At 42.3% G+C, this 130,850-nt stretch overlaps 2 protein-coding genes across 6 annotated transcripts; both read right to left on the bottom strand.

Annotated features, from left to right (window-relative positions):
- Window positions 1-20,717: 20,717 nt before the first annotated feature.
- Window positions 20,718-54,836, bottom strand: si:ch211-1e14.1 (UPF0606 protein KIAA1549). The gene is made up of 24 exons (XM_053319954.1): window positions 54,704-54,836; window positions 40,843-41,045; window positions 38,790-40,782; window positions 38,591-38,679; window positions 37,987-38,146; window positions 37,747-37,877; window positions 36,388-36,577; window positions 36,142-36,201; window positions 35,892-36,037; window positions 32,612-32,789; window positions 31,623-31,807; window positions 29,857-30,030; window positions 29,355-29,615; window positions 27,939-28,159; window positions 26,694-26,830; window positions 25,842-25,856; window positions 25,215-25,420; window positions 24,898-25,124; window positions 24,607-24,751; window positions 24,145-24,471; window positions 22,670-22,722; window positions 21,757-21,905; window positions 21,258-21,412; window positions 20,718-20,912 (listed from the first exon to the last, which is right to left on the bottom strand). Exons 1-24 carry the CDS (start codon window positions 54,834-54,836, stop codon window positions 20,718-20,720), a joined length of 5,733 nt encoding a protein of 1,910 aa, XP_053175929.1.
- A 2,951-nt stretch (window positions 54,837-57,787) lies between these two features.
- Window positions 57,788-129,745, bottom strand: hipk2 (homeodomain interacting protein kinase 2). 5 transcript variants are annotated; one of them, XM_053319774.1, is made up of 15 exons: window positions 129,420-129,745; window positions 111,900-113,079; window positions 79,855-79,978; window positions 79,038-79,157; window positions 77,487-77,573; window positions 73,769-73,953; window positions 73,466-73,628; window positions 71,144-71,369; window positions 70,261-70,382; window positions 67,306-67,436; window positions 66,110-66,274; window positions 65,619-65,942; window positions 64,500-64,744; window positions 64,229-64,419; window positions 57,788-64,042 (listed from the first exon to the last, which is right to left on the bottom strand). In XM_053319774.1, the coding sequence occupies exons 1-15, from the start codon at window positions 129,436-129,438 to the stop codon at window positions 63,578-63,580; spliced, it is 3,747 nt and encodes a 1,248-aa protein (XP_053175749.1). In that variant the 5' UTR covers window positions 129,439-129,745; the 3' UTR covers window positions 57,788-63,577. The 5 variants fall into 5 exon arrangements, with proteins under 5 accessions (XP_053175749.1, XP_053175751.1, XP_053175750.1 ...); XM_053319776.1 differs by having other exon boundaries at window positions 64,259-64,419; XM_053319775.1 differs by having other exon boundaries at window positions 67,306-67,433.
- Between the last annotated feature and the right edge of the window lie 1,105 nt (window positions 129,746-130,850).

Genomic DNA, 130,850 nt, shown 5'->3' with positions numbered 1-130,850 from the left:
TAAATATCACAAGGTCAAATTGATTAGAAAATGACAAAAGGTATTAAGGGCAACATCCATAATTAATCACAATTTTACAGTCAGTGCATTATAGCACCATTTAATAACACTGGACTGTCCAGAAGTAAAAGAAATTGAAATAAATGACCAATATTCCTTTAATGAATGCATATGTTTTCCATCTATGAAACAACCTCACAGTATCCAAAGAATGAGAAGGTTAGATATGGATATAATATTACAATAATACAAATAATATGCAAATCTTGAGTATTGATCTAACCAGACACTTGCCTATAATCGAAGTTTGACTCTAACAAGTATACACACGCACAGTACCACAAGCTGAACAAAACAAATGCTCAGAGATGTATAAATATGATATTTGAATACTCAGTAAGCTGCTTGCTTAAGACAAATTACTAAGGAAAGCAGGAAGTATGCAGTCTCTATATAGAAGGTAATTGTTTAAACCCACAGATGAGCAAAATATGAACCCTCTCAATCCAAACAAGTGATATTGAAAAAGATCTTCCCAGAATCACACAGAAGTATTTTAGGTAACATGAATCCTGCCAGTGCTGCAACTTGAACATTTAATTTCCTCCAGAATGGTGAGCACTAACCCTGTGCAAACACTACGTAAATCAGCTCCAGTCGGCTGCCCCTGAGCATGATGGGTAGAGGGAGAAACGAAGAGAAAGAGAGATGTGTGTGCGTGTGCGTGTGTGTGTGTGTGTGTGTGTGTGTGTGTGTGTGTGTGGTGGTGGTAGGGGGTCAAACAGAGTGAAAACATGTCGACCAAGTGAGGCCAAGGCAGGGGAGAGAACGGGCAGACAATGAGGTTGGATTTCTGGAGGTCTTGCTGTGACTGTGGTCAGTCTGAGCCAGTACTAAATTTAACTGCATGTGTTTAGGAGACCTCAGACCAGGGCTGTGTGAGGACTGAAACAGCGGCAGTGTTGAGGGTGCGGCCACACTGGACCCATTTCTCACATGGCTGTGTCCGTGAACTGCTAGCATCGTAAGCTATAAATCAAACCTTTCCTAGAAGTTAAAAGGTCGAAAGTCACAGCCATGAGCCTTTGTCCACGACCCCTTCTTGATCCTTCACGGCACAGACGCTCCTGGCCTGAGTATGGCTATGTCTGTACTGACTCTGGCTGTTTAATGAGATATCTATATTGGATTGGAGTGGTTCCTGTGCTGATCAGTAGAGATGTAAAATAGACCTATTACTGATTCATGTTCTATCGTGTACATTTAGCTTGTATATAAAGAAAATTGTAAAAAAAAAAACCAAAACACTCACATTGTGGTTTTACAAGAAGTTATATGCAGGACTACTTCTTGGTCATGCTCAGTGACTTCCTGGAATCTCCACTGGTTGGAATAAAGTAAATGTTCCTGACCAAAAGCCAGGCTAGCTGGTTCCCCCTGTTTCCAGTCTTTGTGCTAAGCTACGTTGCAGGCTTTAGCTTCATATTTAGCATACAGACATGATTGTGGTAATGTTTTTCTCATCCAACTATAAATGTCAAATTGTGCCTGTGGTTCTCAAATTTCCAAGGGGTCCCCAGCAAAAAGGGAAACAACTTATTTTCACTCCATATGTAACACTATGACAGAATGTATTGTAGTCATGGGTTTCACACACTTTCTAAAATAAAACATTCAAAGCAAAAATCTTATCAGATGGGGAACCCTGGAGCAAAATCTTATCATATGGGGATCTATGGTCTAATTTGTGTCAGTTTTGAGGTCATTGGGGTGAAAAAATTTGAGAAAACACTGATTATGCCTTTAAAAAATCATCAGCAATATCTCTGTCCACCATCAGTGTCCAGGATATTTCACAGATCACAATTAATGATTTAGTACTATGTCTTCTGTGGAAAATAGTTACAAGGAAAACTGTGGACATCCAAGTTTTAGGCACTTAAAGTAAAGTGTGGATGCTTTCAAAAGTAATGCCATGAACATTTTCTTATTTATTCATGAACTTGGTACAAAGTGGATTAAACAGAAGAAACCTAAATTAAATCAAGTATGGATTATACTGGGTAAACAGCAAATTGTTTCTGGAAAGACACACTGCTGTTTAATTTTCATTACTATATAAGTATTGTTAACAAAATTCTGTTCACCTGCATTGCAGAAATCTCAGAGCCTATAGAATGGGATTAATCTTTGCTAGAGGGCACTAAAGTCATAGTTTGCAGTCATGTTTTCTTACTGCAGTGTACTCATTACCAGAATGGATCTTTCCATAGCGCAAGACAGACAGGATGTACAGACACTAATTCACTAATCGAATCTCTGCGTCTCTGCCTGACAGTGAAAACAAAGAGGGCAGGACAGCCTTGAGTAGTCTTAGGAGGATGTCTGGAGAACTCTCTCTCTGTCCTGCAGCTCTACAAACGGGCGGTACAGTTTTTATTCCACTTAGTGTGTAACATACCCTGATTTCTTATTTTAAAAAATCAATACAAATCAACTAACAGCACAAAAATACCTCTTAGCAGAGTGTGTATGTGTGTGTGTGTGTGTGTGTGTGTGTGTGTGTGTGTGTGTGTGTGTGTGTGTGCAACTTTGTCCATATGATAATTTGAGCCAATTTTCATGTCTGTGGAACTCCAAGGACTTACCTATCTAACTAACTAATCCCTGACTGGCAGCATGTTTTGCTTCACTGCACTCACCTTCACTGCTAACACAAACATGGCTTTTAAAAAGATCATCAGTTACCATAGCAACCAGATTCTCTTCCTGCCCAGGCCAATTTGAGAATCCAGAGCATTGTTACCTAAGATATTGCCAAGCATGTCATTTTAGTAGGTGGGAGGACAGTACAGCTTGATGGGAGAAGGCGCTATATTATACATACATAGGAAAGGTTTAACTGTCTGTGCTGAGATCATTTCTGATATCAAGTTTTGTTTATATATACTCACAAAATAATGAAAAATGAAAAATATACTGTCCTATTCAATCTAATGTCTGGCAAAGTATGCTGGATCTCTGTCTTTTCCCTTCTGCAGACAGTAATCTTAATACAACCTAATCTTAATTTAATAGGATCAGCCATCAATCCTACCATAGTGAAGTTAATATGCTGGCAGGGTACATGCCAGACACAACAAAGCATGGAAATGGGTAATTGCATCTAAATCCATGGCATTAGACGATTTAATAACTTGAATTATGTTGTACCAAAAGGTTATATTCTACCCAGACCTGAATGTTTACTTGGTGGTTCTTCTGTTACTTGTGCCGCGTTTTATCGACAGCCAAAAAGCCCCCAAACTGTACAACAAAGAAGTTTGTCACTCACGTAATGTAAGCTGCATTTAACCGAATTACAGAACCTCATTAAATGTGATAATGGATTTGTTTCAGTCACGTCACAGGTCCGGTTATGTAATAGTAACATTTAACTTATCACACTCAGGATCACATGCTTTGCTTGAGGGAAATCTGCATGATATTATATTAATGAGTAAGAATAGAGTGTCGCTAACATGGGCAAACATGGCTGTATGGAAAACTGTCAGTTAAGACAAATAGAGGGGAAACTTCATTTACTACTCTCCAGCTTAACATATACACATAATAAATATACATAGGAGGAATATATATTTGAGAAACATTCCACACTGTGTAAATTTGTGAGTGCGGAGTGTAAATCCAAAAACAACAGCCTCTATAACATATACAGTTTACAGTATATGTGTATATATGCATATTTCCAATTTGACTTACTATCATGAAATATTTACCTGAAGTAAAATAGTGGATTTGACTTTGTTGTAGTGTACAGTTGCTTTTACAACAATCGCTTATGTCCATTCATGGATAGTGAATGCAACATATTTGGATGTGAGTTCTGCACATCACAGTGTGAAGTGACATCAGTGTTACCTGTCAAACTTGGCAAAGAGAGAAAAGTTAAATTGTCCCCTTATCATACTGAACACTGACTCCAAACAGTGTGTGCTTGTGACCAGACCAGAATTTTAATTGTACTATGCTCTGCACTGCCAAGGTGCCCTCTCTTGCTCTCTCTCTCTCTCTCTCTCTCTCTCTCTCTCTCTCTCTCTCTCTCCCTATCTCTGTTTGTTTCTCTCTTTTGTCTCCTATTCCATGAACTCTCTCCCTCCTTCCCTCCCCTCTCTTTATGGAATGACTATGAAGCCGCAGTATCCTTACCATTACAAGCCTGATCCAACTATTTCCCCTCTAGCAGGCGCTAACTGTAATCAGTAGTCAGTAAACAGTCCTGAGCAAAGCCTTTTCATTGCAGCCAGACAATGCAGAGCTCAGCTGCAGTTTACACAATGACCTCAAAGCTCAGTGCAAATCACTATACATATACAGCACAGGACAGGACAGCACAGCACAGCACAGAGACTCACACTGAGAAACCTGCAATGAGTTCTACAGGAGGATTTTGTAATCAAAAACTTGAGCTTATCACATAAGACAACATAAGCTGAGCTGCACTGCTGGTTTTTCATTCCTGCATCGACACTGAAATGTGCTTGACCCCAAGTCGACCTTGACTTACAAAGTGAAAACAAATCCAGACTGTTCATTTAGCATCATTATTTTTGTTTGTTTTTCAGCTCCTGCTTTGTATTTTAATTGCAGCTCATACAGGCAGATGTTGACTTAGTAATCCAACAACAGGCTGAGGTCATGGTTTCAGTCGATTCTTGAACTTGATACAATGTGGCTATGATGGTGGCATTCTGCAGCGTTCACGGTGAGTTAGCACACAAATACAGCCCAAGGACAGAAACCAAACACCTTTGTGTCTTTACACTGAGATATCAGTGAAACACACATACACACACATATAAACATACATACTCAGTGCCCACCACTAAGTAATCAGTGTTGCTGCAGGGCGAAGGCTATTACTTGTAGCATGTATACACAGTCTTTCAATTTCTTTGGCTCTCATCAACTATTCATTTTTGACTTGACACTAGCTATGACTCTCATTAAAAACAAACTATTAGTTGTACAATGTTCACATGCTTAACACACTCTAGCATTGTGGCGTGGCAGTAATCATCCCTTTCATGATTATCTCTTTTGTCTTAGATTCCTTTTGGTTGCACGTCCACAAAGCAGCCTCCTGCCGCCAGCCCTGAGGCTGTGGAGTCAGTAACATAACAGGACATGTCAGCAAGATGGAGCTGGACTGGTTATTTAAGATTTAAAGTAGCCTACTCTCTCTGTCAACTGAATATCCTATGAGTATGACCAGGATATTTTGAAGCACTGCATCGATTGGTACTATATATGAACATAAATGCTTTTTCTTGTGGTTTTTTGCACCACTAAAGAGAAAAAAATAGGAATTTGAAGATTGTCCCGTGTACGAGCCACACTGAACACAGCACGTGCAAATGTCACATTCCCAGCTCTAATATTGACAGTTTCAGGTTAATGGAGCAAGTGAGAAGTGACAGAATGGATGGAGCTGTCAATGAATCTGCTAGCAAGCTCTAGCAAGAATGTGTCTGCAGTAATAGCAACACATTCAATCTCACTTCAATTAGGCATAAGTTATACACTCTGGGGCAGATGTCATGATTTATTTGTGATCACATACAGTGTTGCTACTTTGTGTTGTAGTAGTAGTAGTGCTGTAGCATAATTTAATAGTGTATTTTATATTAGAAGGAAAGAAAAGAAACAGAAAGGAGACATATAAAATATTTGTCCTCATTCTCTCCCTTTTTCTGTCATGTGCTCACCTCTCCCACTGCTCAGCTCTCTGAATTCTCACACTCCATCTTATCAAACCAGCTATCTGCCCTCCATGCCTGTGGAAAAGAGCAAACACCCAACTATCGTCTGCAGCTGTTCAAATATTGTGACATGTGATCTCTAGCTGGCACAAAGAGCTCTTGTAATGAGCGACTGAGACACAAAGACTAGGAGAACAGGGAGCTCATCTCTACGTCCTGACCCCACCTCTCGAACCAAACACATACACGCACATCCTTGTATTTTTTTAGCTACTGTGACTTTTACCATACTTTTCTAGCACACTAAAAAATGGCCACATCTATACTGTAGGACTCCCACACCCACAGAGTCTGCTGCGTTGCCACTTTACCACCCGCAATCACGTAAAACAAACATGGAAATCAGCAAATCAGAGGCATTATCTACATTAAACATGTGTTAAATAAAGTTGACATTGAGTGGTGGTTTTAAGCATAAATCTTATCAAAGGAAGACAGAGTAATTGAAATCCTTATCTTCTAAAGGAACAAAACTGCTTTTGTTCTGCTGTTTGGCCTGCTTTGTTACTCCTTGACAAGACATACTGAGCGATTTATTCATCACACTGCCAGCACTTGTGATTTGTGGGCTTTGTAGCTTCTATCACAACCGGAGATGGGGATCAAACGGACAAAGCCTCAGTCTCTAAGCCCTCCTGACACCTTTTTTTTTGAATCAGACATAATGTCCTTCCTCTCTACAACTGATACTGTGTTCAGATCCGATGGGATTATCCTGGGCTAAATGATTGCAACATTGAGTTTATCTCTGAGAGCAGAATGGGTGGTTAATGTGATCAAGAAATAGTACTACTACAGCTGAATAGAAAAAAAAAAACCCTTACAGAAACTTCATGAGCAAAAGTATCCAGTGACCTCACAGCAGTGCTGACATGTGATCTCTGGGTGTTTACAGCCATGCTCACAGCTCTAAGAGGCACTACAATTCATCCTGAAGAGAATAGAAAAGGGTCAATCAAATTTTAAGACAAACCGTCCAATAGTTATTGAGACATTTCACTCAAAAACATGATGATGGTGCTACGCTACATGTCACAGGATCAAGAAAGTCAAATGGATGCATCGTCAGGGAACCACAATTGTCTGTAAAACATTTTGTTCCAGTTCATCTGAGATATTTCACAGGACAATTGAAGATTTTGACTTGCAGCTGGGGCTGGATGGAAAGTAAGGGGATCACTAGTTTCATTCTTTGGGCACCATGGGATGTACAAAATTACATGGCAATCCATCCAATAGTTGCTGAGATATTTCAGTCTGGACCAAAGCCGTGGACCAACTGGCGTCAATCCCTAAAGTAAAAAATGCCGCAAAATCATACCCAATTATCTCCAAAAATGCCACTAAAATCAAAAAACAGGAATCTGCAGATGAACACCTCAGTAGTTCAGGTATGAGTCTAAAGTCTGAAAGGCCTGGTTGTTAAATAATATATATTTGGTCAGCAAAGAGCAATGCCCTCAATTTAAAATAGGTCAAGGGGAGCTATACAGTATGTGGAATTTCTATTGAGCTCTCAAGACCTTTGAAAGGCCCAAATGTCAGTTTTTTCTCCATTATAAACCTGACAGAAGACAAACATGTTCAGCATGAAGATAAATGCTATGCACAACATCTTGGTTTAAATCTATGTGGCAGGATTACAGCATAAACTGCCTGTCTTGGAATCAAGGGATCATATATACATGTTCATTGAAACAGCTCTGTTACGTATGCATAATGCAAACATCACTGCAGCCAAATGTATCTAATTGTGAAATGAAAAACAGACGGCAGAGAACACCACCCTTCAATTACAGTAAAAGAAGAGAAGAGAAAATCACGTCAGAGTTGAAGTATTCTGATAATCCCAGAGTTGAGGCATGATCTCACTGAAGAGGCCTTGTATGGTGTATGTCATGTCCACTTTTCCTTTTTGGCCTGACGAGCTTCTGCAGACTTGGCTCCTCATGAGGCACGAAGGTATGAAATAATACTTTGATATGAAGGGCCTCTGGCACATTTGGGTTGCTGTAGTGTTCCTGGATAAACAAATAAAGAACGTGGCTCAGTGAAGCTCTGAAACAAGCATGTTTCTAATGAGAAAAGGCCAATAAAACTCAAAGATATATTAAATATCTTTGTCAGATCTCTATTTTCTTTCCACTGTCAAAAACATGAAATGATCATGTTCATCAGCCTCACATAAAAGAGGATAGTTCAGAAGATGATTCATATGTACTGATATCAACTTTCAGTGATATATATTCTCATACCTGTCAAACTGCATTTTTATAACTATGTTTAAACTGATAGAAGAGATTTCACACTTAGATCTTAGCAGTGTTTTACTAAACACTGTTCAATTTGGGCTCATTACAGCACCTTAGCAAAGATTAAGCTGGGTGGAGCGGTTGTCATCCTGCATTACTTAACTATGTGTTTAAAAGCAGTATACTTTCCAGATGTTGAACAAATAACACAAAATAGTATGTTTTTCATTCAGAAATTAGTTATCCAGAATTGAAACGGCTTTGATTAAAAATATAAGATGCTTTCTCTTCTAAAATGTATGAACATAAAACAAATTGCGGTTGTGAGTCATTTTGAAATGTTGTCTTTGGAGGTCAAGTCATTTGTGTTTTGTGAATTGTAAGATCCGCAGTAGATTGACTCATACTGATATGAAAGAAAAGCCATTCAAAAAAAATCTGGCACTGAAATCAGATTAAACTAATTGAGGAAACTAAGAGTCAGTAGACGGTCAACTTTTTGTCATACTGTATGAATTTACCAATAATATGAATTTAGCACATTTCCCTGGCGGTTCTGTTTAACTAATGGCTGAGCTTTTCTGAGTTCAGCCCATGCAAATATGTGTGTGTGTGTTTTTATGTGTGAATCATATTTGGCTTTCAGCTCTCATCCTGACATCAGCCCTGATATGTGACCTCATATTTTTTCCCCCCTCTCCTTTATTGGCCCTTGTATCATTGAGAAAAAGACATAAAGATTGTTAATATCACCTCTTGTCAAAAAACAGCTACACTTAAGTAAGAAGAGTGACTCCACTGAGTTGTTTTGACATTCATTCACGTGTCAGTCTCTGGTTAAACCAAGATTGACAACACTTTTCCCTTTTGCTGAAGGCAAATGGCAGCTACACTGGTATGCAGTTAGACTGAATGCACAAAAACATAATTATAGTGCACATGTCTTGTATACAAACTGGATATCACCCAAAAGAACAACACTCATCTCGGCTGATGCAGGCATCCCATAATTTTCTCATCTAGTGAGGGTGTGGAGCAGCAAGTAGAGTAAATCCTATAGTCAGCTTTTTCTGTGGTGTGATTTAACAAGGTTACCGTGGTAACTGTGCACTCTCGGACAGTGCCACTGTCAGTAGCTTGTGTCTATGTGGCTGTTTTTATGGGAGCTGTGGCCTCACTCTGATATAACACATGATACCATGCCTCCTTAACCACTCCGAAGACAAAAAAGCAGTCCAGACAGACAAGCAGAAACAGGTAAGGCTGTAGTGCTGCAGACAGCTGCTGTTCATGTAAGTGCTGCAGCCTGAAATGAACCCACTCTCCCCTAACCGAGGAAAAATCCTCTAAAAGCAGGAATAAAACTGAACCCAACCACACCCAGAGTGCCCAACCACACTCAACAGGACTTTACACAGAATACATCTGGTGCAGAGAAGAAGTGCATATACTGTACAGATCGTGAAAAAGGGCAGGAAGATTATTCCCCACACAATTCCCTCTGCTCTCCCACTGAGGCTTGCTCAGGCTCAGCTCTCTGTCTGTATCTCGGGTGCTGAACCTGCATGAGTGCCCAGCTGGAATCCTCACCCTGTCAGACAGGCTTTCTTTAATCCAGTATTCAATTGGGACTCTTCATCTCTACAGTCTACATTTTTCATAACAGCACTGTCTTTTGCCAAGCCTACGCATGAGTCCACCAGTCCATTGTGTCATTTTGGATGGTTACTAGGTTACCCAAGTGTTGTTTAGTGTTATATGAAAGAAGACCAGTCCAAAAATGTACATTTAAGAAAGAGGGGGACACAAAAATCATATTTAAATAGTAATTGATTGATTTGGATAGACTGACACCGTAAAGATAAATATTTGGAGATAACTGAATAAAAGAGTACATTTTTTGATATTACTCTAAATGTAAGGATATTCTTTAGGATATTCTGGCAATATAATTGTGATTGGAGGATATGAATTCTAATTTATTTATGAAATATGTTCCCTCATTGATTGTGTAATGGTGCCAGTTGGGTCATATTATTGTATCTCAAAGTTTGCAAGTTGTGACGTGTGCTGGTAACTTCAAAATAAAATAAAAATCGGAGCCCATGTAAGTTACTTTTCAAATTGTACTTAATTGTCATTGCTGTTCATAAATAAAGAAACAGAATCAATTTCTAACAAACACTAAATGTTGAGCTTTATGTGCACTCAAACTGCATTTGAAGGCAGCATTACTGATATTCAACTTAGTCAATCATTTATGATCAAATGGGTGTGTCAAAATGTAGTATCATTGGTATGATATAGGATATTATTGCTCAGTGGCTTCCTCAGTGATTAGTGATATCTATCAGTCTCTGCTTTACTACCGTACAGTGTACTACTACTGAAAATCTGTTTCATAACTCAGTGTTGTCGTGTGACACGCCATCTGTCCGAAAGTTGATCCCAGTGGGATTGGGAAGAAGAACCGAGGAGACAGCTGCTGTGAAGTCCAGTTTGGACTTCCCTGTGTGTGTGGAAATGAATCATATGTCCATGTGTGTTGCATTTATTTTTGAACATCTGACCCCGTGTCTGACCCCATGCCAACACCCCCTGCCCTGTGTATGTGTTGAGGCGTGTAACTCTCTCCTTCAGCTCTGCTCAAAGTTCAGAGCTGCCATATCCTGTTTTCTGCCTCTCTGCCCCATAAGCCTCTGATCTTTACTCCCTGCTGACCTACTTCACACACTGCAAACACACATAGACACATAATATGTATTGTCACATAAGTGCTTAATGATGTAACACACAGATAGGAATAAACACACAAGCCTAGTAACATACAGTATGGCACTGTATGCTAATACATTAACATACATTACAGGCAGCATCTGAAAATAACCAGAGTGGACATGTTGCCACCTAATAAAGTTTTTATGGGATTGTGCTCAAACAGACAGCTATATAGCATTAGCATTCATCTGGAATTGTATTTACACTTTCCTCCTTAACTATGTTTAGGTCTCCACCAACTCTTCAGAGAACTAGCTTGTTGCTAGCTTTGTCTCTCAACCATTTTTGCTGACCAGGAAGTGGATTTATCAGAACTATTTGCTCAAAACAGTTGCCTGTTGTGACTGTTAATGAGGTTGATGAGACTGGTAAAGGTGAGACTGAAGAATAAATGGAAATGTGTGGGCCATAAAATCAAAACAATGAACTGAAAGACCCTAAAAATGTTCTGGAGAGCTGACTGGAATGCTTATGTGATTATTCTCTGTGGGTTTGTCACTAATATGCACAAATCTTACATTACATTTCTCCATTGTTAATGTTATGACATTGATTAGTGCAGTTTTAATGAGTTGGCCTATATTCTAACGTGAGATATCAATAATTCAGTTTAGCTTGGTTAATTTAGAAACTATGTCCACTGAACACTCCTTTCACCTGCTGAGCATTGCCAACCAAAATACCACCCTAAATAAACAAGACAAGCCGAATGCAGCAGTTTAAAGCAGAACATTATTTTTATACCATAATTAATGTAACCCAGGTAGCTGATTCTGGTCAGCTGCAGCTGAATGTTGAGTGTGGCTTAGGTTGTTCTGGCCCCAGAGGACCAAACGTGAGACAGTCATGTGTCACAGTCTGTATCCAATAGTGTCTCCACATGTGTTTCCCATACTGCTATAGTGTTAAGGTCTACATATAGGTTATGGTAAAGTGTCATAGGGACTGTTCAGAGGTTAGGGTAAAGTTGAGTTGAGGTTAAGCATCTCCGTAGATGACTGGTTGGGATTGGGTCAAAGGTTAGGCTTCGGTCAAAGTCTCCTTTCAGTGTACATAATTATAAATACATAAGGACTATGCCGGGAGCTTCTTTATCTAGTTTTTTGTTTAGTTTTCACACAGTCCTAGCCACCTGTTATCCCACTACATAGCGAAGTGTATGTTATAGAGTGAACATGAAGCACCAGAAGATATCATTTATCAGGGGCACACAGTTTATTTTGCCTTTTCATTTTGTTTACTTGTCAATTATGCTGACAAAGAACTAAAACTTGCCGCAATCTTCACAGCACAGTGTCCTCTGACCTCTTTCTCACCAGAGTTCACCCACATCTGAAACAGGTTACTGTGATGAGGTGTAAACAAAGGACAAGCTGGCAGAGACAACAGGTCTGACACGATAGCAATGCATTTCTACAACGGTCATTACTGTGATCTAAACTCCAACAGATGTGTCTTTGTCAATTAGAATCACGAAAGCCTCGGAGACAAATAAACACTCTAAGTAGCTTTGGATGTTGTTTTTTCAGTGTTTGTTTACTGACATGCACAACCGTTCTCACATGAGACATTGCAGTTCATGTTTTTTGCTTGCGTGTATTTTTGTTCAGTGTCATATGAGAAATGTTTCTGAGGATTTTGCACATTCGAACAGAAACCTGACACAGAAGTCAACAGTGTAATTACATAATCATATGGTGCTGATGTGTTCCCTGTACAGTCTGATGCAGATACATTGTAGCTCATAATCAAACATCAGACCATTATTTCTTAAAGTTATTTAAACTGAGAAAATTGTCAATTTCTCAATGTGAACTTTCTTTTTATAGTACCCATATTGACACTAACTTGTTCCCAACTGTCTCCAGTTATGTTATGCTTATTCGTTTTTGCCCTTCATCTTAGATATGTATCGTGGTTGTGTAAAGGTCTTGTTCTCCTTCAGCATGCCCTTAACAAGTGTCAATTCCCAGAGACTAACAGCATTCATCTTTACTTAGAGATGAAAGTAAAACACTTAGTTTAAGCTCATTTAGGGGATGAACATTTAACAAGAGTCATGACTGCATTAGAGGGGTCGGACTGTCCTAAGAGTGAGGAGTTCACGGACATTATTAAAACTGCAGAATTTTGTAATACTACAGCTAAAGAAATCAAATGAAATCTATTTCCTCATTCATTTTATAAACTCTATTATTCCATATTTATTTATGTAAATGTATACAAGCTGAAGACTTTGGAGGGCCCTGTCTGGAGGGTTAACTCCACTTTACAGAGGTGGTCATAACCACAACTCTGGCTGCTGACAGTCAAAAAAGTATTTTTTTCTCTATCATGTGACTGCCAGATACCAGAAAGCAAATCCAAAAGACTTGTTCCCAACTTTGATTTGGCTATTAAAACAGACTTGTATGCAAAATCAAACCCACATAGTGGTGATTTCACACAGTAAAGCAGGAGAAAATCCAGGGTCACTTCTGTCAGCCAGACAAATCTATAATAAAATAAAAAAAGAATATAAATGCAGACAAATGAGCAGTTGTGAATCTGGGCTGCAGTCAGAGGAGACAGAAACAAAGCCCAATCCAAAGATGGACATGGTTCAACCACTTCAGATTTCCCATATTTTACTTCCTTCATTCAGCTGTCCTTTAGTGTATGCTGAATACAGCATACTGCGTTTTGCTGATGTCTGCTGATGAGGTTAGCTAAACTCCAACTCCCTGCATAGGAGAAACATGAAGGCAACGTTAGAGGCAAACTCTGACACAGACCTGAACTAATATACTTCAGACAAGAATGAAATGCTCCTTTTTGGATGTTGTTTATAAAGAGTGGTAAGATGTCTGAAATGGAAAAGATGGTGACAGATGCTGAGAAAGTTTTATGTTTCAAAGTGAACTCCAGGTTATGTTCATGATCACATTACCCAATATGGATTTTGGATTCTGTGGGTGTTCCATAGATGGCATCAGATAAATATGTCATTTCGGAGATTATTTATAGGGACGTGTTTAGTCACAGCCTGTTCACATTAGGGCAATAATCATAGTAATGATACTTTGTGCTTCAAAAGGAAATCTGCCTCCCACATACTTCCACAAGCAACATTTTTTGGGCATGACCTAAAAGACAAATTAGTGATTTGATAAAAACACTGTTCAGTTGAGTTCTGGAGTCAGCAATGATAACAATGAACAACAGTCAGACCAGACAAAACACCCACCTGGAGAGTCCATCTGCTGACAAAAACAAAGCCATTAGAGGAATAATAGCTTAACAGGATTATCTGCTGATTATCATCCGGACTGCTCACAACCAAAAACACTAAATCTGAAGCTCTTCAAAAAGGAACATAACAAAAACATAATGTGATGCATTAAAACCTCGACAAACACATGCACCCCCCCCCTACTTGCATCATTTTGCTCAAGCCCCTGCCTCTCTTGTTTAATCCATCTTCATAGTTTGACAAACATGCAGACACATGCACTTTCTGCCTCTCCTAAACAGCTGTCAATATGCAGTTCAGGTGCAAGATAAAGGCAGAATGAACAAGACGTTGTGAGCATGCCTCTCGCTCCCATCTGTTGGGTCCTGCCAAGGCTGCAATATAATGCTGCTGCTGACTGTCCTGAAAATGTCCAGCGGCTGTAGTTTGCAGGACAGCAGTGCAGAGAGATCCAGTGTCGGGCCAACAGGGATTAACGCTGCCAGAGGATCAGCTGCATGCATACCGTGTAGCTTTATAAAGTTAAACAAAATACCTCTTGCCACTAAACTCCATGCAGGATGCAATACATGTTTTTATACATCATCACCTATTATTTTCAGTTTGTGAAGAGAAAAGATAAAAAGAAAGACAAAACCTTAGATTTCAAAGATGACCTGTCCTTAATTAAGACTGTGATAAGACTATGATCTGGCATTAATTGTGAGTCAGTGTGAATAATAATGCTTTATGAGTTTATGCTGTCCACCACGCCTCTTATCAAGCACAATAAACATGTTTAATGTGTCAACTTCTCTTGACCGAGGGGACAACCGTTCAGCTGTGGAAGAAGCACGGCAGCAGCTGACAGGCAGGATCAGTGTCTGAAGTCAGAGCAGAGGGCAGCTGCCGAGCAAACGGGCACTCTCTTATGAATGACAGCTATTCACCTCCCCCCTTGAACATCACATGAGCGCTGCCTCCTACTCAGCACAGCAATACCAACAACAATATCACGCTGTGTCTTCTGATACAGTACAGCCTAGCGGGGAGAGGGAGGCAGGGAGGGAGGGAGGGAGGGAGAGAGGGAGGGAGATGGAGATAACCTGCACCGTGACCTTGAGGGCGGCGACCATCCACTGTGACCACCACCAACCAGAGTTTGTGTAAGCGAGAGTTACCTGATCTAACAGTGCACTGGTACATTTAAAGCAGCTACTTTTGTTTGTACTTCTAACCTCAGGGATAATATAGTTTTGTCTCATGCAGCAGTAAGTAGGACAGAACCAGCCACTGGCACCAAAAAAGCAAACACCATATTCTTTCTTTACCCTTCTCTAACCTTCTCTCCACTCTCCCACAGCTTCTTGTTCACGTGTTATGAAAACAGACCATGCTGGGGGTCCGTGCCTCTCCTCCATGACATACACATGTGCGCAAAATGTGACCTTATCCTCTAAACCCTTTTGTTTTCTGCACTTCACAACAATTACCTAACTGAGATTAGCTCAGTAATAAAACTCTCACAACCCTTCCTCCCCCTCTTGCTGTGTTTCCTGACGCCAGAGTAGGACAGAGGAATGAGAAAATGACCCAATTACAGAGCAAAGATAACCTGCGCCGGGAGGGCCGGCGTAGAGAGAACAGGGAAGGTGATGATGGGAAAGAGAAGAGGCGTTTAGGCAAAGCGAGGAGCTGCTGTGGCTGGGCTGGATGCATGTCCACAAGAAGAGCGAAGGTATGATGTGTTGTGTTGGGAAACTTGTCAAATTCATCCACACAAGTGAGGCTCTGAAAAGTGAAAACAGTGACATCCTGCGGTGACAGCAGCAGTGGTTCGTGACCCAAAGCTTGGATACTGCAGAGTGTGGTAGAGGATGCCTGGCTGCTGCAGTGTCTCTGTGTAGCCAAACCCACCCTGCTGCCATTGATTCATCAGCAGCAGCAGCTCTGATGCTATGTAACAGCGCAGCGAGCAGAGTGTTGCATAATAATAAAATAATTTAAAAAGCCATGCTGGTGCTCAAGGAGGGCGAGGACCACAACAACACCACTGCAACACTGTCACTCGAATCACTTCATCATCATTATCATCATCATCATCACACCGCAGGAATGTCTTGTTTCTGACAGGCTGCTGCCCCAGTCTGGAAGAATAACACGTGCTATGCTGGCCAAGTGTACACAAACGCACAGACGTGTGCATACAGCACACACAGGCTTGGAATAGACTGTAATCACCTCCCTCATCCTCTTCCCCTCAGGAGAAAACAAACATATACCTTGGTTACAACAACAAACAGTGGAGAGACTCCCTGTCTGCTCCGGTTGAGAAATTATTTCTATTGCATCCATAAATTCCTGAGATGTGACTCTCATTTTCAGTCACTGCTGTACTGGACACACACATACAGCCACAAACACAAACACACACACACACACACACACACGTACAGTTGGCAAGTTGACAGCAGTCTACTCACAAGGTTGAATGCTGTGGCTAGATCAGTGAAAAGACAGATATCCTCTTTTCTCTCGTCTGTCAAAGGATTTGCCTCACACTCCTGCTCCTCCCTGTCTTTCACCGGCAGACTAAAAGCGAGAGCGGCTGAAGACAAGAGGGAGATCTGCAGTGCTGGAACTCTGTCAGTATGCTAATGCCTGGATCTGCTCTGCCTCCCCTCTCTGTTTTCTCTCCTCCCTCCCTTCCTCTCGCCCTCCCTCACAGTATTCTCCAAGGTCAGTGGGTAGAACTGCCTACTGGACTCCTCCCTCACCAGGCAATTGCTTCCCTCCTCATACCCTCCTAGCACACCCCTCCTCACCCTCTCCTACAGGCTGGACACCCGGGCAGTAATTACCGTCATGATCCAGATTAACTCCTGGGTGTGCTCTTGTTGTGCTACGCTGGGCTGAGCTGGACTCAGATAGCCGAGCATGGGACGGGACAACACACAGACAGGATTACTTTGTATGTGTGCAGAAGAGGGGTGGAGAGGGGGTGGGGGGGTGGGGGTGCTTTGGTTGGACCCCACAAGGAGGGCTAGGGGCAGCCAGCAAGGACAGGACACTTTTAAGCTCAGCAGGAAACAAGAGGGAGAAGAGCTAAAAGCATTAGAAACAGAAATTAAAATACAAATCTGAAAAGAAATCTTTGGAATGCAGAGCTGATGCAGTGTTCCATGTCAGTGATAAATCATATGTAGATTAAAGTGGAAGAATTTATATGAGGGTGAAATAAAGCCTGAAATCAAAGATGATCGCTTGGCCACTGCCATAGACTATAACATGTCTGGAACTATATTGTAATCCTGTGCCTGGAAATGAGTCTGGAGTCTGACACAGTGTCAGAGAGCAGATCAGGGTTAAATAGCTTAGGAGACCCAGGATATCATACACAAAGGGGTAGTTTTTAACTGTTTAACTGGACACTAGATTATTCACTGATATTCAAGTGCCATATAAAAAGCAAACACATACTGTATGCACACAGTTTTGATGAGTAGAGTGTTAACTGTCTAATATTTGCTGACCTGTGCCGTCCAGCCCCTGCACAGCGACTTCAGGAGATTTGCTGAGCGTTTAGCTGCATCACTCAGTGGCTTTAGATCCTGTGATGGGATTAAAGTGAAGAAACGTCTGATGGGATGAGATAGAACTCAATACATGCGCAAAAGAAATGCACCTTCACCACAAGGGGAAGTACCCATAACAAATAATCCAATCCAATCCCTTTGATTAACACTAAAGTGAGTTACATGTGATTTAATTCTTTACTTAAAATAGGTGAAATGCGCCTTTATTTCCAGTGCGGGTGCAGTTTTGACTGCTTTACACATGCTGATTTTCATTTTCGTTGTATTATATTGCCTACTTAGTATTCCTGTCTTATTTTTTTTCACTCTTGCCCATGAAAAGAAGCATCGCTGATTAACATGGAGGCATTCATCCTCCACAAACACTGCTTCCAGAAATATTACATAACCATACACACACCCCCTCATAAATTAAACAAATTATCCTAATTCCTTCCTTTAGAAGTGAAACCTTTCAGAGACTCAGGAACATCCTTGTGAATCGGTTACATCATCTGCACCAAGGGAGCAGCAGCCTTTGTTGTGAATAAATGCCTTTTGGTTTCCTTGTGATAAGCTGACACCTTGTGGTGGTTTATGGTAAGTACAACACCTGCAAACATGGTTGATATTAAAATGACATGAAATTATGCAGTTTGAGACTATTTTGGCTTTGAACTCAAAACTGAAAACTGCAAATAACATAGTCTCATATCTAGGATGCAATTAGGTAATAGTGATAATGTGTGGAAACCTTAAAGAGAATTGTCCAAACTTTTATAGCATTTTTCTTTTAAAAAGGTGTAGACACATCAAATCTAAGCCAGACTCAAGTTTAAGAATTTAAAATATGAAGATGCAATGAGTGACAGCTTCATTTGTATTTCAAGAATTATGGAAGAGCATGCGCAAAAAAACAAACAAAACAAATACAACAAACACCTTAACATGCAACAGGACTCAAATGTAAAAGTTGGGCCAGCCAATAGATCATTTTCACAAAATACAAGACACAGAAATAGCTGAAACACAATGGACAAAAAATATATATATAAGAAAGCAACTGAAGATGAACAAAAGCGAATGGGCTGTTGTTACAGTATAAAACCAGCAGATGGAGGCATACAGTGTGAGATTGGTAACAAAAACACTGGACACATAGAGATGAAATGGACAAGACTCCATACAATGACAATGTTTGATCACCGTTACCTGGACGTTGTTTTGCTTGAGCTCTGAAAAGCACCGACAGTTCAACAGCCAACAGCTGAGAGTAAGTAGGCTGATGATGTCATGTGTACTTTATCTGTTCAGGTGAGTTCAAAAGGCACTTCTTCACATGGTCAAACAAAACAAGGCGAGGGAAGTAAATGTCACAGTTTCGGCTCACTGCCCAAACAGTTCAGCTGTTGTTTGTGTGGGAAAGATTTTTAATCCACCACTTTATACTGGTATATACTCCACTAACATATGATCAGGCCCTGCTTTTAAAATCCATAATTTCCCCCTTTATTTTTATTTAAATAAAATATCACTTCAGGCCCCAAAAATATTACAACATATCAGGTGGAGGGTCACATAAAAAACAAAGGAACCCAGAATGATTTCTGACCAGTTTGATGACTAAGAGACATTTAAGTTGAACATAATCACATGAGGCAAGTTAAATCCAAAGAAATTGAAAAAGCAAATAAGCATGACTGGTCAAAGTAAACCTTAAATGATAAACAAATACAGCACACTTTTTTTTCTTCCCCTCCTGTGAGAACAAAAAGGCAAAGCATACTTGAAATACTGCATGAAAACAGAGATGGTGATTCAGTATACAGTATACAGTCAATGCATGTTAATGTTAAAACACAATACTGGTCTCCAATGACTTCTTCCTCATTAACACTTCATCCACATGAGCTATCACACTATCTTTGTTACTGATTTGTCCTTTAAGAATCTCTTTTTCATAGACCTGAGCTGTACCTAGTAGTCTGCATACAGTGCATCAAATTACAACCAAATGCTGAGTACATGCAGTACGCCAGAAATTGTCAAGTACATACTGTTGTTCTTTATTCATTATTTCTAACACATTTGTGCCTGCATCTTTAACACTGCTGCCTTGAGTTGTCTTTGTAAGATTAATGTGATTCAAGGCCATTTTTCTTGTTTGTCTAGCTGTCTGTTAGCTACTAAACATAAATTAAAAAAACAAGGTACAAGACGGGACTTGAACGCAAGGTGTCCACAAAATAAACAAGTCTTAAGGTCAAAAAGTATCAACTCCGACTAACGCTGTGCTACTGCAGTAAGTAAGGAAAGAATAGGTAGTGTTAATGAGAGTTAATAGTCTCTATGTTATGCCCCTTTGTGTCTACACTCTGAACTGGCTTGCTGGCTGTGAACTGTGACCCTGCCGTAGGTTTGTACAGCAGATCGGATCACGTGAATTAACATCACAGTGTCAAGGCATAGCATGGCTCATCATGGCAGAAAACATGAAGTAGCACCTGATGGTGGTCTGTAGGTTAAGGGCGTGCGTTGGAAAAACAACAACAACGTGTGGTAGTTTTAAGCGATTTCTTTAACTGACTGTGAATGTGTCTTAGCGAGTGTTTCTGTTTTGTGAAGGCAGCATGAAAATGGAACACTGAATACTGAGTCCAAAGAAATGCAGCAAAATCTCAAATAAGTCCAAAGTGTGGATCCACAATGGCCAGAGCTCGGCATGATCCATCCCTGATCCACAGGACAGAAACACGTCCATTCATCTCATCTTAGGTCCAGCATACTGTTCATATTCTGCGTTTCATAAAACTGTCTCTGATGTGGTATACTGCAGTTGATCTGATTCTGTACTCTCTGAATAGTCCAGGGGCTCTGTCAACCATACTGTCATTCAGTTCTTCAAAATGGCCGCCATTTCAGACAGAAACCTCATTTAGCCGCTGCTTTGTGTCAGTTTTTAGCAGGACCATTTCTCTCCTGTACACCTTCAGGGACTTCCATGGGAAGCATTGTCAGATTAGGCGAAGCAGGCGAGCGGGGTCAGTGGCATGACTGGTAAAAACTACAGACTGGAGCTTCAGCTGTGATAGCTGGACACAGCTGCCTGTTTCTGGGAGAGACGCAACAGCTCCTCCCTGATGGCCTTGATCAGGGAGGCAGAGGAATGGGTGGGGGGGGCCGTATCCATGGGTGGTGGGGCTGCTAGATAGCTCACCCCAGTGTCTAGGTGGGCAGGGGGAGCAGAGGGCTCCCTGATAACACTTCTGGGCATCTGGAAGATAGAGGGGGACGAGTAGTCAGGACAGTCCAGGAACTGAGGGCAGGAAGGATGGTAAAAGAAGAAAAAAGAGAGAAAGGAGGTAGAAAAAATGAGGAAAACAGGAAAAGTGACAAAAGAATATCAAGAAACAGAAGTAGAGAGTGGAAGAAAGCTAGAAGAAATTTTAAGAACTCCATAGTGCTATTATAAAACTAATCATACACTATGTTATTAGAATTACTTTACATTGTTCCTTTTAGTCTTATAATAATAACAAAAATGTAGAATATCATCAGAAAAAAAGATTGAAAGATTGAAAACAATAAATTATATCTGAGATTTAGGAGATTCACTTACTGCATCTTTTTCAGATTCTGCCCTGGCGAAATTGTCATCATGGTAGTTGTTCCAGACAATGCCTCCATTCTGGCCTGGAGGAGCCCTGACCCCCGCTGGGTAACCATTCATCCGGCTGGACAAGCCCACCTGTGTAAGATGATGGAACTGGGCACCTACACACACAAACACAGACACACACACATACATACACAATCACATCAGACATACAGTACCTGACACTCAATCTTCTGCAGCCCCTCTAATATACTTTGATGCAATCACTGTCCATCTCTCTGCTACACTGCACTCTATATGTTAAATGCCAGAATCCATTTCTATTAGAGTGAGTCACATGACAGCTGTAGCATTGCACCAGCTACATTTAATTTAAGAGACAGACTAGGTTCTTTTGGTTTGACTGTATTAAGACGATAACAAAAATGTATGAGTGGGCAGTGCAACAGTCTGAATCTACAAGTTTACTGTTCTATAATGCTTTGCTGTGTTCCACTTATACCTGTAGTGCCCCCTACTGGTCGCGGTCTGGCAGATGAGGGTAGCTCATCAGCGTACAGGCCCCTGCTGGAGTACAGGCTGTCTGGCTGGAGCTGCTCAGCGTGCCCTGCTGTTTCTCCTGGTGGCAGGTAGCTCGAGCCAATGCCCTGCCTAAAAAACACAGAGAATTGGGCTTTCCCTTCACATTTCATGGAAAATAATGTCGACTTTGGCAAATAAGCTGGAATTCTTCTCAGTTCCAGTCTCTGCACCATCGTCTCGACACAAGTCTCAAATATGTGAAACATGCTGGTCCAGCTCATAGCATCACATAATGGTAAATTAAAATCAATCTCATGCACTTCATAAATCTTAATGTTTCATAATTTACAACCACAAAGTACACACAACAATGCTTTGTTGACAGCTGCTGATGATATTTCAATTCCACTGTGCTCACATATCCGGTGCTGATAAGCTGTTTGACCACAAATACATCACTCGGGTTTCATTTGGCTGCTCCGCTCTCTAGAAAATTAATGTATGGCATGAAAAAAGCTGCTTACATTTTTGGCACTATGCCTGCATAGCGTGTGTAAAGTGTGTTATGACATGACAGTGTGTGTGTGTGTGTGTGTGTGTGTGTGTGTATGTGTGTGTGCTCTTAGGTCTTTTTGGAGCCAGTTAAGAGACCATTGCCTGCACCTGATCCATTAAACCAATAAAATAAAGATGACTCTTCTTTAATTATTCATAAGGTCCAACTCACTGGATGCACCTAAAGGAAAACATTCCCTGCTGGTGAAGTGGTGGAAATTAGGCTGTGCTGATCAATAAGAAACAATTCTAGTGTAGGCAGAAGTCAATGTCAAATAAGAATAATATTTATGATCTCTACACAAATATTAATAATTTTCATTGACTGTTCTACTAACCTTGGTATCAGGCTTTGGACTCCAGGTGGGGACATGCTCAGCTCAGTGAACCTCTGGGGGACACAAAGAGTAAAACAGTGATGACAGGAAACTTAACTACAGCAGACACTGTTTACATTTATTATTCTCAGGTATAATCAAACTATAAATATAATATGACACAGCTTTCATACTGTATCAAGATATAACAGATACAAATACTGCAATTCATCTGATAATGTTTGTCTATGCAAAGCTTTCCTGTGCCTCTTACTATATTCAGTACATTTGAGCAGTGGGGTTAACTTTATGTAGTAAACACTGCTGTTTTTACCATGCAAGGGTTTGTTGGATATCCTGCTTTTTTACAGCTGACCTTTCATGGCGCATGAAAGCACTGAACCTGCAAAAGCAGAACCAGCAAATGGCTTTTTATTGCTCCTCTGTTCACTCTTGAGTCTCTATATTTTTCACCTGAGGCGAACATCGGTGTTGAACCTTTTAGGAACAGTGCAGTGAATACTTTTTGATAGCTATAAAATGCATTTAATTATGGAGAAGTTCAATTACCATAGTGGATAAGTGCATGGATTAAGCTCAAATAATAACTATTATTCAAATTCCTGCAGTCAAGATATGAATAGGCTTTTTTTATTAGGTTCAACACAAAAAACACTATACTTTTAGTTTTGCTGATTGCTTTAACAGTCATAATGCTGACTGTATAGACTTCACTGCTGGTGTAATCTGAGTGATAAAGGCCTTTACTGCTGTGTGATGCTCTGCTGTCTTGAAACAACTCCTAATTTTCTTATATAATACACATGGGCACTGAAAGCTTTATTTAATTTTAGCTCAGCTTTCAACATTATTAAATATACAACATACAGCCTCTGTGTTACAAAGTGAATTTCTTTGTAGGGTGCCGTTTTAAACAGACCTCCCATCAATAAAAAGCATAATGTAGAAAAAGAAAAAAGGGCTGCGTACACTGAGCTTATTATTCCGTCAGCCTTCTGAGCCGTTATATGACTGTACCTTTTTTGAAACCAGCCTACGCTAACAGCAGCTAATGCAGATCAAGCATATGCAGGGTACATTACTGCAGAGTCTTAGGAGTTGTAGATAGCTGACGGGGGTTGTAAGGTCGCAGCTACATGGGGGCGACAGATGGAGGAATACTTAACTGATTAGTTTGCTAAGAGGACACGATTAAACCTGAAACTATACGCTTCATGCTGGGAATGAGGTGAAAAAACCTCATGAAAGGGAAACAGAGAGTGAATACAAAGGATTTTACATGTCTGTAGTTTTGGTCATTAAACATTTAAACAGGGGAGCCTGAGCTTCTTTGTCTTCAGGTCTGTCCACAGATTAGAGAATGGAAGAGGCACCTTGACCAGACAGCTTACAGGAAGCTTACATGCCACACAGAACAATTTGTTGCCAAAAATACTATGCTGCTCAGCTCCACGGGCCGAGAGTTGGCTACTTACACTAGGGAAAGGGGGGCTAAGACCTGGATAGGAGGGACCCCAAGGTCTGGGCCCACGGGCCGGAGGGCTGGTGCTAGGTGGGTTGGTGTTGACCCCTGGGAGAGTGATCCCTGCTGTGCTGCCCTGAGAGGTGGGCGACACGAGGGCGAAGGCGTCGTCCAGCAGGGAGTGCATCTGCTGCCGAGCCTCCTCAATGGAGGGCTGTGGGGGCATGTAGGGGGGTGGGGGAGGTGCATGACCTGGGGGAGAGGAAGCGGGACCCAGGAAGACGTCATCGGTGGGGGAGGGGCTCCTGTGAGGGGATCCTGGGCCTTGGTCAGGGTCCGACTGGAGTAAACACAATGACAAAAAACCACAAATTGAGGTTTTTCCCAAAATGAATAAAATGATTGAATGATGAAATTTTTCATATTCATTCATATGAAGATTGTAAAAACACTATGTCAGCCCTGTACTACTTACCACGTAGGCCACATTGTTGACCCCAGGGCACTTTCTGTAAACTGCATCAGTGTCATCAGTGATGAGGTGGTCTTTGTCTGCATCCATCATGCCTCCATTCAGCTGGTCCTTCATCCTTTGTTTGGGAGAGCGCCTTCCTCGACCACTGAGAAACAAACAGACAAATGTCCTCCAGGTTAACTATTTTTGACATTTTTTCATAGCAAGACCAGAAAAGTACAGCTATATAACAGGTCAACTTGTGCACCACAATACCAAAGAAGTGCATTGATCCAAAATATGAGTCCTAACCTTTTCTTTGACTCCATGAAGATGGAGGGCATCTGTGCATTTGGGTCCAGGATCTTATCAATCTGTATCTGTGCTTTGTGATAGATGCGATCCTGGTCTTTGGGGTCTGCGATGCCACTCATGTCATCCATTGCGGGGAAGTCGTAATGGCCCTTCCTCTTGGCACGCAGACGTATCTTGTTGCGATGGTGCTCAATCTCGGATTTGTGCCTTAGTGCAACTTGGATCTGAGGAGAAAACACCAAATCAAAATATGAAGCAGTTACTTACTTTAGACTGATCAATTTGCTAAAGTGAACACAGTCAGAAGGGCGAACCTCTTTGTTGATTTGGTTGGTGTCGGTCAGTTTGCCATTGACTGTGGGGCTGTGCAGTGGTGGGACAGGCATGGGCTGCATGGCAATAAGCTGGACTTTGTTGGGGAGTCTCCTGCTCGCGTCGGTGGCACGAGACATCCGATCGACATGTTCAAAGATGGAGGCTGAGGACAGTTGCTCGAGTGTGCCGTTCATAGGTGGAGGACCTGAGACGGAAAGCAAGAAAGTAGAAAAACAGATATCATAATGCAGTCAGAACAGTGCAAGTCTTAAATGGTAATGTTGAATTAAATCAGGGGTACAGAGTGTTCAGAGGCAACTACTGAGTGAGGATCACAACAGCAACATTTATCTTCTTATCTAACCGCCATGACTACATTAGAAAAAGACTTGGAGGAGATGTTTCCAGCAGTAACATGAAAACAAACACTTCATTACAAACAATTGCCTTTTGCCTTTGTTTGTGAAGTCGACTGCTTCTACACTGTGACTGACAGCTCAGCAGACAGTGATGGATGGTGGGAACAAGCGGTGCAAAAGCTACCACAGAAACAAACACAGACACAGCTGCTGGAGGTCAAGAGTGAGGTCTACAGAGACACAGACAGAGAGAAGACAAACTCTTACCAATTCTATTCTTGCCTGCAGACCGCAATAGAAAGGAAAGAGAGGAGGTCAAATGAAAGCCTCTAAGATAGAAGTGGCAGCTGTATGTCGACAATAAAACTAAAAAAGTCTAGTATGGTTTGATTCTGGTCTTGTGAAGTTCATTAGCGAGAGAAAAGAAAGGAAAGAGAGCTGCTGTTGTTTGTACTTTAACTTATGATGAGCATGAAAAAAAAACACTGATACAGACAGAAGGACCAGAAAGAGAATAACAGTATGTTATATAATGCAGAATGTGTCTCATATACAATGTACTTTACTTATAAACAGTGTGGCAGAGTATATACAGTCTCAGGCGGAGATTTATCAATAACAAAACAGAGGCCATTCCTCTATGGGTGAGTCAGGCTGCTGTCTGTGTGCCTGACTGATTCTGGCTCCGGCACATAGTCTCTGAGTGGCGTTGCAGGCTTGAATCTATCAACAAGCAGTCAGAGAGTGTAACTAAAGATATCCCCCTGCCCCTTTTTTCCTTCCTCCCTCTTCTCTCCCTTTCCTCTCTCTTTTGGCTATCAAGTAGTAGTCCTTACCAGGTGTTTCTTTTAATGTTAGTTCTTCACTATGTAATCCTAATGTCAGGTCTTGAGCTGTTAGGATGACTCTTTTCATTAACCTTTCTCTACTTTGCATTTTAGCCACATCACAGTCCTTTCTGCCCTTTATCAGGTCATCCTGTCAATCAAATCATCCCAGCTCGAGTTGCTCTCTGCATCTCTTTACGTCCGTCCAATCCCCTCAGTTTCCTTCTTCCCCCTCTTCCCTCCTTTATTCTGTATTTGAAGGAGTGATGCGAGTGTTGCCAGGGCCACTTGCCATTTAAAACATTGATGGGGATCTTACGGCTGTGCTTGCTGTCGCTGGGCGTGGCGTGGGCTCTGAGGTTCTCCTCAGTCGAATCTCGCTCACTGGAACGGTCACTTACCACCGAATCACCGTCTGATGGCGAGATCCTACCAGGAAAAAACACATACACACACACACACACACTTTCATGAATAATAGAAGGCCAAGAACGCACTTACATGTTGAAATGCCATGCATAATCGAAAACAGTGGTATCTCCACAAAGGTAAAAGCTGGGGGGAGTCTAAGAAATACTAATAGGATTTTTGAAGTGCTAAATTCTGACAGCATGTTCATTACTAGAACTATAAACAATCAAGTATCAATCCTCCACTCTGACGACGACAGGCGTAGGGTTAGGATTATATTTACAACATGAGTTAATGAACATCATTAAGAATTAACTGCTGCTAATGTTTTGGTGTCAGATATTGTCTAATAGCCTGAGCAGGAAGTGATTTGGGAGTTGCTGGTAATGGTGCACATATCTGGAATATTATTACAATGGAAAGTTGAACATTCCTATATGAATCTCCGCTATGATAAATAATAAATATCGAATGTGTACATCAAGTACATCAGTTTGAAATAGGCTATGGCCAACTGAAGTTAAATCCATTTTCAATCTATTCTTTTCAAAGAAGTTTGAACAAAGGAAGTAAAACTATAGAAACTATAAAAAATAAATCTCTCTATATATCGCAACTTAATATAATTGATAGAGACAATCTGTGCCAGTATGTACTGTAAGAGCAAAGGAATAGCCCTCACTGTCTAGTGCATCAATTATTGATCAGACGGTCTGTCAAGAGCTTTTTGTCTGGTTGACTGAATGTCCCAATTGAGCTGCATTGAAAATACAAGTGATGGGGTAAAAAACAAGCTGTGAAATATCTTGATATGTATCAGGAAAAATCAGCAAAAATAACTGTCAGTAAACTGTGAGTGTTTTGACCAGATGGTGGATTAGGAAAGAGAAAAATACTCCATAATCTGGAGATTATAATTGGGTAAAACACAACAATGAAATACTATTTCAGAGCTTCTCGTTGGTTGCTGTTCTCTCTTTTTCGTGTTTTTGGTGTAACCTCCGACTGAATGCCCTACAGTGTATAGACATAACTCGATGCAATTTAATGTTCTTATTCCTAATGCATTTGATTAATTTATTATGCTATGTCACTCCTCCTGCATTATACTGCCAGCAGCACTGACCTTTCTCGTCTTCGTCCGCTGCGGGACGCCTTGGTGGAAGTTTTGGATATTGGGGTAGGGATCTCTCCATTCTCAGATGGACTGAGGCCTTCTTTAATGGACACGGGCAGGGGCCCAGGTCCAGACGGGACAGATTCCTGGATCACCATGACATCATCCTTACTCTGCTGGCCAAGGTGCAGCTTGGCAAAGTCGAAGCCTTTCACACTAGGAGCCTGCAACTGAGGAGACGGGCAGAAGAGAAGAAAAGTTGGGAGAGTTTTAGGAGAGGAAAATGGAAAGAAAGGTGGAAAGACATACAGTTGAAGTTAAAGAGGTCAAAAAAAAAGAGTGAGCGAGTAAAAATGAACCAGACTGTAAATATTTACTTAACAACAGGAGGGAAAATTTCTGTAACAGCATTCATCACCCTCAAGTTGAACCATATTTCAATATGACATGGTGACGGTTAAACTACTTAAAATCAATTTAACTTTTTGACCAAAAGTTGTGAGCGGGTAAAGTAGAGGCCAGGTAGATAGATGGACAAGGCTGAAAGATGATGAATGGATGTCCAGGAGATGAGGGAGACTCAGACAGACACACATTAATGAATAAAGGGGAAACGAGAAAAAAAGACAGAGATGTGGGGAAACATTGAGTCGCTTGCTTTTCTTTGAGGTGGTTGGGGGATGGAAGCAGTGAGACTGTTTGAGTGTAAAGCCCTCGGGACTTTCCAACAGCAAAGGAATAAACAAAGGATGTCAGATCTCAGCGTGTGCGCTTGGAATTGTGTAACTCTGGTCCTGTGACATTGAAACGTGTCTACGAGAGAAGAGTGACATGACATATTCTCTGAATTATACGTGCACACACGAGTCTATTATTGCAAAATGTGTGGCTTAGAAGAGGCTTGTTGGTATAAAACTGCTAATCCGGTGTGATGCTTGCCAGACTGAAACTGCTAATCCAAAGAGAGTGTGTGTGTGTGTGTATGTTTGTGTGTGCTGCGCTCCACGGCATATAAACAACGCTGGTCTTTGAGAGGGAAAAAGCAGCAGCTGAAATACTCCACCTGTTTCATTACAAGTGACACTGAGGCTGAATGAAAGCAAACACACACACAGCTAGTGGCTATCTCTCACACATTACACTCACTTATTACTACTTAGCCCAGTTTTATGGCATATTGGGGACTGACTCAGAACAAACAGTTGACAGATGCAGAATGACATGTCTAAATGTACTACTTCACAACACAGAGTCACTGTATGCTCCTCAGGATCTACAGACTACAAACACACCAGTACTCCACATTGAAATCCATCATACGTAACGCTGGATTTTCTAAGTCAAAGCATCAAAACACTTTATAGCACCATCCTAATGTCCACTAATGAAACAAACACTAGTCTCTATGGCAACTACACCATATACCTCCTGCTTGGCTCTCTTTCCTTTAGACAACACTTTTCTTTGCTCTTCTTTCGTCATCTCCCCCATTTTCTTTTGCATTGCCTTATGTTCTTTTCCTCTTTGTTCTTCTGGTTTCAATCCTTTCCTTTTAACTTTCTCCTTTCCGTCATCTTCGTCTTCGTCTTCTTCCTCCTCCTCCTCCTCTTCTTCTTCCTCTTCCTCCTCCTCTTCTTCCTCTTCGCTGCTCAAACTCTGTTTGCTCTTGGGAAGAGCTTCTGGTCTCTGAGCAGAAGCAATGTTGGACAGGATGAATACTTGTAGTGATGAGGCACAATGCTTTTGCATCTGTATCTATACTAAAAATCATAAATCCACCTTTCAACTATTGACTTTCACTGAGTTAACTGTATCTATTGTTGCTGTTCTTTCACATAATTGTGAAATATTTAAATAACTACTGACAAACAAACACAAACTAGGTCTCATCTATATCTTCTACGCACCACCAAACACTGCTCTGTACCTTCCCCTTTTTAATCTCTTTCTTCTCCTCCTCCTCCTCTTCTTCTTCATCCTCCTCCTCCTCTTCCTCCTCATATTCTTCTTCTTCTTCTTCTTCACTAAACTCTCCCCCCCTCTTACTTGGAGTGAGTAGCTGTGGAAGAGGACTCCTTGATTCTCTGAGCGAGGCAGCAGACTGAGAGCAGAGGAGTGGTGTTAAGTGACAGATGATTGTGTTAAGCAGAGAGGGTAAGTCATAGTTACCTCAGCACATTAGATTAACTGCATTACACCGATGTGAGTTCATCGCTCAACTCAAATGCGAGTGGAAGGGTATGACAGCCGGTCGGAGATAGAAATATCATCCAGTAAGGCACGAAGCTCCAAAAAATACGCACATAAATCTCCAAAACAGCTCCAACTAAATTCAGCGTATGAAAATCTATTCAAGGACTGGATGGAAGTCGTATTCCTCTATCACTGATATCTGAGTTAATGATGAAAGAGTCACTGGGACTGAGGCAGACTACTGCAGGGGTTACTTATACAGAGAGCCAGTTACTTCTGTACTGCATCACATACTGACATACATAGAAAAACACTGTGTTGGACGTTTTTGAGATTACTATGGGCACTGGTATCTCTACTAGGCAGTATACTGTGCGTTAAAATGCATTGTATCCTGCTGAATTTATACACTGTCACAGCACCCTTTCTTGATCTTTGTGTCTCTCAGTAAACGGATGCATTTTCAACAAAGACCACATTCATTTCATTCCTGATTAAAATATGTTGTTCATCAGGAGGTTTCCACAACAAGCAGGAATAAAATCTCTCTCCTGAGATTTAACTTCAGGGCAAAACGGGACATGCTTTAAAGGGAGAGAGACAATAATAAGACAGGAAGCAGCCTCAGCAGAGTCAAATTAAATTATTTCTATTTCAAGCTTAAGGAAAAAAGAAAGAAGAGTTTAGTTGTCACAAACACAAAATACGGTGAGATGAAGTTGGACTGTCAGGGCAGGGGAGTTAGATCTTTAACCCGGTGAGTAAGAGAGGCAGTAGAAGAAGAAAGCTTTAAATCACTTAACAGAGTAGTTAAGGCTCATGGCATGTACTAGACGTTTTAATCCAGCTCATGGCCATTAATAAATTCCTTACTGGGGTCATTAAAGTTTTACTAATGTAATCTAAAGAAGAAATGAAGAAGAAGTACAGAATCTGTACTGTCCTGGAGCACAGTCATGGCCATGACGGATACATCTAATTAATCAGCACTTCATATAAATTTTATATTCACTTTCTAGCTGAAAACCAGCTGCCATTCATTTCTCTATGCAGAACACAGTAATGTTCATTGCGCTGATTTTCATTCACATAACTAAATATATTGTAACACAATGAATAAAATATATACATACACAAATGAATGCATATTTGAACAAATTAATATGATTATCAATGTCCATTACATGTTTTAAACAACAACAAGAAAAACAAGTTCAATTAAAAAAAACTGTTTGCACTCTGCTTTCCAAAGTTTAAAGTACATTTGTCATTAAAAAAGGACAATTTAATGCCACAAAAGAACATCAACACATTTTTAAACAAGCTGAAGTAATTGATAACACAATAAATAATGGAAACATTCAAAAATGTGGTGACAATTATTGCCATGTTACATATTTCAAAATGAGCTGTTGATATGGAACTACCTACGTTGAAACACATGGTGAAATCTGATGTTGATGATGAATCAGACACTTTACAACACTGATGGGACTCTACCTTCTGTCTCTGCTGGATGGAGGTCATGGCATCTGGCTGGAACTCCAGCTTGTCTGTCCGACACAGTTTCCAGTACAGGATGGAAATGATGACGATGACCACCAGGAGGGGGATCACCACCCCGATGACGATCCACATGTTGGTGTTCTCACTGTCGGACGGTGAGGACGCCACCTTCTCTACAGCTGCAGGGAGAGAGGTTGAAAAGGTGACAAAGGGACACAAATCGCCTTTATCTTAAAACAAATAATGAACATATGTGTGTTTGCATGAGTCAAGGTATTTTGTGTACACGTTTCAATATTTCAAGCATAATCCAATTTACAAACACCTTGTGGATGCTAAGCTAAACATGCAGTACATCTATGGAGTACTGCCTCTTTTCTCACTGCTGCAATCTTCAATGCAGACCTTCATTAGTTTTAATTAACATTCATTTCATCCCCTGGGAAAGTACCATAGGAGAACACAGTCAACACAGAAAGAGACCTCCCTTAAGGGGCTCTCATTAGGCCTTCATCCCTTGTTTAGATTCTTACTGAGGAAGACAAGCTTTTGGTACAATACATACAAGACGAGGTAATTAGTCAAATGCTGCTATAAACATAAAAAGGAATACAGAGCCAGAAGTTTTATTTTTTTCGCAGCTTGTGAACAATGGGACATAAGGCATGTCACAAAGCTGTAAGTGAGATCATAACATTCTATCTGAGCTTCTTGTTTTTTGTGTCCTTCTGCTCCAGCTCCTATTAAGTTAATGCAGTACACTCCATTTCAATGATATGTAACTCATATTATGTATCTGCACCGCCGGTAAAACCTCCATACCAGCCCTTGAGAAATAGCAGTGATTGTACTGTCTTATTCTTCAGCAACTTGGATGCTGACAAACATGGGAGCTTAAACTTAGTTTGTCTATGTCAAGCAACATCTCTTTATCACTGGGGTGCCCTTGAATATCAGTTATCTGCTCTACCAGAGGTACTCACGTTGAGCTAAAATGCCCTGTACACGATATCCCAAGACGATGGCAGCCTTTTGAACGTCCAAGCTGTTGAGTAGGTTGGCTGTTCTGACTGCAGGCATCCTCTGACCACTGGGACCCTCCACAAAATACACAACCTCCAAGGGTTGGTCCACTCCCCCCAGCCGGTTCATACTTACAACCTGGAGATTGAAACAATCAGAGAAGTAGAGTTAGTAATTTATCCAAACAACAAAATGATGGGGTACACTAGTTAAGTGGAGGTACAAAAGGTTTGATTTTAAACAGTTCAGTCTCAAGGAGGTATGCAAATGTATGCAAACAATGATCCACTATCTAATAAGGTGGCAGGCCACTATTTTTGATTGTACTGAGATATTCGAGTATGACTACAATTTCCTTAAGTAATAAGAAAAAGAAATCTGCTTTACATTAAAGTTCAGGAAGTTTGAATGTGGCAATTAGCAAGGCTTTATAATATGTTTGAGTTCATCCAAAACATGGACACTCTTCAGTTTGTTTAGCTATGTGTGTGGGAGCATATATGTTGGCATGTGGGAAATGAGGAATCATGCCTCAGTTGCAATATAATTACACAGAGCAATTATGAGGCTTAATGACTACTATGAGATGGCTGCATGTACTAGTGTCCACCACCTTTTAAACAGAGGGCAGACATCATGGCATCTTCTGTTTTCTTCTAAACATAAACATGTCCAGATGTTGCTTTTGTCTTTATATTTCTGCGGATGAAGTTTTACCATCGGACAACCGCTCTTCTTCTTTTTCTTTGTACTCATTTGTTGTCACAACCTGTGAATGTTTCCACACTGCATCACTGGTGGCTAACAGACAGTGCTCAAGCAACTTGAAAAGAAGTCCTTCCAAAAATGATCATAGGACTCATGAAAGATGAAACACTACAGCCCCCTACACTAAAAATGGAATGTTTGATGAAGGTCCTAATGAGGAAAGTGTCATGATTTTAATAATAAGGATGACTTTTTAATGGAGAGTGTGGTACCTCATTTTCCATGGAGCCCTGTAACATTAATAGTGTTTGAGGTTTTGTGACTGCAGAAGAGAACATTTTCGGCACCAGCTATTTAGCCTCCCTAGTTACCATAGTTCTGCCTCTAATTGCTTTTTGTAAATGGCAGTGCGCATTTGCATTCATGGAATGTCCTGGAAAACATAAATAATATGTCAAAAATTTAAACTGTATGTAACTATATGTTTTGTACACTTCTTAAACTTAACATTACATCTGTATAGCTAAAGCCCTTTTATATGAGCTGTTGTCATTATTCTACCAACTATTTTATGCACAAAAACATCTACATGGACACACACACACACACACTTAGAAAAAGCACACTCATGGTATGTCAATGTGCTTTCTGTATTCTCATCAGATCATTCATTGAAATATTTCTCCATGTTGTCTAATATGCCTGTGTGTGGGGGCATGTGTGTGTGTAGGTGTGTGTGTGTGTGTGTGTATGTGCTTGCTCTGAGGCACAGCTCAGCCTGCTAACTGCATTGCTTGAAAGAGTAAAGTGCAGGTCATGCCTGGGCTAACACAGAAAAGCAGCTGTGCAAGCTCCCTCATCCAGGACTTAATCCAGTCCATGCACGGTTATTAGAGTGGAAAGATGGCAGCGTGAATGTGTGTCTTTATTGCACGACCCCATTCTTCGTCCTCTTTTATCTGTCTAGGCGGACTCATAAGGTATTCTCGTAGGTGACGACACCACACTGATACTGTCATGACAGTCTAGGGACATCTGTTTGAGATATGTGTATATGCATGTGTGTGAGTGCGTGCGTGTGTGTGCAAGGAAGGAAGACAACGTATTCCTCTGAAGTACAGTCTGAGACACCTCATTCTCATTATATCTAAAAGACACTCAAAGCTGAACGTCTTTGAAATGTAAAAAAAACAACATCTAAACTAGGCTTCCTTAATGACAGAATCATATCAAGGCTGGAAGGAGCACAAGCACATAATAAGCCGTCTATGTATAACAGACATTCATATTCATGACTGTGAAAAAACATAATCTCTGAAGGTAGAAAGGATGCCAGAGCTTAAAATTAGAGATCTAATCATAGCACAAACACACAGACACTAATGGTTCGCCACAAATATGGTCCTCCGTTTTCCTAAATTACACTGTAGGTTTCATACAGACAACAATGTGGAAGGCAGAAAGGTCAAAAACTGTTAGGTTTCTACTCTAGCCAAGGATGATATTTATCACTCTGACAGCCCCACTGTTTAAAGACCACCATATGCACTCACACCTCATGAGGTCAGATCAAATATGCATTCCTCGTCTCTTAAAACATAACACATAAGTGTCTTTTACTTGAGTGTTTTGCACTCTCTGTTCCTCTGATTTCTGAACCTTTTACCTACCAGTGTCTGCTTCCTCATAATGTCTACCCTCTCAAACACAGAGACAAACTCTTAATCATGCCAACTGCAGGATACAGACCGAGAGAGAGAGAGAGAGAGAGAGAGAGAGAGAGAGAGAGACAGAGAAACAATTAATAATTGATCTGCTCTTAGCAGTTCTGTGGTTCACAAGAGCCATCAAGTAATAGGAGCAGAGAAATGAGGAAAAGGAGAAAGAACGACGACTCATGAGGTTGTGGTCTTTGAGTGGCTCGCCCCTGGGCTGAATGGGATGCTGTTGCTATGGAGACAGAGCCCTATCCTGTCCCCTTAGAGATGAGCAGGTGCAGAGCAAACCCACAAAAGCTAGAGCCATATTAGTAAAGCAGTAAGGCTTTCAGTGGCTACAAACACTGCAACGCTCACATAATGAGCCCTCAGTACTGAGACAAGGTAGTTAGAGAGAGCTTGCGTTAGGGAATAATGACATAAATGGTACAAGGAAGGAAGCTTTTTCAAGATTAAGTGAGTAATACTTAACAAACTTTCTGTTAAAGAGTTTGGAAAGTTTTCTTGTGTAATGAACAAGAAACTTAACTAGTACTTCTGTTTTATACTACAGTATATTTAGAAGAAATGCACTGCGAGCGTATCTTTATCCAACACTGACTTTACAATTATTGAGGGTCAAGTATTTTAAAATCGTAAAAATGTAAAAAAAAAAAAAAAAAAAAAAAAAGTGACGTTATCTAGATTAGCTTGTCTTTTTTCCCAGAAAAGCAACCGCGTTAAATTGTAAAGTATGTGTACTATCTTCTGTAAAGGCTAAGTAACTCTTTATACAATAACTGAATACAATACTTTCTATATGGTTATACAATACCTGAACGCTGTTGTTCCCTATGGTGGTGGCTCTCTTAACACGTCTGACTGATCCCATGGCTTCCCCAAGTAACATGGCCACACGGCGCTCTATGTTGGCTTGAAATGTCCTCTCAGCTACTTTCTGGTCCAGTACACCCAGGAGAACTATGTGCACAGGCAACCGGAAGAAATATATTATAATCACAAATGGTGTCATATGTAAGTAGTTATAGCAGCATGAACCATGCCAACAAGTGAAACCATCATACCTGTTTTAACCCAGGAGGAGCGAAAATACTGGCTGGTATTCAACTCTGGATAATGGAAAGCTGTTGGAAAAAAAAGGAGAAAAGGATGTTTAAGTGTAGTAACATTTAACTCAAGATGATCATTGGTGACATGACACAAGCAGAGAGCAAACTTCCAGGTGCAAAAGGTCACATATTAGATATCACTTTGAAATGGAATCAAGTTGAAATGGCTAAAATATAGTGAGACAACCCTATGTGACTCACGCTCAGCAATCTGTAGAACAGGAAAGCCCATGTAGTAGCTGAATTCCACCATGGTGAGCTTCATCAGAGAATTGCTGACCTCTGACCCTGCTAGATGACCCCTTGAAACTTTCACAGTGAAAGTGATGTCCACCGGCTGCCTCATCAGCCGTTGTTCCTGATACTTAGGGGTCATGTTGATGTTAAGAATCTGAAACACAGAGAGGTATTATTTAGAGGTCAGACAATTATACAACAAAATGTGCAAAGCATTTTCCATTCTGTTGTTCATGTCATTTCTGGGAAAGCTTGTCTGTCACTTAAAGAGTTAAAATGAAGCCCCATATCTGAAAAAATCATTGGCTTCAGTGATTGGAAAGTAGAACACAAAATTGAGCAGTGTGGCCCAGGGCATAGTTTGCTAGTTGTTCATCAAACATGTTCATGCCTCAACAAATGCTTGATTTAATCCCTACATTTATTCCAACTAAAATACTATAATACAGGCATCAGTGTAATAGGATTACACAAAAACTCTGCTGAATCCAACAATCCACATATCCAAATAAGCTCTTTATTAACAAACAATAAGCGTCTTTAATACTTAACAGCTAGAGCATGAACTACTACAAGTATCCAAGTGAAAAAGCTCATGGACGTTGTGTAATGGACTGTCATGGTAAAGAAGGAGCTGAGTCTGAAAGTGACTGAACCCTGCCCTCGGGTCATGACCTCTGCTTTGTGATTGCAAGAGTGAGACTGTGGAGGAAGCTTGGACAAGAATAGCTTTTATTCTGTATTGAAAGGAGCCAGTTAAGGTGCTTGGGGCATCTGATCAGAATGTAACCCCCTTGTAAGAAGTGGTGGATGTGGAAGAGGAGAGTGATGTCTGGGCTACTATGCTTAACAGGCTGCTATAGTCATCCACACCAAATAAAGAATGAGAAATGGGTGGATGGATACTTACATTATTAGTAATTAAGAGCTTACAGCAAGCAGGGATTTTTAAAAATAGTTTTCTCCCCAGGCAATCATTTCGGCCACCGTTCATTTACTAAAATCCAAAAGACCCAGCACTTGTGATTCAAAAGAAAAGCTCCTGTTTGGAAAAAAATATCCCAATCTGTCAGCCTCTGCTGCTGAAATCACAGTCATCCACTGGTTAAATGACTGGAAAGTTTGGGGTCAGCTTAGTCAGCAAACAAGCAGCAGGTCCAGCTGTTTAGCTTGTTTGAACAAAAAGCATACCAACCCATGTTTCTTAACTTTCTTTGTAGGACAAAAATACAAAAATAAAGATATCTCTCACTTTTCAGACAGACAGATACTACATATGAAGGGAAGCAGCTGTTAGACAAATGTTATACAGGTTTCACTCACATGCACTGTGAAGTTGGTTGACTCCTTTGAGCGCCGACGAACTTCAGCAAAGGCCATGGTCAAACCTTTCTCAATGCTCTCACTAAAGTTGCAGTACCGCACATCTACATGACCAGGAACAAACTGCAGGACTGCAGGACAGACACAGAGAGTTTTAATTCAAGTCTGAAAAGAAACGGTTATCTTATAATCTTTCAATCTTTCAAATCTTTCTTTAATTTTCAGTCAAAGTTCATTTACCTGTGTGGACTTGATATTTATTGTCTGGTGTTGTCCAGTTGGGAGAAATGGACAGGAAGCGACGGCCGGACTTTCGCAGCGCATTGATGATAGATATGGCTGTGTACACAACTGGACCAGACACTACCCGAAACACAAACTTTGGTGGGGGGCTGATAACCTTCACAGATAAAACAAGAAAATATGACACATTATTACTTATTAGAATCATTTATTCACAGTTACTTCAAGTGATTTGTGTTAAATAAGCAACTGATGGTCTTCACTGGAGATTCTGTGGAACTTAATGTGACTAATCCTGAGGGTTTTTAATTTTTTTTTATTACAGATTCACAGATTTGACAAATAAGGAGGAGGTGGGTCAGCCTTTATGGTTCACATGCACACATCTCAACACACACATTCTGCAACATATCACTCTTCTATGTTTTTTAGTAATAAATCAAGCTAGATATAGCTTGACCTTGCAATATAATTCATATTTTAACATCTCTTTTACACCATGTGACTATGTTATCATTGCATGTTTTTTCCCAACACCTTGCATAACATTATCTTAAAATTAATAAAAAATATATTGACTCCCTGTTGACACAACACTTACCTGCAGCTCAACTGATTTGTTGAACTCCAATTTAAGGATGTCTTTAACTTGGGACTTGGCATATCCAACAGTGGCTCCAGAGGGAAAACCTTCAGGAGAAAAAACAAACTTATTGTTATAGTCTTATTTTATGATGCTGTGTATATACCATATATGTATTTCAAGTTCAAATTACAATAACATGAGAATTCAGACTTACCAACTTTAACTAAATAGGCAGGCTTGTCAACGTTGCACAGGTACTGCCTTGATGTTGTTGCTGTAGTCGGTGCCTTGCCACTAGTGGTAGAGATGATGTTGACACTTGTGGATGCTTTTGTGGTAACAGTAGCTCCGGTTGTTGCTTGACGAGTAGTAGTGGTGGCAGTTGTAGTTGTGGGTACAGCGGAGATTGTGTTAGCTTCACTGCTAGCAGGAATTGAGGTCATTGTGAATGGGTTGTCAACTCCATCTTCAGTCACCCCTTGATCACCCACCATTATAGGGGAGACCAATGTGACATTAGATGTGGGTTGAGTTGAAGCTAAAGTGATATTAAGAGTTGGTTCGGTTGTAATAGTAGTGCCTTGAGGATAAGTGTCTGTTGTACCAGCAGTTGTGTTGGCAGGCTGTTCAGTGGGAACAGGGGAGAAGGCTGTTGTCGCACTTAAGACAGGAGTGGTGTGTATGGTATTTTGAGGGAAAGACTCTGTAACAAACCAATGGACATCTGTCAAAGAGGAAGACGTTACATCATCTGGTAGTAAAACTGTAGCACCAGGTAGTATAGCTGCTGTTGGTGTAGTGCTGCTCAGGCCAATTGTAAGAGTAGCTGCGGACCAATCTTCGGTGGACACTTGACTGATCCAGATGGAGGATGAGGAATCAAAGAAGGGGGTCGTGACTATGGAAGGATGTAGAAAAGGCTCTGTGAAATTGACCGGCTGAGGACTCTCTTCTGTGGTAAACAGTGTTTCGTCATTTTGTTCAAACCCTGACAGATCACTTGAGGACTCATCCTCAGTCGATTTGGTGTCATTGGTTAAGCTGCCGGTGGGTGTGATGTCTGTAGTACTGATGGACACCACAGTAACATTCCCTCTTTGTTCAGCTCCACCCTCTGATCCAGTGTTGTCCTTGGTCAACTGAGTGGTGTAATACTCCAAGCTGTTCATGTCAGGTAAGAGGACGTCTGTTGGTTGAATGCTGAAAGTATCTGCCCAATCTATGTCTGATGCTTCGGCTATATCACTGTGGATTGTAGGAGTAGGTTCTAGTGTATAGTGAACTGTAGAGGACAAAGAGGAAGGATGAATGGATTTCATTGGGAGAATGGTGCTGTATGCTGTCATGAGGCTGGAAGATGGTGAGATGTGAAGAGGATTCAAGGATGAAGGGGATATGCCCGCCCTAGAAGGGAAAGATGTATCATAGGTTTCTGTATAGTCCTCCAGATCATATGGGTCAGAGGGCACCTTGGTGACCAGAGAGTAGTCGTCGCCGTCTGAATTCATGAACGACATTGTCTCCAGATAGTCCCCAGACCCCCAGTCGAATTCCATGGTGTTGGTGGGGTAGAAGTCCTCTGGAGAGACCTCAGTGGGTTCAGATGCAGGTAATGTAGGGTGGGGGCCGATAAAAGGCACATTGTAGCTAGGGGCCAGAAGCTCATCTTGGTTGGGTAGCATGTTTAGATCATGTGCTGCTTTGTACTGCTGAAAGGGGGCAATGCTAGGGTTCAGCGGGTTCACATCCTGAATTTTACCTGGAGCATTTACTGGAAGCTCAGGGTCAAGTACAACATGATCTGAAATATATGATTCATCTGATGGAGAGTCAGTGAAAGCCAATTTAGGAGTCTCAAGAGCCTGACCAGGAGGTGAAGTTATTATTCCTAGTGTTTGCTCTGATGCCCCATTCTGTTGCTTGCTGAAAGCTGACAAAGGTGCATCACGAACTTGTTGCTCAGAGGTAAAACTGAGCTCTGGTGTTACTGACTTTGTAAAAGCTGAAGAGCTTATGTTGGATGTTATAGATATATTTGACTGGGGCTGCAGCTGAGATCTTGTAGGAGTTGGAGAGAGAGAGGAAGCTTGCTGGGCAAAATTTATCCTGGCAACCTTCCAGTCTGATGAGAGTTTAGCTGGTGCCTCAAATTGTGGACTCGACCCCAATACATGTTCGGAGGGACTTAATGATGCAGTGGAAAGACGCTGTGGTTTTTCTGCAAGGAGGTAACTTGGCGTGAAGGATTTAGAGTTTTCAGGCCCAACATGTCCCCACTGAAAATGCATGTTGTCAGCAGTCCTGGCTTCATGGTCGGGTTCAGGAATGGATGGCAGGGCACCAGGTGAGTCTGGCCTCCCAAAGGCAGTAGTATGTGAGGCTGGTAAGGCTGATGGTGAGGACCCTGTTGAAATTGGAACATCTGGGAGAAATCCCTTGGAGTGGTGTGGGGATCCCAATAGAGACTCATCTGCAGAAGAACAAAGACAACAACTTGGTTTAGTATTGAGCACAGAAAGATTTATGACTAACTAACTTTGATTACAAGGATAAGGACTAGACTGTAATTCAAATTGGGCTTCTTCCAGTGTTGCCATTCACACACCAACTCTGATTTATTTTGCTCATCAACATAGGGACCATGATTAACTAACCAAATAATTTCAGGAAAAATAGTGTAGCCAAATTGTTTAACAGACAGGCAAGACAAGATGTACATGAACATGTAAAACAACGACATTAAATAAGTGAAAAAATGTTAGTTTGAAAGGGCTGTGTTGGGCTAACTCGACCCCAAATGGCCAAAATGAACATTGACCATGAGTCGTTGTAAAAGTCGTCACCTCAGGACTGAAGGTCACAGAATGATAAATATACGGCAAAGTAGTATAGTACGATACTTCATTGATTCTGTACGAGAAAACTGTGATGGATTTATATCTCTGGTGGATCTTATAGCCTACCTCTTGTGACCTCGGTCCATGTTTAGATAAAATCAATACTTCATTGACAGCTGATTCAGAAACTGCAACTACTGATACCAAGCGGGATTGGAGATCTTTAAAACTGTGAGCATGGTTGACCAGGAAACACTAGTTATTCAGCCAGCTTATTGACCTTGCTACTAACTAGAGCATGAACAAAATAAATGGTTAGCCAACTGACATTTACCACTCCACTTTATACTTGTTTGTGCTTGCTGACTACTAAAAACAATCATTAAGCCTGATCACTAGTCTAATTGATGTCCCATTTGCCTAAGTGGAAAATGGAACCATTCACCTTGAAGAAAATGTCAAAATGAGGAGTCTACACTTATATAAAAAAAAGCTGACAACAAAGTTTTCCTCAGTTCCAGTTTTGACCTGTGGGAATATGCTGGCCTGCATGCACTAACCATATGTCCCAAAATGAATGAGTGGTCGTTCTGGCTCAGCACCTTGATGGCCTAGGCTTTTTACGGATGCACTCTGGAGAGAACATCTCTTATCCTTTTTTATGGTGCCTGACCCTAGAGTGATGGATGGTGCAATTTTCAGCTCATCAGGAAGCAACTCTTCCTCTTACACACTACATTAAAATCCTTAAGGATGACATTAGACCAGACAAAATGTAGGAATGGTAAATGTGACATATGCAATTTATCTCCAACTTAATCTGAATGCCAAGAGCCTATATCAACATATTGCAAGATAGTGTATCATGCATGATTTCATTTAGGAAGCGACTTGTTTACATGATGAAGATGATATAAAGTGCTAAAGAGAAAGATAAAATAATGAAAAATAATTCATGGTAGCTGTATAAGTTTGCTTCTTTTGTATGTGGTTCATACATTTTCCATAGGAACATTCAGAAGTTTCATGGTTCTGTTGACATGGTTGCCTCTATACTACTGTGACACATCAGATATACAGAACAAATAAAGGGGGATGAGTTAAGGTGTCTGCTTACATTAAAACAGATGCTATCCGTTTTGGGGTTACAGATGATCAACATGTGTCATGACCAATGCTCATTCCTGCATTAGAGACTTATATGCCTAAACAAACCACATCAAGGAGAAAATATAGAATAATTCTTTTAAATAAGATCAACGTGGGCCATATGTCTTGACTTTGTCCTTGAAATTAGGTCTTGAAAAGAGTGATCATTATTGTCACTGCCAGAGGCAAGCCACCAACAGCCTCTACAAAGTGACTCAGCATTTTCTGGTAATGTTGTTGCTCTTTGTAGTCGACAGCGGCTTTGGAGAATCATACACACTTGAAAATAGCCACAAAATCAGCTGAGGAAGAAGACTATTTTTAACAGTGGGAGCAAAGCACAGATCACTAATAAAATAGCATCAAGAAAAAAAAAAAGAATATACTTCTGGAGCGTCATCTTCAATTGCATCGCTTCATACAAGCAGACTGCCTTTGGCTTGGCCCAAGAGAAAACTCCCAACTTAATTATAACCTACTCTGGTACCTTAATTGAGTCAGCATGCTATTATAACAGAGCCCATTGGAGAGGACTTGGAAGGAAAAGCCAAGACTTTCTTCTCTGAAGGCTCGGCTGTGCTGCACATTCTCCAAAATGCTGCACAGCTTCTCGTCTGCTGTGCCAAGTGTTTGAAACCCAGAGGGGTAGCACACAGCTGAACAGATGTACGCACACACACACGCACACACACACACACACACACACACACACACTGAGAACACTAAATAATGTCCTTAACCATTAATATGAGGTAATCTGGTTGCCTGTTTTATAAGAGCTGTTCACCGATGGCCTAAATCCTCAGTATTGTGAGAACGTTTTTTACTAATCATAAAAATAAAGTGTGGAAAGGACAAGCTACAGAACTTGGTGTGCTGTGCTCTGTCAAGTCAGCTAATTATAAGAAAGAAACTGCATCAACTTGTATCAGAATCTCAACTACTGCAGACATCAACATCAACAGTATGGGACAACAGTTCAGTTGTCAATATGAATGTAAATGTGGTGCTCTGCTCTATAAACCATCCAGTATGTTGGCCAACTTTGCACTCTTTTTTTTTGCATCTGAAAGTAAACAACAACAACACATTTAACATTTAACAGAAATATAAAAGACCAAACAAAGACTACTTGAGCAAGCTTTGTTTGTCTGAAGAGCATGCTGATGTTTGAGGTCATACTGTGGCACATGACCCCAAAATGTCATTGCAGCTCAGCGCTTCCCACCGTGACAAACGCATTCAATGATCGTCACATTTAGGACGAATAAACACAATTGAACGCATGACAAACCATCCAGTTAATGAAGACAAAGACTATCATTGGCAGGTGATTGATGATAATACTGATAATTGTACTGATGATGACAGTGGTGAGGATGGTGAGGATGGTGATGACGGTAATGGTAGTTAAGGACATCATACTCTCTTTGTTTCACCACAATGAGGAATAGTACTTAATATATAAGCTTAAAAAAATAAAAAAATAAAAAAAAATAGATAAATAAACCTTGCCAGTCAAAGCTGAATCATAACTGCAGAAAGACCTGGCTGGTTATTTTTAATAATTAAGCATGCATGGCCTTAATACTTGAAGATTAATCATAGGTACATGATGACGGGCAGAGGTCAGAGCGACAGACAGCGTTCAGGCACAGAGCGGGTGAGACAGGCATGAGTCGGGACTGACATTACAGTAGGCGAGAACTGACAAAGGCCTTGAAGATTAAGCAGCGCTGCCACCTGTCCCACGAAACACGAGTGTGTCACACTCGGCTGGCCGCTCATTGTTGAGCCTGCCGATGAAACTAAGCACTAAGACCCTTGCAGAGGGACACCTTCAAATATCAGGTCACAAGTGCATAAATGTCAAGTACTCAACTCATGTAAATTAGAGTATCCCTGTGCAGCTGGTCCTCTCAATGCTTAAACTCTCTCTCCCAGTTAGTCACATTTTCACTTCCTGGAGTAGATGAAGCATTGCCACAATAGATCCTCACATCAGTGGCAATAATGACTCATTACAGACAGGCAGTTAATGCATTTGCAGTAATTCAAAGAGATAAACTATATGTAGGGATCACAGGTTTATTCAGATTAAATTTATATCAGAAATAAGCAGGGGTTAAAACAAAAAAAAATCCTGAGCCTGAACTTGTGTGTGTGTGTGTGTGTGTGCGTGTGTGTGTGTGTGTGTGTGTGTCGTCCTGTGGTGTGGACACATTTGCAGGGTAAAAAACAAACAAACAACCAAAACATTATGACAAATGAATGTTTGCAGATAATGGTGGGCCTTTTTGAAACTGCCATAACAAGTGGTAGCCAATAGTACTCAACCTCACTACACTATGGTACTAACACATGTAGCATTTAGGATTACTTTTGATATCAAGTTTTGCTGCTAAGGAAACTCCTGATACAGGCCGTCCGTTCCCTGTACCACCGGTGTCAGAGCTTGGTCTGAATTGCCAGCAGTAAGTCGAACTTGTTTCCAGTGGGGGTTGGACCCTGCCAGGGCTGTCCTTAGTCAATCTCAAATCTGATCTTCAAACATGATTGAAATAGTGAAAATAAGTGTTTAGTGTCTTATAACCTTGTTGCAGCAGGGTTTGTAACACTAAGGAAATAACAAACACAATGAAGGAAATTTGGAGTACTTTGTATAGCAGAGGCTGACTTCGAACAGTATTCAAGCAAAAACCACTAATGTGACTTCTATGCTGCCATAGTGTGTGCATGCATGTAAAACAAAAGAGAACTACAAAACAATATGGCTGATTCAAACCATGTGCAGTGTGTGAGATGACGTGTGTGGGTAAAAGGGAGACACAAGGTAAGATGGTGAAACTAAGCAGGAAGGTTTGAATACTGGCTGACGTTTGTTCCTCGACCTGTGTTAGAGAAAGAGGCTAAAATCACTACAGTGAGTGAGACCCGATTAAAGAGAAGGGTTGGATCAATCAAAACAAAAACTTCTCAATAAAAATAGCAAACTTTATTATTTATACCTAATAAAAATCCAATGCACACAGTCAAAACATCAGCATTCAGCATAGCAATAGCTAACTCAGCCCAGATGTCAGCTTTATTTTGATGATTGGTCTTATTAGACCAGATGTGTGTGTGTGTGTGTCCGTCCTTTCCACTGAATTGTGTTGAGCGGGTGCAGGCGTGTGGTCCCGGCTGTCCTGACTAGTCAGCTGTTCTAGAGCACGCCTCTGTGAGTCCAACATGTGCAGCGATGGAAGAAGATCAGAGACAATCGACCGGAGAAATGAAATGAACATGATTGCCGTTTGTTTCTTAAAAACAAGTGTGTGACTTGTAAAATTAACCGGTTGAAAATTAGAAATATACTCGAGTAGTACACAAAGCTAAGATCTTACTCTCTATCCATGGCCAAATGATAAGGATAAGAAACATGAGGAAGCCTTGTCCTTTGTTCTTGTCTGATCAGCTAGTCTCTTTCAGCCGTGCAGCTTTGCAAACCAAGCCGAGAGAGAGAGTGAGAGAGAGGAGTTTATTCACTGCTTTAATTGATATGCTGATGTCATACGTCACAAGCCACAGTGAACAATGTTAGCTGAATATCCAGGTGTGAAAACATGAAGGATTCTGGGAGACTGAGTTCAACGGCTTCCTTTGACAAAGAACATGTGGTCTCAGTCACCATCTTGGATGGGACGGAGGTACTCTACACTCATAAAGACTCATAAAGTAGCTTACATTTTCAAAAAAGTATCACTGTGCTTCCTCATAAAATGTGAACTACCCTGTGTAATACCCTTGTGAAATGTGTGACTCTAAAAAAAACATCGGCACAGTCTCGTTACTCTGGCAAGAATGAATGCAGTGTGATTTTCATTTATTCATTACATGAAAAATCACAGGCAGATGAGATTCCATTTTCAGTGTCCGAAATGAACTTTTTGACTCACCTGCCAAGGGGACTGGCAGATAAAAAAAATCCACTGGCCGAATATATTTCTTACCAAGCAACTATAATAATAAAATTGCCTTTTTGTGTCACATATACATTCATTTCAATACATTTCATTGGGAAAATAAAGTATTAATAGCTATTTGATTAACGGTAGCTAGCAGTAGACCAGCTGCCAGTGACAGTTTAGCAGAGAGCTGCGATGTTGAGTAACTGATGTGTAGTACAGATTACAACACATCATGTGAAACTACGAGTGCTTAAGGCGGTCTGTGGCTGGCTCTCCAGTGCTTCTATAGTTTCGCAGACACACGTAAAAAAACACACAGTGTAGGGACAAACACAAGTCATTTCAAGCTATCATGAAAGATGTTTTATTACATGACTACTTTGGTAAAACATTTACTGCCAGTGTGGCCTTCTGAGATTCACTTGGCAAATGGAAAATCCCAAAATATCATTTGTCACTTGGCGGGTGTTTTCGTACTCTGTCCGTTTCCATTTACCAGGCCTTGATGTGTCTTTTAGACTTGCTCTAATGCGCCATCTACTATACATGTACATGGCTATAAACACTGAGTTAATAAGTCAAATGATGCACAGCACTGGCTGGCATTTACATGGTGTGGTTTATATAAAATATGATTTTGCAGTTCTCTACAGGAATGATAATCAGATGGAGTATATTCCTGCTCTAACCTTACTCATAAATGTCCACCAATAACATTAATATAGTTCTATCTGACATTATAATACAAGAAATGATAATGTTCTTTGGCAAGTTATTATGTTTTTTGCATTATTGGTCCTATAATATGAGAAAAGAAAAGAAGTGCCTTCACTGCTCTGTGACTGTGGTTATCTGTTAAAGATCATGAAATGTTGCTCTATCATAGATTTTGAGACCTTCAAGTTATTTATTTTATCTAAACAGTAATGTATGATGACACCGATGCAGTTGAAAGTCAGTTTTTTATCTTATTTGAACACAGCGCTTTTTTTGTCTAACATTGTAACTTGAGTCCCACAGCAGACGCAGTAACGACGACGACTACAGTCAGAGCTCAGACACAGACAGTGACCCCAGTTTGCCAAAAAAAGACAAAAAAAGAAGTACATTTGAGAGCAGAAAAAGAGAGAGAGACAAGAAATGTTCTGAAATGAAGAGCAGTAGACGACAAAACAAAGCAGAGCAAGAAGAGAATATATCTACCATTGAATGGAACTGTATTGTATATCAGTTTTGCTAACTAGGATGTCAAAACTTTGAACCTCAATAACTCAAAACCACAGTGCAGATAAAACGTTGTGATTGTGAGGCGTCGATTTGTCTGTATTTAAGCAGACAATACATAAAAAAAAGGTCACCCTGCTTGTGGCTTGGTCGGTTTGTTCTGTCTCAGTTTATATATCCGGTTGCGGGCTTGGATCACTGCCAGAAATCATGTAAAAAGGATTCTGACAAGAGAGGGATTATTACTGCTGTTGGCTGATTCGATGTTCCTTTATAAAATCCCTACAATGGAATAAAAAGAGATGGAACAGCTACAGAGACTGTGCTGGAGGCAGACACAACTCCAGGCATCTGAAATAGTACTAACCCATTTACCCAGGATGGATTCTGGCAAAATCCTATAAAATCAGACGTGAGATAATCACAGCTCTAACCCTAATCTATATGTGTGTGTGTGACTGATGAGAATAACTCTACTGTGTCTAAATAGACCAGTTATTGCACATACAAATGGAGAAGAAGAAACTCCCATATTTTTTATTTTGCTCATCTTTTTTTTTTTATTCACATCACATAACGGCAATACCTGTATGACTTTATATCCTCATCACCACATGAAACATACTGCTTTGGGACTTGTGGTATGAACATGACACAATGTTTGAATGTATGCAGGATTATGATATCCTGTATAAATATTTTATGCAGGATAACATAATTGAGTTCCCAGAAATGACACATTTTTCATTGATTTCTGAATATACTTTTGAAAGTTTGGAAAAATAAATCTATATGTTGAATGTAAAATCTACAGATTAAACAAAGAATAATTTTACTATGGCAACTTCAGTAAAGCCTCAATGAATACAAACAGATGTAAAGTACCAGTCAAAAGTTTGGACACACCTTTCTGATTCAATTGAAAGGGAAAGTGTATCCAAACTTTTGACTGGTAACATCCAAGTAAGTTCAGGCTTAGCTTTTCTTCTTATGAGTACTGATCCCACGACTGAAACACAGTTAACATGACTGTCTGCAGACAGCACTCTGCTCATGTCTGGAATTGAATCATCCTTCTGGGCTTCTTTAGCCATCCAGACCCCAGGCTAACTCAGAGACAGGAAAAGGTCTGTAAGTGAATCTGAATCAGTGTCCTTTCACACATTGAGATACTTGGACATTTGAGAGTTGTCAGACAAAGCAATTATGTCAGCAACAGCGTAAAAATTAAAGACAACAAATGTGTTTCTGTCTCCATCTGCTTTCATTACAGTGACTGCGTAAAAGACCAAATATGAATTGTCAGCTGAAAGCTTGAGTACACCCATTCTCATAGAGGAAGAGACAGTGTTTCCAAGCTAAAGGCTAATATTGTACAATACTGAGCATATTATAACTTTCTATTTTTGGAATAAGGTAACTATAGCTCACTAAGTACCAGCCAGGCAGCTGTGAAACACACACACGTGCACAGAGTAGCACAGAGTAGCACACATACATTCCTGTGAGCGTGGAGAAACCTGAGATATACCAATTACAGAACAGTCTAATGACATAATTTTCTATGTTTGCCAGACTCCTTATTGGAAAAAAGAAGTAATTTAATGGTTGTGTAATTTGAAAAAAAAAGGAAGAGAAAGAAGAAAGAGTCTTTTTGGTATTAATGCTAGCTAACTACAACCCCACACATGGTTCTGTTTTCAGTTGAGCCCCTTTGCGTGACTGGCTCTTTTCAGTTGGCAGGAGCCGCGTATGCTGAGTGCAGTTGAACAATCAAGATATGGCTGTGTTGACATTTGGTTTATCGGGGAAGCTTTTACAACGGGAAAGATTCCATTGTTTTTATCAGTGGAGTTCAATTAGATCAAGTTCTCTCTGCCAAAGCTCGAGCAGCCCCCCCCACACAGAAATAAAAATAGTCTTAACTTTGTAGTGGTGCATTTATTATAAAACTACACGAGTTGCTTTCCGCTGCATTTGCTTGTCGCATTCGCCCTACGTCAAACAGTGAACAGATTAAAGAAGAGATTTTTTGCAACAAAGTGAAATAGAATATAAATAGAGATCAGATTTGAAATGCTATCCAAATGTAAACTATTGTATAACAGGTCAATAAAGGAAAAGAACAACATCAAGTTTTTTATAGTTGGAGAGTTTGCCAACATCTACTGTAAACTAATTCAATAGTGTGATTTGGCCAAAACTGAGTATGAAAACGGAGACCTGACTGAGGTCATGCCTGCACTTCATCAAGTATTCATGTGACCCTTGTTTTGTTTTCTTGGGGGTGGAGGGATACTTTTTTTTTTTTTTTTTGAAGATAAGAGACAGGGGAGTGCAAGAAAGAGGGGAACAGGATAAGGGGGGGAGAGAAAGGGTTGTATGAGAGGAAGAGAGGTATCAGAGACGCACTGAGGGAGTCTGAGTTAAAGGTATAGTTAGCTACAAGGTAAAACTAATTTTCCCAAATGAGTCTTAAGAGATTTGTAGCATGCTGGACTACTTTTTGACAATTTCAAACAACATTAAAAGATCCACAATAGACATAAACTCACACAGGTCTCCACAAAATTCATGCCAGTCTACGGTGTGATCAGTTTCACAGAGTGGACTATGATGGTACCATTCATTAAGAAAAACCCTACACTACCATGTACAAGCACACAAACATGAAATCTGTTTAAACTCTTTTACTTTCTGAAGTCCTGATTTTCTTCGAAAGACAGGAAGGCAAAGACTTGTAACCAGAGAGGCCCAGAGGACTATGTCACTCGGCACCCTGCCTCAATCTTCCCAGCACAAGCCACTCTCAGGCTTTTGGTCCAAGGAGAACAAACACTGTTTATTGGGTTAGGATAAGCTCTCTTGGAAGGAAACGGTTTAGTAATAGGTCTAAAAGTCAATATGTGAGTAGAAAAGAGCAATGTCTGTGCAGCGTTCAGCAGAATACTACAGCTCGGGTTAAAAGTAGTTGTGGGATGTTGAAAGGTCCGAAACCAAATGATTCAGCCTGGAGTGGCTCGAAAGAGGCCGGGCTGAACAGCACCATCTGCTCTGATAAATATATAAATAATCAGATCAGTTCATCAGAGCACATAGTGATTCAGGATCAGCACAATATGGCCTCAATGTTGCCTTCTGTCAAATTGTGAACTTTGCATTGTGCATTTCAAGCTCTTTACACTGACAGGCTGTTAGCACAGCAAACTGTGAGCACAGTCAAGGCAAAGTAATAAATAAAGGTTCACTGGAAGCTTACACTCTAACAACTTATGCCAAGAGAACTGTGGCAGATTGCAGTCTGGAGGATCTCCGAGTTCATCGCTTCAAAGTGATTTTAACAAGAGCAGCTTACATTTGGTGATTCTTTAACATCAAATAACAGCATTCAGAAGCTCGTAAAGTGGCATCGCAACTAGTTTAGAAGCCAATTCTAGTCCAATATTCAGATTACACAAGTGTGGTGTGGAAACTTGAAGCTTCCAGTGCACAAACACAGAGAATGGACTTTACAGTGAAGTAGGAGACATCTGATGGCCAGCTGTTAACTTCTAAAACTGAAAATATTTGCATATTCATAGATTTTGGAATTTTTAGTGAGTGAGAAGGAGTAAATGTCATTTTAAGGAATTAAAAGTGGAAAAACCATATCAGATACACATTGTTTGAAGCTGAATATTATTATATATCTACAATATTATATATTATATACTATATCTATAATGTATGTCCATAGGGATCTCTGATAAGCATTCTAAAATATTACCATTGGTCATTTCTCCTTGTGGAACATAATTAATTCAGAAGAAATGGTAATTTATCTGTTTAGTCATCTATTAATCCATGATTCATGATTAAAGCATTTTGTGAATCATAACCAAGAAACTTTCATCTTTTTTTTCTTTACAAAAGCACACAAACAACGTCTCTGTACTAAGTTTGGACCCCTTGTAGGATACTGAAACTGCAGTGGAAAGCTGCCTTGGTAAAACCCACGAAGGGCACACAAAATCACTAACAGATGTACATTCACTGGTCCCCACTACAGTGCCTTCACATCACCACCTACCAGTATAATGCAGGTAATAGTGGACAAAAAAATACATACATGAGACTACATCTATTTTTCTTAATTGCAACTGACTACATGATTACTTTGATGTGTGAATGTGATATATGAAAATATTATGATAGGCACTAATCATGAAGTGGAAGAAAAACATTAAAAAAAAAGTGGTTTTCAAAACACGTCATCGTCTGCTATTATTGACCCACCCTTCCACTGTTCTCACCAGAGCGGAATAATGCTGGGACGGGCCAGTTGGATGATAGGCAGAGCCACAGCAACCAACTGCTTTCCAATTGGTGTTTCTGGTCAGGCTGCAGGCCTGGTGTATGCAAAAGTACCCAGTGGCTTTTGATAGTTTCTGCCCATTGATCTGCAACTGGCTCCCAGCTCTAATGAATAATGAATGGCCATATTGTCATCCCACACAGATCACATTTCACATGGCAACCGACTGCACTTGTAATTAGCCAGGACTGGCTGCTGCTGGTTGGGTTTGAACTTGCCAGCCATTGTTGAGCAGAGAGAGTGTGAGACTGTTGAGTCAAAAAAAATGGCACTTTATGATGCCATATAAAAAGTTTGAAATTATACTCCATTATTAAGTAACTTTCATTTGAGATATAAGATATAGATGTAGAACTATTTCTTTAATAGAAATGGAGCAGAGGATAAGAAAAACAAAGAGAAGCAGAAAAGTAAAAAAAAAAAAAAGACTATACTTTCAGGTCAGGAAGAACAATTAGGTCACTATGCCCTATTCGACCTAGAAACTATGAAATGTGCTTCTCTGAGTAGGGATGCACGATATTATATTATATTGGATTATTTGCCAATTTCCAAGTCAATCCAATACTGATATATTCCTGTAGTGGAATGAACATATTTCAAAATCTACTTATCCACCGGGAAAAATAAGAAAACTACTTTACCTTAGGTAACACGTACAACATATTTTATGCAACATTTTCAAACCAAATCTGTGAGATTCAATCAACAAAAGCCTGTTAACATCTCAACATCTTCAACAAAAGACAATAGCTGGTTGTCCAGAGCAATACACTCCATGAGTTTCTGAGTGATGCCTTCAGCATTGACATGGTCACAGTTATATCTTTTGGCTTTCTTAAAGGACCGGAGAAAATGCTACAGTTTTGCTGCTGCCTGTTCTTTCTTTTTGTTCTTCACAAATTGTTGTTGCATAATGATCGGGATGATGATTCTAAAGATGGGCCTTCACACCGTAGACATTTTGATGTGCACCATCTTTCACGCTCAAAGCAAGAGACATGATGACATCGTCCTGCACGCACCCTCACACTGGAGAAACTGCATCAAGCATTTAATCAAGCATCGAGCATTTAGGCATAATTAAAGCATCATCTTACAGGTCTGTCATGTCAGCAAAAGAGTTCATTTTGGGCCAATGACTATATTTCATTTTAAATCCTTTGTTGATACCGATGATGTGCCATGCCTAGTTCTGTGTCTGGAAGAGAAAAGCAGAATGACTGCTGATTTCATGGTTGAAACAGACCATGGAAACACATTTGTCATCCCGCTCATGAATGTTTGATAACTCATGTTATTCTAAAAGTAGTTTAACAAGATCTTTTGTGTGACGAATGTTTCAATCTGAGCTAAGACTTGGGTTGTTTTGCTAGTTCCTCTCAAAAAGATCAGGAGTAAAGAGAAGTAGGTTGATATCCAACGTCAGCAGACAAGAAAAAACTGCAAATGGAGGTGTTATCATATGATTCTTTGTTTGTTTGTTTTATTTTTAGATTTACTAATTCCTGATTTCCTGCAGGCTTTCACCCTGGCATTTACTACATAATCCTATTAGTACCACATAATATCATGGGTTTATCACTGCCCTTAGAATGGGTTCTTTTTACTGGGCATGTGTAGGGGGAGGGGTGTTGGTGTTGGTTGGATCATGTCACTACTACGGTTGTGACCCTTTGCCTTTCCCTAATTACTGGAAATTGGCTTAACTCTAAAATCTATATAGGGACACAGCCACTTCACTACACTTGTAGAAATCCTGAATCAAACATTTGAGTGTTCTCATTATCACAGCTATCCAAGGTCATGCTGCAGCCCTGATTCTGCTCACAATCACAGCCAAGACATGACAAAGCTCACACTGAGGTAAACAACTATACTGACGGCAAAACAAATATATACATGCCATCTAACACTTTATTTCTTTGTATCAAAAAGGCTTAAAGTATGAGTGTTGGCAACAGTGTTAGGAAGGCAAGCTCAGGACTGGAAGGACGCTGGTTGAGTTGGCCTTGAGCAAGGCACAAAATATCCCAAATGGTCCAGCGCAGCTGCTCAGTGGCCCACAAACAAGGCTGCGGTTGTACTGTTAGACATGACTGTGTGTAACTGTGTCAACTATCGCTGAAAATGAGCATTCATGCTCAGCAAATCCGCCCTACGTCAATAGAGATTTAAGAATAAATGGATGGTTAAGTCTTAAGATAATTAACAATTCCTTACATCTTTCAGGTAACAAAATTCACTGCGACCCTGTACAGACAAGCAGAATAGAGAATAGATAGATGGCTTCAGGCTTCTGATCTATCTTTAACCCAACCACCAGAACGAGAAAAAGTAACTATTACCAGAAACTCATCCATCAAGACTAAGATCTCGATTATGCTTTCTGCTCTTTATCTTTTTGCTTTAAAAAGATCATCGTAGTCTTTGCTGGATTGAACTGATTGCCTAACAAGTACAACTTGAACTGTACTGGGTGTCTATTTCTTGTCAACACTCTTCAAAGGTGCCTGCAGAATGCTGTACAAGATACCGATCAGTGTCACTTATGTAACAGAAGGTACAAATTCATGGATCATGTCGTGCGAGTCAGAGAAAGGTGTTCACTTACCTGCAACTGGTGAGTCAGCTGCGATCACGGTTACCAACACTGTCATCCCCAGGAACGCTGCACGCTGGCCATGGGCATGCATAAGAGCCTTGAGCATTACCACCAAACCCACAACAGAGACTAAACCTGCCATCATACGGCGGGGATATGGTCAAGGCATTTCATCCACTTAAGAAGAGGAGAGTCATTCCGAAGAGACCATCAAGGTTTGGGGTGTTTTGAATTGGGTGGTGGTGCAGCTTCTGGTCGCCTACAGTTTAAGGCCCCTCCTTGTTTGACATGTGCTTGCAGTGAAGAATGGCTGTTTGAACACAGAAGAGCAACAGTGTGACACTCAAATCAAGGCAACCACATTTTACAACCAGAGCAACCCTCCATTAGTAAGCCATTAACTGTGAAGAGACACTATTAAACAGGGATACACATCTGTATATATATTTTTTTTATATTTATTATATGTGAATTGTATATATTGAACCTTCTTTGTCATTCATTACTTCATTTGTACTTTTTCTGTGTATGAAATATCTTTTTATGGCTGCAGACAAATTTCCCAACCTGTGCTGTGAGACAATAAAGTTAATCTTGAATCTGGATATGAACACACTCTCTGTTCAAAAAACTCAAACCCTTTGTGTGACCATATCACACCCTTGCAAAACACACACAAATGACAATGGCTACTGTAATAACATAGTGGTTCATCTGAATCCTGGCAGGATCAACCTGATAGATATGACAATCCCCTTTTTCCGAGGAAACCAGCTTAGTTATTTATAAGGCAATAAGTTTCTGGTGCATTACATTAAGATACCAACATAGATTTGTTTTGTATTTGGAAAATGTATCATTGGCTACTGCAGGGACAATTATAGGATCAGACTTTTAGGGGGGGATCAGCTCCCAATAAGATTTGTGTTAAAAATCAGAACATGTAAGTATTAAAAACATATAATAATTATTTATTTATTTTTAGGGGTGGTGAGATCAAATTTAGGGGATGCTAGAGCCTCCCTAAAAAGGGTCTAAAATCACCCCTGGGCTAGTGTATATAGCAGCTCTGTCACATTCACTCTCGCACATGGTCAGCCAGGTCATTATAAGGTAACGTTAATAACATCTAAACAGTTGGATCCGGATAACATGATCAATTATAAACGTTAATAACCACATTAGGTCCATTTAACAACTTTAACTAACTCTAAATAGGCGGTTAAACGTGTGATGTGGTGAATAAGGCAAAAATCAGCACACATAATGCCCACACAGACTTCATCCCTCGGCTGTATAGCTAGCTCTCAGTCTCATCATGAAACAGACACAGTACAGCCTCTTGTCCTACATCCCGTCCCGTTACTTACAAGCTTATCGGTCATGTGGCTCTTCATAAGGCTCGACAAAGCAGGTTACATCCCTCATTTGAGTGACCAAACGAGCTGCTAATACGGGTCAGCTAATATACTTTGGTAATATTCCCAAAGCTAGCTATGAGTGCACAGATAACACGATTTTTTTTCCTCCTTTCCCCCAGCCATTCCTGTCAGCCAGCTCATAGCTGCGCATTCAGACTTACCAAAAAAAAAAGAAAAAAAAGACGGAGCTCCAACTCTATTAAATCCTTTGTCCGGGCAACGATAAGATATCCTTGAATGAAACAAAATACAGTCTGAGGCCTCGTCATAAACCTTCATGCAAGCACCTGCCCACGCTTGAAGTTATTTCAGTATAAACGTATTCAGCTGATAGCTGGCTTTCATCTGACACTCTTTTGGTAACAGTTACCTTCTCCTGTCCTGAGGATCGGGTTAGCCCCGCCCCCTGACATATCTGATTAGTTTATCATTGTCCCAGACCCGCTCTCATTGGCTGCAGCGCTTTTCTGTCAAAATGGGGTTTAAAAATTAGGTTGGTCATCTCCGTCTAGCGTCTGCGGCTTCCACGGCAACGTTGTCTCATGCGATGATGCACATAATGTATAACCACGAACTGCAATATCTCTTTGAGCCTCTTTTATCATGTGAATAGAGTGTATCTACTTTTCCTACTGACATTAATCATCTTTTTTTTCTCCAAAGATGGGCTTTTTTGTTTAGTGGTTGTTGCACGCCTGCGTGTGTGTTTGTGTGAGTGTGTGTGTGTGTGTGAGTGTGTGTGTCGCCTCGTTTATAATTTCCTCATCATTTAGAGGCCTTTTTAAGCACAGTGTTCGCACATAATAGGCCTAAGTGACACTGAAATTAACTGGATCAGTTAATCATGATGCAACATTTCATCTTTGATGCAATCCAGTCTATGACAGCCAGGGAATAAATGCACCAATTATCAGATAACTTGCATAAAGCCGAGTTATAAAACAAATAAACATCTTGCATGGTAAAGTTTTCTGGTTGAAAATAAATAAGGATGTTGAGCATAATCTAATCACGTCAGTGCCAGGGTATGTACATTAACATTTTGGTGCACATCTCCACCTAGTGGTAGTACAGCGTATAATGAAAATTACAGTTGCTGTGGATTTAAATTGTATCATGAAATCTTCTCTTTTGAGAAAATGACTTAATTCCATAAGAATATGCTTGTTTTGTTAATATAATACTCACAGGACTATTGTTTTTATAAATTCATTTTGCTGATAATACTTCTGTACTTTCATGAAATCAAATATTAAGTGCAGGACTTATTTCTACTTTTAGTTAAGTAATGGGTCAGAATACTGCCAACATGTTAATTAAGTTTATGTGTGGTGACTTTGACCCATAGGCAACAATATCTCTTTGTGGAAAATCACAAATAGAAAATAGATTTTTCTGATTAGTTGATGAAATGAATCCACATTCATGGAGAGTGTGAGAGTGTGAGTAAGGTAAATTTCACACAGATGGCATGACTTACCAAATATTTTTTTCACAGGTGACAAATCAGTTTGTCATCTTTTATTTCTTCTGTGATGTATTACAGGAGTTACTAAACCAAAACGCACACCTAATCTAAAACACACACACACACACACACACACACACACACACACACACACACACACACACACACATATACACACATAATAGTAAAAACAGGAGACTGGTGCTGTGACTTAACAGTTTAATGTAAATCCAAGACAAAGTGTGATTACATTTCTACACATATACAATATGCATATGTGAGCATACAAATTCTCATTAATAACTCGATTCACCTCGGAGACCGAAAAAATGATCAAAAGTAACAGTGAATAACAAGCTATAACATAGTTCACCACAACGCGAGCCCCTTCTCACCCTACAGTTAGTAAAGAGGACAATTAAAATAACTATATTCTTCTATTTGACGAAGCTGTTTGTCTGTTAAAATCCTCCTGTAAATTTACAATGCTATCATTAGTTTTTTCGAAGCCTAATATAAATTCACTCCATTTTTCTACAACGAAAATGATTAAGAGAAGCACACAACATCATAATGGTAACACAAGCGCTTAGTAGCAAGTACTCAACTTGTTAGGAGGTTTAATTAATCCTTCTTCTTATTGTCATTATTATATTTATTTAAACATTCTATAAAGCCAGTAAAATATCCATTCTCATAACATACTTAATAATATTAGGCTAAGGAGCAGGGTATACATAGAACGCTACATCAACAGATTGAAATAATGAGACATCACACCCCAATAAACAAAAAGTAAATAAGAAAAGACAATTAACCAAGAAGTATACTAGGAAATACTGCAGCACACATTAGCTTTATCGACAAAGAATGAGATTTTATACCATTGAGAAACCATACAGCAATGGACACAAAAGGGGGGTCAGGGTTTGATGCACTCTTAGGTCTTAAGAAAATGTAAATGAATAGATGTTATTACTTGCATAAATCTTGTTGTGCAAGTAGCTATTTCAGAAGTTGAGCTGCACTGATTTACAAATGTCATTTTGAGGATGTACCAAAAATGAATTATGTCACTTTTCAAATGTGACTTTTACATGTCTTCTAGCTTCATGTTTTTGTAGTGTTAACAAGCAAATCTGACTTTGAATGCAGCTTTGGTCTACCATCTTCAGATTCCATATATTAACACTACAAATATCACTATTTTTTGGCTAGAAATCATTCTGAAAGTAGATGGGAAAAGCTACAATTTCCATCATATAAATTAGACTAAAACGATTGTACAACCCCAAATTAGGAAAATCAGCTGGTAGAAATCTTTCTGTATTCTTGCCTGGTTTTAGAGAGATGGAAAACAATCAAATTTGAATCCGTTTTGGTAAATTCACTTGTTGCAATCACCTGACTCTCTCTATCAGTGATGGCATCAAACCTTGACCACCTCACCCTGAATACCCCCAAGGAATAGCCAGCAAAGGAGCAGATCTCCTTAACAAAGGTTTAAAAAATAAGAATAAAAACAACCACTCTCATCCAAAAGGGCTTTAAGAATGTTCGTGTAGCTCGATTATGAATTTCCAGGTGACAGAAAGTACATCAGCGCATGATTATTCCACCTAACACCTGTTCCTAACCCCTTTGTACTTTGGGAAGCAGCTGCGACTTTTTCTAATGATTTATATGAGCGTGTGGCTTGATGTTGCAGGTTATCTGTTCACTTCTGGCTAAGCTTCAAGTCACCTTAGAAGAGTTTGTCCGAAGAAGACTAATGTAGCACTGTGTGCCATACTCTCAGGAATGTTTCTCAGTGTTTCCAAAGCTCCATTAGGAGGAGAAGTATTCACGATAACACCACGAGCAAGTTGGAGTTGGAAGTTTGAGTGTATTTAATGCCAGGTAAGGAGAATGCCAGGCTTCATAGAGAGTGAGATGCTGCCTTATATAGTTTTCTCTAATTAAAATGACGCCTTAAAGCTTTGGAGGTATTGTTGGTTATTTGGAAGGCAGTACTCTAACAATAAAGTCGCTAGCTGGGAAGGCTACGCTCACCTCAACAACACAAAACATCTTTACACTCTACTTAAGCACATTTTGGTAATTGTAAGGTCACTCGATCTACATTAATGCTCACATTTCTGATTCCCCCTTTTTTTTTATAAAACACAAAACATTGGCTATGTGAAACAGAGTGATAGACAAAGGTATCATACACATTAAGTTATTTTCCACAATGTTGAGCACACAGGGCTTCTCATAATTGGGTATTTCCTTAGAGAAAATATAGAACCTCTCCTAATCATGAGGATAGTGGTAATTTTACATTATTTCTCTCACATGGGATTTTGCTGGAGATCAGATGTATAATTATTGCATCATGCATGGCCACAAATGGTGTAGAAATTAAATTAAAGGTCACCCACTGTGAAAGATCTAAAGCCATTTCAGATGTCGCAGGTCACGTATTACATTCATTTTGTGCAGGTGACCGTGGTTTTAAAGGTATTGTTGGTACATTTTTTAATTAATTCATTTTTACAGTTCATTCTATTAAATGGCACCCTAATGTAAAACAAATTGGGGGCCAAGTGTGAGGAATAATGAAAAGAAAAAAAAGAAAAAGCATAAAAACAGACTGCAGCTTTTCTCATAGTTGAATGTCCAGAAACACTGTGGCAACTCTAAACAAATGAATGACTGTGCTGTATGACTTAAGTATGTTAAATCCTCCCTGTGTACTTGTACATTGTATACACACATGCATTCGCTTGTGGGTAAAGCAACGTGTCATTAAAAGCACTTGTAAAGCATTTAACGATGAAACCAGAGGTTATTGCCTGTCTGCTCTAGCAATGCTGTGGAGGATTGCTTGTACTGTACTGTGCTGTGCTGTACATGGTCTATCTGTTGAAGTCTTTGGTGGGAGGAGCGAAAAAAAGTCCGAGTGTGATGACGCTGTCCCCGTGGTAACAAGAGAGGGGACAGGACAGCAGTCTAGCATGGGTAATGCCAAATTCCCTCAAACAGTGGAATGTTTCAGTAGTCTGCCTCGTAACAGAGGAGCTAAAAGATTTCAATGGAAAATCATCTCCCTTATGCATGTGTGCTTAGGCCCCGGTGACCAAGAGTAAATTAAGTCGATAATAGAAAATAAAAAAACAACAACAACAGAACAGAGAAGAATGACGTAACCAGCAACGTACTATGTAATCACATCTTTAACTGCCTGGACCCAAGGCTTGCATGCTGGAGCTGATGGGGAGTGGAGAGTTTTGGGGAAAACAAGTACCAGGATGAAAGACCACTCAGGGGCCCATCAAGAGATGTCTTTTAAGAGATTGTTGGATTTCAAACCTGGGTGTGGCATCCTCAAGCTGGGCTATCTAACTATGAGGGCCCCATTGGATTATCATCACCTCAACACTTACTATCATCAGCAGTGTTGCAACACTTTACACAATTTCACCCACCTCCACGGAATACTAAATATTACTGTACATCAATCCCCAGGTTATAAAATAGAAATGAGCCTGACATATAATAAAAACACACACACACACTCTGATAAAACATCCACAAGAATTATTGCAACAATCTCTAAAAATAAACACAACATGTACTACAGCCATGTCAAAAGTTCAAGATAATGTTAATTTAACAAAAAAACAAACAAACAAAAAAATAAAATCACTTCAAATGCAAGTACTATGGCATACCATGAAGGAGAGGGGGGAAGGCTTTCACTAAACCACCAGCAGTTCTAATGTGCCCACTTCATGAGGACAATTGAACAAAGGAGATTATTTGTATCATTGGCTACAATAAAATGATGTCTGTTAAATCAAGCAGCAAACACATAAAGCGACAGCCCTATTGGTTCTCTAAGTGTTCAGGTATCCCGTTCGGCTGGCGTGGCGATGTCTGTGGTGTACCTGGTTCGAAGACAAATGGACAGTGGCAACAAATCGAGCTTGTTTCCACAAGATGCCCTTCCAGGTGTATGCTGTGGCGTTTCCCTTCTGCTCTGTTCCTGCAGCTCTGAAATGCTACCCAAACCTCAAGCGCAACAAATAACTTCCAATTATCTTTGCTGGAAAAAAACGAACGACAACAGCAACAATGACAACAACGAAAGGATTCATGTCACATTTCATGGTGTGCATTCAAGGTAAGGTAGTGCCCCTGCGGCTCCTACCGACCAACCGGGCTCAGTGTTACTATCAACCTGCTCAGTGCCAACTTGCTATCATTTTAGTCCCATTTAAGATAGAGAGTTTCACCCTGCCCTCCACAGTCCCTACCTAAAACTGACCCTATGCTTTCAACCGGCCCCCTCACTCGTGCCTACACAGTGTCTCTCTCAAACAACCCTCGATACAGGCTATCTCTAGCCTCACAGAATCACCCTCATTGCAACAATCACTTTCTGTCAGGCCCTTCTCTCGGACTAGCTTTTAACCTTAAAACGTCCTTTACTGTGTCTTAAACATTGTACTGTAACTCATTCCTTGTACATGAAATCTGAGCTAATATCTCTGCTCTGTAATCACAATGCATGAATTCCCTTGTGTGAATAAAAAAGACATAAAATCCCCAAACAAATATATTCCAAACTAAAGCCACATTTTGGGTGCCACTGTGATAAAAGGTTTACGGCTACAGCTATACTGTACATTTTCATATTTACATTAATATCCAGAGCAAATGTAACAAGAATTTATCTATGACTTTGGTAAGTACCCCAGGCAAGTTATCTCATGCACACATAATAAAATAGCTCAGCTTGATATTAACTCTGACATTAATCTTCATCAACTATAGTATGCTGTCATTAAGGACAAGAAACAGCAAGGGCTGAGCCTACACCTGGAAGAGAGCTACAACTGCCCCGACTAGGATGTCAAACCAGGGGGGAAAATGTCTATGTATAGCTATAGTCTCTTGTGGCTTTCAGGATCCAAGCCAAGTAAACTGTGTCGTTATATCTGTAAGGCACTACGAGGGAACAATGGTCAAAACCTAAAGACTGAAGAGGGTTTTGAGGAGGTGGACTACACACGCATGGCTGACAGTAGCACACACAGACAATCACGTTGTACATGCCTATGTTATTATAACCACTTTGTGCAATCACATTGAAAAAAGAGGAACAAATAAATCTATTGGTATCAGGAAAAAAAAAGTTTTCTTCTTAAAACAAACAGGTGCAGACTGCTACATTCTAAGAACGGGGCCCAGCTAAGACACCTAGCTAAAACTGAAGTATCGTCATAAAGGTGAAACATAAAGGAAAATATCTATAAATACACTAAAAAGTTTGTTTGTCTTCTGTTGGTTATATTTCCAGAAGCCTCCTCGGCTGAAGAAGGTGGAGTGGGGGGAGTTGCCTCTTTTTTCTCCCCACACCATGAATGATTTGGAAATATTAAGACAGTTCAAGGCCATCAATATTTTTTTCTTTGAAGAGCAGCAGGTTTCCGTATTTCACCTTCACCCAATTCTCTTGGGATTCAAAACTTCCAGTCAGTAACCCCTGTTCAACAGTCACTTCCCAAATTTTAGAGGGGTAAATAAAAGAAAACAAACCAGAAAACCTCCACTGTTCTAAAAGGCCTGTTTCAAACTCCTCTGTAAAACTAATGAGACATAACTTTCCTTATAAAGTAAAGCATATTAACGACAAATAAAAGCAAAACTGGCCCTTTCAGCGAAAAAAAATTGAAAACAAAACACCTTGAACTGTACCCCTCTGAAATTCAACCCCCATTATTCCCTTCTAGAGAGGCTGTGAATCTTTTTTTTTTCTTTTTCTCTCTGTCGTTATATCTTCAAGTTATTCGTGACAGTTTCATGAGGATTGCATGTTCCTCTGTCTCTGTTTATGTCTGAGGTTGAGGAGAGGATGTCTAGGATGTTGATGGGGCTCAGGGCGGGTGGGGAGGGGGGAAAGCAGCAGCGCTGGGTCAGGCTCTCCAGTGTCAGTCAGTGTCTTCTCTAGAGGTAAGGGTACTGGTTGACCTTGGTGGGGCTCAGCGGGTATCCAGTGTAGACAGTGGAGGCGGGTGAGGCGCTGATGTAGGCCTGGTGGGCAAACTGGGCCTGGTACTGGCTGTGGTGTAGGGTGGGTGAGGGCAGCACGCGGTGGCCCATGCTGACTGGGACCTGGTGGACGATGCTTGGGGGGTAGCTTCCGTGCTGGACTGCATGGCGCGCTGAGCCCTGTGACGCCACCAGGTGGGCCACGGTGCCGGTGGAGCCCAGAGCAGCAGGGGCTGTGTAGGTGTAAAGGTGGGGCTGGCTGGGTAGGTGTGTGGCAGCTAGGTGCGGGTGGACGTTGCCCGTGTGGGAGGGGCTGTTGTGATGGAAGGAATACGGGGCTTGAGTGGCGATGGTGGGGGTGATGTAGGCTTGCTGGCGCCGATGACCTCCATTTCGCTCAGCTACCATGTGCTGCTGGGCCTAGAGGAGAAAGTGGAAGAAATCTTATACTGGTGCTCAAGGAAGGTCTGGCAACTTACATTTTTGTGATTTTCATATAATCACTTGAACTGAAGAATTCACAGCATGAAACCCTTTAAATCCCAGTTGGATACTGTCAAAGATACATTAGTGAACTCGACCCTGACACACTGAGAGTTTGGAGACCTGAGGTTCCCTTTTCACGTTCCACCTTACCTGGCTGAGATTTAGAGGCTGCTGCTGGAGGGGGTGTGGCCCTGAGCGCTGCTGTCGGTAGGACCCACCTCCAGGCACGCCCCCTGGTACGTGATTATTGCCAGACACCACTCCATTGGAGGATTTGAACTTGTATGCTGAATTCTGATGGTTCATTGCATCTGCATAGGAGATGATACAAATTAATACCTCACAGTATAATATTTACCAGCTAACTATTGCATGAGGCTATGTCTCTTACCTGGCATCAAGCGCTCACACTCATTCGGGACCTCACTGGATTGGGTTTTGAGAGGGGGGAAGATGATGGTGCGTGGGTTGCCATTGTTGTAGTTGTCCAGTATGGTGGTCTTTGTGTCGTAGCTGTTGTTGTTGGTAGGTCTGGACTCCACAGTGTAAGGGCTGTTGTTGCTGGAACAGTCGGAGTCGGGTGAATCGTGGACCGTCACACAGCTGATGACATTCTTTCTTTGTTTAGAAGACGAGCTGGAGAAAATAGAAGGGCACCAGAGAGTTAAGTTACTGAGAATTTCAAATCAACAGCAATAACTTTAATATTAATGCTCAGTGATAAACTACGTCAACTAAAGGCCACTGTAACATCAAAACTGTGCCAGTAGTATTTATCAGTATCTGATAGTATGTCCTCTCTATAGCTGTATATCCCAACTTGAAAGTAGATATATGGTGAGCACTTATACTTCTGATTTGTTTTCGTGAGGTATAAATATGGGGTCACCATTGCATTTTAAAACGCTAACTTTTCATTTCACTTGTGTTTTAGTATAGCAATTTATACCACTTGGGCGTTGTCACTGCCATATCTTGTCACACAGTCAAATGACTGTCTGACCATAAAACTGATTGATCAATGGTCACAAAACCCGAACATCCCAGGAATTACAATTGACTTGGATAGAGTAGTTGGGTATTTTATTACTCTAGATCAAATCTATTTTATAGTTGTACAGTGATTTGATAACAAAAACACAAAGATATGTCATTGATGTGCCTGTATGATGGTATGCACTATTTGGAAATCCAAAATAAGAGATAACAGTAAGATAAGATAAAATACAGCTGGCCTCTTAGTTTTGCTTTCAATGGTGAATGAAAGCAGATGTATGACATGTTTTTGAAATGTCTTTGTTGTGCCTGTCTTCTGAAACTGCAGCACTTTGTTTATTGTGAAAATTCATTTTGCAATGGCTGTAAAATAATGATGCACCTTGCAGCCTGCAAATCTCTTACATCCATAACAATTTTCAGCAATGAAACTACACCATAAGCACTGGTAACCCCAATGAAAGCCTGTATCAACTGAGCTAAAAATAAAGACTAATAAAAACTCAGAACTGACCTATTGTTTTGTTTGTGGTCATCTTCCTCATCTGTGTCACTGCTGATGGTAATGATGCTAACTGCAGGGCTGGGCGTGTCGGGGATGATGATGGTCTGTCTGGGGACATGGTGCTGGTGCTGGTGGTCGCGGGTGGTGCTGGAAGCCTGCTCTGCCTCACTGGCCCCCCACCCTCCGCCCCCACAGGGCTGCGGGGGCGGGCAGTTGGAGGCCGAGCCATTCTGTAGCACGGCGCAACGCGGGGGTGTGTTCTCCTTCACCCGCTTAGAGCGCTGCGGGGACAGCACTGCCTGTGAGGATGACACCTCATAGGCTGACATGTTCCTTGTAGGAAGACAGAAATGGGATTGGGTGTTTAATAGAGGGGCAAGAGACAGAGATGATGAAAATCTGATACCTCCACATCAAAAGTCAAGCGACACCATAATCTTATCATGAGCTACTAGGATGGTTATTTACAGCAATCTAGAGTGACCTGAGTGTTATAGTACCTCGCAGACATTTGGTGCTGTTTGTTCTTTTTGGTTGATGGCTGCCTCATAACGTGTGCCACTCCCACATTGAGCGTCTGGTTGGATGGGAGTGTGACGTGGCCAGCTAACAAGGCTGGCTGCTGCATGATGGGATTATAATGGCTGCCATGAGGGTGGGAATTCCTGTAAATTTGACACAGTTTCATGTTATAATAATAATAATAAGAGGAAGAAGAAACAAGGAAGTCAGATACAAATGCATATAATAATGGGAAATACATTGAAATATCAGACAAGTTAAACTCAACATAGTATGTAAGGAACCAGGCAGACAAGTAAAGCATTTCCCACAAAGGCCAGCAGGTGGCAGCAGCTAACTTTTCTAAAGAATCCAAAAGGAGGAGAGGGAACAAGTGAGGGAGAGAGCAAAGAGGGAGAGCAGAGGAGCTGACACCAGCAGCTGTGGAGCGATAGCTCTGCAGAGGAAGTGCGACACTTTCCCAATCGTCTCTCTGAGGACAGCAGAGCTGCCACTGGACAGGAAGGGAGGGAGAGACGAGAAGAGAGGAGAAGAGAGGAGTAGGGGTTGTCTGGTCACAGATGGACAGCTCCAAATGAATCTGAGCATACATGGCCCCAACAGCCCTCCAAATACACATTATATACCTGCATCCTCCTTATCTCCCTGTAGATTGTCTTCTCCCATCTATACATCCATTTATCGAGTCCCAATGACAGGCTATACTCAACATGATGTCTCTACATGTACATATATTCCATCTCCCTGAGGTCAGTCTGTTCTTATAAAAGCACCCTGTTCATGTGGGGACTGTGATTCATTGAAGATAAAGGACAAGCTGTCAGGGAGGTACAGGCTCCTTGGTCAATCAGTCGCATGCTGTTCCATCTTCCTATAGCACATTCTGACCTATAAAAGCCATAAAACCACTGCTGGTTTTTGAAATGAGTTTATCTGACCTGAACTGCAAACGTGCCCCTGGTATTATGTGTATAAACTTAATTTTCCATAGTGCTTTTTTTTTAAAGCTTTTAAAACTGTTCAGATTTATTTAGCCAGCTTAATCCTTGTGTAAAGAAGGGTGGATTCAAAAACTGCAGGCCACAGTGCACAGACCTAAATAAATGCTCTCTAAAATCAGTAAAGGTTACGACTAGCTGGGAGCAGTTAAAAGTAAGGGAGCAGTGTTGTTTACCTCCAGTTGGCGAGAGGCTGTGTGCTGCTCATGGAGTCGGGGATGACAGTGGCATGCTGGACTGAGGTGTGGGTGAGCTGCTGCCAAGCTGGAGGCAGCAGGATCTGCTGGGTGCCGCTGGGCCAGGCCTGCTGAAGTGGGAGAGAATTGGGGGGGGGGAGGGGGGTAAACAAAGGGGGGATAAGATAAAAAGTAGAGATTGAAAAAAAGACACAGAAGTCTGCCACAGGACTGCAAAGTAACACATTTTACTATAATTAAATATACATTTATGAACAAAGATGACTTGTTGAACTTGGCTGATTAGTTTGAGGGTGTTGTGATAAATTACAATATCTCTTCAAAAGTGCATAACAGCTGGTTTAAAGTAGCTAGTGGGCATGCAAAATGAACTCTGCCAGCTTCAAGGAGAGAGCCATCGACAAAAGAGATAAGACCAGGACTTAATAAAGATGTACAGCAGCTCTTTTCTTCGTGTACGTGTGTATGAGTGAGCGAACGAGTGAGCATATGTGTGTGTGTGTCTGTGTGTGAGTGTGATTATGTGTTTGACTTGAGTCAAATCAACCTATGTTCTAATTAAATTCACAGGCTTATTCAAGCTGTGAAAGAGGCTACTTTGTATTTCTGAAGCAGAACCGAAGGAGTATCAGGCATAATATGCCCCAAGATGTGCCAAGATGAGTGTGCGTGCATGCATGCCTGAGCATGTTTGTGTGTTACTTTGTGTGTTACCCTAATAGTTTAATGCAGTTCTATTGATTAGCACTTTAATGTCAGAGCTAATGAATTGTTCCTTTAATACTATTTGCACATCTATTTACAACAGCATTGGTATGTGCTGCAGCACACACACATTTAAATGGAGAGAAAGACAAACAGAGAGAAGAGAAAGAGAGAAGCACCATACAAAATAGAAAGCAGTTCCTCTGTGCATGTAGTGTGGTAACCTTTTTTAACCATTATCCTTTAACTTCATCTTAACTACTCATATATTTGCTTTGTTTTGCTATTTCCATAATAATCTCACACAAGTAGCTGTTTCTTTTGTGGATATTGAACTATTCTTGTCTGAGACAGGTTGCAGTCTCCAAACCAGTGAGCCTGTGGGTGAGGGGCTTCAGGGGGCATCTGCAGGACAGCAGAGCTGCCTTGTCTCTGCACCGATGACTGACGTCTCTAATGGAACATTCTGGAGCTGGAGATGGTCTTTACATCCAAGACCACATCCAAGGCCTTTTATCAACATGCCATTAAGAGACTCTAATACATCCATCCATCTCCTGTTCCTCCTCCTCCTGCTCACTCTATCTCCATTCCTGGCACTCTACATGCCTCTCTCACTAGGAGTCTGCGTTGTGTAACCAGCCTGTCTGCCCTGAAATGGTAACCCAGTTAAGAGGCCATTTTCATTCTTCTCCAAGAGCCTACCATCACTATCAGCGGCCCACCGCCTCCCACCTCGACCTACACTCCCCGGGTGAAAACCCTTTGTCACCTCAGGGCTTTGAAAGCCGCAGCTCTCACTCCCCAATTGTTTCCACATTTTCTGCATTCTTGCTCCAGATAAAGGTCCTGCTGGTTTCCCTGCCTCCCAGCTTGGAGCCTCCTTTACTCTGCCCCTTTTCTGCACACCCAGGAAGCTTGGGGCTAAACGTGCATGGGTCTGAGGTGGGCAAAGGGTGCATGGATGACAGTGAGCAGTGGGTGGATTAAGGCACAGGTGGGGAGAAGGCAACAACTACCCAGCCAAGCCTATGAGACCTCCCACAGTAAAGGAATAAAGGCGGAAACACAGACACACACACACACACACAAACACACACACACACACACACACACCCTCTCTCTGTACCCAGTTATTAGGTGTTCTGCTCGCTGGCCTATATAAACCATCTGCTTACGTTAACTGTTTACTGCCTTTGTTTAACATGTGTGCAGACAGAGCAAATACCTGCAGAGCATGGCAGCTCTGTGGGATCAAAACTTGATCATCATCACTTCATGTAATTTAAGTTTTCCTTATTAAGACATATATGAAGATATTTATTTTTTTGCATTTGGTAGATCCATCATATATCCATGGATCTGGTGATGTTGGTCATGCAGAGCCTCATCCAAGCTTCCCTTGACCTGCCAGGATCCTCTGAGGCCTGTAATTTGGAGCGCCTGACTTGGAAGCAGCCCTGGAGCTAATCACCATTTGGTATCTGACAGATTAACCCACCATAGAAACACACAGGCGCGTGCACACTCATACACACATGGAGCTTTACTGCCTGTCTGCCTGCCTACTGCATGATTAACTGGAGATAAGGGAGTGCTTGAAACTCCCTGGATTCTCAAGGATATTTAAAGCCTTCATGGAAATTTCCATAGGGAAAGAGGTGGTGTGGCGATGGAAGTGGTCTACAGTGTGTGTGTGTGTGTGTGTGTGTGTGTGTGTGTGTGTGTGCGTGTGTATGTGTGTGTATGTGTGAGTGATGCACAGTCACTCTCTGTTACTTCCAACAACTGTATATTAGCAGCTAAAGTTCTGGCTCCACTGTGCAGGCTCCAGTGAAGGCCTTCTCTGTGTGAAAGGCTCTTGCCTTTGTGTGCATCAGACCGTGGCAGCCTCAGCCTCCAGGAGAGCGGGGCAGCAGAGAGAGAGAGGGAGCGAGGGGGAGAGAGTAAAAGGAGAGAGAGAGAGCCGGGGAGTAATGCACAGGAGAGCTTGGCCCGAATGCGCTCAGGAAAAAAACAGCTGCCAGCAGGGGCAGGGTCACGAACATTGAGTGATTTCCAGCCTCCATCGATAGATACTATTCTTAGTGAAGGCTCAAAACAAGAGGATGCAGAGAGGTTGTTTTTTTTTTTTTTCATTTGAGCAATTTGAAAATGTTTCTGTGACAGGCATTGTTATTTTTAAGACCCCAAAACTATACTTGGTCCCTCTCTGTGATACCTTCCTACCTGTGTGAGAAGTCCAGGTTGGATCTGCAGAGGCTGGGCACCAGGGGCCTGCGTCACTATGGGAACAGCATTCTCCATCCGCACAGAGTAACTGGTGTGCTTGGAAGGGGATGCCTGCAGTCCTGCGCACAAAAAATGGACACGCACAGAACATATCAAAAAATAAACCCTCCACATCTGTCACCTCATGCACAATAATCCTATCAGCAAAAATTAAGAGCGAGAGATCAGATAACATTTTATACATGCTCACTGATTTATCTGTATTCAACAGATGTCAAATGCTATGTTCAAATACAGCAACCATTCTTACAAAACCGTAGTCATGGAAGTAGTATAAAAACAGTTTCTAATAATGGAAGTTATTTTTAATCACCCATTTCACAGAAAGAATAAATAGACAAATAAAATCATGCCTTAGAGCTCTTTTGCCTTCTCAGTGCAAACACACAGGAGACAAAGGGGTGAGTAAGCATTACACAAAGATATTTAATTTTTCCAAATGATTAATTGCCTCTTCAAGTTATCATTAGATCACTGTTTGTAGGTTACGATTGACACTGCCTGTGGGGCGCTAGGCTGAGCTGAAAAACTAAAAGACAAAAAGAAAGCAAAAAGAAGAGGACTTTACCTGCATAGACAGAACTAAAACTCACAATATGACTGTGTATGTTGCCTTATAAATTCTAGTTGGAACCTTAGTACTAGTGCAGCTCTTACGCTTGAACTAATTTACATTTTTATTATGTTTTATCCACATATTATAGCCTGTTCTAGTTCAGGTGCTCTTGTCGGAGATCTCATGTTTTGTCCATATGACCACAGACCTCACCCTTATCTATCTGTGTTTGCTAATGCATTCTGACTGGTAAGACCTCCTTACCTTGGAAGCCAGGAGGGCAGACGATGAGTGCCTGCTGGAAGGGGTCGGGCCGGGCAGCGCAGAGCTGAGGAGCCCCCGGCTGCAGGGGCATGCTCCTTTGGGCCACGGCTGCCATGGAGGCAGCGGAGGGCTGGTAGAGTGCAGATTGGTAGTTTAGTATGGAGACATCAGGACTTGCAAAGGTAAGGGTGGCATTGTTGGTGGAGGAGGGAGCCAGGTTGGTGGCCTAAAGGAATGATGGGACCAAAATAAAAATAAAAAAAACATGAGAGTGGAGGTACTGATGGCAATGATAGGGAAGTGAAAGTGCTCCAAGGTGGGGAGGTTGAAAAGCAGACATTGTAAAAAAACAAACAACCGATATTCAAACAAAACTAAACACATGCAAATACAAAACAACCAGCAGATTAAGAGAAGATGGATAGCAGGTCATCCGTCATTGATGAAAGCCGATGGAAAAATGAGTAAAATGGACGACTGATTCGAACGTGTCTTAAAATATGCTGCCTGTTGATTTGATTAATTACAGGGAGAGAAAGAAGGAGATGCAATCAATGCTATGATTCTTACAATAATCAACCGCCAATGAGCAAAATGCCAACAGAGCACATTTAAATTGAGATGTGGGTTTGTACAAATTGTCAGCATTTACTGGCCCACTAGCCTTACTTTAAAAAAACTGTAATAATGTGCTGCTGGACTAGAAATGCACACTGTCTTTACATGTCTATATTGGACATGGATTTAGTGATCCTTTACATGTCTCGGTACACTGTTTAGCAACAACACACCACACAAGCCAACATAAATATCTCCTTAATTATCGCACTCAAGTCATTCCTACGGATATCGTAAAAAAGTCATTAAAAGTCAGTTTAAATAAAAATGTTGCAGAATCATAATGAGCCAACATAACGAGCTGCCACAAAATTTGACATTTCCTGTCACAGCTTCACTATCTAGCCTCCAAATCAATATGCCTGACTGGAGTAATATTTCACAGCCAACAGTCGCTCCGTAATTATGTAAGCTAAGGTAACTCCAGCATGTCTTGACCATTAATAAGACATGTGGAAAGCTAAGACTGCCTGGGAACATCCTAGATACAAACAAATGCTTTTAAGAGACACCGTTTGCTTGGCTTGTAAGTAGTATTCGCTCCATGAAACACTGTCTAATTTTAGCCCTTTCATTAAGCGTACATAGGGGCGGAGGGAAATACAGAGACAGCGCTTTCATTTTTCATTTGCTCTCTTTAGCGTGTTCGATGAACACCAGGGGAGGGAACATAATCAATATGGCACTGTGGCATTCATCATAAACAAGCACGGAAGCAGCAAAACACCAAACCAAAGCTGCATTCCTGCTTTGCAAATGAATGAATCGAGCTGAATAAATCACTAACTTAAGTCTGTCTATATGCCCTGAGAGCCAGGCGCAGAAAAGACAAGCTGAGGGAATGTTAATCCATTTAAATCACAGCAAGATGGGGTTTTTGTCGCATGCTACACAGTGTGAGCTGGCTTGATATAGTTGGTGATAAAGAACTCTGTTTACTAAAGAGAGGGGTGGGGGAGAGCAAGAGTTGTAACTAAGCACAATCTGGAAAACCTTGCAACCCGACGCTCTGTGATTCCGGCGTAAGCCAAAAGTCAGCAGTTTCGATTCACGGACTGTACGGGAGCGAAACGGTAAAGCACCACAGGCTCAACCCAGGGAAATGGAAGGAAAGAGGAGAAGACAGAGGAGGACAACAGCAAGAGGAGGGAAAAATAGAGGAAGCCTGCTAAAGGGATTCTTAAGGCCTGAAAGCCCCAGAATGCAAGGCAAGCAGGAAGTGGGGCTTGTCATGTGTGTAATCAGCACTTTGTGACAATCCCACAGGACCTGGGGCACAGACAGAAATGCAGGCAGACAGATATACATGCACCAAGGCAGAAAGGCAGCCCAGTAAGCATGGAAACATGCAGACAGACAGACAGGCAGAGCAGACAGAGAAAAACAAGCATCCGCTTTTGAGCTACGAAGCTACTGGCAGTTGAATGTTGAGAAAACAATTATTTGGATAAGAAAGCATTAGACTAGTTATGTAAGCAAGCGGCATCTTTAATATTTTAACTTGAATGGCTTGGCTTCAATTATCTATTGTCTTTAAAATACACTTACATATCCTGATGATGCATATTCTCTACTTTATTGTAGAGCACATATGACCTTTTCTTTTTTTATTTACCACATTTTTGTCCCTTAATCTATATCCTACAAGCATTGAAAGGTAAGGTGGAAATGTTTACTTCATACTTGTATATTTGTTAGTTTTACCTGGCTGTGCACAGTGTTGAGCTGGTTGTTGAAGGTCATGGTGAGGTTGGTGGAGGTGCTGGGGGCCACGTGGGTGATAAAGGGTGTCTTGCTCTGGTTGACTGTGTCGTACATGTTGACACGGCGCTTACAGATCTCCATGTTTTGGAAGCATGACTTCACGCTACGGGGAAAGAGCGCAAGGGAGACGGGAGAAGAAATAAGCGCTGTGTCTTATGGCAGATGTTGGTTCACTGTTCAAAATGAGAGTTATATAAACAGCAACAACAACAACAACAACAACAGGACCCGTTGAGCTCTTACTGTGTGCTGTGTGGGAAATCGAGGAGATGTGACATGGTAACAAAGGGGTGGTTGAGCGTTTCAATAGGGGTGATCCTCTTGTCTGCGTCGATGGTCAGCATCTTGGTCAACAAGTCGATGAACTCCCTCCTGTCGGCCTTCTCTGCCAGCATGTCGCTCCCCTCCAGATCTGACGTCATGTTCACCTGAAGGCATAAAAACCAACACATACATTTCAAATATTTCTTTGATGCCTGATGGAGTATTCAAGGCCTCTGCAGACGACAGAGAAAAATCTCTCCCACAGCTTATTCCCATAGAGAGACCTATTAATACTCTCAAGGCCTCATCAGTTAGGGTGTCAGTTTGTGTGTCACAGAACCCAGTGATAACCTTGCACCTTAGTGACATTATAAACATTTGCACTGGTATTCATAGCACCACTTGAAATATCTTCTGGCGCCTTTGCTGAGATTTTTATCTATTCCTGAGATGTGAAAACAAACAAAAAAACATGAAGCCAATAAATGCCGCCATTGGCCAGTCATTAAAAAACACCCCTTCACAAAGGACACCATTTTGTGAGTGCACATGAGAGAGAAAACGTAACCTAAATATGTTCTGAGGCAATTCTGGGAAGCTGCCTTGGAACATCGTGTTGCTTCATCTGTATTAAGCATTGCGGCTTAGGTTGTGGATAAATACTGGGCAGAGCAGCAGATTTCTGCTCTAATGGAAAGCTACGTAGCAAACATGAATTGATTTGTTGGACATGAGACTGAAGCTGGGGTTTGGGTCCGCTTTTAAGGTTGTCATGTGGGGTGAAGAATGGGGGGTGGGGGTGGGGTGGGGGGGTTGGGACGAGGTCATGATGATAGCTAGACTGGGCCTAAGCGAACCAGCAACCAGCAGTCAGTGTGAGGACAGAGACAGGCACAGAGGCAACAAACAGGCAGCCTTGTTTACTGTGACTGCCATGCAGAGGTAGCAGGCCTGTTTTTCATAAAGACGCAGCGTTTATCTGTAGGCCTGCTCCAGGGGCTATCAGATGTGCTGCCAGTCAACACTGCAAATCTGATTCAAATCTCTTTCTCTATGCAGGTTATTCAGGCTCTGTAACCATTCCTCTCTGCTTGCCATCTCCACTGGCTGTGATAAAGGAATAATCTGCAGAATGAGGTGAGAAATAATCACATTGTCCTCTGCTAGTGGAAGAGATGACTTTGGGAAATGTACACAGTTTGGTCGCACATGCATAGCAGCTGGGATTCGGAAGAAGCGTGCTGCAATAATCAGACTAAATAAGAAGCTCAAAAAAGAAAAAGAATGTTGCTGTCATTCATTGAAATGAAAATATGTGAATTTACTAGATAAGAAAAGATATTTCCATACGTAATTTCCTTCCAATAACAGCAAGAGACAACATTAAACGTTTCCAAATGTTGAACAATAAAATGCAAATGGTCGCTCAAAAACATATAGATGAGGGGCTCTGACTAACGTGGTCACAGCCTTGCGTGTCTTGCATGTCAATGGCTGTTTGTGGAGGCACATCTGTGTCATGTGGAACACTGACATGCCACTCTGGAGCAAGGGCAGGGATGGCAGATGTCGAGCAGTGGGACAGATTGGGTTATGCCTCAGGAGATATGGAGCAAGGCATACAGGATGCATTCCTGTTTCTATACAGCCGGACGACATGTGCGGATCCGCCCATAAACATTACTTCTCAGTAGGAGAGGTAGTAGACAACAGGAGAAAAGTATATGCAAGCATGTGTAATAAAAGATATGGTGAAGGCCCTGTTGAGCACCAGCCTAATTCACCTCTGCTCCTCCTGCTGTGGCTTCACCCCTATCAACAACAGAGATATTGAAGGTTTGCAGATCAAAGTGAATCCATTTCCTAGGAAGTTGCAGACTTCTTTCCGTCTACACCAGGCCTCTAGCGGGGCATTTCGTATAAGTTGGTCTCTGATTTACTTAAATTAGATATACTTGTGACTAAAGCCTCCCCACATTTCCCACGACTGAAAGGAGGTTCATTATCTCTTCCTGGCACCCAGCCCTCTGTCTTTCAGGGCCTTCAGCTATATCATCCATTATACACACGGAGACAGATGTCCACAATACTGACTTGTTTATACGGTTGGGATAGTGAGATGGGGCAAAATAGGCAGTTTTCTCCTACATTAAGCTTGTGCAGCTCTGCTGTAACTCCTCTGTGTTTTTGTAGTAAGTTGAGTCTAGCAGCTACAGTGAGAGGAAGACAGGACATAGAGCTTGAAGCATAGGAGACAGAGATGACCCAGGGGATATCATACCAGTGCAGGTTGGTTTCATTAGACTCCTTGCTGCATGTGTGTGTGCGCGCATGCGTGTGTGTGTGTACGTGTGTGTGTGTGTGTGTGTGTACGTGTGTGTGTGCCGTAACTGTAAATTCAACAAGCCCAGGCAGTGATACTATCTTGTCCCAGCCGACATGTTATTCCAGACAGGCTTGACAGCGGCCCTGGGCGCTACTGGACAACCATAATTGTCTCCATCATATAAGTAGGTACATGTGTTGAGTATCCACATGGACAGTTTCCAGAGGGTGCTGCTGGTTATGCACCAAGATGACCATATTCCAAAGGAAATAAATCACCTGCTTAACTTATCTCTTGGCTACTCATTATCAGAGGCAGGATCGAGTAGCATGACGACAAGAGAGTACTGTAAGAGATTGTAAGGGTCTGGGAAAAACATTGTAATTTTCCATCCCCAATGCCATATCTGCCAGCAATACCAGTACTCGGCCAAGCGAGGGTGAACCAAACAACACTTACTATCGTCTCACTGTCAGGCACGTCCTATCAAAATGTCATGGCTACATGTGAACTTTCCCACCGTAGAGAGATAAATTCACCATGAGTCACAGAGAAAAGTGACATTAAATATAGCCATGTTCAGCGGCAGTCATTTTCCATACATAAGTCTGTTACATATAAGAGTGCTGGTGTTACACAAAGATTGCCACAGGTGTCATGCAGGGCTGCAGGCAGAGAGGGACTAACCAGCAGAGTCACGCATGCAGTCACAACATGGTGCAGGTCCTGCTGAGCAGATCTGTATAATTCGTTGGGACTTTCTGGGATGCGTGTATGTACGTGTGTCTGTGTGTGTGTGTGTGTGTGTGTGTGAGAGAGTATGCAAGTGTGTGTCTCTAAGGGTAAGACAGGGAGAGAGGACAGTATTTTGTGTTTATGCCCTCTACATGCTTACATGTCCTACAGATGTACAACGTGAAGACATAGCCACAACACTCACTCCAGCTTAAATAGCTTTCAAGAAAGCAAACTGCACATATCAAACACATTAACCAGCCTCACCACATGTTCAGCTCAAATGTCTGTCTGTAAGTTATTAGATAGTGGTTAAACAAAATGAAGAGCAGAAGCAGAGTCGAGAAGGGGCTTCCAATGAACAGCTGTTTTCATTTCACTCTGTAAAATTCTATATAGCAACAGAGCTACACAGCACCTGGAGATCAGGTCCTGGCAGGATAAATGTTTTTAAAGGACTTCAAATATTTGATAGATAATTCTTGAGCTGTGACGGATTAAACTGGCCCTGGACCCAAATAGCCACATCAGTCGGATGTGAGTGCAGGAAAAGACAGAGCAAAAGCAAATCTATTCATCTATTTGTCCAGTCATGTGAAGGGAAGAGTTGTGCTTTGTGATACTGAAACGACATACCTGCGCCATATCATCCAAGCAGTTGAAGATGTACTTGCGAGCCTCCTTGGACTTGATCCCCGTTTCACCCTCGTGGTCCTCTGGAGTCTGCGGGAGACAAGAAGCAGATGTTCCTCTCAAATCCCATCACACTTCCCCTCTGGAAACTCACTATTTACATTTGGCTCATTACAGCCTCTTGTTGTTGATGTGCAGCAGGACTCGGCTTGCCCTCTGAGCAACCCTGGGGTAGCACACAAACACTCATCTAACAGCCAGAGGAAGATGGGGGGGGGGGGGGGGGGCTGCATGTGGAGGCACACACTATATCACATGAACAATATACAGAACATACCCTGAACTAAACACTCTCACATCTAAAATGTACACACGGACACACATGTTTGTGAACCACATGGAAATGCACAGTATATACACATGAGATCATGTCTCTCAAAGGATGCAAATTTACACTAAACTGATCTGTGTTGACTATGGAAACCTCCTGACTGAACACATGATATTTTTTAATTACAGTCAGCAAAGCAATGCAGCTGCTGCTACATGGAAACACATGGGAAGGTCAAATTAAAGATGAGCAATCACTCTACCAGATTCTTCCCACTTGTCTGTGTGTCTCTCGGAGTGGAAAAAAAGTGGTCAGCACCGCCTTGATATTTGATTTTCCACATACCAATTCGCTAGAAAATCATACGCAGTTGCAGCAGTGGTGTCAAGTGCAAGCTACTATAATCTGTCTCTGTGTCTTCCCTACAATGCTGCTGTCAACTCTTATCTCATGGAGCTCAGGAACATCCTTTTTTTTAAAACTGACAACAATGTGTTTTAAAAGGGCCTCATGAGCAACATAGGTCATACAGATTTTCAAGGAGAGCTGGGAGATTATTAAATTTGAGCAAAAACATGAATAAAGTTGCACAAGTTTTACCTGCCAACTGCTAAAAGCCCATGGGCAGCTGTTTGACTTGAGAGCATGTACACTATGTACTCTAAAGAGCAATCATCATCAGTTGTTGTCAGTGTGGTATGTTGTTGGGATTCATAAGAAACAAATGAACCACAGATCACTCCTAGGCACAAGCAGAGCAGACATGGTAAAAATATCACCATACCCTGCAGAGACGGATCACTATTTGCAGCTCGATACAGTCAAGAACATTATGTGCAGATTGACTGTGTGGCACACTAAAAGTTCAACTTGAGTTAATGAGGGTACAAAAGAAAGGAGTGGATCTCCTTATTGAGTGGCCTATATAAAGAGGGAGGGGGTTAGATCAGACACCCTCTGAGCTGGATACACCATGCTGGATTTCCATTTGCCAAATCCTCTCACACAGATCCATTTTGTTCTCATAACCCTCTCCCTTTGTATATAGCCAGAAACAAGGCCATCAATGCCTCACACATTGCAGCCAGAGTTACTGGAATATTAATGGCAGTTTTTTTTCTAGCAAAGATTTTGATTTGGCTCATAAGATGTATTATTTGCTACTAAAAGGATGTTCCTGATGTTACAAGTTTGTGTGTGTGTGCATCTCATTCCAGGCGTACCTTAAGTCTCCAGAGAGGATAGGTGGAGTCAGGGTCTCTGTTGAAGAACCTGGTTGTCTTTGTCCCCGCACTCAACAGATACTCTGCAGGCAGACCCTGTGTCTGTGAGATGTACCGGATCTGCAAGACAGAAGATGAAAAATGCATTTAAACTTTTTAAATCATATGCATGATTGGACCATAATCTTCATTTAATTGTGGAGCATCGGGACTCTTTCCTGCTGATGACAAAAAAAAAGGCTAAAACTTTAAGATGAATGTTCTTATGGCAGAGTGAAAATCTAGGGCGACGTTAACCACTCCAGACTTATCAGGCTGAACAATGCAAAGCACCCAGACCTCAGTGAAGAGTCTAAGACTGATTCGAGACTTGTAAATGAGACACTTTGCTAGGTTTTTTGGGCTTGTGAAAAATCAGACAAGCCTGTTTGGTGATGGAGCGCAACTTTCTCAAGGTTTTCCCGCTGAGCCTCATCTGACTGATAGAGAGAAGGGAACTCTGCAATGTCTTGCTCTGGAGCACAGGGGCTGTGCTAATTGGACAAGTGGCTCTGTGGCATCTGTTCAGATAAACAGGGAGGCTGCGCAAGAATCATCAGGAGCTGTCAGGGGGATTGGAGAACTACCCCACCCTCCAAAACACACTCATGAGCACACAACAGAGAGAGAACACACAAATGCACACGCATTAGCATAAGAGACATTCATTCATTCATGATCACAGATTTATGGGTGTGCTAGAACCCAAAGAGAGAGTCACAAGTTGCGTAGAGGTCAGGTGACAGTTTAAAGGGTCCAAGAAATCATGATGTGTTACCTGGTCGTACTCTGAAGCTCCAGGGTATAGGGGCCACCCCAGGAAGAGTTCAGCTATCACACAGCCAAGGGACCACATATCTATGGCTTCACAGAACGGCAGGCCCAGGATGATCTCGGGAGCCCTGAAGAGATAGAACCACATTGTATTTGTTAGAAATCAGGCAACAAAAAGACCAACAGGTGAGGGTTTGAACACTCACTTTCCTCTCACAGCGTTAAATGTATTAGACCATATGGTGCTGTAACGGTGCTCTTCTGTGACTAACTAAAACATTGAAAATTCAGGCATAACTATGACCTGACTACAATGACATGTACACTATCTGCGAAAGACTGAGAAGAGTTTATTTTCATATTTCATGCCAGGAGAGTCGCCCAGTGTGGTAAGAGCAGGTAAGATGACAAACTAATGAACACTGCACATGTACGTAGGAGTGAGCTGGAGACTGTTCACAAATTGTAGCATCGTTCCCAAAGCCATTGCGATTTAATTATACAACAACCGCATACAAATTAGGTTCACATTTTTGCACACAAACACACAGACGTTGGTTTATGATTGTTTTACCACACCAAGACAGAATTAAATGAATCTGCTATGTCTGAAGGCCTTTAGTGTTATGTTATCTTAACATTGATCAATCAATGCAGCCTTGAAAAAAAAGAGCTTGAGATTTATTTTCACTGATGTTGAGTATCATTCGTTTTGGCAGTTCCCAAGGTGCCACCTTATGGACAACTGATTGATGACCATGCAGGAGCACCAATCACTGAGCCCCATCTCTAGTACTGGGTAGAGGCAGAAGGGTATGTTTACGCAGTTTCACGGTCCACAGCCACAAAGCAATGTGGAAGCAATTACGCCATGAAAAATAAAACCAACATAAATATTCTCTAGAGCATGTGACAAGCTTCATCTGGACTTTTAGTAGGCTACATTTGAGTTAATAATGTTGGTGCTTAATTCTCACGTTGGCTTTTCCCAGTCGTATACACACACAAACACACACACACACACACACACACACACACACACACACACACACACACACACACACATACACACACATGCCAAGTGATACACAAAGAGACCATTTCAGTAGAAGAAAAAAGATAAATATCTATGATTGGATGAAAAAAAAGAAATATTGTTTCAATAATATGAGCAGCACTGCAGTCTCAAACAATTCCCAAATTTCATTCAACACGTTTTATGTCCTGTCAGAAAGACTAATACAGCTCTTGTGAGCACACGTCTCTGATGGGGCTTAAAATAACCACAGAGACAGCTACTCTGCTCTTTAACAATCCAAAGTACTTTCAAGACGTTCTTGGGCTGTCATCTCCATAGGGGGGACTTTTTGGTCAGATTGGTAAGATTTAGCCACTTAACTCCAAGACTGGTTTTGCATTGCAAAGTCTCCACTAAGAGAAAAAAATGCAGCGCTGCAGTCCTATCTGTAACTTCAATCTAGTCAGAAACTGCAGCCCCCCTTTATCAATTAATGACATATTAACAGCATGACGCAGAAGATCACAGAAGCATGAGGCTGATCTTGGAAAGTTTCTCGTTCACAGCCGAGTTCCCAACGCTGATTGCCGTGACCATGGTAACCATGATAATACCCCCTCCTCCCCACCCCACCCCCCTCAAGCTTAGGCGGGCTCTGGCAGTGTTTTGGTCATGGAGAGAGAAACGAGGGGGCCTGGTCTTGGACCCACTGGAACTGTAGGTACCAGGAAAATAGAGAATGTGGAAAACAGCATGGGGGGACGCTATAGTACTTTATCGGCCTGTAGGGGGGCTATGGGTGAGCGGTCCGAGGCCAGCTGGAGGCTTTGGAGGAGAATGAATGAACATACCTCACATACTTAAAAGCAAATTTCCAACTGTAGCCCACTGCTCCCTATTCACTGCAAACTGACGCTAGACAAAATGAAAAGAGGGCACAGGCCATTCATTGTACACTGAGATATGGCTAATATATAGAAGCGAGGGACAATAAGAGGACAGATGATGAGAGACTGCACAAGAAAAACAAAACAGGAACAAGAGGTAGGGAGCAAGAAAGGCAGAGACACAAATAAAGCAAATGAGGGGGAGAAGTGCTTTCGCTCGGTGAAGAGCTCCTGTCACAGAAGGTGGTTATTGGGGTCTGGAGGGCAGCACTGGAACAGACACCAAGACAACACTCTAGCAACAGTATCTTAGGGCACCATTACTCACCAATACAAAGACACCTTCACACACAATGAGCCAAGACGTCTATCAAGGAGCTGCCAAAGAGGCATAAAGGACCCTGCTAGGCGATTGCAAAGGAACAGTGAGGTCTACTGAAGGTATGAAAGAGAAGAGATGGACACCAAGACTTGGATCAGCGTCCTCCTCTAACTGCCTGTTAGACTGGCTGGTAGTTGGACAGCTGTGCACACACATGGACAGGTGCACCACCACACAGATAGATAGGCAATCATGCTAAAAAAGTGTGAGCCCCTTCTAGCAGTAGGTAGTAGTAGGAATGTTTTGGGGGGCAAGTCAAGTTTCAAATCTTCAGAAACTGTAGTAAAACACAAAACACTTTGTTTCATGACACAAACTACTTGACAAACAGAACAATATGCAGAATTTTATGAAGATTGAGCCCTATTTATACATTCAAATGAATTGTTTGTACTTTCACTCTTTGCTTATCACGCTGTCTGTGCGGAGGTTGATAACAGAAGTAGGCTGCACTCCATCATCATCACAGCAATGGTGTTTTCTGTTGTTTTTAGTTTTTTTTTTTTTTTACATGCAATATGTTTACGATATAATGAAACCAATATAGCAGCCCAGCAGTTCCGTGGCACGACTCACACATTCCTACACAAGAACACAAAAAAAATATACCCCCTTATTTGCATGAGTATGAGTTCTCCAAAAAAACCTCATTTGACAACCAAAAATATGCATGAGCCATTACGAGTTGCACAAAGTGGAGGCTTTTTCTCACAACACGAGGCTGTTTCTTTTTTTTTTTTTTTTTTGACTCAGCTGCGAGGAAATTCTCCCTATCAAAACGCGTTGTGGAGATGAAAGCCGCAGGAAACCCTTTCATCAGATGGTCCTCCAGATCACTCCGACTCCAACGGACACATGCACGCTCAGACCGCAGGACCTTCAACTTCCCGCTTTTTTTTTTGCCTGAGACACTGACTGACTTCAAACACCAATTTAAATCAAGTTAGGAAATTCATTCTGGCTGACAAACAAGCAACACTAAGCAAAACAACATTTCATTAAGGAGCAATTAGTTACTTGCTGTGTGTCGTGACCACACGGACTCTGACCTTCTGTGTGATGGTGAGATTTGCTATGTTGATGTTATGCTTGGATACATTTCAGCTTGAACCTTCCTAGGTTATGCTCCACTGCTCTACTTAAACTGTTCTCATGGCTCCTTTGCCTTCTCTGCCTGCTCTCACTGAAAGGCTCACTGGTTCAGTGAAAGACAGACATAGAGAGACAGAAGGAGAGAGAGAGAGAGAGAGAGAGAGACAAGGGAGAGAGAGAGAGAGAGAGAGAGAGAGAGAGAGAGAGAGAGAGAGAGAGAGAGAGAGAGAGAAGAGAGAGAGAGAGAGAGAGAGAGAGAGAACGACAAGGGAAGGGAGGAAGGAAGAAAGGGAGTAACATCGTTGTTCATGATATGAAACCACAAATGCAAATGTGCCCCTACCAATTCACTGCTGCCATTGCATGCAAAGCACCCCACAGCTGCTGCTGATGCAGGCCTTTCACTGTCAGTGATAAACAGCACACACATCGGTGCAGCTTACAAACCTTGCTCCTTTCCTGTCCTCCTTTCCTGCCCAAAATACTAAAACACGAGGGATTGACAATTCATGCAGATGTGACCTTCCATTTCAGGAACTTTCATTTAAGTTTTTTGACTGTTTGTTAAATAGAGTTCTGGAGCACTTTGAGACTTGACTAAAGCCCTTAAAGAGAAAAAGGCAGAACAGAGCAACTACTTAGTATGAGTCAAAACAAAACTGCAGTCTTTTAGTGTTTCTCTGGGACTCAAAGAGAGAAAAACTACAGTCTTGTTAAATGGTGGGCTTCAGAATTGAAGCGCTTGGATACACCATCTGAGCGTGCTACATTCAGCTGACACTGATAATTTATCACCCATTAAGCTGCACGCCACCTAGCTCATCTGCAGCTGGCATCAGACAGTGCATCTTGAAGGCGGGGGGGGGCGTTGTGAGTTACTTGGTGCAGACCATAGATGTCAGATACAGTACAGACGGTGTGCAAACCACTGGCCAGCCAGAGGCCTTTTCTGGATTTCAATGGGCCCCAACTGCATGAGAAGCCTCAGTGTTCGGGCTAGTGACTGTGACAGCACTGGCCCTTGACAAAAGAAAGAGGGAGGGTGGGATCGAGAGGAGAGAGAGAGAGAGAGAGAGGGTGAGGGTGAGGGAGAGTCTGCATGCTGACATCCTCCCAGCTGGCCTGGTCATTGATGAGCCCCAGTCCCCTTGGGAGCCAGAGATGGCACGACTCATGAATGGAGTCTTTCTTCTGCCACCCCAGCCCACCCCTGCACCTCAGCCCCTTCACCCACCCCCCTCTGCCAGCCCAGCCAACCCCTACACCTCACCCTTCACCATCCACCCCCTCCTTACCTCCCCTTTGCCAGCAAATCCCCCCTTTCAAACCCCTCAAACTAGGGCGCCGAGGCCAGGCTAGCACTCCCTCCCCGCTCGCCTGTCCACCCTCTGCTCTGTTGAACCGTGCTTGCGCTTGGCTGGCCTGCCAGCCCACACACGCACACACGCACACACCCACACACACACACATAAACACACATGCGGACATGCTCGCACAAACACACAGCTGACATCACGGGCTGTGTGCATGTCAGGATGTATCCATCAGGCTGACCTTCCCTTAGCTTGGCTCCAGACGGGAGACTGATGTATCCCTGGAACCCTGCAGCATTTACACACACATAAATGCACAATGACGCACACACACACACACACACACACACACACACATACACACACACACACACACGAACACACACACACACATACACACACACACACACACACACGGGTCAGCCAGTCTATGGTAATGGGTATGATCTCTTTCCTTTCCATTTCAAAGACTTTGTCATTGGCCCTAATGTAACTATGTTTTATTCAATAGTCAGGCAGGCAGTAATATGTGAAGAGCAGCATGTATACTAGAGGTAAATAAGATCTTATACTGGGGTATGTTGAGAGCACTGTTATGACACACTGCTAGATGGGGAGAGAGATAGGTGTCTGATGCTAACAGGAAAAAGCACTTCATGAGAAAAGAGTACGCCACCAACTTTTCTCCCTGCTATCTTTCACTCTCCATTCCCTTTCCTCCCTTGCTTTTGCCTCCTCCTCTCTCTCCATCCCACGCTTTGCCCTTGCCTAATGTAAAAGGCTCGGGTTGGTGCTGTGAATGACTCCCTTCCTCCCCTGGGGTATTCATCTACATATTTATGCCCTCAAAGGTTCCTCCACAGCCTCTTTGAAGACGCACCATAGAGAAACACTTTTCTAGATGTATTGCATGGTGGTCGCTGACTGTGAAATCAATGTTCAGAGTTACATCCCCTGCCGTGCACCTGTGGCTTGCAGGTACTCGACCCAACCCAAGACACAAATACACACATACACACACACACACACACACACACACACACACACACACACACACACTCCCCAACTGCTCCACCTGCTCTCATCACATCAGAAATTGCAGCATGATGCACAAGCCAGGCAGGGGATGCATTGATCATGCAAATGCACATTTATGTAGGCAGATACTATAGATGGCATTTGAATTTTGAGACCAAGGGCTCCAGGTGGTTAAGGGGTGGAGACGAGTGGAGAGGGGGAGGCTAGAGTCCTTGAGAAATGTTGTCTCACTCCCTTAGCAGGGGCGACATTCCTGTTGTTCAAGGTCCTGAAAACAGGCCTAACTCTCCCTTTTTCCCCCCTCGCTCTAAGAAAAACGCATAGTGAAAATGCTGACAAGGCTGGTACTGTTTTACCTGTTAAAGTATTAGTATTCCCCGTGGGTCGAACAATGCATTACAACCAGGCAAATGAAAGCATATGAGAGGAATAAAGCAGATACTGTGTTTCATACAGAGGGAGGGATTTTCATTGAAAGAATTATAGTCATTTTAAGCATGGGACTGTCACAAAGCTGTAGAAAGCTTTGATATGTCTAGACGTAACAGGGCAAGAATAGGGTAAATTGCAGACACTGTTCAACAGGAACCGTGATTAGAGACTCAAATGCATGCAGGCTAATGTAAAATATGGGTGGCAGCTGCATGTATGCTTGTGCAGGTTGAAGTGCTGATTCAACACAACCTGAGGCACAGTTTAGCTCAGCAGCTGAACAGGGAGTAAACTGTAACTGAGAGCTAACATACTGTAGATAGCACTCGTACATTCAGAGGTCTCACCATCTCACATTTAACTCCTCCCTCGTCATTAAGGCGTTTTATATAATCAAATATTCAGAGGGAAGCCAGCGACTCCTATCACTGTGACACACCTGGTATATGAAGCCCTGTTGTCACAAGTGTGGCATGGTAAATATTAGCACACACTGGATATGCCACATTCTCTCACATGGCATCACCCCGGCTGCTTTTTACACGACTATGTTCACAGCAGCATGAGATAACATATCTGATTCACTATTAGTTAATATAAAGCATTTTACTGCCCTGGCAATACATTTGCTCCTTCCTTCCCCCCTCAGAGAAGCGGTATAGTACCCTTTTCCACCTGCCCTCCCTCTTTCTTCTCCGTCTACTCTCAAAAGCTTCCATTAGCAACGCTAACATCTATAAAAAATAAACAATGAGCAGCTACACAGCAGCTCAGTTGTTCATTTAGACGTCTATGCAGTGCTTCATCATTCCCGGTTGGTAATTACCTCTTTCCTATGGTTATTATTATTCTCCAGCATGCGGCTGATCCTATCAGTAATACATCTCATTTCCACCTGGCGGGCTCTCCACAGCTCCCTGCAGTACCTGCTATACCCCCGACCCCCATCCCCTGGTGCAGGGGTCAAAGGGACAGACCTCCTCAAGCAGGGGGTGGAGGTGGAAGGTGCGGGGGGTGACAGAAAGGAGATGAGAGAGAGAATAAGAACAGGGTGGGGTGGGCGCTACAATAAAATATGGATGCTCTCTCAATCAACAGTCACCCACCTACACACATGCACACATATTCTGTCCCTTCTGCCTCTCCTGTCAAATGGAAGAGTGCTGGGAAGGATTTGTGATCAGTAAATGATGGGTATCTGTCATACGGCGATGCTCTCTGCACACACAGCCTGGAGAGAAGATGCAGGGGACGCCAAGAGGGAGCCTCAAGCCTCTCCAGCCCTATTAGGGTAGTGGACTGACAGTCAGAGAGTATTAGGCCAGTCTAGCAGCTACAGGCCAGACAATGACCCAAACCTCAGGCGTGTGCAGCTCTGCTGTCAGACTTGAGTCTCCATGAAAATCAGACTTCACTGGAATCTCTAAATAATGACTTGAAAATGGTATAATTGATATCAAATCCTGGCAGGAAGAAGTAGTATATCAACATAACAGGGACAAGTATCTTGGAAGGTATTAAATCAACGCTCCTCACCCTTCAGAGCGATGCCCTCGTCCTCTGTTAGTCACTACTCTCCACTGTCAACGAACTCAGAGGGAATATGTGGGTCAGACTGAGACCTCCCTAGCAGTGGGTGAAGCCAAACTAAAGGCAGAAACGCAGTCAGACGATAACACATTCTAACATGCAATCACTCAGTCAACCAGCTTTACCAGCTGGCAAGCCTGTCGGGATGGTTGAGAGGCTCACCAAAACAGACAGGAAAGCAGCGCAACGTTCAGCGAGACACGCTGTACGGACGGGTGCCGGCGGTCAGTCACGCAGATGAGATTGTGTTTCTGCTTGCGGCTGAGGGATACTTAAACTGAAGCCTTGATCACTTCAGCAAATTAGAGTGTACTAGGGATTCAGAGAGCTAGGCTTAAACCTTCCACTTGGCTCCATACGAGGTTGACATACAATCAAAAGAAAAGCCACACAATCTGTCCAGTGCAGGGCAAGCCATGGCCGGGCAGCCCAGAATCCAGAGCCTGAGTCAAAACTGCTGAATATATTTTATATCAGATCATAATATGCTATCACAGCCCTTCAGTTGAAAAACCCAGCATGACTGTTAAACTGCAAGCCAAACCAATCTCACTGTCATCTGCTTGCTTGAATGACTGTCTGTCTGTCTCCGTCTCTTGTGGTTTATCTGTATTTTCAGCTGTCTGTTTGATGGGCATTATTGTCATTTTATTGTCTAGTTTCCTCCAGCGGGTTGCTTTAGTCCAATACAGTCCATAGCGAGAAAATGCGAAAGCACTGCGTCGATATGCCCCATTCTGTTGATTTAGGGTGACTAAGACAGAGATCTAGCGAAACAGGGAAAGCGAAAGAAGAGGGCAAAGTCAATGTGGTTGGCTGTTGGAGCTGCACATACTGGATATGTGGTAAAACAACAGACAACGAAAATCCATTTGAAATGCGGCGCCTGAGAACATATATCTGGGAGCCACAGGGACGGCGTCCTAACAGTGTAATGACATACGTCTCCCTGCCATTCAATACACACAAACACACACGCCTGCATGCACAGTTTCAATCATAAACGCTGCTCTGGTTGACTAGTTCCTTATTTCTGGGGCAAGTGAAAGAGCACATGGGGGAGACATTTGCAAGGCAGACTGAAAAACCAGGGAGCCCCCCCCCCAGAAACCCCCTCCCTGCATGCGCTGACATACAGTACATGCGCTACATTTCTCTACCTCCACCCATCCCCCCCTTCACCCCTCCTTCTCTCTATCACTATCCCTTGTTTGACTACCCTCTTCCTTCCTCCCACCCAGTCGGGCAGTAATACCATCTCCTGCCTAATCAAATTCTGCTGTGTGTGACATGAATTCTCGGTGCCCAAGGCTGCGCTGCCTCATGACAAGCTACAGGGCCGCAGAGAGCTGTAACCAAAGCTCACACAGGTCCTATAGAGCAGCTCCCCATCTCTCTCTAAAATTTAACACAGGGAGAGGCCTCCTGGATATGATTCCCCAGGCTTTCTCCTTATTTCTATCTATCTGCCTGCCTGCCTGCCTCTCTGCTTGTCTCAGAGTCTGTCTGTCTGTCTCTGCACACTGCTGCTCTTTGTGGTGAATGTGTGTGTGTTGAGTCCCTGGAGTGCAGAAGGCACATGGTTAATTAGAGAGTGGATAGGACAGACTGACAGGCGATCCAGATTGTTAACCAGATGTGGTTAGATCTTAATCCAACACAATGACTGACCCCCATGTTCCACTGTCACAAAAAACAAAACAGCACACATGCATGGCAGCTATCGCATAAGCATGTATGAATATACACAACTTTCCTGCCCCCAACACACACACACGCATGCACACACACGTGTCATCAAGAGTGTCCTTCGGGAGAGGTAAAGTCTCTACCGATCATGAGCCTCCACGTCCCACTATCTGCCCCGGCATGCTGCCTGCCTGCTGTGCCCTCAGACACCCTTAACGCTGTTCGTCACGCTGCATTCTTCCCTGACAAGAATTAGAAATGTCATCACGTAGAGAAACAACAGCAGGATTATTAAGGCTTTATGGAAGAATTTGGACAAATGGGCCATTCCCTCATAGCATCATCAGAAGCTAGTCTTCCTGTTTAGGCAAAGGAAAGGAGACGGGGAGAATCGTGTGTGGTGTGCTTTTGGATTTGTAACTGAGAGCTACAGTTTCTCATGATCAGACTAGACATTGCCAAGTTATGGTACAGGGGTCTTGTGCTTATGTGAATGCGATGAATGTTTTCACACATATTCATCGATGGGTGCATGCATGACTTAATAAAACAGGAGTTGGATGATGCTTCTCGTGTTCACTAACAGTAAATTTCCACCGGAGCCACATATAAATCAGAAATAGGTGCACAATATGTAATTTAGCTTTTAATTACCTTTATTTGTGTTGTGTTTGCACAGCATGGTGAAATGCAGCTAGAACCAACTTCTTAGAGCAGGTAACGATAATAAGAGATGTCTTCAAAAACAATCAGTCACAATGACAGGTAATTAATTTGGCCAAGCAACAGTGCCCTGCAGTCATTTGTAAGTATAGTCACAGTTAATCACTTCTCAATGACAATACCTCTATATCGTTTTTTTCTTCCCTCTGTCATATAGAGAGTGATCATTTTCTCCCAGCCCCTATACGGTTCACCATGACAAACAATGAAGGCATGCTCAGCATTAAGTATGCCATACATTGCCTATTGAGGGAAAACAATTTCTGCACATCAACAATCAATATGGCGTTATCCTTGTCATGTAGCCATACTTGAAGATTCAATTATTATGGACAAAATGACATTGTTATTTTTTGCTGCTGTGGACTCACTCGAGGAGACAGCAAGCAGCTTTGATTCAATCTAAATAGTAATTTGAACAAAACTCATATTCTATCCTGGCCATCCCATTGTTACAGTATATCCAGCAATAAGCATAACAAGAAAATCTTAACTATGTTTACTGTATGTGTATGATTAGACATGGGAGTGACAGAAATGTAGTATCTTAATTAGTTTGCATTGTCAGTATCACTGTGGTGGACATACGAAAAATAAAATCAATGTAATATTAATATATGGACACATCACCTCTGATCAAGGCTTCAGCTACTGTAACGATTATTTGAATCATAGATTAATCCGATAATTACTTTTTTGATTATGCATTGAATTGTTTAGTCTATATAAAGTGTCAGGAAACAGTGCAACATGTGCGTCACAATTTCCCAAAGCCCTTACATTAAAAAAACAACCCTCTTTTTATTGCACATTGTGTTGATTTTACAAACAAGGAACATGTGGGTAATAAATAATAATAAATAAATGGGTATCTATCTACATACACACATGCACTTAAATACACATATACATACATACATACACCCAAACACAGAGTCAGCGTTCTAAAGATAGAAAATGATATATTCTCCGCATATACACACACTTATCAATTACATTAATATCAGCCCTTGCATTTTTGTTCAAATTGCTTCTTTTGCCGAACAAGCAAAAACTCAGTGAATAGTGTTCCATTTAAAGTGATACACACAAAGAAAAGCAGCAAATCCTCACATCTGACAAGTTTGAGCCGAGGAAAGTTGGGCATTTCTACCTAATAAATGACTGAAATTATACATTGGTTTGAATATACAAATAACTATCTATTCAAATGGTTTGATTTTTTGATCTGAGTTCCCATACGCAGTTAAACACATAACTGGAATAACTGCACGTGAGACTCAATGTATGAATTGCGGCTTATGTTTCTCTGAAGGCAAAAGCCAGTCAGATTGCCCTTCAGTCTGACAGTCTCTGGTTTCTATTTTCCCCTCGTGTTCAAAACCTATAAACACAGATAGGGATAGGGGAAAAGGTCATGTTTACAAGCCAAATGATAAAGTATAAAAAGAACTGATAGCACCACCTGAGACTGGAGACCTCTGCTCTTAGGAGTCTAATGACAGACAAGGTTGTTCAGCTCTTTCATGGATGCAAAGAGATTTTTTTTTTCACTCATGATGAGACAGACAAGGGAATGGATGACAAATATGCTTTCATCGTGGTTTGTAAGTAATAAAAACATTCCAAGTAGATATGCATGTCCTGTGACAGCTCTATAACTGATGGTTGCCTTCCTTAACCAGGTGTTTTCCTGTATTAGCTTACCTTGCCCAGAGGGAAGACCATCCCCTCTCACTGAGCACACACACACACACACACAACAAAGGCATTCTGGCTCTGAACGTTTCCTTTTGTTGTGGAGTCGGAGGCAACCGTCAGTTTTCAGTACAAGCACAAACTATGGTGCAGGAGCAGCAGCAGCAGCAGCACTGAAGGTGTCTGCTGGAGTCAATGTGAATTTTAAACTGGTACGAAACATGACACATTTACGATCAAGCAAGAAATCATATCGCATCGAAGGCTGAGTACAGACAAATTCTCTCTTTCTCATCTATTCGTCTTCCGCGTTCTCTCCTTCCTGCTTTTCTTTTCCCACTCTTGAATTTTCTTCTTCTCTGCACTCTCTCTCTCTCTCTCTCTCTCTCTCTCTTTCTCTCATTTGAGTGCTCTGAGGGTGCTGCTGGAGGGAGTCCAAAAGGACACAGTGTGAAATGAACACAGCTCTGACCTCGCAGACACCCCCGACACAGCCAATCAGATCACTTTTCCCTGACACATAGGCACTATAATTGGTTGGTGGGTGGGAAATATGACTAGTGGGGATTCGAGTGGCGGGAAAAAGACAAAAAAAGTAAAAAAAAAAAAAAAATAGCAAGAGTGGGGAGTAAGGGAGTGGCGCTACAGCTCCGCTATGCACTTTAACCGACCCTTTGCCCAGGACTGGACAGGAAATCTCCCGAACAAAAGCTAGCTGTCACCCCCCCCCCCAACCCTCCACCCCCCTGACAGGGTCGCTCTGACCAATGCTGCTCTCAGCTGACTGGCAAACCGACCAATCCTTGAGGGAGGTAGCTTGTTATAATCTGGTTCTGTCTCACATTCCAGACGTCTCTGGTGAGCAAGGCAAAAGAGCATGCCCTGAACCCTCAAACAGGAAATTAGTCAGAATGTTCATCCTTTCCCTGGGATGGAGCCTCAGCTGTGGCCAATAGAGGGACACAAACAAAACTGCATGTTATAAATACAAACGCACCCATGAGCTAGCATACACACAGATGCAAAAGAAAAATACAGAAATGCATCCACAAATCCAGAACGTATAGACACGCACACACCCTCCTCCCAGACATCACCATTCACAGCTGCACGCCCCGGGCCGTTGCTATCTCCAGCCCAAAGCCAGACTCACATTAGCCACATTCCACAGCCTCCCTGAGCCCCAGGGGCAGCTTCACAGCTGGGCACTGAGCTGGGCTGTTCTATGCCTCCCTGGCTTGACTTTCACCACCACCACAATCCCCTCCCTCCTCTGCTAACCATCCTGCACACCCCAAAACACAGATCATATCCTTCCTTCACCCCTACATCCGTGGTTCAAATCGTACTGGAAGAAAAAATTGTCCTGCCGCTGCTCGCGCTCCCGTCGGCTTATTCACAGTTTACAGGATGCGGTTAGACAGAAGCCGCTGAGGCCAAAACACTGGATCAAGATGACAAAGAGCTACCCGAATGTTAATGAGTTCTTTTCAAATGCGGCTGTTATTGAATACTGTTCTATTCTCTTGTAGCAGCAGTCTCTTTTAAAGTGTGTCATGTTGACAGGGGTATAAAGACATGTCAGCAAACAGACTACATAATCTAATAACTTCATCTGTGACTGTGGGGCTATCTTGTTGCAGTGGATATAGGAAACCAAACTCATCTTGCAATAAATGAATGGGTGACACAAGTTTTAAAGCCTCACAGAAACAAGAGGCTGGTTTGGGGGGGACTTTTCTCCATCAGTTCCTCCCTTTTTCCACCAGCTCAGCAGTGACATACAGATGGTGATTGATCTGTCAGAGGTGTGTATGAGACGACTGATAGTTGAATCAGGTCTAATTAAATATCAGCAAAAAATGTTGTTTCCAGAAGTTCCCAAAGCAATACTGAGATCTGGTGAGTGCTGCAAAAAAAAAAAAAAAAAAGCACATTTCCCACAACTCTAACTGCCAAGGAATTTGCAGATCTGCATTTTGAAGAAAAAAAAACTCAAGGAGAAGCCTCAATGACATGCATCCTTCCTGTCTATGAGGCTCTCCAAAATATGTGAGAAAATTACATACAGCAGGCCAGTTGGACAGAAAAGCTGAATCCGAACACCTGCCAAGCCATGCAAAATACCCACCAATACATTTACGTCTCTGAATGTGAGTGTGTGTGTGCGCACATGTGGGTGTTGGCTATTAGTGTTCATGGAAGTGTGTGTCTGCAAATAGTTAAGGCCAGGCTCTGTTTCATCATTTCAGTAAATGCCACGCAGTATATCAGTCTAACTGCATACGACTCAGGCCATTTCCATATCTGTAATAGAGAAAGCCCATCTCCCATCAGAGCTGCTCCTCCACTGCGCTCAGAGAGCCCAAATAACACACGTGTCTGCACAAATGTGCGCACATACACACCACACCGCATCTCTGATGAGCTGACACAGAAAACTAGATTTATTAACGGGGGAGGATAGATGCTGCATGTGTGTGTGTGTGTGTGTGTGTGTGTGTGTGTGTGTGTGTGTGTGTGTGTGTGTGTGTGTGTGTGTAATGTCAGCAATGGACAGAAGTTGTTGTAGACAAAAACACATACAATCACAAACACGCACACACACACACACACACACACACACACACAACACTCCCCTCAATCCTAGCCATAAAGTGCATCACTCTCCTCCAAGAAGACCTGTTTATTTTAGACCTGCGACACAAAAGCCACAGCAGCATGCAGACTTATCTCTCCACATCCCTTGAAATGCAGTGCAGCCCCCAAAGAGCTCCCTGGCGCTCAACATGCCACTTTCAATTAGTTCCACAAAGAGAGTCTTCCACTACCAAAAAGAAGATGGGAGCTCATTACTGAATTCCTCTCTACTCTGGGCTTTGAAATATAGATCAGGAGGCTATGGCTGACTGCTGGGGCCCTGGATGTACCACTTGCGGACTGTGCCACACCGGTCCGGAGCAGATGAGCACAGAGTGCCGTCTCATGGATTAGCCACTCTTCAGGTTTAACAGCCCCAACAGCTTACCCTCTATCTCACCATTAGCTCGCTGCCTACCCCTCTTTCTCTCATTTTCTCTCCTCTCTCTCTCTCTCTCTCTCTCTCTCTCCATCCCTCTCTCTCTCTGTCTCTCTCTCCACTAAACAGGCTCCCTGAAGCCACAGCTCTCAGCACTAAAACCCGCAAATGGGAAAATACCAGTTCTAATAATCTGATGAGAGCGTAAGAGAGAAGCAGCGGAGGAAATGTGGATATCATATCACACAGCGGTACTATTATAAGCACAGACACAGAGGCAGGTGCTGATAAGGCAATGCAAATTCATTCAGGTCTTCTAATGAAACTAAAGCTTTGCAAAGCTGCAATGGGGGGGCTTTTATGGAAATTAGCTGTTGTATGGGAGTTCATTAAGGTTAGATTTAGAATATTAACATCCAAAGTTTCAAAAGTACTTATAAGACATAAACGCTAATAAAGACTTGCATATCTGCTGTGCTGTCGATCATTTGAAATAGGAATGCGGAGTAACTATAATGTCATTAAACATGGCAGCTGCATTCAGTGTGATATTAAACAGTCGGGGGGGAAATCCATTTCTTATCTGGCCAGAGCAGGAAACACAATAGCCACCGTGATGCAGCAATGTTAGTTAATGGTTTCCCCTTAGGACTAAAAACAGCACGTTCACCATCATCTAGCTGTTTACTTTTTGACTGATAATCTCATTAACTACACACAGGTCTGCATGCTGCCACACTGCATTCATAACACACAGTCTGCATGTGTGTGTGTGTGTGTGTGTCCAGTACGCACGTAGCTGGCTGCCTGCGCATATGCGGTGTGACATCTTAATCTGCAGACAGTATGTTTATACCTGCAATTAACAACTTCCATTAGTACCATCCTCAGTGGAATGCCACCAGCTAGGCTACGATCAGGCAGTTAATTAGAAGATATTGGCTGAAACTGGTGAGTGACCATTAGGGATTGTGTAGGGAGGAGGAACGTGACCCGCTGCTACTTTCGTTTGGAGAAAAAGAAAAAAAAATCATTGTGTTGTGCCCTCCAGTTAGTCAATTCCTCCCCTGTCAATCGGCCACAACGTGCAAAGGTATCAGACGCTGGGGCTGAAGTTTCAGTTGCTAGGCCACTGATGGAGATTCAGTGCGATGGGGGATAGAGGGAGGGGAGGAAGTGAAAGAAGTAGGAAGGGAGGAGTGGGTGGTTGTAATGGCAGTGAGAAAGGAGGGGTATAGGGTCTCGATACTCTCTGATTCGCTCTCTATGCAAATCACAACAATCACAGGAAATGCCTGGGCCTTGGCTCCAACTAATTGCCACGGCAATAACAAAGGAGGGCTTCCTTTGAGCAGAGAGGCAAATTAAACATTAGTTTAGAGTTTTCTTGGAGACCGAGGGATGTTATAATTACCCTGAAACCTACACATCAGCACTTTGCACGCCACACGTCCCACTCCCGCAGCCTGGCGGAGGAAAACAAATGTATCTCATATTCTGGGAGAGAGGTGTTTGGGGGTGTGGGGGAGCGGTAAGAGAGGAGTACCAGGAGTGAGATAGAGTGGTGGTGGTGGTGGGGGGGTTAATGGAGGAGGGAAAATAGTGAAGGGCATGGAGAGGGATGAGAGCAGAAAGCAGGGGATGGGGGAGGACAGAGATGGAGAGAGACGCGGGTGTATAATGAGGGGAGAGGAGGTGGAGAATGATAGCACATCTCTCCAGACCTCTCCATGCTGGTAGTGAGGCATCAAAATGTACACCCACTATTAGCATATTGACCCCACCCCTCTCCTCTACCCTTTCTCTCCCTCATTATCATCAGGCATGTTGCATGGGACACAGGAAACACAAACCAAGCTCATTTCCCATCACATGTTAGCCTAAATGTCACGCTCGCTATGAAATGAGAACACAGAACAAATGGTGCGTCTGTGCCTTGCAAATGTGTGCTAGTTTGGCTGTCTAGCCACCTATGGGTTAAGTCTGCGAGCACTTCACTAATGTGGGTCGGTGCAGCGGAGCATGTTGCAGGCGAAACAAACAAGGCTGGATCTAGCTGAGATATGCAACCATGGAAACTTCAGGAGACGTCCTTGGATCTCCTCCCCTCAGGGGTAAAGAGGCAGAGTCCCCGCTCTAGTCGGGAGGGCCGACATTGGGCCTTGAGCGGTGTGATGTGTCCTGGATGGCAGGTTCTATGTTTGATCTATGTCTGAGGGCAGCGGCAAAGCTTGACACATTCACCCAGTCTGTCTAACCTAAATGTTCATTCAAAGGGCCAGTCTCTCCCTGCAGCCAGACCCTGCCCTCTATCTGTCTGTAGGTCTATCTGTTTATTTCTTACCAATCTGCCAGCTTGCCCGTCTGTTTGTCTGTTTGTCTGTCTGTCTGTCTGTCTGTCTGTCTGTCTGTCTTCCTGCTGGCCTATCTGGTTTTAGCGTCTGTCTATATGTCTGTCTGACTGTTTGTAGGTCAGGTCTGCTTGCTAGCTGGAAAGTCTGCCTTCCCATACACTGTATGGATGCATGAACTCATACGAGCCACTGACCATGCCCTGGAAATCTAATCATCCAGCACAGTTGGATGTTTGTTTGTGCTTGTACACACAGATGTGCATACAGGAGTGCAAACAGCCAGCCATGTACACAAACAAAAGGAGTCCCACCCAGCTATGATAGGATAGGAGTACTTTGTGTGTGTGTGTGTGGGTGTGTGTGTGTGTGTGTGTGTGTGTGTGTGTGTGTGTGTGTGTGTGTGTGTGTGTGTGTGTGTTATTTTGTGTAAAGCAGAGAACACAGCTCTGGCTCTTGATGTGCTTGTTAGTATTTGAGCTTAAAAAGCAGATTGTGTGTTGTATTAGTCACACAAGGCTAACCCCTTTCTCAGTCTATACACCCATTTGTACATACACACACACACACACACACACACACACACACACACACAGACACATATGCACACACACACACCCACTCACCCAGACACACACACACACACACAGACACACACACACACACACCCCTCTACGTCAGCAAGCCAAACTCATAAAATGTGCTCTCTAATTGGCATGTAGTAATTTTGCTCGCTCCTATAATAAAAGGAACTTTTTTTAACCCAATTACTTCTCCATGTTTATGTAATGGGGCTTGTTATTTTCTGACTTTTAATATCCCCGCTCATATAACTGTAAGCTATGTGAATAACAGCCTTAATAGACCACAGGTCCTCAAGGATTTGTTAGTTTTAGTGAAATCAGGGCTGTAGTGATGCAGTGTTTGCATGCAATCCAGTGCAGGGACATCAGTTAATTACATAAATTTGAGCAGGATCAGGCCAGGCATGAGAGAGATTATGACACAAGGGCAGACTGAACAGTTAGAGGGACACAACCCAGTGTTTCTGACACCAGCATTCAGGGGAAAAGAAATTACATCACTGGGTTTGGGTTATGTAAAACACTAGACCTGCTGTACGACTAAAATCCCCTCAGAGAAAAACAGTTAGAGGGAAATAACTCCTTAACAGAGACAGAGTATGGGGATGGAGATGGCCTATTTAGCTTAACCAAAATTTCTTTCCTTGTGATCAGGTCAGCTAAGGGCATGGAGAAGAACGGCTGAATAAAGCAGTGTGCATGCGAATGAAGAAAATCTACAAACAAACTTCACCAGAGAGAGAAAAATATCCAACTGACACCGAGGCTAAAGATATGCTGCTGTGGTAAAATAGAGACCTGCTAGTGAGCCAGCACTAGAGGGGGTGTGAGATCTCCACCTCCTCATCAGTAGGCCTAAAGACTATCCCATAGGCACACTGAAACCCAGAGGGGAGATCAAAGCCTGTGTGATCCAGTGGCTGTTATATCACCCCCGGCCTGCTCTCCCACTGCGGGGCCTCCTGTTACGGTGCAGGCAATGGGGAAGAGAGGCAATACACAACACTGACCTGGTCCCGTCTATGCGTGCAACCTTCCAGGATCTTTAGCAAGGATTTAATTTCCCCCCTTTCTGCAACTGCATTTACATTCCTCTTTGCATTCCATTAATTTCCATTTGTCCACACTTGCATGTTTTTGCAGGCAACATGAATAGTCATGAGCTGCATTCGCACTCACAAAAGAGACACAGAGCCCCGAGAACAAAAATGTGTTGAATATTGAACCTTTTTTTTTCTCTAGTCATTTTTCGCACTTAAGGCTAAACATTTCAGCCATTGCTGCAGATTAATTTTGGTATTTCTTCCTTAATTCGACATTTACTTCACCAGGGTTTGTCAATTATGAAAAATAGGAGCCTGCTGCTTCCTGTTGTCCCCACTCCATTGTTCACCTTGTTATACTCTGATTTAAAATCAGCGCTTTCACCCCACCGATTCTGCCTCCCCTGCATGCTGGAGGGGAGAGTCGGAGGGGAGATGAAGTGGCGAGGAGACAGGCACGATTGGGCTCTGTTTTCTTCCCTCAGTGGAAAGGCATCTCAACAGGCCTGCTATTGACCACATACACCAGGGGAGGGAGTGGGTCAATGTAACAGAGAGCAGAGGACCATTTTGGACCACTTAACTATAATCAGTAAATGCACCCTGGTCGCAAATAGCGCAGGGCCACCCTGAGAGTGTTCGTTTTGCTCACAGCTCTGTCTGAGTTTTATTCTGCTCAACAGGAACCTTGTAATGCAAATAGCACTCCTCACACCCTGCTTAACGATGGTAAAAGAGGCAGGAGGTGTGTTGGAGCTTGCTGCTGTCCTCACTTGGGTGTTTGTTTCGATGAGCACAATTGCATTCATGTGTGTTTCGCACTTAAACAATCTATTAAATCCTTCTAGATAGTCAGCATGCTTTAAAATAAACATTTCAAAACTAGGTTCATGTGTTGAGAGCAAACTGAGGGTCAACATTCATGACCAATGATTTGCTCTGGTCAGGGTTCAGTGCCGCTTCAGCTGTTTGCAGTATATCTAAATATTGTTATGACTAGTCCTCAGATGCTTCAGCAGCAGTGCTTTATGCAATTAGCCCCACAAAATGGCTTCTTTTCATAAATCAACACTTGGGAAAGGTTGTGATAGGGAAAGAAAAAAGGAGCTCTTTTAGGCTGAAAACAAAGGAGGAGACAGACATATGACAGGTAGTTGGTGCTATCACACTGAGCCTCTCCAATGCACAGACACACTCCTCAACTCATTTATGATTCACGGCACTTAGTCATCCATTTTCCTCCCCTTTCCCCCCTGCTCCCATGAAGAAAAGGCGAATAAAGCATACAGGAGAGCAGACAGGCGGACGGACGGACAAACAAACAGAGGGCCTTTTTTAACTGATGCTGGCATTTCTGTAGAACAGGTGCCGTTCTTATGATTGATTTTGAGCTGCAGTGTGCATGAACGATTCAAAGCGAATACTGGAGCACAAAGACTAGCACACGAGTTTAAGGAGTCAGTTAAACGATTCAAGAGCAGCAGTGTTAACTCTGTCAGCAGCACGGGCATCTGTGATGCTGGCGGGTACAGATATTTGACTGTAGGACACCTGTTAACACACACACACACACATGCACACATGCATACACACGTGTACACAGAAAGAGAAAGCAAACCCACAACAAAGCATCTGACCTCCTTCTTCCTTAACCACCTGTTTACTGCTCTAAAAAGAAAGAAAACACCCACATTTGCATTCATTCTGACTCCAAAACTCGTCTCTGTATGCACATATTCTATACATGAAAAGGTATCATATTTCTATTTCTAACCTTGCTATTGGATGCCTCTCACAGGCATAGGATCTGTTGAATGTTCCTGCTCAACCCAACAACTTTCAGAAATACAGTACAGTACACACACACACACACACACACACACACACACACACTATATCGAAGCTTTCTGTCCTTATGGCCAGCTGAGAGGGATGAAGCTTTGTGATCCTATATGGCTTCTGGATGTGATGATTGAAATGCCAGGCAGATTTGTGTGAAGGACAGAGGTCAGGATAAAGGAAATGGAGAGAGAAAGGGAGGGATAGATAGAAGCAATCGGGTTCGGGAGGGAGGGAGAGGATGGCGACGGCGGTGAAAATACATAAAAAGAAGCAAAGAGGGGAAAAAGGGGACAAGGGGCAGGGATCACTAATGAAAGTTCCCCGCTGTTTTCTCAGCTGTTCTTCTCAGTGCCCTGAGCAGCACTGTATACAAGGCCAGAAACTCTGCTAAATGGATCATCTTTCTCCTTCTCTTACTCTCTCAAACACACACACACACACACACAGTGGGAATAGAGAGGGAACACACTTAAAAATCCCATCTTCTGACTTGAAGCCTTATTGTCACCATGACGACACTGTGAACAACAGCGTTGGTTTGGGACTTTGAGCCTTTGGGGGTTTTTGTGCTCCTCCAGTACCTATGCATGTCATGTCAAGAGCCTGGCACGCATGTTGACCCAGGATGGAAGTGGAGAATAGGCTCTCCCAAAAACATCCAATTTCTTCATTTCAAACCAGCTGAAAAGATGGAAAGATTTTTAACAACAACAAAGACTTAAATAACAAATTAGAAACCAATTCTGGAGTTGCAAGAGAAGCAAGCATTTCTTTAAGGAGAGTTATGACTCAAAACCAATAATAATAATATTGTCATTGGTAAAATCTATATTTTTTATAGCCTGTGAGGGAGCACAAACACGCAATGTACACAGCTGGTAACAGGCTGTAGATGAAAGCCAATTTGGGTTTCTTTGTGTAACTGAGAGCTTCAGTTGGACCACAGGTCCCTGTGGAACAAAGACAGAGAAGAGCGAGGAAGAAAGAGGAAGAGTTCGAGAGCGAAAGAGGGAGAGTGAATGAGATAGTGAAAGAGAGAGGGAAGAGAAGGAGAGCTAGGCAGAGAGAGCGAGAGGGGAGGGCAGGGGGGCGAGGGACAGGGCGTCCTAGCCCACCTGGGCAAACAATAGCAATAGTGAGATGAGAGTGTGGCTCAAGGGCCCTCCCTGTCCCTAAAGTACACAGCTGTCGGCTGGGGCAGGCAGGCAGATCAAAACCGCTCTGGTCTAGTTCAGGTGTTGCACCTTCAGAGGGAATGAACAATTTTGGAACAAGAGCCTTGGTTGCCATGTCAACAACCACAACAGAGAGACTCTTTTTAGAACTGACGTGGAATGATGTGTGCAAAATGTTCTTCATTAATTTTGACAAAACAAACTGACAAAAGATATGAATACACTTTTAAGGGATGCAAGGACATTTTATTAAGTCAAAGATTTGAAATGCTTTTCCTGCTCAAATGACAGTAGTTTATTTGCATGCTCACAGCTTGTGTAGTATCCAGGGTTTCTGGTTAATGGATTCATGTGATATACATTGAGCCTTGATTTCTGCAATGCAAATGGCATACGTACAGAAAACCTGCATCCACTTTCATGCAAGCTTCAGTTGCTCTTGATTAGTGTGAGAAGTGAAGGACACTGTTGATGAATGACCAATGAAATTACAGAGTCTGTTTCAAGGATGGTATGTATGTTGATGGTAGATAGAGTCTACTTGAAGCTAGAATGTGTATATGGAAATAACATCATAAAAGGAACCACAGAGTGGGAAAAATGCATGTAATTCTCTTTCACTGGGTACAAGAACAACAAGACTGTCTTTGTTTAAAGAGAAGCCATCTGTTTGATGTTATATAGATTCTGGCTGTAATGAAAGAGTGTGTGGTGGTGTTGCTGTCTCACTAGCGTCCCTGCTGTGTTTAAAGGGGTGATGTGAGTTATGTCCAGTTCACGCTGATAATGCACGCCGAGATGCCATGTTCTCTCAGTTCAGTGATAGCTAGTGGGGGCACACCTGGTGCCACATTAAATGTGTTTATGCCTTGTATGGGAGCGGGAAGGTGTGTCGAAATATTTGACCGGTACTCTATATGTGCATATATGTGCAAGCATGTACCAATACGCTTTAAATCAGTCAGGTGGTTTGAGGATGTGAACATTGAATATGTTGTGTGTACTGGGACAGGACACAATCTTTGTGTTTAATCAGCCAGTTACACACACAACACACATGCCAAATTGCCTAGTATGGTTGAGCTACTACTGCTCACATTTCCAATGATAATTTGCCTGTTTATCTTTTCCCCTGAAACATTTGAGTTTTTTCCTCTTTTTCACTTCTTTTTTTTTCTAATTGTATTTCTGCTTTCTCCCCCTTTACCCAGCCTACCCCTTTTTGTTATCTACAATCTGACTGGAACATGCGTTTTTTTTTTTTTTTGTTTCCTCTGTGGGTTGATATATAGTGTCTTAATGCTCTTTGGTGCCTCCCAGCTTGTGCACTCAATAACCAGCTGATCTCAGCAGACAATCCGACGCTCCTCACTCATAAAACACTGGGATTAGTCTTCAAAGCTCGGTGGCCAAGCACACAGAGAAAGTTCATTAGTTTGCATTACTCTTTATGGTGAAATTTGGCAATGTAGTAGTTTAAACTTAGCAATAAAATAATGCTGTTTCCCCTCCCCCCCCTCTATCTGCAGCCTGTCTGCAGCAATGATGCCTAGAGGAACAGGTTTGCCCACAAGTAGACTAAAACACCCTTGGACGCTGCCCCATTCCTAATGCTAACCCTTTAAATATTTAACCAGGATCCAAAACAGGAGTAATTATTTTTCCAAACAAATTACGCCTCAAGCCGAAACCACCGCAATCTGATACACCAGAGCGATACATTCTCTGTCACAAGGCGCTATTAGTCACTTTAAATTATTTATCAAGCTTGGGCGAAATAGGATTTGCTTCAGAGCCGTTTTATGACTTGCCTATTGCTTCAACAGAATCTTGAGTGGCCTTTGTATTCCAAAAAAAAAAAAGCAATTTTTTATGAAAAGCTCCTCTGGCTCATCCTCAGAAGTCCTTAGAGACTCTATATGTGAGGAGTTCATTGAGACACAAGGTCAATAAAAGAATGATGACGCTGACGTACATTGTGAGGAAACAGCCTCTTCTTATGATTTCTACACAAGGTTGCTGTGTGGTGCTTCACCCCCAGACTACTTCATGATGCTAACAGACACTTGCATCAGGTCCTTTGTGTTGATAAATGTCATGTCAAAACCTTTGGCTGACCCAAAAATGGCTTAAATGGTAAAAAAAAAAAAGAAAAAAGAAAAACCAAGGTAAATTGACACAGCTTCAGTTGGTTTTACATTAAACTATGACAAAAATGGATTACATCTTCAAACGTGAGATCAAATGTTATTTTTGCCATTCCTTCTACTGTGATAAAGAAACATATCAATTTCTTTCCATTTATTGACACTGAGAAATCATAACATCATAAATTATCTTACTGCGAGAAATATCTGATCACATTTAAAACCTGATGACATGAGTGACATAAATATCTGGAACCTAAAAGTCACATCGCAGTGTTGCTTTATGACTTTATGAGTGGTGCTGAAAATAGCCCCTGTGGTAAGAACAGAGCCTCATTCAATTCTGCCATCTGCAATGAAAAATAGCAACATTTTTATAGAGCGACAACTGTCACCATGAATATGAGCTATGTTTAACTAGCCTGTCGAACATCTTCCATCAAACGCTATGCACACATTTATAAAAAAAGAGGGATGAGACGTGACATAAAAGTAGCAGATAAATTTGTTAAAGCAGTAGTTCCAGAAAAATCAATTTATTGTGTTGAGCCACGGATGAAACTAAATAAGGAGATGGAGAGTGATGTTTGGGATGGAGGGGGGGAAAGGGGGGGGGGGGTCATCAAAGCCTCCTTTTCTCTCAATACAGGGGCCCCAGCTGGCTGGCCGAGCGACGGAGAGCTCTGCCCACTTGCCTGCTGCAAATTAGCCAAACTATTTACCCTGGTATATGCACATTAGCAAATTCCTCCAATTGAGAAAACAAATGCATCTGTTTTGTTCTGTTGAAAACTTCATGGGAGCCTGCATGGGCCTCTGCACACCAGGCATTCTCTGTCACAGTGGCAGTCAGTCCGCACACACACACACACACACACACACACACACAAACACACACACACACACACACATACACACACAGCCAGCATGGAGCCAATTGCAGGTCCCTGCTGGGCCTCCCCATTCCCCCCCAATCGTCTCCCCAGCTGGACAGCTATAGCTTGGATCAGTCTGTCTCGGTGTCTCTCCTAACCCCTGTTTATCTTTCTGACGGTTGTTAAGAGTCTGTCTGTTTTCACCCTGTCTTTATAACTCTGCATTTCATAAATACTCTTATGACCTGCCTAAAATTAGGGAATTCAGAGGGCCCAAAATGAACATTTCTTTTCTTTTCTTTTCTTTTTTTAATCTTATTTTTTAGCAAGCCTCTTCTGCCCTTGCTGCATATTTTCCATCCTGGTGTTAGGTTTTAAATATTCATGTAAGTGGATGGAAGAGGTGGGGGGTGGGGGGTTGAAGGGAAGGTGAGGGAAGGTGGGGAAGAAGAGAAAGGGGAAAGAGGGCGGGAAGGAACCGAGGCGGCGGTGGGGGCTACCCCCTTTCTGGAGCTCCCTGCGGAGGGATGTTGGGCATAGAGGAATGGTGGTGGTGGGGGGCCTCATGATTTATTTAGACCTGGGGGTACCTGTGCCAGTCAGCTGCTGATGGCAGCCATCGCCCTGCCAACCCATCATTGCGTGAATCCAGAAAAGAAAGACAAATCCGGGGGATGAAGGAAAATGAATATACAACTGCTGCTGTGAGTAATATCACCTGTCTGGTTAATGATTTTCAACCTTAAATGAGAAGAACATTTGCCATTGTTCTGCAGGTGTATCCCTATAGATGAGTCTGGATATTTTTATGACCTTCATCTTTGTGATTTCTCTTCTTCTTCTTATTTTTTTTTATCAGCCTGCTGTGTTATGCAGCAACTCTACACCTGTAAGGTTGAACAAGTTCTTATGTCTGCGCTGCCAACATTTGCTAACCACCTCAAAAGCTTAGGTGTGGAAAAATCCTGTTTCGAATAAGCCAATCAATATAGAGCAGAGAGATTGCAGCCTTAGTGAGCTTGAGTGGGCGGCTCGCTGCGTTTTATCAAGGCAGCTTAATTTCCGTCAGCTTAATATCCTGGGAAATGTATGGAAATTGAACTGCGAGGGAGAACAAAGACAAGTAGCCAGGATGAAACAATGTGGTGAAACTCAGAAAGCTCCGTCTTATCGTAGGAGCACACAGTCCCACACTAGCAGGGGCGCATACACCACACACACTCACACACACACACACACACACACACCTGTGCAGCCTGTCAATGTGTGCTAACTATATCCATCAATTAGGTGTCAAAGTTCACATTTTTCCTTATGAGTGAAATGATTCTCATTCATTATTTGCCAAAATGACTGCGAGCAGCTGACTACTATATATGTTCCAATGCATATGCTTGACTACCGGTAGTTAATTAGCTTAGCTGTTACTTGTCTCCTGCTTGCTGGCTGCTCTGTGGAGACACATGGAGGAGCCGCCCAGAGGCAAATTATAAATGAGAAACAGGTTATTAGGATTCTGTCATGCATACCAAGGTGTTATGACTGTCATAAAAAGCACAGTAGTGAATACAGTGAGCAGTAATTATCATTTTAGTGGTCTTTTTTTATACAGCAGTTCCAGATAATAGCCAATGATTTCAGCATCTACAGTCAACAACAACAGGATGGCGTTGGCCCTCAGTGGTCACGGGCTGGAAGTATAAAGCTAAATAAAAAGCAAACCGACCAAAAAGTGAGCAAAAAAAAAAAAGTAACAACATGCCACAGCGGCCACCCAGTGAGGCTGAACCTAATGAAAGCTCATCTGCATTAGTAATAATCTGCCACTGCTTGGGGGGAATGAGAGTGCTGTTCCAGGTACTGGCGAGGAATGCAAAACAACGACCTTCCACACACCCGCACCTCCATCCCTTTACTGTCTTCTCCCCCATTTCTCCTCCCCGCTTCAAGACACTTTCTCGAGAATCCTCACGTAAACAACACCTGCACTATTAACGGCGCCGCTGCCACTGAGCGGATCTGCCTTTCCGTCCTTTTTTTCTAGTTCATCTTTCCTCTGTAGCAACCTGATCCTGCCGTTTACCTACAATTCTCTCCCTCCCTGGCACACATACACACGTACACTCTAACGCACGCTTCACAGAACAGTAACTAATAGCAACCTCATTCATTAAAACACCCCTTGATGTTTCACACGGAGGCAGGGTAAATGTGCTGGAACGCCTGCCCTGTCTGTCTGGCTGTGCGTCGCTAACAACAGATAGAGAGACAGATAGACAGGTGGGGCAGAGGCTCGTCTTACACTCAGCCGCCTCAGTCTGAGGGGTGACTGCACCACTCCTGATGGAGACAGATACATATTTCAACAGTTATTAAGGCTATGGCATACAGTAAGCCTGGGGGTGTCAAAAATCCTTCTCTAGCATCAGCTGTATCCATCTTTACTGCCAACATGAGTAAGGATATGAGCCCTAAAAGTAGAATGGGAAAATGTAGAGAGCTTCAAAATATGAGCTTTTCGTGAAGTTTCCATCTGGATGCGTTAAGATATCTTCTGCCAGAGGCCTTTAGCTTCATGCTGATAGCACTAAGAGTACACAGACACTGGCCACTTCAGATTACTGGTGACATCAGCACATTCCTCTCTCTCTCAAACGCTGTTGACTCATTTTCATTTCACCCGTGGTGTCTAATAAACTAATTCCTCAAGCTCTGATGCACCACATATATGTTGCTCATGACCACATGTGTATAAAGTTTTAATGCGTGCATGTGAAGTAACACGTAACAAACTGGCAGGTGCTAACATGAACAGTATGTGCCTAACCGCTTCAGGCTCGGGCCAGGTTCAGGGTTATTAATATTAAGATGTGTAATTATTAGAGGAAATTGCTCTGTCTCTTTCCCCCTTCTCTGTTTTTTGCAGCAGTGAGGAACACCTCTGTACAACTGCCACTGAAAGAAAAGCCTCTCCACATGATGAGGGAGAGCATGAGCGAATTCAGACATTTATCACAATCTAACCGACACACAGGGAGCAATTAAAAAAATACCATGCAAATAAAAATATGTTTTCTTGCTTCATGGTTCCTTATCATGCAGATAGTTTTGATTTTATCCGCCAGTGTTTTGAGATATCACACAAATCCATTCCATCCCATAAACACAATGTGGGGTAACTGGACTTATATTGGCTCATACAACAGAGAGCAACATCTCTTTCTAGACACAGTGATCCACACATCATCATCTGGTTGTAAACGGCTATCTTTGGAACTAATTTCTACCAAACTGCGTGGATTATCTAGAGTAATAATTACCAAATTGCGTGCACCAAATTATATTAATCTGCTTTGTTTTCTTCTACACACCAAAACATATAAACACATATTTTTGTACTTTGGATGAACTGACCCTTGAAGAATAATATCAGTTTGGGCTCAGGTTTCAAATTTGGGGACCCCAGTCAGCAGCAGTTTGTAATGTAATAAGTGATGTTATATGCTCTAGCTTAATCTCTACACCCATACAGGCCTATAAGGGATCATTTTGAGACCTGCAGCCACCACGGAGCCGACTCCTGCCAGCTGCACTGCCTCAGGAAACTTAACATAAACTTAAATAATGTCTCACTGCATTCCACCCATCTCATGGTCATTACCCGATGAGATAAATAGGACAAACATGCCCAACTGGGACGAGACAATAATCCCTTTATCTGGCACAGGGTAAGCTTGACTAGCCGGCTTACCTGTTATATCAGTAGCTATAGGCAAAGAGTGGGGGCGGCAGGAAAGAAGAGGAGGGGAGAAGAAGGTAGAAATAAAAGATGTAGGATCATGTAGGATCATGGTAAGGTCACAGGTTGATGTAACCAGGATGTAAACACCTCCAAATAATTAAGGCTGGGATAAACACTGAAGCAGAATGCAAGGTAGAAGGTGGAAGGTAATATCACAGTTTAATAGTTGTAGTATGACATTCAGCTACAGTAGAGCAAAGTGTAGAAATGCTACAGACAGGCCTATTTGACAAAGATAGATGAGCCCTGCTACATGAGCCTGTACTCGCCAGGCACTGAAGCGTACAAAGTTGAAACTCTAAGCACCCTGTGAGCTGTTCTCACAAATAGCACATCACTTGTTTACCTTGAATACTGGTGTTTTATTTGCATGAGTCAACCTTGTGGAAAATCCATAACTCATTTGCAAGGCTCTTACAGCACATACAACGTCAACGGCATCTATGACACCCTAAATGTAAACAGCTGTGTGTGAAGGGTAAAAAAAATTCCCACCTAATGGATGGGAAGCAAAAGCGAAGGATAATGGTGTAATGTGTGCAACATGCTAAAAATGACTCTTCCTTCAGTCTCGTCTATATGAAAAGACTGGAAAAAAAGGGGAAAAGACAAACATGTTACTCTCACGATTCCTCCTCATCATTATCTCCGTCTCATGTATTTTCACCTCATCAATCAAAAAGAAGGTTTGTTGAGAAAGACTTAAGTGCACTAAGACAAAGACGCAAATATTTAATTTAGCAGGAATCAAAGAAGACGACAAGGGGGAAGTTTTTGCTATTGAGAGGGACATAGAGTAACATAGAGCCAGCCAGCTGGAGCTAGCAAATCACACCTGTATGTAATCTCTATCCTGTAAAGGTACCGCCTGCAACAGAAACTATCCGGCTATCTCCTCATCTGAAATCATCAAAGATGGTTTGATGTTCTCGTCTAAGCTTTTGAACTCACACTGAACTCTACCCACAGCAAGGTTTGTTTGCTGCCCAAACCTCGTGCGATGTTGAGACAACTGTAGTGCTCATCTCCCATGAGCTCATACTTTGAATTGAATTGTGAGACTTGCCTCATTTCTCACAGTAAATCCCAGTAATGCACACACACACTCTTGTTGACACTATGTCCTGTATGTGTATGACATCAAGCAGTAAAGCTTTCAACAGAAAAAAAAACATACACACACATATAGACACCACTCCCAATACCTCAGACTAGGGTCATCAAGTCCCTGGTCTAGTTTTTGGTAGCTGGTGGATCATTTTCTGGTCAATGTCAGCCTTTCTCTCCCCTCCTCTGCTGCCAAGAGGAAATGAAGGGATGATCTCGCTGCTCTCCTCCACTCGTCACTCCCCCAGAAAACAAACAGGAACATTTTATGGCCTGCTTGTTGACCTAAAGCCCAGGAGCAACAACAACAGGCTACCAGTGATGTTTACTTCAAGATGAGCTACTTAAACTGATATAACAGCGCTGCCCCGTTGACATGTGCCATGCAATTCCCATACAGAGATCTTTATATACTGAAGGTTTAGGAGGCGGTTGGGGAGAAGTGCTTTATACCTGCCAAGGACAAGGGCAGTGTATCATTCACTCTGCTGAGAGGGTGACTGGCTGCAATCTGCTATCCCTCCAGGACCTGCAGGCCTCTAGGACACTCAAGGCAAGCAGGTAAAATAATCACATAAACTTTTTCAAACATTCCTTTCTAGCAAGAGGCTGACGTTCTAATTTGACCAAAACCTCACGCTGCAAGAACGGTTTCTTCCCAACTGCAGCTGCCCTCATTAACAAGGTGTAGGACCCCCCACTAACATGAGCTCTACCCCACTCATAGTCACTACACATGACATCTATAATCTTATATTGCATACCTGTGAACTCATCACATCTAATATGGCAGGCTACATTAATGCAATTGTGTTCTTTGTATTATTACACTTGCATATACTGTTTATACTGTGAACGTTATGACATTCCCAGTCAATATCTTGTACATTATTGTTTTTAATATAGAACATATGGTTCGTATATATTTATACCACTTGTGATAATTGTATTTTTCTCACTTTTTTTCTCTCACCTTCTATTTTTTGACAACTTCCTTGTATGTGAAAACTTACTTAGCAATAAATCGGATTCTGATAAAATAAAATTCAAAATAAGACTAAAGCTTAAATAAACACACATCACACTTTTAAAGCCTTGCCTCCTTCCTGTTAGTGATCTTCAGTGAAGCATATTTGAAGAGCTAACAACAGTATCCACCGAGCTGGGGACCACAAACTTCTCTTGATAGAATCTGCACTATGTACACTGTGTGTGTGTGTGTGGGTATATGTGTGTGGGTGTGTGTATACGTGTGCGGTACCATGGCTCACACACCTGTTCTTCCCCTCAGCCCCGGCACCAGGCCGGAGACCCAAACAAAGCTTCTCTCTGTGCGAGACATGGATGCTGTTTTATTCCTCTCACAGCCCCCCCACCCTCCCAGCGCTGCCTCTGCTGAAACCTAAACACACTTGTTTGCTATGGGCGAAACAGACTGTGTAAGAAGTACTAAGAGAAGAAAGAAAGGCCTTCCCAGAAAGTCATCTGGTTCTAATGCAGGGCCCACTGGTGTGGATTACAGGCACATATTACAGGAGAACTCAGGCTGACCCCTCATCTCTATCCCAGGGGAAATGGGAGCCATCCATGGTGATGGGGGGCTGAGGGTCCATGCGTCTGGGGAGCAGCAGGGTGAATAGAGGCCTGTGGGTACACTGCCACCTCACATGATAGGTGCCCCTCTTTTTAATGAGGGAGTTTCTCTGAGATCTTTTCAGAAACCTCCATTAAAAGACAGGAAAAACACTCTTTCTCAAACCTTTCAATGACACAAAAATATGTCATTGAATCAAATATTTCCTGTGCTTCCACCAGAGCCTCACCAGGTCATGATAAAAAAGGATAAACAGGCTCAATAATCTTCGAGGTAACATTAAAACATATATAAGCAGCTGGTTATAGAGAAAGCCTTGGAGTTTAACATCCTATACCTGGGAAGAGAGGTAAACTAGCTAACAATAAAGGAAGAATGAGTAAAGAGAGGACTTCAGCAGCAGCTCATGTGTTTGGCAGCAAATCTGAGTATTTGGCCAAATAATCAGCTCAACTATGAAAACATTCCTATCAAAGCAGGGATAAATCAAACAAGATGCAGAAAACACAATGATCGTCCAAACAGAACAAACAGGAACACACTGAGAGACATATTTCTTTGCATCTGCAATGTTACATAAAACATCTTAATGAAGTCTTACATAACCGTTTATTAAACTGTTTACTATGTCAAAATTGCAGCTCTTACCTGTAGTATCTGGACTGTAGATAAGTGGAGCAGACTGCTTTAGACACATGGCTGGCTGAGCCAAAGTCTATGACTTTGACCCTGTAGGGCTGTCGAGATGGATCCACAAGCATGATGTTCTCTGGCTTCAGGTCAGCATGGATCAGGCCCAGGCTCTTCAGTTTCATTAGCGCTGTAGCCACCTGCTGTAGCACGGGTCTGATGTATTTGAGTGGCAGAGGGCTGAACTTGTTCTGCTTCAGGAAGTCGTACAGGTTCTGCTCCAGCATCTCAAATACCAGGCACGTGTGGTTCTTGTGCTGGAAGCACTCGTAGGCCCTCACAAAGTTGTAGTCATCTGCACTCTCCGTGCTGAGACGCGCCAGGATGCTGACCTCGATCTGACCCTGACGCGCATAAGACGGGTGGTTTTTTAAGATCTTGATAGCCACAATCTCGTTGGTGCCCCTCTTCCAGCACTTAACCACCTGTCCAAAGGTTCCTCGTCCCAAGAATTCCAGCACTTCATATGTGTTGGTCATGGAGCAGAGCACCTCATGCTGCACCAGCTGGTAATCCCCCTCACTGTTGGAGCCACTGTTTTTGGATGTCGCTGTGGAGGTGGCGGTGGCCACAGTGGCCACCGTGGCTCCACTGGCTGCTCCGTTTTGGATCATCGGTGGGCCGTGCTCCTCGATGATCTGCACACTGCTGTTGTTGTCAAGCTCCTCACTCTTGCGTTTAAGCCCGCATCGCTGGTAGGTGTCCAGGAGACTGACCGTGCTGCGGCGTGTCAGGTTGTGAACACCAACCCCGCCACCAACACCACTGCCACCGCCGCCACCTCCACCACCACTGCTGTTGCTGCTGCTGCCTCCACCCCCGCTGCCCAGCAGAGACCCCACGGCCCCTGAAGTGCTGCTGGCTGAGGCAACCACAATGTGGCCCGCGCTGGCTGGGAAGATGAGTGCCTGCTCGTAGGGCAGGGTGGAGCTGGCGACCTGCAGGGAGCTGTTGATGCCCAGGGGGCCACTGGTGGCCGACACGTTCTTACTGCTGTTGTGGCTGTAGACTTTGCTGTGTGTGCCGTACCCTGTCATATCCCAGTTACAACTCTGCTCCACCTTCAGTTTCTTCACGCTAAAGAAGGCACTTGACTGGAGAGTGTGAGGGGAGAACACTTGCACTTGCGAGGCCATACCTGTGACAAGAGGGGAACAGAGGGGAGGAGCAAAGAGGACAGGAGGGGAATGAAAGTGAGAGGTTAGGAATTTGAGAGTGTCTGAAACATGAGTGGTAGCCAGAACCTTTAAATAAAGACAGCTTGGGTCAGAGCAGGTCATTAAAACACCAAGCATATATGTTGATGCATCAGCATGTTAACCTCTTGAACTCTATAACATCACAGTAAAAGAACTGGAGTTAAATAACCGTCAAAATATCATCAATCACTTGTTTCTTTGACATTAAATTGTTTCTAAGTAGAACTTCCATTTAGTATTTTTTCAGTAGTTCAAATACTACATTATGAAAACTGGTGGGAAACAGATGTTTGATATTGTTACAAAACAAAATTAAAAGCCAGAATGTTTAGCAGAAAGATAAGCAGGTTTAGATTGAGTGGTGCTTATGCAAACCACTGCTTCATGCAGAGGAAATACCATTTCCCCACTGTTCCCATCTGCAGCAAAGTAAATAGGCTGAGTGAATACTAAAAGAATAACCTTTCATGGGACGCTCCACAGGAACAGCACAGCTACACAAGCTTGATACAAAAAAATGGCCTGCAAAAAAGTCTTTAGGAATGATTGCAATTTCCTTCCCTGGTATACATACCCAGCCCTTGCATTTATTGGTACACAATTACTCATTTTAAGGGAGATGGCGGAAGAAATATCTTTCAAACAACTATGAAAACAGGAGAGGGGCACCGAACTCCCTCTCAACCACAGATCCTGAAGACAACAAAACAAAAGCAAAACAAAAGCAAAACTGCAGCGAGGCTGTGCTCTGAACTCCTGGGAACAAGCTGCCTCAGAATAAGCAAAAGCTTCTCCAAGCAAACAACTGCCCAAAAATAGTCCCTTTCTTTATCTCTCTCCCTTGCAAACAGGGTTGTTTGTAGCATTGAAATGATTATTACAGCAGAAAGAAGATTATATGAAACTTGTAGTAATGCTATGTTTAAACAGTTTCCAGTAAACCCCAAATTAGTTTACTGCTAACAAACTAAGAGCTTCCACCTGGCCACGCCAACGCCCACACACAATTAGACCTCGCTGTTGATCAACTGATTCATGATTCAAAGAATGTTACAGTCGCAGTGTTCACGTAAACACGAACAACAACCCATGCAGGCAAACAGCCCTTAAACTCAGTTTTGTGGCCGGAAAAAAGAAAAAAAAATCTGCTTTTGTGTGTTTAATAGAGATCTTTAATGCTGAGAAAGTTTTGTTCTTATTCAAAGATAATTAGAGGACCATTTCCATCCAAGACGAGAAGACTTCCATAATTGTGGGTTCTATTCTGCCGACAGAGAGAAGAGAGGAGGGGACATGCCTGGTCACTTTGTCATTATTAGCCCTCTGAGTGGTGATGATGATTAATTGAGTGAGAAGCTGGCAGCCCTCCACTATAATTTGCTTCATTTGTGTTTTAACTCTCCTGACCTCTCGTCCTCCTTTTTTAAATTTTTTTTTTTTAACATTTTTATTTTATTTTAGTCTTTCCTCTGGCCTTGCTTGGACTTACTAGTTATCTCCATGGTCATCTGGTCTTAGCCCTAATGCTGCAGGATTGGAGCTGTACTACACATTAGAGGGCTAACTCTAAGCTGATGTAGCACCTCCATGCTTCCCATAACAGATATTTAAGTGTGTGCAGTGCATGTTCTCTGGATAGTCATAAAGATGAAGTTGTTTTTTTGTTTTTTTTTGCGTCTACGCGTGGTCACCTTGTGTCCACTTCTGTATGGCTTGTCCAGAGAGGTAATGAAGAACGTCCGCTAGGCTATTAGGGGCAAGGCTCTCTGCTAATCACTTAAGCTCTCAAGGCCAGATGTCACTCCTTGGATTACTAATTCCTGTGCCTGGACTTTACGCTAAAAATAATTTGAATGATGGGTTGCGTCACAGAACGGCATCAACAGTGTGTGACTGAGAGCCTGACAGGATAATCACAGGAACAGACTGATGGACACAGAGATGGATGGACGGACACAGAGTCGGCCTTTTTTCCTCTTATGGAAAATTCCAGTATTACATATCTGCCAGCATGATTATGGATAGCTCTGGGTTTTACAAGGCCAGATTGAGGCTAGCTGCTCTTTGCATTAACATCACATGAATTCCTCCTCAGCCCTGATCTTAGTCACTCATTGACTCTCTGTCAGTTTTAACACTGTGGTCAAAGAGTTCACTTGACATTGCCTACATGGTGCAATGAACTGAAGGCCACACATGCTCCCCTAAACTGGGGAAGTGTCTGAATTATAGCAGACAAAAATGTTTAGAAATGCATAAGATACTCTTCAGTCCTGACTTGTTAAGACATTTGGCTCTGCTGTTTTTGCCACAAAACTAAAAGCTGTACAAACAAAAGAGCAGTTTAGATCCCCATGTTGAACACAGATAAGTAATTAAATGAACCGACAGTAAGAGGTCAAATGGCTGGAATGTTATCTCATGACAACATACACAGGCAACAATGTGACCAATTATATTTCATTGGGAAAGCGACTCCAGTGCTCATGAATCACTCCTCACCCAAACTGAAGTTCAAACATATTTATGATCTCAAATTTGAATGAGCAAAAGCTATTCTGTTGTCAGAAACAACAAAGTGCAAAAAAGACCTTCCCTTGAAAATGTCCTCTTGTAGTTTATTTGAATTTCTGAACTCTATGCCAAGCGCAAAACTGTAAAGGTCCATTGTTGTTCATTTACAATGGTGGAATGCCTTCAGTAGCCAAGGCTTTCCATTTAGCATACCTAAAGGAACACAGTGTCCCACACACTGCAATTAAGCATACCAGAGAGGCATTTTCCACTGTTTAGAGGCAACATGTTGAAATGGTAATAGTCAATGTTTTCAGAGAGATTACTTCTCTGTCAGGGGTTTGTTAATCTTCTTTTTGGGAGGATCAGGGCTGTTCTGCATGCCATGCGAGGGTGAGAAGCGGACTGAAAGAGAGGGAAGGAGAATAGAACGTGAAGAGCGGGGCCACAAGTGGCCCTCACATTCTCGCCTGTGACCTGCTTGTGTTTGCTCTCTTTTATTAAACTCGTCATTTATACTCCGCTGACAACATGACAGAGAGTATTGATGAGGACGCCTTCAGACACCACCAAACCTGCCAAGTAGTCCTTTGTAATTACAAATAGTCTTTTAATATAAAACCTGGATGTCATTCAACTCATCCATGCCTGTGACTAAGTTCTGAGCTTTAGACAAAGCAGAAGTTAAATATTACCAGGTCTAGATAAGATACAAATGTTATCATTTTGTACTTTATATAAGATGTGATCGACTAAATTCATCATCAGGTTCATAAGTTTAAATATATATCAGTCAATACCCGGAGAGCAGCTGCTCCATGCTCAGTCTGCACCATCATTTCTGAGTGGATAAATACAGTACAAAGACCCCAGCCGTCACCTAGGAGAATATCCAGAGACAGCAGTCAGGTCTGTCTGGTTGATGTCCCCTGGTCTGGATATATTTGGACTACTTCCTGAGGCCTAATGGCTAGCGACACCAATGGAGACGCTCTGATGACCCAGTCTCTTTACTGGACATCCCAGTGTCTGCAGGACTGGAGGGCGTAGGGGGGTGAGCCAAATCGCTGGCTAATGAAACGACTTCTGGCTGTCTAGACAAAGCATTATCTCACTCTTCACTACTGCTTGCGTGTATTGGGCAGCGTTGCTTGCCTCCACCTCCACCCAATTCTGAACAACCTGACACATACAGATGGGAGACACATGCAAGCAGAAAGCAACATCAAGTGTCTTGGTAAGGTGTTGGGCTACAGTGAGCCTCCAGAACAGCTTCAATGTTTCTGCATTGAGCATTGTCTAGCACTGCTCTGTGAAGGCCAAAGCATATGATTCATATCTATTTAATGCTCATCTAACTATTTAAAGAGTCCTCCTTCCCCATATGGAAAACAATGCATTTGTTTCTCTGCTTATTTTTTCAGTTTTTGTTAACTACTTGTATATTTGTGTATCTTACACTTCAGTGACAGTGACTTTGGAGTTAAGCGCAACAGTGAAATGAGCACACCACTGAAGAGGAACATATTGTCCATACAGAGTAGACTAGCCTTGTGTTCCTGCCTCATGCCTGGATTCTGCCCTCAGTAGGGGAGCTGGAGCTTGTCACTGCATAGTCTCTCTCTCTCACTTTCACCCGTGGCCACTATTGACCATCCTGTCTGCTTTTTTAGCTCTCTCATCTCCGCTTATTTATAGAATAATGCATCAGACAAGCTCGCGGGGGGATGCTGTCATGCAGGCTGCTGCTCCATCAGCCTTTATGCACATCCTGACCACAGCATTTGACCAGTTGGAACTGCCTTGCCATTTCTCTCTGCTCTCTCGCAGAGCAGAACAAATATCCATCCAGCATATGGACATCCTAAAAGGCGAATATGCTGTTTGACGGACATACATAGGACTTTCTTGGCTCGTAAATCAGCAACACGCCTGCTGTAAACGTGACACTCCCTCAACTCTCCCCTTCCTGGAAGCAGACTGCCACAGATACAACATGTTGTGTTAGCTGTGAGATAACAGGTTCAGCCAGCACTCGTTCAAACGTATATGCCTAGATACTTAAGTGAGAACAGACAGACACACACACACACACACACACAAATTATCACACAAATGGCCACATGCTGGTGCACACAAGAGCACCGATACAAAGAGGTGCACACAGCTCCACACATTCACAGCAACCGATGTGAAACACGACTCTGAATACTGTATAATAACTTTTTTAGCTTCTACCTGAGCCATGATAACTTATGCTGTGAATGCCAGAATTTCTAATCTAAAGTAAAGCTGAAAAACCTGGTTTCCCAGAGGAACTGTCGCTAGATAAGGAAGCTGCTATTCACGTTGTAAGTGTGGTCATAAAACGGCTGGTGTGAGAAAAACATTTGACTTTATTTATACTGCCAGGTCAGCCTAACCAGGCACTGAACCAAGGCACAGGGTGGAGGAGAGGAGTGGGACATGAGGAGGAGGAGAAGGAGGAGGAGGAGGAGGAGGAGGAGGAGAGGAGGCAGAGTGGCTCTGCTTGAGCTGGATTTCTTATTAATCAAATCACGAGTGTAGCAAGTGTACAAAGCACAGCACCCAACTTCCTCCCCACAGAGAAAGAAAGAAAGAAAGAAAGAAAGAAAGAAAGAAAGAAAGAAAGAAAGAAAGAAAGGGAAAAAAAGAGGTCTGGTTCGCTGCAGCAGAAGTAAAAGGTTGAATGTGGAAGAAGAAACTATTTGTTCAGTGCACAAGTTCCATGTGTGGCAGCATAAAATGAGAAGGGTTGAGCTGGAAACGTGGTCAACCATAAACCAATGGCACCTGTGAACTCAAGGCATGACTGCACTACCATTGAGATCCACTGTACACATCAGGCCATGCTGCTTTGACTACAGTTGCAAACACGACGCAGGGCCATGCAGGGACACACACCTGATAAGCAGCCGCCCTCCATAGTCCTTATCATTTACACACAGTGAAAAACGCCCCACTGCACCACACTTCCGTTGAAGTCATTATGATCAACAATGACAGCTGGACACAATGTACTATAATGAGATCAACATATGAGAACTCAAGGCAAGAAATCCAACATTGAAAACAACAGCAGAGCACACTCAATGTGGGAGAAAACATTCTGCAATGGCAAATCGATCTGAGAGGAGCCAGAGCAGAATGGCTGTTGTTGCTTGAGGATTGTGCTGTATTATGACCTACTGACTAAAAAGGTTTCAGTGTGAATGTGAACAGCGGCCTTGTGCTGTTTGCCTCTCTTGCAGCGTATTGCAACCTGAGGTTTTGAAAGGTTGGTGCTTTCAGTAAGCGAAGAACAAAAGCCGATGACACGCATACGCAGAATGAAATACGATGATGCTGATGTTGTCACACGTGCCCGCATATACAAACACGAGCAGCCAGGTTATCTCAGTGATCAACAGTTTAGTCATTCACTCTCGTGCTGACTTGACAAAGGGCCCAGAGCAGGAAGTCTTCATTTTTTATTTCAAAAGATTTTAACCTCTTCCTGGATACACAAATGACATCATATTGTCATATAATAAAAAAAAAGATAAATTAACAAAAGAATTTTAAGTCCACCACAATGTTCATTTTGTGTGATCCCATATTACTTCCGCATTTGTTGCCCATGAGCATGACAGTAAACTAATATATTGCAAGCAGGTGTTCAATTTGTGGAGGTTCACAATTGTATTAATCACACTAATGTGATTACCACATTCAAAGTGTTTAAATGAGTTGATGGCTTTCACTCCTTGGGATCTGAACGCTGCTTGCAGTTGATAAACTTTTCATAGAGATTGTGCAGAATGAGACAGTCAGAGACCATGACTGTGTCTGGAAAAGGTGGAGGGAGCACTGCTCTGGATAACGTTTTGAGGAGATGGCATCATTGGGCCACCCTGCCACCCTGCCCTGTCCCATGGAGCAGACTACTAAGCATTGGTTTTGGGTGTGTTCATGAACTCTGGGGTCAAAGTCTGCTGCTGCATTAATATCGAACAGAGACAGTTAGAATAATGTCCGTCCTGCTTGACATGCTCACCTCCACCAAGGATGCCCACAACGGCACACACTCAACTCTCTGTATGTGTGTGTGTGTGTGTGAGTAAAGCAGAGGTGTACTCACAGATGTGCATTTTCTGACAATTTATGTGTGTGCTCTATCCTCCCTCCACTAACATCTTAGCTGTGCTGTAACACTATGCATGAAACCACCACCCCAAAACACACACACACACACACACACACACAAACACACACACACACACACACCCACAGGGATTAATACGATGCTCCACCCCTTCAAAAACCCAGCATTGAACCCAGGCAACAGAGGAACCAGTCCAACCTGACCAGGCAGCCGAGGGACAAATCACAGACAGGCAGGGCCACCACTTCTGTATTTCCAAAACACAGCTGTATAACTGGTAGAGATGTATATCTTTAAAAACAATAAAAGAAGAAGGGGGATGACAGGAAATGATATACTTGAATGACAATGACTCATTTGTTTAGGTAGAGCTGGTAAAAAAAAAAAAAAAGTCTAGTCATTACTTTTAGCTCTCAGTTGCAAGTAGTCTGCTTGAAACCGGGATGATGCAGACTATTTTATGAAAGAGTTGTGACACATAGGCAGCCAGTGTGTTTGATATGATGATGATGATGATGATGATGATGATGATATGATGATAAATACTGATGACGGTGATGCATAAAGACCATGATTTAATAGCTCAAAGAAAAGAAACTGAGGAAGAAACACGCAACTTCTATCCAGCTCACATTAGTGCTCTTACACTTTATATCCCCCACATGTGGTTGGCCTTTTGCTCCCCCCACCTCCCTGAGTACGCTCCACCACCTCCCTATACTCTTTGCAATCAAATACGAGCTGGGGATGGTGCACATGCCTCCCCAGGCAACAAAAGTGTGTGATATTTCAGCAGGGTGTGTGAAGCTGCTGCCCATTTAAACCACAAATCAGACTAATTTAAACTACAGATGCATTTTTCTCCCCTCTAAAATGCCCCAACATGTACTCCTGCCTTCATTCTGCAGGTGACTCATCCATATGCATGCTTATTAAATATTTTAATCTCTTAATCTGTCTTCATCTTCTTCTTTTTAACCCTCTCTCCTTCTGTGCTTAACAGTGCATGTCCCTCTCATTCTGTCTCTCCTTTGACAAAGTAAAGAGGCCCACCGTGCTATATATTTCAAACAGCTTTTGGAAGATTATAGCACACACACAAACACGAGCTCACATACCAATTTAGTAAGGCATATGTGTCCTTAATCCAACTGACAGTGTGTCGTAAACATGGCTGTTCAGTCCTTCTGGCCACAGAGCTGAGGTAATAAATATGGCGAGCCAACTCAGCCCTCTGCGTCTGATTCAGCGTGAAAATCATGGCTTTAGCCGATTATATTTACAGTGTCCTCACAGTCACAAATAGCAGCCAAAACCAGGCAGGAAATGGCTATTCTGACCATCAGTTTAACACCCACTTGCGGAGTGGACGTGTATGGGAAGTACACATTTCTACTGACTGGCTTTAAAAGGTAAACACCTCTTGAAAGGAGAAAGGAGAATTACTGCTTGTGCAATAATAGACAATCTAACTATTAAATAACATGAAACAAGATCCATGAGAATTTGTTCCTGTAGTCTGAAATGCTGACCCTAAACTCTCAGTTGTGTAGTAGCTGTGATGGAGTTAAGCAGATGGAAAAGATGAGCTGTGGGAAGTCAGTAAATAATGATTCATCATACTGTAAGTTGCTTTACTGTGAATAAAGATAGAAATGTTACTACTGCTCTGTTGGAATGACTGGAATGGCTTTTTTACACTGGCTATTAAAACATTAAAAGGAACTGAAGAAGGATGCCACTTAACATCGCCATGTTTATGTCTAAATATCTAAGTGTAATGCTTATGAATGCAGAACTCCCACACTGCCTCAGTCTCACAGAGGCCTAATGAGGTAAAAACAACTGGCCTGGCACAGACACTCTGGAGCAGTGAAGGAAAGAAGAACAGGTCCTCGTAGCTAAAGGTCAACTTTTGGCCTTTTTCTGGGTCAGCTTCTCTAAAATTGATGGAGGGCTGGAAGCATGTTAGTGTGTGTGTCAGCAGCTGCTGGGCTCCATCAGGGGAGCTGAGGAGATGGGGCGCCTCACCGGACAGAGCTGATCCCCAGATGTAAGAAGGAGACAGGTTAAAGGAGATGACGGCTGAGAATCCACAACCCCCAACACCAGTGTCGCCACCACCGAAATCCTTCTTAGACCAGTGACCCCCACCACCACCATCACCACCCTCCCTCCCTCTCCAAAACCACCCCCTGACCTCTGGCAGTGCCCCTGAGGCCCACAAACCCCAGAAGAAGGTATTCATCTCTCCTCCCCACTCCACTGTTTCCCTCCTTCCAGTTCTGCCTTACTTTTTCAATCTCTGTCACTCCCTATCTCGCTGCCATTCTCCCTCTCCCTCTCTGTCTCTCAGGCTGAATGGAGGGGTCAGTTCAAAAGGCTGCCAGGCAGAGCTGTTGGCTGGCCATGATGTAGCTGAGGCTTTGAAGTAAGGAGTGGATCTAAGAGGTGTGAAGCCTGTGTTTTATGCTTCGACACGGCCAGATGCAGAAATATAAACATGTAACTGCACTTTCTGTTCCTGAAAGCTGTTTAGTAAAGTTTACCATGAACGCATACTCCAACTTTATTATAATAAGCCACTACTGTATTACTTCCGTTTTGTGAGCTTAAAAGCCTTCAAGCAAGCTCTTCATTTCCCACAATAAATCTACTAAAATAAAAACTGATGGCAGATTAAGCACTTTTTTTCAGATCTTCCAGAAAGACATTATAGAGATAGCAACGGGTTTAACCATTACTTCAAATCTTTTGTGAAGGTCCTACATTTGACATTATTTTGATAAAAATGCTCAAACTGCCATTGCATAATCATGCACTTATGCACTTATGATGCAATTGAATGTTACTAAATGTCTTCAGAGATATTCATCCAGCAGTATTGCAGCTATGGAGAAATATTTCTTACAGTTAGGACATTCAGTGTTTTCTCATGTCAAGATTGGAGTGGTATTAGAGGAGCCACTGGATTGAATCAATGGCTTATTAACATCTCTCCCTCTCTACATTATCTCTTAAAAGCTAATCAAAGCTCAGTTTTCAGCCTTCAGTAGTGAGGAAGATATCCTTTTTTTATCTATACATGTGAATATTAAATACCTACAAAGACATTTTACCACATTTCATAAAATATGGATTTCAGACCTCTGAGATCTGATTCATACAGCACATTTCGTCACTTCCACCTCCTACTTCTTTTGATGTGTAACTTGCTAGTTTAATGTCTAGTGAATGTTATCTCAACCAAATTAAGGGGGAAAAAAGCACTTCAGATTTAGGGGTGGCTATCTGTAATCACAACTGCTTTCACGCTAATAGAATAACGAGGAAAACACAGCATGTGGAGAAAGAGAAAAAAATGACTGTGTGAGAATATAAGAGCAAATATTGCTCACAAAGTGGCCAGAGGAAGAGGAAAGGGCTAAAGCTGCTCATTTTCATGCCTGTTGACTCTTTTGACTACCTCAGTTCTTGCCTATTTCTGCCTCCTTTCTCTGCTCTGTGCCTTTTGCCTCCTGGCTCTGGACAGAAATGGGCTTGAGCGCTCGTCTGAGCTTTGAAGTCCTTTGGTTATCAGCCAAGCGTAGCGCTGTACCTGCAGCCATCTGTGAAGGGGCCGCCAGCAGCCGCCCATCGCTCCACTTCCCTTCCATGACCGAGAGGGGCCGGAGCCAGGAGTGGTGATGGGGCTGGCAGCGGCACTTAGCTCACGTTGGCTGGTCGCACATGGTAGAGCCCATAGCTGTGACTGTGTCAGTGAACACATAAGCATATACCATAAAAAAACCCAACCTCAGCACCTCTAATCCTACTGTGTTCAGTCGTTCTTTGCTCATTTTAATATCTGTCTGTAAACACCCCCCCCCCCCACACACACACACACACACACACACACACACACATCTCCCGCTCTCTCTCCTCACCCTGTCTCTTTCCCTCTGAAAGGGAGGAAAAATGTGGAGGTTATGAAAGGCTTGATTAAAAACTGCAAACCATTTTTCACTCCGCACTTCATGTAATATGAAGAGACGGTTAGGATCTTTTGTTTAAATGAAGTGGCTGTAGAGTGTGTTAGTTGCCCTCACCATCCAGCTCTAGTGCCTTACATCATGAGCTGTCTTTGCATCACTTTCAAGGCTCTGTTCAACTTTTTTTCAAAACTTGTTTCATGTGTTCACGTTTAATGTGACATGTCAAGTTGAAAGGCCAAATGAGCCAGTGATAAATACAACCAGTAATGGCAGATCTTTTCCTCTCTTCCAGAGAGTGCAATGTCAAATGGACTGGTATGGTGGGGGTGGCGGGGGGGGGTTGAGGGGCATTATCACAAACAATAGGATTACGACCTGGGACAATGTGTACCCAAAACAAGCTGGTGGTTTGGCATGGGGGGTGAGTGATGGGACGAGGCAATAAGACAAGCCCGGGGGATTGAGGCGGGAAATGATGGGGGAGTCTGAGGGGTTTTGGGTGGGGGTCATGATTAGGGAGAACAAAAAAGCTACAGTAGCCAGACCTCCTCGCAAACCGGCCTCCAATTACACACACACATACATGGGGCTTCCAATCTGGCCATCAGGCTGTTGCTGAAGTGTCACATGGGCACCATGTGTGCTGGCCAATGGCCTCTCGGCTTATCAACAAACAGAGCAGGATGGAAGGACAGATAAGCGATAGATGTGGGGGTGGGGCAGGGAAACGCGGGTTGGGGGTGGGAATTAGAGGGGGGGGGGGGTCATTGGCGGATGATGAGAGATTGCAAAGTGAGCATGCAATATATGGCATGCGCGCAAAATGCAAATCATGGCCACTATGCAATATTATTCCCATAAAAAAAAAAAGAAACGATTTGACACCCTCAGCATATAAAGTGCCCTTTATGCTCTAGGAATCCCTGTGTAATTATTGCTTAACAGGCCCAAGTTAACAAAAGGCCTTATTCACTTGGTGCTGTGTTGAGAAGCAGTAAAATGTGAACCTTTGTTTGAACCGTGGCTCTCATAGCAGATCAAAGCGTTGGATGTGTCATAAGGTACAGAGACTCTCAGCATCGTACTTTTTAACAGATGCTACTCACATCCCCAGCGCTCTATATTGGTTATACTGACAACATTACTTTTAGCAAGAGGGGGTTATTCAAATTTAAATAGGACATCCATTTTTTTAATCTCATGCTGATCCTAATATATAAGTAGGTGAACATTTTTGTGGTAAAATGCCACCCCACTGCAAGGACAGACACTTTCCAAAGTGCTACACATCCATTAAGAAACTAATTATACATTCAGTAAAATACTATGAATTGTGTGCCTTCAAGTTAATTCCAACAATCAAGGCAGTTCTCATGTGTTTTTTTGTTTTTTTTTTACCATTGCATAAGAGTAGTTGTCAACTTTTTCAAAGCACAGATCTCATTTTTGCAACTTAAAACTACATGAAAGGTCTTCACATCTATATTACAGGCCAGTAAGTAAGGCAACTGTTACATGCCTGTTACACTCGTTTCCTCTCTAACTGTGCTGGGAGTCGTTACACTGCTAGCCAGAGCCAGAGGCAGCTGTTCCACACAAACTGACACCATACACAGTGTGAAACAACAGTGCCGGGGAAAAAAAGGAGAAAAAAAAAGGGCCTTCACACATGCATGACAACCAACACGGAAATGCCTTGTGTAAGCAGTAGACAGGGTTGAGGCTCCATCCCAGCCAGCCTCCCTCTTCCCTTTCGATAAAAACGAACTAATGTCAGCAACTGATGTGGTCTCCTGCTTCAAGGACCTCAGAGCCCTGCTTTCAGAGTCGTTTCTGAAAGAGGTCTGAAACATATGGCAGGAGCACTTAAACAGGAGGCTTACTGACTGAGGAGAAAATGAGAATTGCAAAGTCTCATTGCATCTCAATTGAATTTTCTACACGCGAAAAAGAGCCAGAAGAATGATGTGCTGAAGTACTGGAGGCACTTTTACTCCAGAGAAATTTGCTGAAAAAGAGTATATGAAAAGTTGAGCCTGCTGAAATAGCCAGAAGTATTCTGCTCATATTCTATGCTGGGCCTTCTGTGTCAGACTGGCCTCTACTAACCTGTCATTTCAGTTCAGGCTGATGCTCTCCCTCAACACCACCCTTCCCCTCCATCTGTTTCCAAACCCTCAGATCACACCTGTGAACTATTCCAGCACATCAGAGAGCTCACATATTCCCCTGTCTTCAACAGAGAGGTAAACACACACACACCTCGTCTCACGTAAAACTACCATTCTATCTCCTTCAAAAGCCTCAGCTTCTACTACTAAATGCTTCAACAAATCAATAGCACAAAGAGTCCCCGAACACTGGCTTTCACTTCCTTTTCAGGTAGGAAGCTTTGAATAATGCAAAAGTGATACTTGTAAAGACAGGTTATCCATTTTCATAACCCCTATTGAGCAAGCCGCATTCCAAACAAGTCATAAAGTGATGTATCGGGTCAACAAACAGATCAAAACAGCCGCTGAGTGAAAGTGAAAACACAAGATAAACATTCACAATGGCACCTATAAGGACTGGCAGACTGATGACTGTTCTTTCCTGAGAGCTATTTAACCATAAACTCATCTCTTACCAATGTTTTGCTATCCTCCCTCCCCAGGCCTTGCTCTTTCTCTACTGTGGACAGTGAAGAGCTAAACACACCACCACTGCTTGTCATAACAGTTAGGAGGAGAAAACCCTCCACAGTCCCCTCTGACTCTGCCGCCATGGGGTGTGGGCCTGCCATGGCCCCCCAAAGGCCCCCAGGGTTCTTCCTGCAATTCTAATCAAAGTTTAAAAAGCTGCAACCTTGGACTCTAAGCCTGGGTCGTGGCCTATGAGGAAGATATCAATCAACCAGCTCCAAACAAGCGTGAGAGGAGGAAGGAGGGAGACAGAGAGTTGAGGGCAGTTGCTGAGAAAGTCTCTCTCTATCTGTCTTTTCCTCTGTCCTCAAGAGGAGAAACTTCCTCTCAATAAGGGCAGGGTGCATTCACCATACCCAGTGTTCCCTCTGTAGGGAAAACACGAGGTAATTCAAAGTCGCATTAACACATAATCGCTGTGTGGATGGATAAAACATTAATCTGCCTGTGATGCTGCAGCGCCTGTCACCACCACCATCATCAGGAGCAGCTTTTGCGTCATATTCTGTCGATTTTTCCACACGGGAATGAACAAGTCCTCTCTGGAATACCGGTTGACCTGTGAGAGGCGGATCTGCAAATGAAGTGGCCTTCCTGTCTGGTGCCCAGCTCTGCATCTGTGTAATCCTCTTGTAGGTCTGCCCTACAAACGGGTGGCAGTGTGTGTGTGTGTGTGTATGGACACATACATAGATTAAAACATATGCGCATGCATGCATGAATGCACCACAAGACCAATATCGAGCCACGCAAGAGGGCAGGCAGGCAGGCAGGCAGGCAGGCAGGCAGGGTTTTGGCTGTGTCTGAATATTAGCTTTTCCACAGCTGGGGGCTGCTGGACCTGCTCCGCTCATCAGACATCCATCAAGGTGTCAGTTTGGGTTATGAGACCAGGCTCCCAGGGTGATCAGACCGCTGCCCTGCCTGCCAGCAGGCCCGCCTGATGGCCTTCTGTCTGGGCCAAGAAGGACCAAAGGCAAACAGAGTGAAAAAAGGGGGAAAGCATTACCAGTAAATGATTGTGAATGTGAAATCAAGTTCCTCAGAAAAGAGAAGATGTGTCTGCTGGAAACTGTTCATCCTCAACAAGCTTAACTATAAACTATTGAAGGAAGTAGTTAATCATATAGATTTAAGTTATTAGTTGCCCTGTAGCCAAGGGTGAGTAATCACCATAATAGCCCGTCTCATTCTATGTGAAGCCCCCCCCTCCCAAACCTATTTTCCAACAGAGACTTTGGTCATTTCCATGACTGCTCTACATAACAGCCCTCTCCAACACTGAGGAGGACAGGCAAGGTAATTAATTCCCCCTGCTGCCTCTTTCTCTTCCCTTCTCCACCTCTCTGTGGTGAAGGGAAAAGCCAGGGAATGTAATTTACACTAATTACCTTTTGCATAGGAGTCTCATTTCAACTTTCCTTTTCATGTTGGAACGCTGGAGTCTCGGGCTATGCCTCTAAAGCTTCAACAACCCTAATGAAAAATCACTACACTATTCCTATAGGGACACAGTAACTCACTGAAGTGTTTGTAGCAACCTTATTGCACTTCATGATTCTGTATTTTCCACGGCCACCTATAATATCACCTAGTTAACAACTTTTTCTGTCCATATGTATGTATGTATGTAATGTCCCTTTAAAACTTGTTACAGTGTTACTTTTCAATAGCAGTTTTTCTTAATAGTAATTTGGGGAAAGAAAAGAAGGGGTTCCCTTTAGTGCCAGCAGAGGGACTATAGAGTAGACAAGGACATATTAAACATGAGGCTGCTCAAAAACAAATATTGGAAACATCAAGGTTCATTATTTGCTTTGTGCTATATTTTCATTTTGCATAAGATACTGAAGAGCATTTAAACCTTTATGTCTGCTCTACACATACTGTTACAGGATAGACTTATCTAACCTATTGTATGTCAAAGAGCATCTCTGCAGGCTACAGTACTTCTGAATGATACATTACTACAGCTGGATCACATTCAAATGTAACACAAGATCGCATGCTATATTATTACATGATTCCGCTTGTTTTACTATGAGCTATCAGTATTATTGGTATAGTTGCAGTTGGAGCATTCATGCCTCGATATTGCGCGGATTATAATGGGCCGCTTGCAGTTGTTTTTATGTGTTTATGTATGCAATGCAACGACACTGCAAAGCAAACATATTGCCTGTGTATGATTTAAAAGAAACTGTATAACAGCAAATGATTTAGAGAAGAATGCGAGCAGAAGCATATTCTCACAATTGGATTAGTCACAGCCACAATGCTGCAGCGAATATTGCTGTATTTAAGCTTTGCATTTGGTTTCCGGGAAGACAAATAAAAAAAACATTTTGAATCAATGCTAGGGGGGGGCACAGAAACAGAAACACCTCAAGTCAGTCAGTTTCCATGCTTGATGAGAACTAATGGGAGAATGAGAGTGAATAGAGGTGAGATCGGACCGATCGGTCACCTTCTTTCATTGCCTCTCCTCCTTTAAGCAAGATCTATCATTCTTACCAGGAGCAAACATCAGGAAAAGAAAAAAAACAACAGCATTTTCAGGTGTCTGCAGGCTACACACATGATGACTTGTGTATGTACTACACAGGCTTGTCTGATGAGAGATATTTCTGATGGTCTCAGACAGACAGCACAACCTGACTGAGCATTTACTCATTTTCTTTAACTGTGGGGCGCACACACAGCTGCTGGGAATCTGACAGCCTACTTGTGGTATGTTTAAAAAAAATATATAGCCTACTATGTGAATATACAGTATGTTGGATGATCTGACAGAAAGACGAGTAGGGCGCAACGCATCTCTGCCCTCCGTATCAGCAGCGATTCAATTGTATCGCAGCTGATGGGCTACAGTAGGTCCAGTGACTGACTGCACGGAAACACAGGCACACACACACACACACACACACAAAAAAGCAGCTTACCTTCGTATACAGGGGCCATCGGTGCAAGGATTTCTGTTATTCATGGCAAAAAAATAAAGCGAGATTTCTGTTCAAAACTCAATAAAAATCTGCCATCTTGAAACACTGATGAGAGAGTCGCCGCGGTCTCCTGCATTACTGGCCCGGTTCATTAGTGAGGAAAATGCTCATAATTCATATCCAGGCGTTTTTCATAAAACGTCGGGTCCGATGTGAAGGAAGCCCCAGAAGAGAAGCTCCGCGATTCAAATCCCCACACCTGCGGTATGTTTGTGTGGAGGCTCCAAAAAAAAAAAGGATGAGCCGCGGTGACAGGTTTACTTCAGCTATTGTGCGACATGTCTGTGGAGTGAGGAGTCTCTGCAAAAGTTGCAGTGGTCAGAGCGCAGCGAGTTTGGTGTACAGTGAGAGAGTCGAGTGACGAGCGAGTCGATACAGGCAGAGAGGAGATGCATCACTATTGGCCACAAAAAAAAAAACAAAAAAAACAAATACACCGGGGCTGAGGAGGAAGAATCATCATCATCATCATCATTGTCATCATTACCCATGCAATATTTATAAAAAAAAGAAAAAACTATAATAATAACAATAATCAACCAATTTTGTAGAACAAAATTATGGCTTTAAAGAGTCTCATTAGTAGCCTATAAACACTGCTAATACTAAGCAAAGCGAGTTTATATGTGAGCAATTTAAAATTTAATTTAAAATACAACTAACATGGGGATAAAATGGCAACATGAGAATAAAAAAAATTGATTGAGAAATAAATAAAAGATAACGAACCAGAAATACAGTTACAGTGCAGTTACACTTTGCCTATTACTGCAACTAACACCTCTAACAAAAACCTTGCAGAGTATGATTGTTTAGTTATTCATAAATTCTGAGAAGAGGGCATATTATATTTTCTTCAACTTTCTGCTTTTTTTTTATTGATGGATGAGTGTTGCCTGGTTACTGGTGTTGCTTTTATTTTGAGTGTATTTTTGTGTTGTAAATGTAGACTACAGAAGTAAACAAAAAAATGTATTTTAAAAAAGTAGTAGGCTATCAATAACCACATACAAATGAGAACAGTCTAATCATCAGCGGTCAAAGCGACTAATCAAGCACAGCCCGCATAATTACTGTTATATAATGTGATTATTTGGACCTGAGCTTATATTTGAGGCTGTGCTGCCCCGCCGTCAAACAGCTGTTGACATTATTCAAAGCCGTGTAAAGTGCAGCATGGTCGGATGATTCTGTGGGTGTTTGCTCATGCCTGCGTGAGGCTGAAGCGCTCCTATGACGACATGAGATTTGCACAGAATGAACTGGAGCGGAATCGGATTACATAGGCTCACACAAATGTGAGTAATCTGTCATTTACCAGTGACCCTAAAACGCTCTCCAAGCTATATGCACACCAACCTCTAAATTAAA

This window comes from Scomber japonicus, chromosome 5 (genome assembly GCF_027409825.1).
Source record: "Scomber japonicus isolate fScoJap1 chromosome 5, fScoJap1.pri, whole genome shotgun sequence".
NCBI lineage: Eukaryota > Metazoa > Chordata > Actinopteri > Scombriformes > Scombridae > Scomber > Scomber japonicus.
Note: the sequence above shows the minus strand (reverse complement) of the source record. Positions and strands in the feature narration are given on the sequence as shown.

Coding starts and splice junctions, on each gene's coding strand:
- si:ch211-1e14.1 (XM_053319954.1), bottom strand. CDS start 54,836: ATGGCAGGTTTAGTCTCTGTTGTGGGTTTGGTGGTAATGCTCAAGGCT. Junction 29,616..29,856: donor AAGAGATTAAAAAGGGGAAG/GTACAGAGCAGT, acceptor GCTTCTGCTCAG/AGACCAGAAGCTCTTCCCAA. Junction 25,125..25,214: donor CCAACCAAATCAACAAAGAG/GTTCGCCCTTCT, acceptor TTTTCTCCTCAG/ATCCAAGTTGCACTAAGGCA.
- hipk2 (XM_053319774.1), bottom strand. Junction 71,370..73,465: donor TCAACACTGTGCACAGCCAG/GTAAAACTAACA, acceptor TCATTCCTTTAG/GCCACCAACCTGGCTCCCTC. Junction 64,043..64,228: donor ACGTGAAAAGGGAACCTCAG/GTCTCCAAACTC, acceptor TTTCTCCTCTAG/GCCCAGCAGCACATGGTAGC.